Source organism: Medicago sativa, chromosome 4 (genome assembly GCF_051527215.1).
Source record: "Medicago sativa cultivar Bolivia chromosome 4, Bolivia_mono, whole genome shotgun sequence".
NCBI classification, from domain to species: Eukaryota; Viridiplantae; Streptophyta; class Magnoliopsida; order Fabales; family Fabaceae; genus Medicago; species Medicago sativa.
The window spans coordinates 62,532,591-62,676,769 of NC_140752.1; the positions used below are offsets into that span (position 1 = coordinate 62,532,591).

At 33.9% G+C, this 144,179-nt stretch overlaps 5 protein-coding genes, 4 long non-coding RNA genes and 1 pseudogene across 12 annotated transcripts; 5 read left to right on the forward strand and 5 right to left on the reverse strand.

The window, feature by feature from the left end:
- Positions 1-16,581: 16,581 nt before the first annotated feature.
- LOC146930518 (phototropin-1-like) lies at positions 16,582-29,015 on the forward strand. Of its 3 annotated transcripts, XM_085707971.1 has the most exons (23): positions 16,582-16,819; positions 19,219-19,814; positions 20,850-21,032; positions 21,145-21,236; positions 21,986-22,313; positions 22,458-22,671; positions 22,816-22,886; positions 23,238-23,344; positions 23,540-23,589; positions 23,867-23,971; positions 24,456-24,515; positions 24,597-24,686; positions 25,502-25,578; positions 25,850-25,934; positions 26,200-26,280; positions 26,452-26,555; positions 26,772-26,821; positions 26,952-27,058; positions 27,162-27,275; positions 27,428-27,479; positions 27,789-27,901; positions 28,205-28,345; positions 28,641-29,015. In XM_085707971.1, exons 2-23 carry the CDS (start codon positions 19,231-19,233, stop codon positions 28,749-28,751), a joined length of 2,919 nt encoding a protein of 972 aa, XP_085564097.1. In that variant the 5' UTR covers positions 16,582-16,819; positions 19,219-19,230; the 3' UTR covers positions 28,752-29,015. The 3 variants fall into 3 exon arrangements, with proteins under 3 accessions (XP_085564097.1, XP_085564095.1, XP_085564096.1); XM_085707969.1 differs by lacking the exon at positions 16,582-16,819 and having other exon boundaries at positions 18,993-19,814; XM_085707970.1 differs by lacking the exon at positions 16,582-16,819 and having other exon boundaries at positions 18,993-19,814; positions 23,879-23,971.
- Positions 29,016-35,137: 6,122 nt separating this feature from the next.
- On the reverse strand, positions 35,138-35,991 carry LOC146930519 (histone-lysine N-methyltransferase trithorax-like protein). The gene has a single exon (XM_085702027.1). The coding sequence runs from the start codon at positions 35,880-35,882 to the stop codon at positions 35,376-35,378; it is 507 nt and encodes a 168-aa protein (XP_085558153.1). The 5' UTR covers positions 35,883-35,991; the 3' UTR covers positions 35,138-35,375.
- A 3,317-nt stretch (positions 35,992-39,308) lies between these two features.
- Positions 39,309-42,587, forward strand: LOC146930520 (BTB/POZ domain-containing protein). The gene is made up of 2 exons (XM_085702028.1): positions 39,309-39,982; positions 41,383-42,587. The coding sequence occupies exons 1-2, from the start codon at positions 39,446-39,448 to the stop codon at positions 42,334-42,336; spliced, it is 1,491 nt and encodes a 496-aa protein (XP_085558154.1). The 5' UTR covers positions 39,309-39,445; the 3' UTR covers positions 42,337-42,587.
- Positions 42,588-43,536: 949 nt separating this feature from the next.
- Positions 43,537-69,883, reverse strand: NRPC1 (nuclear RNA polymerase C1). The gene is made up of 27 exons (XM_085707972.1): positions 69,719-69,883; positions 69,508-69,637; positions 68,189-68,341; positions 67,267-67,432; positions 66,229-66,416; positions 65,970-66,076; positions 61,862-61,952; positions 61,233-61,448; positions 60,872-61,020; positions 60,631-60,772; positions 60,414-60,554; positions 59,944-60,132; positions 59,332-59,548; positions 57,047-57,140; positions 56,496-56,730; positions 56,130-56,321; positions 55,062-55,160; positions 49,972-50,175; positions 49,561-49,845; positions 48,038-48,185; positions 47,761-47,912; positions 46,221-46,376; positions 46,017-46,133; positions 45,814-45,908; positions 44,988-45,192; positions 44,675-44,877; positions 43,537-43,844 (listed from the first exon to the last, which is right to left on the reverse strand). The coding sequence occupies exons 1-27, from the start codon at positions 69,790-69,792 to the stop codon at positions 43,790-43,792; spliced, it is 4,203 nt and encodes a 1,400-aa protein (XP_085564098.1). The 5' UTR covers positions 69,793-69,883; the 3' UTR covers positions 43,537-43,789.
- Positions 57,178-58,190, forward strand: LOC146930522 (uncharacterized; annotated as a pseudogene).
- A 1,089-nt stretch (positions 69,884-70,972) lies between the features above and the next one.
- Positions 70,973-72,861, forward strand: LOC146930523 (uncharacterized). The gene is made up of 2 exons (XR_015008055.1): positions 70,973-71,110; positions 72,550-72,861. It is a non-coding gene; the product is annotated as an uncharacterized LOC146930523 (long non-coding RNA).
- Positions 72,862-76,442: 3,581 nt separating this feature from the next.
- On the forward strand, positions 76,443-78,311 carry LOC146930524 (uncharacterized). Its single transcript, XR_015006417.1, has 2 exons — positions 76,443-76,580; positions 78,000-78,311. It is a non-coding gene; the product is annotated as an uncharacterized LOC146930524 (long non-coding RNA).
- A 15,398-nt stretch (positions 78,312-93,709) lies between these two features.
- Positions 93,710-94,088, reverse strand: LOC146930525 (uncharacterized). The gene is made up of 2 exons (XR_015008340.1): positions 93,882-94,088; positions 93,710-93,827 (listed from the first exon to the last, which is right to left on the reverse strand). It is a non-coding gene; the product is annotated as an uncharacterized LOC146930525 (long non-coding RNA).
- A 2,394-nt stretch (positions 94,089-96,482) lies between these two features.
- On the reverse strand, positions 96,483-96,861 carry LOC146930526 (uncharacterized). Its single transcript, XR_015008056.1, has 2 exons — positions 96,655-96,861; positions 96,483-96,600 (listed from the first exon to the last, which is right to left on the reverse strand). It is a non-coding gene; the product is annotated as an uncharacterized LOC146930526 (long non-coding RNA).
- A 13,370-nt stretch (positions 96,862-110,231) lies between these two features.
- On the reverse strand, positions 110,232-134,583 carry LOC146930527 (DNA-directed RNA polymerase III subunit 1-like). 2 transcript variants are annotated; one of them, XM_085707974.1, is made up of 28 exons: positions 134,299-134,583; positions 134,051-134,180; positions 132,499-132,651; positions 131,686-131,854; positions 130,957-131,144; positions 130,704-130,810; positions 128,270-128,360; positions 127,644-127,859; positions 127,280-127,428; positions 127,039-127,180; positions 126,822-126,962; positions 126,207-126,395; positions 124,070-124,286; positions 122,721-122,814; positions 121,442-121,676; positions 121,074-121,265; positions 118,426-118,524; positions 117,310-117,513; positions 116,888-117,181; positions 115,906-116,053; positions 115,627-115,778; positions 113,870-114,054; positions 112,952-113,107; positions 112,745-112,867; positions 112,536-112,630; positions 111,765-111,969; positions 111,455-111,657; positions 110,232-110,668 (listed from the first exon to the last, which is right to left on the reverse strand). In XM_085707974.1, exons 1-22 carry the CDS (start codon positions 134,370-134,372, stop codon positions 113,980-113,982), a joined length of 3,459 nt encoding a protein of 1,152 aa, XP_085564100.1. In that variant the 5' UTR covers positions 134,373-134,583; the 3' UTR covers positions 110,232-110,668; positions 111,455-111,657; positions 111,765-111,969; positions 112,536-112,630; positions 112,745-112,867; positions 112,952-113,107; positions 113,870-113,979. The 2 variants fall into 2 exon arrangements, with proteins under 2 accessions (XP_085564100.1, XP_085564099.1); XM_085707973.1 differs by lacking the exon at positions 113,870-114,054.
- Positions 134,584-144,179: the final 9,596 nt, after the last annotated feature.

A 144,179-nucleotide genomic window follows, 5' to 3' on the forward strand; every position in this document is an offset into this window, starting at 1 on the left:
AAATTTTTGGCCATCTATTTACATATTTTTGAACTTTTAGTCCTCTTTTTCTAGCCATATTGTATATCTCTATTTTTTGTATCAAGGGGAAAATTAAAAAAAAAAAACTAAGCAATCCGCTGCCTAAATAGTCCAAAGGTATATGCAATCAAAGTGATATTTAACTGAGAATGAGGAGACATCATCATCTTCATAGAATCAACATTATTAGCACTAACTTAGCCAACCAGTCAGCGTATTTATTGTCTTCTCTCATAGTATGATTAAAGGAGGTCACCTAAAGAAAGAGAAGAGAGCTTCCTTATGAGAGAAAGCAAGTTGCTTGAGGATGAAAGTTATTCTGATTAATATCCATAATAAAATCCAGAGTTGTCTAAGAGTTTGATTCCATGATGATAGATCGATACTCAAGGTCCCAAACTAGTTGAAGTCCTCTCCAAATAGTTGAAAGTTCAGCTAGTAAATTAGAAGTTATGTCACAAGACCTAGAAAAGCCCTGAATACAACTTTCTCTATCATTTCTCAAAGGACCGCCAAAACCTGCATTACAAAAAATTTCAAAAGAAAACCATGTACATTGATCTTAATATAACCTTCAGGGGGGATTCCATTGAAAATGACGAGTCACATGATGCTCACAAATGGTACCACGAGTGTGGCCTATAGATGCATGATAAGAGATTATGTACTACTAACAGAATTCCAAGTAACTTTCTTCGCATTTTAGAAAATCTCTTCATTTCTACTTCTGCAAATTTCAAAACAAGTTACTATATTAACATAGTACCCACCTCCATTTTAATGCTACGAATAGCCATGACTGGTCGAGTATATACCATTGGGGGAACAACTCTGAATGAGTTTGTCATCAATTAATGTCATTATCAATAGCAATGCTACAAATACAATCTTGATAAAATGAAGGGAATTGATTCTAGAGTCGGTTGAAGCTCCAATCCTCATTTTCAAACAAATCACAAAGACGAATATTTGTGTCACTAATGTCAACATATGTCACAACATTGCAAAGATAGACATTATCTACACACGCACATACACATCTTGTCCCAACTCTATAGATAAAACATGGGCCTAATATTTCAACTACCTTCTCAATAGCACGCCACATGCAAGAATCACCATGCTTAAAAGAAGAATGTAAAATATGGGTATCAGACATATATTTTCTCCTCAACATTTGAACCCAAAGCTTTTGTGGTTGGTGTAAAATGCCATGTATGTGTTTTCCAAGTAGAGAAGTGTTTTAGTTCCTACTTGTACGAATGCTTAAACCACCATGAGATTTGGGATTAGTCAGGTTCTTCTAATTCAATCAATGACAAGAATTTATTCCCCGTATAAAGAAGAAATACACCATGGAATCAATATTATCACAAATACTAGATGGAAGCCAAACATTTTGCATATTGTATAAATACTAGATGGAAGCCAAACATGTACCACCTTATGTGGCAACACCCTTTGAACCCCCATACAAAATTGTGAGATGTGTTCACATGTGGTCCCCACACAAAAAAAATCTCAGTTTTTTTTTTTGTCTCTCACTCTCTCTTCCGTTTCTTTCCTTCACCATCTCTTCTCCCACTTCTTTCACCACCGTCTGTAACGCCCACTTTTTCATAATTGTTATTTGAATTGATTTATTAGAATATTATGTGAAATATTATTAATATATGTTATATTGGTGAAATATATGTTAATAGTTATTAAATAGGTATTTTTCTAAGTGGGGGAGAAATATTATTATTAGTAGAAATAATTAATTATTAAGGGAAAGAGTAGGACTGTGGTGAGAAGAGCAATTAGGAAAAGAATAAAATCAGTAAATGGGAAAGAAAAACATAACGCGTATAACTGAGAAAAGAGGAGAGAAAGCAGAGAAGTCAGAGAGAACCCTAATTGGATGAAGAACGCGGCTGTTGGAATTCAGAAAAACTAATCTAAGGTAAGGGTGGGATTCCTTTCAATAATCTTGATATGTAATTCTGAAAATTGGTGAATTGTTGTTCTTGAGGTTAGGGTTAGAGAAATTATGATAATTGATGAATTATGATGAATTATGTTGTTGAATGCATGGTTATATGTTGTTTTACTTGCTATGTTGTATATAGAACCTGTAAACATTGTTCTAAATCATTTTGGGGGTTTGGGCGATTGAAAATTGGGTTTTTAAGAGTGATTCATAAGCGAAAAACGTATTGTTAAACTGATTTTTGAACTGCAGAGAAGCCCAAAATCGGCCACCGAATTGTCAAAATCGGCCACCGTTTTCTGATCTAAATTTCCAGTTTTAGTTCTGGAAAAATCGGCCACCGATGTGTCAAAATCGGCCACCGATTTTCTGACAGGCCAATCTAGGAAATACTCACATTTTTCACCCATTTCTGTTTTGAATTAGTCTTCGGTGTAAACATGAAAGTTGTAGATAATTGAGTTAGCTTTCTAATGGCTTTGGAGTGACTAGAAAATTATTTGTAGATTTTGAGTTATGATAAAAATAGTCCAGGTGGGTCTTCAGAAAACTTTAAGAAAACTTAGCATAACTAATCCCAAGTTAGTCCAAAAACTTATGGTTGGTTTCCCAACTTCAAACTTAAGTGTTAGTGATTTAATTGAGTTGTTTTATGGGTATTTGGCGTATGTTCTATTGATCAAAACTTAATTGCTATTGAAGGATGTTTTGAACCTTGAGATGAATGTAATTGATTTATATATATGTTATGTTGTTGATTTCCGTTGTTGACGTTGTTGTATCGTCTAATGTCGAAGTTGGGGAGTGTGTCATAATTGTTTTAGGCACATATGTTGTTGTTGTAGGTGTTGTTGTAGTTGTATGTTGATATACACTAGTTGAGTCCATTGCATTTAGAGTTGTGTTGTTGCATAGTTAGCGATGGGGGCTTAATGCCTGACAGGTCCTTTATGAGCTTAGCGATGGGGGCTTAATGCCTGACAGGTCCTTTATGACCTTAGCGATGGGGGCTTAATGCCCGACAGGTCCAATTATGACCTTAGCGAAGGGGGCTTAATGCCCTGGTGGTACCACATGCATAATGAAGTTGTCTAAGTTGTTGTTGAGTTTGTCTAAGTTGTTGTTGAAGTTGTAGTCGCATTGTTGAGTTGTTGTCGTCGTTGTTGCATGGTCGAGTTGTCGGTGTCGTTGTGGATAATGTTGTTGTTGTACCTTGTTGCTGAAAATAATTATGTTGTTGCTTATGTATTTATTTATATACATTATTAATGATGTCTGTTGTGATATGCTTTGTTGTTTTCATTAATTTGATGAATTATATATTATTATTATTGGATAAGTTTCTCACCCCTTCTGCTTGAAAACGTTGCCCTTTGTATGGGTAACTTGCAGGTAATGATGGCTTGTAGGTTTGGTCGGCTCAAGTGTCTAGGGCTCTGATACATATTAGGATGGGGATTCATCGCAACTGTTTTCGTTTTCTTCATTTCTTTTATGTATCATATTTTTGGTAAAAGACTTAATAATGGAGTTTATCGTTGTCGAAAATAATGTTGATTACGTTGAGGCCTTTGTGCCAAGATTTTCCCTTTATGTTGGATTTGGTTGAAATAGTATTTTCTAAAGAATTATTCCGCTGCAGTTTTGGAGATATTTTAATTGTTGATTTAAATAAATAGTTATTTTCTATTTATGAAATTTTGATTAGCAGTGTGACACTCCGTTGTATGGTTTACTCTGATTATATTAATTAATATTACGTTGTTGGGGGAACGGGGTGTTACACCGTCGGCCACCCTTCGCCACCTCCAGACACAGATTTGAGAGAGAGAGATGCAGATAATTGTTTGACAGAAAGAGGTTTGGTTGGATTAGGAAAAAAGTTTGTGAAAATTTTGAAACCTTCCTCTTCTTTTTCTGTTTTATTTTGTCATTTTTTTATTATAAAAAGAAATTGTTGTTGAGGGTGGCGCTGACGGCGGGGGCGACATGAATTTGCCGGCATGATGGCAGTTGCTGTGTTGCACAGGATGGTGTATCTGGTGGTGATAGAGATTTGTGTTTTTGTTTAGAGATAGAAGGGAGAAGAGAGTGAGAGTGAGTGAGAGAGACAAGGAGATTCAAAAGCAAAGGATGGAGGCAAGCAAGGAGAGGTGGGCGGCGACAGTGCAAGCAGGCGGCAGTGGCAAGAGGATAGGATGGAGGAGGAAGAAAGTTCTGAGAAAGATGAGTTAAGGAAAAATAGACATGTGAAATTCCAATTTTACCCCTTGCATTTTAATAAAATCACAAAGATGGCATCCACGTAAGCAGGTGTATGGCAATGGTATTGAAAAGGGGTGTTCACCAATAATTTTCCTTGTATAAATAGGTGTGACAGACACAACACTTTAGGCTAAAGTGATTTGACATGATCTAGTCAGCAAATTCAGCTTCCAACTTTCCAGTCTACCATTTATCTTGTCTAGGATATAATGAATATTATATTTTTTTAACTTTACCAAGGCAAATTCTATGATACATCCAAAAATTTGAGTGTATTGGTACACCAAATCTTTAAATTATTAGTTAAATGAGTTATTTTTTGAAGGAAAAATTATTTTATGTCGCCTATAATTATTAATTATAATAACTAAATCTTATTTACCAAAAATGTTGACGAAATAAAATTTAATTTTTCTGAATTTTTATTACTCATAATAGAGAGTTTTGATTATTTTCTACAATTAAATGTAAAATAATTTAGTATGATTTTTATAAACAACGAAATGATGTTTTTACTTATGAAATGATATTTTCTAAAATATAAATATCAATAAATAGCTCTTTATTTCATAAAAATAATAGTTAATTTATAAATCTTTGAAATAAAAGTACCGGTACACCTTAATTTGCAAGTGTACCGTAGAAGCTCCCCTTTACCAAACGTCGTAGAAAATCCAACCATGAAATTAACATGGTTAGTAAGAAGAAAGTCAATAAACTGCAAGTGGCAGTCATAGTTTTGAAAACCGGACCAGACCGGCCGGTCGAACCAGTTCAACCGTGAACCGGAGGGGTAACCTGTTCGGTTGACTTATTGGATCGGTCAAGCAATCAACCCGGTGCGAACCGGTATGAACCGGGAAAACTCGGTTAAAACCGGCGAACCGGTGGTTTAATGAGCAGACCGGGTTACAGTTTTTTTTATTGAACAACTATTTTATATATCAAAAAATTGAAAACTAGCGCCGGTGGGGTTCGAACAGGCATACCAGCAGACTCAAATTTAATCTGACGCTATAACCGCTGCTCCACTGCTACTCGTTGTGATGTATGTTTGATTCATATTAAGTAGAGTTAATTAAGTTTTTAGTCCCTATAAATATTTAGAATTTTGTTTTTAGTCCCTACAAAATAAAATCACACTTTTTAGTCCCTATAAAATTTTCCATCAATATTTTTAGTCCCTATAAAATTTTCCATCAGCATTTTTAGTCCCTATAAATTTTTTCCATCAGCATTTTTGGTCCCTAAAATGCTTAAGGAAAATGTCACAGGGGCTAAAAAGTGTGATTTTATTTTGTAGGGGCTAAAAACAAAACTGTGAATATTTATAGGGACTAAAAACTTTATTAACCCTATTAATTATATATTATTTCAAAATACCATATACTAAGATACACCATTTCTTCTGTCGAAAAAAAAAAGATACACCATTTCAATTCACATTTGTATTTTGTCTTTTTTTTTCTTTTCATAACTTGTCTTTTTTTTTTAAAGTGTTTTGAATTTAATATACTCATATTATATAATATAAAAGAATTAATTTATGTGTTTGATCATATAATAATATTAAAGTTGATGGACTTGAATTTAAAGAACAAATTTGAGAAATCATCTTAATTTATTTGATGATTTTTTTAAACATTTATTAGTGTTATGTTCTTTTTTATAGCCAAGTCATCTTATTTAATACAAAGATAAAAAAAATTATGGAGACCGGGAGAAATAACCGAGTCATCCGATTCAATCCGATTCTTTCATGCGGTTCAACCAACGACTCAGTGGTTCGACCAATGACCCAATGACCCAGTACCCCTCCCGAGTCGATGACCGAGCCGAGTTTTAAAACTATGGTGGCAGTAGTTAGTGGTCTTAAGTTTATTTTCAGTACAATCTTTAAGTATAAATAAGAAAAGTCATAACTTAGGGCCATGCATGTTTATTAGTGTCCTCCTATGTATTTTGTTATGCAAATTTCAATCTAGTAATGCCTTTGTTTGAATAATTAAAAAGCCACAAATAAAACATTCCACTTTTTGTCGAATTATTTTGAAAGCACTGCTCATAAGTGCAACTGAATGAAGAAGGAATGATCACATGACAAGCACAATCTTCACCAAACCATAATTGGTGAGATCTTTCAGCCAAATATATAAATTTTATTGTTTACTTTCATTTTCTACTTATTCTTTCAGGAGAAATGACTTTATCCGTGTGTTCATTTCTCGAGTTTGAGTTATTCTTACATGTTTATTGGTTATGCATACACATACTGGGGCCATCTTTGTATAACTATAGACTTTTCCAAACCAAAAGTTGAGCCTTCATGCAATAACTCTATTATTTCGGTGTCAAATCATAATATAAACCGATTTAGACCTTCAAAATTATTTTGCTATTATTTACCCTATGTCGAGTTACGTAGATGAATCAAAATGATTCTCTTATGATGAAATTAAGCTGGGGTTTGCTTATGAAATTTGCAACATTCTAAATTGGAGGTGGAATACAAGAGAATCATGAAATGAATTCAAGAATAACTATCTCAAAGAAAAAAATCCGAAGGAAAAAGATAACAAAAAAATTCAAAATTTAAGTCCCTTCACAAAAAATATTAATAATAAAAGATTATCTTTGTACTCATTTAAATTGATTAAGGAACCGATGCTTGGTAGTTATGGAAACATTTCATAGATAAGAAAGTAGTAGATACCTAACTCCAAATTTTAAAAGTACTTTCCCAAATCCATCCACCCCTTACCTACGTCAAGTTATTACCTGTAAAAGCCCTCTTACAATGTGTGTATTGCATGTACTTTGATTCACGTTTAGAAGACTCTTAAATTGTATGGTTAAGTGGCACATGCATGTCGATTGGAGTGAATACTAGAATTCAATGTTTTGGAAGTAGGTTTAAGTATAAAAATAAAAGGACTGTGCTCAAGCTATCATTATTGGGATACTTCCTTTGGACCGAATAACTTGAGAGTGGGAAACCATGCTATTATGAGCAGGAAAATGAAAAGCACCGGTAGCAACATCTCCGAAAAGAGGTGAAATTCTTTTTCTAGTATTTCATCATTCATGAAGGTGTGTTATTTTTCTGTAAATTCTTATTTTGCAAGCATGTTTGCTTGTGGACAAGAAAAAGTTCAAGTGCGGGGATGTGATGAAAAGAAATTATATAGGATTTCTAGTCATGTTTTAGAGTCAAATTAGTGTAGAAGTAGTTAGTTTTATCGCATTTTAGTCAAGAAATCAGAAGAAAGTCATGAAAATACAAGATTCAAAAGCATAGGCCAGTCGCGCATAGGCTCGTGTCACGAGCTGTATAGATGCGTCACGGGCACCAGAATTAAGAATTTGTCAAGTTCCCCCTCGGCCACGACCGCTTCATGGCCTATCAACCTCACGACACAAGCAACTAATGCAGAAAACAACATAATTGGCCTCGTCAAGGCTCGTCTCGTGAGATATTATTTCGCGCTGCAGTACGAATTTCCCTAAAAGGTTGGGAAACACACGCCTATATATACCTAATACCTGACCCCCAGGCTATGAAGCCCCGATACGGATACGGATACGGGTACGATACGATACGGGTACACGAATACGTCAAAAATTTCAAATTTAGGATACGATACGGCTTGGATACGTTTACAATATATATATATATATATATATATATATATATATATATATATATATATATATTAGACATAAATGCACAAAAAATAAATAGCGTGAAATCTTAAAACTAATTACATCAAGTCAAAATACAATGGACCATTCACCAACTAAGATATCCTTTAAACCAAAACATACCATATAAACAACCTGCACTATGATGATACCAAGGTAGTATGAAGATAGTCACCCTTTTCAAGTAATGGCCAATATAATGATCCCAATTTACAAAAATTAATACTCGTGTTCAAAATACAAATAAAAATTTTAAATAAAAATTAAATTAAATCATTCGGATACTTCTGGGATACGTATCCGAGAGTATCCTTAACGTATCCTTAAGGTATCCAATATATTTTTAAATAAAAATTAAATTAAATCATTCAGATACTTCTGGGATACGTATCCGGGAGTATCCGCGGAGTATCGGTATCCGATACGTATCCGACACGGGTACGGCACCATTTTGGAGTATCCGGGCTTCATACCCCAGGTCAATGAGAGAACACCGGTCGATGGACAGAAAACAATGAAAGTGCGATCTAGGAGATTTTGGAGCGATTTGGAGCACTGGAGCGAGGAATCATCACTGGTGATTCTTTTATTATGTTTTTTATTCATATAATTTAATATGTGTTTAAATATCATGAGTATCTAAACTTCTATAGGCCACGTCATGAAAGAGGAGCTTCCTATCATTGATTGAATCATGTAACTTTAAATAATTATGTGAATTTCATATGATTGCTTAGTATTTTATTCAATCATACTTTTGTTTGATGATATTTATGTTTATATGATTATTCATGAATTGATGCCAAATCAAGGTTTGCTAACTCTAGCCTTGAATAATTGTAATAAGAGTATAAATTGTTCGATTGTTGCCTAACATAGACATATTCTAGGAATAATTGTGTATTAAATTTGGTGTTCTAAAACCTTCAACGGACATGACACTCACCTAAGACATTATGGAGTATGACCATTTGAAGAGAGCTAGTGACCAAGAGATTGGCCTAACCATTTGATCAAATATCATAAAATCAAGCTATCAGTCAATACTATATCCATAGTTTGCAATTACTCAAGCAATCTAGGGAAGTAACTCTAACATGACCTAGTCTCCTTTCTCTCTTACTTAATGAAAAATAACCTAATCATATTGTCAAGTGTGAACCACCCCCCCCCCCCCCCCCCCCCCCCCCCCCCCCCCCCCCCCCACACACACACACACACACACACACAATTATCTACACTAATCCGAATCATCGTCATAGTAGTTTAGTTGAAATAACGCAATCCTTGCGGATAAGAACTTTATGACACCATAGTACACATGCTATTTTGTCCATCATAAATCTTTCTCATATTTGCCATCCCTTTTGTCCATGGGTGTAATAGAGGTTCCATTAACATAACTCCACACGCTCTTTCCTTTCATTTATATATTTTATTTTATTTTCATTACATAGCTCCAATAAGAATAATTTTGTCCATTTGTAAGTGTCAAATTCATGTTAAATTACATGTTTATCTGCGACAATTGTTAACTTGTTTTGAAAGTAATCTTAGGAAAAACCCTAAATTTTATGTAAATACTAAGTTCTCATATGCCAAATAAGCTATTGTTACCTATTTCCTTTCATTTTTTGTAGGTCTGATGTGGAACTGCAAATGAGATGAAAAATAACTAAGTTTCTAAATCAAGTTAAGTCCTTCAGGAAAGCAAAGAGATCTAGAAATGAGACAAGTCAGAGAGATTCAAAGGTGAGCAAGAGCGAGCTGGGAGCGAATAAGAACATATGTCCCAATTTTGCAAGATATGTAGATTCGTCAGGTGAGCAAGAGCGAGGCCAAAGCGAGGGATTCAAGTGAAGTTCTTGGGAGAAGCAAGATCAGATTTGCTAGGCGAGCAACAATCCTCCTAATGAATCAAAGCGGTTTTAGTCACCATGTGGATGAGTTGTATTTTTCTCCATTTTAAGTAAACGTCAGATTCACTAGGCGAGCATAATCTGCTAGCCAAATATACACTTTTCAGACTTTTATATAAATATATGTAAATAATTAAAAAAAAAAACACAAATCACCAATCTCATTTTCGAGAGAGAAATAAAGTGGAGAGCTCATTTTCACCATTAAAGGCCATTTAAAGCTTGGATTCAAGCGTCAAATGCTTTTCTATATCACTTATTCTCCTATAAATTAGTTAATCAAATATGTATAACTAATATCTCTCTCTCTCCCTCTCTCTCTATCTATCTATCTCTCTCTCTCTCGTGTTAGGATTACATTTAATTAGCTAGGGTTTGAATATAAACTCTTGATATGGCTCATCATATAAAATATCTATTTCATTATGCTGATGATTTATTAATGTTCTTAATGCTTTTCTTGACGTGTAATCTGAAAATTATATTTTGATTTAGAAAGTGTTAGACATCAACTTTTAATCTGAAGAATCTGAAATAAGTTCATCTGTGTATGTTAGTAGCTAGAGATATGGCTATGTTTATAGTCACATACACTTGTTTGATCTTAATGACATTGAATTGATTTAACTGAACGAGACATCGAAAGTTAGTAGGTACAATGAATCTCGCATCATTTGTCAGACATGGAAGCATATGATGAGTGACATGTGAAAATATAATTGAAATTTAGAAAGTAACAACCGATCAAGGGAATACACTGAATGATTAATTCACGACATCTAATATGAGTACAAATTTATACTTTAATCAACTTTTCCAAAACCATCGATTCAGAATATTGTGAATTCTGAGCGGTTAAAACTATATACAAGTCCACGTGGATACAATACAATCAATTTTTTATAAACCGACTTACTATTGTACAACAGTGAAAAAATTCCTCTTGTTATCCATTCAATCCAACACTAAGCCTTTGTTTCGTTCGAGAAAAATAAGATAGAGTTTTAGAAGAGAGAAGTAGAAGAGAAGTAGCCAATGTCTCTTGTTTGGTTTGAATAGAAGTTAAGAAGAGAGAATAAAAAGTGATGGGTTTAATATCGTTTCACTTTCTCCTCAAATTAGAAAAGAAATTGTGAAGAGTGGAAGATACAGGGTACAAATATGACTTTTTAATATAAAAAAAAACCTCTTTTGTCATCATATATATATATATATATATATATATATATATATATATATATGAAGAAAGATTTAATTACATCGATATGTAATGTTACACTAATAATATATAACTCAGTATTGTTTTACTTGATTCCTACTTTATAAATTTGACCGTTAGATTTTTAGTTTATATCATATATATTATCTATGTAAAATTTACATAAATTTAAAATCATTTGATATGTTTTTTAGAAGCACAAAGATTAACTATTTATACGTTTTTATTTATTGACACTCATTTTAATGACCAACTTGTACAGTTGCCTACATCAATGTTTAGTCTCATTTTATTGACTAAACTTTGAGATTACATTTATTAGACGACAACCTAATATAGTTGCCTACATCAATGTTTAGTCTCATTTTTTGGTCATTGCCTCCTTGTATTGTAGATTTTATTGCCAATAAAATGAAGTGAGTTAGATAAAGTTCAATTGATTACTTTTTCGTGGCCGAAGGTAACGTATGCTAACCTTCCTTTTGGCTATTGTGGTGGCATGATCCGTTAGCTAATTTGAGCATCGGTTGATGTCGTATTTGTTTGGCTTATAACTTTGTAAATTTTATGAGTCTTTCTAGTAGGCCTGTTCCTACGAATATGGAGGCTCGGTGCTGGAATTGAAATGAGGCCCATAATAAAATAAAGATGTATTTTTTTTAAAAGAACAATGTCAGTGTTGTTTTGGAAAGGGAAAAATGTTAATCTCTATTTGAACTTGTCAGCCTCATAAAATTAAACCATAAATAAGCCAATTTAGCAATTTGAAAAACTCATAAAATTAATCTCTATTTGAAGAACTCATAAAATTAATCTCTATCAAACTCTATTCCAGCATTTAGCAATTTTAACATTCAACCAAAATCAGCCAATTCCATGAAAGGAAGTAAAAGAAAAACGAAACACTGATGGTGAGAGGAATGGAACGCGCGTTGGTATGTATTAGAGAAAGAGTATTTTTTTTAGTGGGGGTACTGGGCTATAATTTTTTTTTGGAGGCCCATACCCTGAGGAGGCTCGGTGCTATAGCGCTGCTTGCACCCCCTTGGGTCCGGCCCTGCTTTCTAGTACACCTTATATTGGAGAGACTACTATTTAGTTGTTAATATATATCCCATTTAAATTTGTTAAAAAAAAAAAATGAAGTGCGTTTATCACGATAAAAATATACAATATTGTTATCATTTTTTATATCACTTCCTTAATATTCAAATTTTATATTTATACTGGTTTTTTACTGAACTTTTATACTTTTTAAAGTTATGTTTTGTTGTACTAAATATATTTATAATCAAATTCTAACAGTTTTATTCCTCAGATTTTTTTTTGAAAAATATTCCTCAGAAATTGTTTTTTTTTTAAGGAATTCCTCAGAAATTGTTATTTCGTGCATTCTCCAATTTTCATTTATCTTTTGTATAAATTAGATTTTGTCTAATATGCACAAGTAAAATAGTCTTACACCATATATAAGTGTCCTTTTCATTATTGGATTAAAAATTTACATCATATTTTATTTAATTTAATAGTGAGATTTATTAATCAAATGGTGAAAACCAACTTTCCCTCAAAAAAAAAAAAAAACCAACTTATACATGATGCAAGAATTATCTCACCGTGCATCATAGAATTGACCTATAAACTAAGTATCATAATCTTCTTCTTCTTCGAGGTAGGATCACATGGATGTCACAAGTTCTAAAATCAAGTTTTATTTTAAAAAATTTAATTCAAATGTACTGAAAAAATGACTGATCATAACAGAAATTGTGAGGACCCCAATGACGAAAATTGATTAGTGGCCAAGAACATAACATAACACAAGTTTAGATACTTGAATTCATTAATCAATTATTAGAACTAAATTTGATGACTTTTGTATCTAAAAAAGAGTTGTCTTAGATATCATCTACCTACGATATGTATCTCTCCATTCACAATTATGCAAGAAATATATTAAAAAAACTGATCATTGGCCATGTGCAACTATAATAAAAACAAATAATAATGTGAAGATGTTGTCGCCACTTAAAGACCAATTATCAAGAGCAACAATTACAGGTTGAGTGGATTGTAACATGTACAATAGATATGTAACATATATAAACAACTAGAATTAAATCTAGATGCACACTAGGGGAGCCCCATGAAACATTATACAATAAATATGTAACAAATAAACAAGCACAATTAAATAGGAACTGGGGAGCCCCATGAATTATTATTATTATTATACAATACCCCATTAATTTGAGTTCTGATTAAGAAGGAATGGAAAGCAATCTACACAAAGAACATAACAGCTTCAAATATCGAAGTTATCTGGATAAGGAAAAGTATGCTGTCGTGAACAAAGCATTTCCACATCACATGGTTATGGGTCTTTATCACCAATACTAGGGGTCACACACTCAGTTGTCACTCTTGTTTCTATTTTTTATTTTTTATTTTTATAAGATTTACATTTTTTTGTTAATTCTCTTGTACCAAACTTGGGAATTGCACAACACAAGAGAAAATATATCTACTCATTTAACGGAGGAAAATGTTTAATTTTATAGTTTAAGATTTTCTATAATTAATATAATTTTTTTTTTTAAGGAACTAATATTGTTTAACTTAAAACATTGACTAAAAGGTAATTTATCAGCATCAATATATAAAATAGACACATTATATACACTATATTTTTCTATGTATTTGAAAATGATAAAAGATGTGCAATAAACGGTAGAGGCAGTAATGGTTAATTATATGAGATTCACTTACGTAATTCTACCACTAATTAGTAGTATTCATGAGCTGTTAGTTTTTAATTCAAACTTTGTGGTTAAATTTATTCGGCGACAAGAAAATATGGTAGCTTTTGCTAACACTCTGGCTATCATCGCCTATTTTTTTATTTGCGTGTTATTTGTATTGATTATATATAGATTAATGATACAGTTAAGTTTTCTTCTTTCGTAAAAAAAAAAAGGTTAAGTTTGCTTCTGTTCAAAAAATCCATACACAATAGGTATATGTATTCTATGCTTGGAATGCAGAACCTGTCACTTAAATGTATGTAGTTAGGTATCAAAAACATCATAACTATATGATGTTTACACGTACATATTATATTCACGTAAATCACAAGTACAAATAACGAAAAATATGAACACCTAGAGGCATATAATGTATATGTCCACAAACGTTATATATATGGTTTTAATATAGGTCAATGTAAGCATATAATTGCAAATTTTTTAAGTAATTTAAGTCTATTGGCACATTAACTTTCCTCATGCTATTTTCAAGATTATGTAGGAAGATGAAAATCACTCAGGTGTTACATTTTCTTGTTTACTCGTACTCCATGCTGCTTTTCCTACACCAGATCTATAGTCCTTTTCTAGCCGGCCCATGAAAACCATCTGATTTAGTCTTAAAACAAACAAAGGGTGCTATTTAGCTATTCGTGGAAATGCCCATGACACCAACCTTTTAGCATATTAGAGTTGGTGTAGATTTTGGTAATATTAAGTTTTCTTTGTTATGATTCTTTGTCTATTTTCTACCATTTCTAGGTTGCTTTCAACCACAAGTGTTTGTTGAAATAATATCTATGAAGGACTCGTTTTATCGGTGCTATTTTTAAGTAAGGGCCTTACGACGACTATCAACGAATTTATAATTCTCCCAACCTCAACAAGGACTTGTCATAATATGGTCTGATTGATGATCTCAAAGAGCATCTATAGTCGAAGTCGATTTGAGCAAACCTTTGTACAATATTTTTTCCGAAGTTGGATGACATTAAAGAGTGTGGATCTCACAATATTATTGACCTTTAATCATTTGTGGTAGAAATTAGTTTGGATGTTAGGATTTGAATTTTGTTTTGATAACATCATATTGGCTCCTAACATTTTTGTATGAATCGTTAGCGATAGAACTAATCTTAAAATAGGAATGTGGTATATCCAACTCGTGATCTTCGTGATTTTATCATCTTAATTTTAATTTTTGAATGAATGAATTTCTTTTACGGTAAAAAAAAACTTTTATCATATTTAAATATATTAATATAAAATAGAATTGAAACATGATAAATATTGTCTAAAATATCATGTTGAAAATAAAAATGGGGTTTAGTCTTATTGGTATATTAGCTTGCTAGATAAGATTACTTATCCTAGGCACCATTGATCCTTCACAATCACATCACATAAAATTGAACAAGTTGATCAAAGAAGAGTCATTTTAGTACTCAACTACATCAAATCAAAGTGGTAAACATCAAACTCAATCTTGACAACTATTTGTGGTCGTGTGAAGGGTCCCTCTACCAACATGGTCTCGTGTGCCCACTTCTCAAGCCTATCTCCTGACCATGTGTTCCAGCAAACGTCAAGGAAAAGTTTTCAAAAATGGTTCGCAATATTGATTGTAGTTTTCATATGACAACAATATTTGACCGTAATTTTTCATCATATTATTATGACATGACCGCATGCAACAAAATCACCGCAATTTAAAACCAGCATATTGTACAAGATAGTTGGTATACTAATAGACATATTTAGGATGGTTTGTTTGTTTTTTTTCTTTTCTTACAGACATATTTAGGATGATAAAATGTCCCATGCATATAGTCTAAAATATTAGATCGATGCTTTAAAATAATTTAAACCATAATAAAAATTGATGTCGATGCTTGTAAATAGAAGCTCAAAATATTAATCGATGTCAGTTTGATAAAAAAAAAACTAATATTACTATTACAACCACAACTTATATTTGTTTATCTTATTTTTGTTTAAATAACATTGATCATGTTATTGTCTCTGTCCTAAAGTATCGACATGGGGGACTCAACTTTTACTTTAAGGTAGCAACACTCGGTATCATAGAAGTTTTGAAATATTTTTAAGTATATGTACACCGTAGACCACATGAGACACTTCTCTACTCTAACAATTGCGGTATTAATATTTTAAGGGTCATATTAACTTGTGACCTAAAAGCTCAAGTTAAAAAGCTAAAAATGAAATTAAAACATAAATATTGTCTTGAAAAGATAAGATTTTGAATTTTTAAAACATAAAATGCACAATTTCCAATAAAATATTTCTATCTTTAGTTTATTAACTTGTGACTTAAGGACACAAGTTAACATTTCCCTTGACCATATGTACCATTTTTTGTTGTCAATTTGCCTTTTGTCCTTGGCTATAAGTCCACAATCTCATACACACAATCAAAAGCAGTAACACACGTTCTCAGTTCTTGTTACTTTTCTTTCTTGACAACCCTTTTCCAGACTGTCAATTACTGACGCAATAAATCATTGAAAGTTAAGTTTAGTAAAAAGGTAAGCAACTTAGGATGTCACGGTTTGGTTTCTGTAAAATTTTGGTATCTCTTTTGTTTTGTGAGTGAATACATTTATAGAAATTAGAATATATATATATATATAGGTCCAAGAGCCATGTGAAGTTTTGAAACATAGGTATGGAAACCCAAACCTTTGAGACAATTATTCGTGTTTTCATTTCATAATATATTTCTCTCATTTGTCCTCCTCTCTACACCATTATTTATCAATCATTTCTAGAAATCAACTTCTATATGTTTGTTTATATATATGGTACGTACCGTGCTTGAATTTGGTGAGGAATAAGCAAGAATACACACAAGTCTACAACCCATAACTCCTGATTCAGCACAGTTCAACTCGAGGTATTTCCTAGTCTGCAGATCATGCATTATACAGTGGAATATTTTCATCATATTCATATTCATTCAATGTAGCAACCATATGGCTTTTGAACTTTATGATATGATTTACCTTTTCATTTAATGCTTAAAAAACTTTATATGATAAGTGTCCTACCGTCAAATGTATCCCAATTTGTTTATTTCTTTTTTCAATAAACTTTATTAATAAGGTTGTTTAAAAAAAATTATTATTAGTATTCTTCATATATTTTCCAAGACTTCATGAAACTCTTCCGAATTTAAATTACTTTTGTTAACGGATCTAAACCATAATGTATCCTAAATTTGAAAAAAAATAAAATAATAACAACCATACACGGGCTTAAAAATTCTCTCAAAGTGTCGCTCAGTTGAGCTACTAGAAACATTATATGCGGAGACTGAGATTCGAACCTAGATTCTCTACTTCTCCATTCATAATGTGTATGAATCTAACCGATAGGCTACATGACAAAAAAAAAAAAAACTTATACTGCATCCCAACACCGTATACGGATGAGAGAGATGTGAATAAAGAGAATATGGTATAAAAATAAAAGTTGTTGTAGAAATATATAGTGTTGGTGATAACCCTATGTTAGTTGGTGTTTGTAATGGTATCTTTTAGTTTTCTTTTGGATGTTCCGCTTGTATACATCGTCTTTTATTTATTTGTTTTTGTTTTGTTAATTTATGTTTGTCTTGTGCAAGAATTTGATCATTAATATATTTTGTCGTTTTAGAAAAAATGTTGGTGTCAGATTTTATATAAAAAAAGTAAATTATTTTGCTTGTACTTTATATCCAACACCTTATAAAATCATGCAAGTTTCATTTTTTAGGGGAAAATCATGCAAGTTTAGTAATTTCTTCTTATTGGCGTATTATATTGATTGTGAAAAGCTTTCTATCACTTCTTTTCCACCCTACTATCTTACAATAAGAAACAATCAATCTTGGTTAGACAGTACTTCCATGAGTTACAATCATATAGCTTTTATGAAATTATTATATTTTCCATAAAGTGTCTTCTCCTCTAGGGATTTATCTGACCCTCGTGGACATTTTGTGTTCTGACAACACACAAACAACCCAGACATTGTCTTAGTCTCAGAGCTTTCATGGCAATTATTTGTGTCCGGCCCTCTAAAAGACCTTCATTCAAGTTAACCTCATCCACTCATTTTAGGACATACATAAATATATACATAAACAATATGGATATCTATCCTCAAAACTTAAAATATGACAAACTAGCTAATATAACGTTTTGGATCCTTTCCCACAATAATATAGCAATGCAATAATTTTTTATTTTTTATTTTTAAATCTGGACAGTATACCAATGCATACATTAGCCCTAATGTCCTACTACACTACAAGAGGATCCAAACCAGTAAAATAACAAAGTTGAAGTTACAAATATATAAACCCTGGATAGTTTTACGGTAGTGAAGTAAATGTAGTACCTTGTATGTTTTACGGAGTAGTTTTTATTTTTATTATTGTATGTTTTACAAAGTTACATATGGAACTTTACGTTGTTTTTAAGTAGACCCGGCTAGTGAACAAGAGAATTGGTCTTCCGAATTAATCAGTCTTTGAATTGGATACCGAACTTATAGAAAAAAACACACTCACCGTTAGATTAAGTGAGATATAGTGATACTTATTGATTCAAAAGAGAAAAAACAAACTTTTGCTTAACGCAAAAACATTTGACTTGTGCACCATAATACTGACCATAAATCTTATGGATTTGGATTCTCCGAAGTTAAAAATACTTAAGTTTAGTTTACTATTCTCTTTACAACATTAACATACAAATACACAACATTCTTCTCTCTCTACGCAAATTTTTGCCTTAAGTGTCAAGAGAAGAATTGCAATCACTTACTACACATTCACGTGGTCATGAGATCTGTGACCGTCTGATCTCGATCGATGGTCCAAAGAATAAACATATTTTGATTTTCTTTCAAACTAAAACTATCGGATCTCGATCCGATAGTCGCAGATCTCATAACTACGTGAATGCGTGTAGCCAGTGACTCAAAGGAATCCGGATTGAAGCCCCACCCAAACAACTCATCATTCGCTGTTAATTGAAAGTCCCACTCTCTCATATATCATATATCACACCCGAATATATGCCATTCCAACAACTAACACTATCCCACTCTTAGTTAATTCATTTGTTCCCCATTCCCCCAAAAAATATATGCACGTACATATTTATATATTGATTGATGATATATAGTTAAACAATTTGGAAATGCAAAATTTCAATCACTTATTTATTACTATTAGTGAGTACAATTTGCATCATGAATTACTATAGTTGTTAATTATTTATATGTACATGAACAACAATGAAACAGAAAGTGAAAGTGATGGAACCATTTACAAGAGACCATCGTGGCTCACTAGAAGTCTTCAATCCATCTTCATCTGACAACAACAATGAGAATCCAAATCCAAATCCAATCAATTCATGGAACACTTGGACAACAAGCTCACGAGCCAACGAAACTCCACAACAACCGACGCGTGACTCCATCAACTCTGATGAAGTCCCGGTCGCCACTTCCTGGATGGCACTCAAAGAAACCACACCTCCACTAGTTTCCAACGAACCTGGCTCCGCTGCAGCACAACGAGCAGCGGAGTGGGGGTTAGTGTTGAAAACTGATTCGGAGACGGGGAAGCCACAAGGAGTGGCAGTTAGAAGCTCAGGTGGTGGTTCAAGGAGGGATTCAAACAATTCGATGAGAAGTTCCGGTGAGAGTTCTGATGACGGAAGGGAGTTTAGAGGAATACCGAGAGTTTCGGAGGACTTGAGAGATGCACTTTCGGCATTTCAACAGACGTTTGTTGTTTCTGATGCTACTAAACCAGATTACCCGATCATGTATGCTAGTGCTGGTTTTTTTAATATGACGGGGTATACTTCCAAAGAGGTTATAGGAAGAAACTGGTAAGCTATAACTTATTTACTTTTATTTATTTATTTATGAATAAACAACAACTTTGATATCTGAATTTTTGAGGCATTGTCATTTAGAGAATAATGATAATGTCTCACGCATTCAACCACACTTGACTATATGTTACAATGACAACGTCTAATATTCAGAAACTAAAATGATTGTTTTTTCATGAAATCAATATACATCCTATGAAAGAGTGTGTTTAAGAGAATGTAGAAAAAAAAAAAAAAGTGTTTCTACTTATCTTAGAGTAAAGATTGATTCTCATCTCAATAAAAAATTTAATAAGTTTAGTTTTTTGAAAACATAAAAACTTAATAGGATCATTCTTTTTTATAAAATAAATAAGTCATCACAATTATAAAATCAGATCACATTATGGGCGATTTGCTTTTTTAAAAATATATCTAATTTTTTATTTTTCTTTTATATCATGTCATGAATGGATGGATGGCCGTGGCATTGAACAATTGTGACAAAAAGGAAATGAATGATTAAGTAGAGATTTATTTTTTGAAGGAGAATGATTAAATAGAGATAGTATATTTTTTAAAACATTGAAAATAATTTTTTTGCTATTTTCTAAATTTCTGAAAATACTAGATGTGTGATTTATAATTTTACATTCTACTTTAAAAGGTGTAAAAATACATTCTTTAGTTTTTGTTATTGTCAATAAAAACCAAAACAAGAACTAATAGAATAAACAAACCGTCTTGACCCAAAGAAAAAAGAAGAAATAAACGGACTCTTAATTTTTCCTCGAATTAATATTGTGACATTTTTGTTATAGATAATGATTTAGAGTTTATAATTTGTAAAAAGTATTCATATGACTTAATAGGTACGTAATGTTTCCTTTTTTAGATTTTGAGTGGTTCCAAGTATTTAAATGGACCTTAGTATATTGAGGGGATTAGTCTTCGCATTTGCACGCAAAAAATACCTTTAATTTACCAAAAATATGTATTGTTTTCTAGCAAACTAATAATATGAATTACGGGTCCGGGTGGGGGATGAAGTCGGTTTATGCAGGGAGCTGACACAGATCCGAATGATGTGGCAAAAATAAGAGAATCACTAGCAGCAGGAACAACTTACTGTGGAAGATTACTAAATTACAAGAAAGATGGGACACCTTTTTGGAACCTTCTCACTATTGCTCCCATCAAGGACGAAAATGGCAAAATCCTCAAACTTATCGGGTGGGTATATATGTACAATAATTATATATGTACAATAATTAATCTACTATAGTATGTCTCAAAATATATAAATAAGAATGTAATAATGTGATTATGCATGGTATATATGTAGAATGCAAGTGGAGGTTAGCAAGCATACTGAGGGGACCAAGGAGAAGATGTTACGTCCCAATGGATTGCCCGAATCCTTGATTCGATATGATGGTATGTAATATAATGTCTCTTTCATATATTAAATAATTTAATTTGTATATAAAATATTTTATTCATACATTTTATCATGTTTTAAAATGTATATATTTTAGAAATTAGCAAAACAAAGTGAGATTATTGTGTGATTTGATCATATACATGTGTAAAAAAAAAAAAAACTGTTACCACATACAAATCAAACTCTTTTTTGAAATTGTCATATTTTTCATTAAAAAAAAGGGCAAAATCTTTAACATAAAATGTCATAATTAAAAATTTTAAAAAAAAGGTTAGGTGTTAAGATTTGACTCTTAAATAAGCATTTAGAAATTCAAATCCTGATTTTTGTAAATTAAAAAATCTTATTGGGAAGATTTTGTCAAAAAAATAAAAAATAATTTTTTTTTATTGGGAAGATGACTACTCACATAGTGTGCCTGCATATGCCCTACAAAGATTAGTTATTTTTTTGTTTGACAAAACTTAAAAATGGAGTACCGAGTGACAATAGTTAACTGATATTAAATCCTTTTTTTTTTTTTTTTTTACCAAAATAAGGATTAGTAGTTTTAAGTAATGGATGATGAATGCATCACCATTATAACAAATTAAATGTCTGAATTAACATATTTATTCAATCTAATCTAATGGAACCAAATTTTGTATATTTTCTAATAGTTAACAGTGAAGGTACATTTGTCCATAAAAATTGAAGTATATGCACACTCTAGATTAACAGTTTGAATGTGTACTGTGTATAGCTCGTCAGAAAGAGAAGGCAAACTCATCAGTAAATGAGTTGGTAGAGGCAGTAAGCAGAAGACCAAGGTCACTCAGTGAATCAGCAAACCGTCCTCCCTTCATCAAAGTACCAACAAAAACAGTATGTGGTAATAGTGATCATGCAACATTACATGAACTGCAAAAAACACCATCCAAGTCATCAAGGAGAAGAAAATCTGAGAGTACTTTGCCTTCGTTTAGACGCAAATCACATTCTGGAGGAGGAGATACTCATTTTAATTCAATGCATCCCATCACTGAGACCCCCGAAAATAAAATCAACTCGCGTCGTCGTTCTTTCATGGGGTATATATACATTTTTACTTACAAGTTACATTACAACTAACTACTTGTCTTTTTAGTTTGAAAAAATATATATATGTTTCCTTTTCGCTCGTATTCAATGTCATAAGCATTTTGTATGTAATATCTACATACATGGTTATGCAGGTTCATCAGGAAAAGTTTGTCGAACAATGAAAGCTTTAATGATGAACTACCTGCTGATGATGAGGATAGCTCTGAGGATGATGAAAGGCCTGATAGTGTTGATGAAAAAATTAAAAAGAGGGAAAAGAGAAAGGGTCTTGATCTTGCTACCACACTTGAACGTATCGAGAAGAATTTTGTCATTACTGATCCTAGGCTCCCTGATAACCCCATTGTAAGAAAATTTATAATTCGCTTTTCTATATATATCATCATTTTGTGTTGCTTTTGATTACTTGTGTAATATGATGGAGCTGAAATTGACATATATGAATATGAATTATATGATGGTTAAGTTTTAATTTAATTGGTTTTTCAGATCTTTGCATCTGATAGCTTCTTAGAGCTTACAGAGTATTCTCGTGAAGAAATCTTGGGAAGAAATTGCAGGTACGATTAAATATGTTTTTAATCTCTATAAATATCTCAAATTTTGTTTTTAGTCTCAATATCTATTTTTCAGTCCCTATAAATTATAAAACGACGTGCGTTTATATAGACTGAAAAGAGGGCTCATGGACTTCAAATGAAAAATGTTAATTTTATAAGGACTAAAAGATTTTGGAAACTAAACTCTAAAATTGTTGAATTGCATGGAAAGTTTACTAATGTGAATTGAAGTCTTTTATACAAAATTAAGTTCCTTTCTTAAATATCGATATGCCTGGAAATGATTTAGAAAGTTTTTGCATAATGACAAATTTTGTGGTATTTATTTGTGTATGCTATTTGTTGATGCAGGTTTTTGCAAGGACCTGAAACTGATCCTGCAACAGTGAAAAAAATTAGACAAGCTATTGACAATCAAACAGAAGTTACTGTGCAACTTATTAATTATACAAAGAGTGGTAAGATGTGAATCCTTACTATGCAATATTTAGTTCTAATGATGAAACTTTTACATATAGTCAATGTCAACTATGTCATTATCTCCAATTCATTTCACGAATATTTAACCTGTACAAATATTATTAGATAGAAAAATAGTTCAAAATATTTCCGTTATCAAATCCTGAATTTGAAGATTTATCTGTTCAATCTAGGTAAAAAGTTCTGGAACCTGTTCCATTTGCAGCCAATGCGTGATCAGAAGGTACAGTTTATTTTGTCTTTGGTAGTATGCTGTGTAGCACCGGCAATTTAGATTGAAGGCATATTCACTGTCCGACACAGACATGACACACTTGTGCTTATGTCATTCATTTGCTTCAACTTTCTCAAATTATAACCGTTGTCTGCATGTCGGTGTTATTGACATTGTCGTGTTTGGTGTCTATGTCTATGTTGGTGCTCCGAATGTAGTAAATTATTTTCCATTTACCACAGAAATAAAGGTTAACTTGTTTCAATTTTCCTTTTATGTTTAATAGGGAGAGGTACAGTATTTTATTGGAGTTCAACTTGATGGTAGTCAACATGTGGAGCCTCTTCACAACCGCATTGCAGAAGATACAGCAAAAGAGGGAGAAAATTTGGTTTGGTTTCTATCAAGTGTTTCAATAGTTCAATAAATATTGATATCTCAAGTTTTCTTTTGGTTTTAACATCTTTAACATATTCAAGTTAATTAAAAAAAAAGTCTATAAAAGCCTTCAGTTCATATTAAAAGTTAAAATTGATTAGGCTTTAGGATCTGTTGGTTAAACAAGCTTAATTAAGCGCTTATCATACAAGTGCATATGTATAAGTTACTTCTATAACAAACGATAAAATGAAGTCAAGCTTTTTTCATTATTTTCATAACCTATCCTAGAGAACTTTATGCAAATAAGCTATCCCAAACAGTCTCATAAATGCTTATGCTAGTAGATAAACTCAAATAAATCAATCCAAACAAGCACCTATTATGACCAAAAAGAAAAATTTGGATATAATATCTCTACTTTAGGAAAATTAGTTGAATTTATTAAGCTTGATACATTCCAAGTTGTGACAAGTTTATTTGGTATCCATATTCAGGTAAAGAAAACTGCAGAAAATGTTGATGATGCATTGAGAGAACTCCCAGATGCTAATATGGTAAAAATATTTCCTTATTATCTTTATCATTTAAAAAGCTTTTGAATTCCACTTGTTACTTAACCTTTTGGCTACCATCAGAAACCAGAAGATCTTTGGATGAATCATTCAAAAGTGGTTCACCCTAAACCTCATAGGAGGGATGATGCTGCTTGGAGAGCTATTCAGAAGGTATTGAAATTATGTCACATTTTCCTCAGTTTCTTGTTATTGCAATTTAGTGATTAATTAATTAAAGATTCATGAACTACTGCTACAAAATATAAGAATGCTCTACTAACACTAACATACATAGTAAACCCACTTGGGTTGGCCTAGTGGTATTTGCTTGGGATCTGGGAGTGTGCTCCTCCTTAAGGTCTCAGGTTCGATTCTCTCTGGTCCCACTTTGGGTGGGTTATATAGTAAAAGTCTTCCATTGTTTTGTCGTGCTTGCTCTCTAGTTTCTTTAGATTTTTAACGTGTAAATCAGCATTTTGGTACTCGAAATTTTAAGGGTTAGGCAATTTAGTCTCATAAATTTATGAAATGGAAAATTAGTCCGTTATATTAAAGAACAATCACTTTAGTCCCTCCATCCTAATATATCTTCTTTAAACATCCATCAAAATCATTTAAGACTTGCATATTGACTTGCATAGTCTCTTACTGCATTAATACAAACATAGAACCTTTAAAGTCAGGATGTTAACTAAATGGCTGACATAATTCAATTTAAGGGATTAGATTGCTGTATCATAAATATGAGTTACTATATTGATCAACCCTTACAATTTCAGGGACTAAAATGTTAATATGCTTGATCTTTACGAATTGACCATTGTTTTAAACGACGTATTGTATCGAAGATTGTTGAAAATCATGAAATCAAAGATCCTTTTTTGTTCCACATGACTGTCATATTTTGTATTTTCTTCTCAGTAACTTTTGCAATATCTCAAGTAAGTTATGTTTTGCTAATTGATTATGTGACCATGGTTTTGCAGATCATGGAGAGTGGAGAACAGATAGGCTTGAAACATTTTAAGCCAATTAAACCCTTAGGCTCAGGAGACACTGGCAGGTTTTTTTTTCTTTCACTCATGTTTCCCTTTTCAAATTGAAATCTTCTTAATGATTCCAATCCTCTTAAGTATTACTAAATATATCTTCAATGGAATACATATTAAAATACTTGTAGATAAGTTAGTGTAGAATTTATCTGAATACAATCTTAATTACAATTTCATCACATCGACTTAAGTGATGTGAATTATTTCCATGCTCATTATTTTTTCCAATCAAGATTTGTGGCAATAATGCTATTATACGATGACTTATTTACTGTCTTTCAGTGTCCATCTTGTGGAGCTATGTGGAACTGATCAACATTTTGCCATGAAGGCTATGGAGAAGGCTGTTATGCTCAATCGTAACAAGGTACGAAACATGATCATTTGACGTGTATGTTTTCCTTTTAACTGCTAATTTTTTGGTTCGATATATACTAAACAACTCCCATAATCAAGTTAGTGTTAACTGTGTTCTTTTCCGTAAGTATACTTTTGGAGGGAAAAAAAACCGTGTTTTTTCCGGAAGTATACTTCTGAAGTGATTGCAGAGCGAGAGAAAAGAAGCTCGCTTATGTTATCCCTTGGCTCTAGTTAATTTAAACCTGTTGGTTCACTTTTGATAATAACTACAGGTGCATAGAGCTTGCACGGAGAGAGAAATTCTAGACATGTTGGACCACCCTTTTCTTCCTGCATTATATGCTTCTTTTCAGGTATCACTTCAAAGTGAAACAGTTATTAATTAGTAACTAGAGGTGTATATGGATGCCTTATTTCCCATTTCATTCGATGCAAAAGCTACCAAATAACAAACTTTAGTTACAATACTACTTATTTACTATAAACTGAATTTTTTTATTCCTTGAAACTTGATTAATTTGCAGACGAAAACGCATATTTGTTTGATAACTGATTACTGCCCTGGAGGAGAACTGTTCCTGCTGCTTGAACGCCAGCCAGCAAAGGTTCTCAAGGAAGACGCAGTGAGGTATATTATGCAACTTATATGTATTCATATACATCATAAATTTAGAGCTTGAAGGCAATCAAAACAGATTTTATGAACCTTTTCTTTAATATTTTTGTTTTAAATAGTTGTCCATACTCACTAGTAAAACAGATTATCCTTCTTCAACATGTCAGCTACTAGTGTTTTTTATACATTCATGTTACTGACATAGAGTGATTCTTGTGATGATAATAGATTTTATGCCGCTGAAGTAGTTACTGCATTGGAGTACCTTCATTGTCAAGGTAGGCTCTTAGTATTTTCTTTTTCTTTTCTGAATCAGCAAAAACAATTTTATTTTAACTTATTTCAAGGGACAAATGGTACACTCTTGGCATGAGGAGATAATGATATTTGTTTGTTGAGAATTCACAGGGATAATATATAGGGATTTGAAGCCAGAAAATGTGTTACTACAGAGAAGTGGACATGTGTCTCTAACAGATTTTGATTTGTCATGTTTAACATCTTGCAAACCACAGGTATCTAAGATAATTCACATATATTTTTTATGTACATGTAATACTTTTTAACTCCACTCAAATAATTTTAAATGTGTCTGATTTCATTCTTTATTCTTTGTAGCTTTTAATTTCAACTACAAATGACAAAAAGAAAGGACAACAGGCTCCAATATTTATGGCTGAACCAATGAGAGCATCAAATTCTTTTGTTGGCACAGAAGAGTACATAGCTCCGGTTTGTTGTTTCTGAACTTATTATTTTTTAGCAGTAAATTAAATGCTTATAGATGTGTGCATGAGACATAGTTAACATGTTTCACTTTTGAAACTTCTTTAGATTTTTACTCATTTATCTCTGTTGTGATTGATAGTTTAATGCTTTTGCAGGAAATTATTACTGGTTCTGGCCATACTAGTGCTGTGGATTGGTGGGCTCTTGGTAATTTTCAATTCTTGTAATCGCTGTACCACTGACAATTCTGGTCCGAGACTTGTCCAATGTCTGACACCGACACGACACTGACACATAATTACATTGAATTAAGTCATTTTCTCAAATTATTCTCGGTGTCAGTTTTTGTTTAGTGTCCGTGCTTCATAACTTAATAATAAAACTATCAAGTACTTAAAACAGTTTTAGCAAACCACAAAATTGGAGAACCAAAAATGAAACACGCGTACATTTTATATTTTTTCTGTGTGCTAGTGGATATATTTATGTTTTGACTGCATGTTTTTCTATTTTCAGGAATTCTTCTATATGAAATGATTTATGGATATACACCATTCAGGGGAAAGAATAGGCAAAGAACATTTGCAAATATTCTCCACAAGGATCTTAAATTTCCCAAAAGTAAACAGGTGAGACTGTTCTCTCTTGCACAACTTAATAGTTTTCACATTAGAAAAGAGATAATAGATTCTATAAGTGAATGCAAACGAGTAAACTATGTCAAATATGACTGATTCGACACTAATTTTGATCACGTTATGAAAGTGGAGACATCAAAAACCATAACGGCGCGGCCACTATTACGGTCATAGACCGTACCTGAAACCTTGATAACATGCATCATCTTATGAATTATAAAGTTAACCACCAAAATTTGAATGTTCAGCTTTATTCAAAAGAATTTGATGATAATCTTAAATGTCATGATACAGGTTAGTCTCAGTGCAAAGCAGTTAATTTATCGCTTGTTGCAAAGAGATCCAAATAGCAGGTTAGGTTCAAATGGAGGAGCAAATGATATCAAAAACCATCCCTTCTTCAGGGGTATCAACTGGGCCCTAGTCCGATGCACGGTAACATAACAAGTTTAACTTCAGTAGCAGTAGTACTATATATCAATGTTTTAAAAACCGAACCAAACCAGACATTCAACTTGTTGAACCATGAACTACACTGTGTATGGTTCGGTTATTTGAGTTGTTCGATTGTGGTTTTGTCCCGATTCGAGCAGTTTAAAACAGTTGAACCATGATCTGGAGTTCTCATTTGTCGGTGCCTGGTTTGGCTTTTAAAATAACGTTATATATATATATAATGTTTATGTTTTCCTTCATGTAGTTTTTAATTACCTATTTCTTATACTGCCAGAAACCTCCTGAGCTTGATGCTCCTCTCTTTGATACAAATGAAGAAGAAAAGGGAAAGGAAAAGGAAGACAAATATGTAGATATTGGACAAGAGGATATGAGTGTCTTCTGAAATATTTCTTTGTCAATCTCCACACACGAGTTTCTTTGGGGTTCTTGAGGACTAAGTGGAATTTTCACAATTATTTTGGTGATGGCCAAGGCATGAGGCTAGCCCAGTCAAATTTATATATCAGCTAGATTATGTAAAATGTTCCTTTTGTAATTTATGAACAATGTGGTTTTTCTCGTTGATGTGTAAATTTTTTTCACATTTCCTCCATTTCATATATTAATTATCACTAAGGTGTTAAGAAAATTATTAACGTGGGATAAAGCTTGATTGTTGGTGTATGTCTTTTGTTGTGAATTAGAACAAAAATCATAGCAAGACAATGATGTATATATATGGAGTGAATATCAACGACAACTAACAAACCAAACACTCCAAGTAATGAAACTACTCCCTCCGTCTCTTAATATTAGTCGTTTAAGGTTTATGTACGATTATTAAGGAAATGATTAGTTGTGTTGATTTTGATGGTAAAATTAGTATCATTTAGTAAAACACCCTTATTAATTGTAGTTAGTGGAGTATTTAAGTTGGATGAAATTCAATAAATAAGGGTATAATAATAGAAAAACATAATAAATGTTGCATTGGTATTCTAAAGTGACAATTATTTTGAGAAAAATAAAAAACGGTAGAGAGTCAATTATTGTGAGACGGAGGGAGTAGTAACTTGTGAGTATAGTAAAATCACAATCGAATAAAAGAACAAAGATAAATTTTGAATATGAATTCGAAGTAAGACCATATACAATGGGAAAAATTTTTCAATAACCTTCAACACCCACTTTTTCAATTCCCAACACTCCACATCATTTTCTCTCTCTTAATTCAACACCCATTCAATTTTTATCATTCCAATGGTAAATATTCAACACCCTACCCCACCACTTTTTATTTCTTATTCTTATTTAATTTTTGTTTTTATAATTACATAAAATTATAATTATCGATTTAAATTAAATTAAAATAATACAATTAATTTTTTTAAAAAACAATATTTATTGAAATATTTTTTTTTCTTAACTTAAAATGCAATACAACAAACTAAGCACGCGACACACAAATAGCTTAAAATGCAAGACAACAAACAAGCACACAAAACACAACTAATTTATTTAGTCTGATACAAATCATCTTCAATCACGAAACATTCCAAACTTTGTCCATATGTGCTTCACGAGATCTGCGTGCAATTCGTGATGAACATTTGGATCACGCAACTCGGATCTAGCACGCACATGATTTGCAAAGGTGGGTAACACCTCGGTCGAGTATGGTTGCGGTGTACTAGATTCACTTCCCTCAGATTGCTCAAAATCGGTCCAACGTTGAGCATATGTATCTCTTTCATCTTCAACAATCATATTATGTAATATGATGCATGTCCTCATGATGATACCCAAATCGGCTATGTCCCACAAGCGAGCTGGTTCACGGATGATTTTAAATCGAGCTTGAAGCACTCCAAAAGCACGTTCGATGTCCTTTCGACAGCTCTCCTGTTGTTTTGCAAATAACTTATCGGGTTCACTTTGAGGAAGTCTAATTGATTTGACGAAAGTTGGATAAGAAGGGTAGATACCATCAGCTAGATAGTATGTCATATTATAGGGACGTTGATTCACAAAGAAATTCACCCTTGGAGTCTTTCCCTGTTCCACATCATCAAACACCGGTGATCGATCTAGAACGTTGATATCGTTCAACGTTCCTGGACATCCAAAAAAGGCATGTCAGATCCATAGATCATGAGATGCAACTGCTTCAAGAATAACTGTGGTGGTTCCCTTATCCCCCCTAGTAAATTGACCTTCCCATGCTTTAGGACAATTTTTCCACTCCCAGTGCATGCAGTCAATACTCCCGATCATCCCTGGGAACCCCCGCATTTCACTAACATGGAGTATTCTTTGAAGGTCATCTTGGGTTGGTGCTCTCAAGTACACATGCTCATACAATCGTATGATTCCTTTACAGAATCTACGTAAGCACTCCGATGCTGTAGTTCCTCCTATTTTGATGTATTCATCGACCGCATCTGCTGCCACACCATATGCTAACATTCGCATTGCTGTGGTACATTTTGCTAAGGGTGATATACCTTCTTTGTTGGTGGCATCAACTCGTTGGGTGAAGTAGTTATCACTACTTGAAAGGTCTCCAACGATTCGAAGGAAAACATGTTTTTGCATCCGAAACCGACGACGAAACATTGCATCGTCATATGTAGGCTCATTGGCAAAGTAGTCGTCAATGAGTCTTTGGTTAGCTGCTGCATGATCTCTATTTAAATATTTTCTTCTACCAGATCCATTACCTGATCCACTACCTTCCTCTAGTTTTTTTCGACGCTGAATAAATCGGTTGACCATATAAGTGTCTTCAGCATCACGTTTTTGGAAGTAGGCTTTCATATCAAAACCAAAAGGATCCATTGATAGTGTTTGGAAGTAGATATGAATGTAATTTGAGAAAGGAAATAGTTTAAACAATATTCAAGTGGCAAATAGGTTTGGAAGTAGATATGAATGTTATTCAAGTCCCTATATATAAGAAAATAGTTGAAGCAATACCAGTGAGGAATACCATGGGCTATGAATACCAGTGAGGAATACCATGGGCTATGAAAGCATAGTAAAGTCACGGGACAAATTATTTAAAGCATAGTAAAAGCATAGTAAAGCATAATAAAGTCACGGGACAAATTATTTAAAGCATAGTAAAAGCATAGTAAAGCATAGTAAAGTCACGAGACAAATTATTTAAAGCAACACTGACAATTATTTAAAGCAACATTGAGGACTAAACAACACTGACAATTATTTAAAGCAACATTGAAGACTAGACAGCACTGACAATTATTTAAAGTAAACATTGGGGACTAGACAACACTGACAATTTTGACCGAATACAAACAAATATTAGTGAAATTAATTTCCAAACAGCTCACGCTCCAAGTTTTCCAACATTTTTTTTCCTGTCATCGAGATGCTCTTGAGAACTTAACTTCATGTACAAGTCCATTTTCTTCAATCTGTTTTTCTCTTGTTGCACTGCGGTGTACTTTTCCATTTTTTCGGTGTACTCTTTAAATTGTTCCATCTCTTGCACCTTCATTTCTTTGAATTGAACCCACTCGTTTTCCACCTCCTTCAAGCCAGCGTCATTGCTTTTCTTTTTTCCTTTTTTTTTAGCTGCCTCCCTTCCCATTGGACGAGCACTAGATCCTACAGAGTCCTCGTGAGATCTCTTAGATCCACTACTACCTGAGCCAACATTTCCTCCCACTTGACTGCCTCCTACTTGACTGCCATAACGTGGTTGATCACGAAGAGCGCGCCATTCTTCCTTTAAAGTAAATTTACCATTCTTCCGACCAACCGCTTGCTTGCTGACGCTTAGCGGTATCATAAGCACCAACCCATTTATTTATTAATTTGCTCATATAATTAAAACGGTTTCGGCATGCAATGACATCGCGTGGAGAATCGAATGAGCAATGCTCATTACAATACTCAGTAATTTTACCCCAATATGCTTCACTTGTCTGGTTTCTCCCGACAACACTGGATGTTCCATATTTTATCCACCCACTAATTAACACCAAATTTTGTTCAGTGTTCCATGATGGTTGGGGGTTTTTTTTGCTCTTAGGAGTTGTATCCTCTGGAGTGACTTCATTGTCTCTTGTCATTTCTCCAACACTCTGAAAATTTTCATTCATCATCGGCATATAACCATTAAATGGGGGTGTTTGAGATGGATATCCCATCATAGATCTAGAATATGGATGAAAGTTGTTTGGAACAGAGGATGGGTGATTGAAATTTGAGGCAAAACCAAAATTAGGCATGTTTTGAGGATTTTGGTTGAGAAATTGATTTGGGTTTTGAGGATATTGGTTGGGAAATTGATTTGGGTTTTGAGGATGTTGGTTGAGAAATTGATTTGGGTGTTGATAATTGTTGGGATTTTGGTAGCTAAATGGGTAATCAGAAGAATTTTGGGTGTTGAATTGATTGTTATTGGGATCCATTTCACTAATCAAAGACTAAAACTTTAAAAGAAAGACTAATAATGAGATTAAGAGAGTGAAAAACTCAATTTTTTTTCTGTGTCCAAATGAAATGATCCAAGTCTCTATTTATAGAGAAAAAAAAATCACGAATTTTGGTAAAAAAAAAAAAAATTATTTGCAATGAAATAATTGAGTCCAAATTATTAAGAAGATAAAAATCCAAGCAGCCAATCGTAGCAAGCCACGTGGCAATTTCTTAATCCCTTCCCTTTCTCTCACCGCGTGAACTGTTCCCCACTTGCTCTTGTCGGCGCGTGACGTACACGCGCCATTTTCGGCCATTCCCGCGCGGCCACGTGGCAGTTCGCACAGGATTTCAACTTGTTTAATTTTTTCATCCTCTCTTTCCTCTGCATGATATTCAACAAGGCACTGCAATGGCTTCAACCTATTGAATTTGGGATTCAATAGGCCATTGTAAGTGGTCTAAAAACATAAGAATATTTATATGGACCTTCAGACACAGACAGCACACACATTCATTAACTGTTTCTTCCCTCTACTCCAAACCCTCCAAAAACCCTCCATCTTTTTGTGAAATCTTACTTCCAACACACAATCAAAGCATCAAGGGAGTTCAAACACACCTCATTGCGCTGAATGGAAAGATAATGTGACTCCAAAACTTTCTTCATTTGATTTCTTACTGTTTTCGTTTCATTCACATAAAAAAATACGTACCGCCGTACCGAGTTTTAGAGTTCGAACCATTCAAATATGATGCTCGAACTCTAGGACTCGAACCTGGATTTTACTGAAACAACTTTGTTTTCTTGAATTGTTTACTCTGATTCAATTATGGTTGATGTGAAGCCAAACGTAGGACCTAAGTTGTCGATCCTAAATTTAATGACTCATAGAAAGTTTACTTCTCGAGATGAGATGATTGCATGAGTTTGATGTGAAGCACACAAGCTGAGATTTACGATTGAGGTAAACAAGAACAAGGAGCGCTATCTCCAACAGTTTGGATCGCAAAAACGATTGAGTGAGATCAAGTACTCTCTGACTCCAGCAGGAATATATCAGTCCAGCACTTGGAATAGATGGATGATTATACTTGATATGGGATTTCTTTTGGCACAAAAATACAAACATGTTGTATTTATACTGACTAGCAATTGGTACTCTAAAACATTTTTTCTGCTACAAGGTGCACCAACAGAGCCAGACTGACTCATGTGTCTTGGGTATGTGAGTGAAAATCATTTCATGCATATATATTTGTAGTCAAACTGCCAAATACCTCCTACCAGTCCAATGTGGGAAAAATACTGTCAAGAGGATTCAGTAAGTTAGCCGAATAAATATATACTAGGAGCCAGACGATACCATCAAAACTTCGGAAGCATTGTACAAAACCCATTTTGGGTCAACAGATTGACACACCATGAGAATTTCACATAAAATCTTATGTAAGTAGCATAAGTTATTCTCATAATGAAGTGTATATCATCCTTGGACCTGAATCAAGTTTTTTCTTGTGTTTTTTCGTGACTTCGTCGTCTAAGTGTGGTGTTGTGTTGTTCGTCGTCTGTTGTTCGATTTCATGTTTTGTTGCGGTGTTCTTTAGAAAATTCGGCTTCAATCAATTACAAATTCAATCAATGATGTGGACGTCAACATTGTAGATCCAGAAACATGGGTACTTCAGTGACTTATATATTATCATATTATTTGTAGACATTTTGATGTTGTATATTAACTTGGATGTTAAGAATTTATTCATAGATTCACCCTTTAAGTTTTGAAAGATGTTGAACATGTTATTGTATCTGATGTACTTTATCAATTCGAATAAATGAATATCGATTTGTGTTTGTAAAAAAAAAAAAAAATCTAAATTTCCTACCTTAATATAATATCAAACTTAACTAATAAGGAAAAATGGGCGAACCCGTGCATACATAGGTAGTTTATTTGAAAGCATAATTTTATTTCCACAACAACAAATAATACTCCATCCGTTTCAAAATATAAGCAAAATTCACTTTTTAGGTTCATTCATTTAAGGGTTAATTAAGTAAATGGTCCCTGTAAATATTCAGAATTTTGTTTTTAGTCCCTATAAAATAAAATCACACTTTTTAGTCCTTATAAAATTTTCCATCATCATTTTTAGTCCCTATAAAATTTTTCCATTAGCATTTTTAGTCCCTATAAAAAATTTCCATCAACATTTTTGGTCCCTAAAATGCTTAAGGAAAATGTCACAGGGACTAAAAAGTGTGATTTTATTTTATAGGGACTAAAAACAAAACTGTGAATATTTATAGGGACTAAAAACTTAATTAACCCTTCATTTAATGATGTATGTGGTCCATATGAACCACATACATCATTAAATGAATGAACCTAAAAAGTAAATTTTGTTTGTATTTTGAAATGGAGGGAGTATGAACAAATTCCAATTTCTTATCCTTAATATTGGCAAGCGGATAAGCAAGAACATTAATTTTGAATCTTTCCTCTCTTTTTAGGCAATGGTAAATTTCAAACCCAAAGGAATAATGGTAACCTTCACTCATTGAAACGATATCATCAAATCAAGAACAACATTCTACCAAACACCAATCATCTTCATATTTTTCTTCTGTAACTTGTTCTACTGTCATTGGAATCCCCACTTCTTCATCTAGAGTGCACGAATAATTTACATTAAAACCAACATGGTCAACACGTTCATCTTCCACATCATCATCATCATCGTCATCATCATCATCCATGTAGAAATCAGAAAGATTGTTTAAAGTCCCGGTCGCGGACAACCCAGTAAGATTCGAGTCCGGTTGTTCCATGACCCTAAAATGCTTGTGATTACCTTTGGATTTGTTCTTTGACTTGGAGACCGGATGGAGGCGGCAGCCGGAGCACTGTGGCGTGCCGCATTTGCCGGTGAATTTGGAATGATTGGTGGGCTTGGAAGGGACTTTTGTGAAGAGTCCAGCAGTTGGAGGGGAATCGAACCGGGTGATGAATCGAGTACCGGGTGTCGGGTTAGGAAGGATCCGATATGTCCTCACCATACCATGTTGCTTGCCCTCTCTCTTCATTTTTGGTTGAATTGTGTTGTGGGCTAAAGAGGTTTATGAGAAATAGATGAATGGATTTGTGATTATATATTGATAACTTTGAGTTTGGTGCCTGCAGGGGAGAGTGGACCTTGGGAAGCAAGGTGCATGAAGTGATAGTTATGCGTGCTGACCAAGTAATTAACAAATAATGGACCAAGCAAAACAATTGCTATTATAAAGAAATGGAATTTATTTGAGTTTGACGACTCATTTAGATTAAACAAGTGTAGAGACAGAAAGAAAAAAAATTGTATTAAATAAATAAGTTGAATGATTCCTTCTGTCTTTTTTTAACCTGTTGACAAAGTGGGAAATCTCATACACACAACAACTGTGATATTTTGGATTCCTTCTATCTTACCGAATTATAAATGCTTGAAATTAAGATAAGGAACAAAATCATGCAGCTAAGATAGTTTCATAACCACGAGGAGAAAAGAAAAACTATTTCAAAATCCAGGATCAACTTGTAAGGTAAAAGTAGTGCTATAAATCACTAACTGAGCTAAATTTCTTACAAACTTATAGGAAGCAATGTATAAACATGACGCAAAATCGTATTTACAGTACAAAATTGAGTAAGAAACCTATAACGTAATAAAAAGGTCTTAAAACCAGAGAACGAGACTCTTATGCAAATTGCAGAAGTCTGCTTCTGCCAAAATTCAAATATAGAACAATTAGCAGAAGGTAATAAATAAGCTCGTCACAAATTCCTGGATCGGTAGCGCAAAAAAGAATTCAAGCAAGAAGTGTGCATGACTGGAGCTGGAACTTGCAGCGAGACCTGAATCGAGTCGAATGCACCATGACAGCAGAGCTGATAGCGAAACTGTCTGGTGTGGAAGAAAGGAAAATACATTCAAATTAGAGTTTCTGGCAAATGTTACGGTGAATTAGAGATTGACAAGCGCGGTTTGAGCAAATAAGGAGTGTGAGTCTGAAATAAATTGAGAATAATCACAAATGAGTCAATTGAATGCTAAAATTGAAAATGGAGGATTGCAAATGAAGCATGATATTCAACTTGATTAAAAAAAAACGCAATCTTTATTTTATATAAGATCAAAATAAGGTAGGTTGCATTGAATAAAAGAAATCATGTTGCAACTTCACTTTTTTACAAAATAATGTTTGAACTTAAAAAATACAAAACCAAACCTTATTCTATATATATGCACAAACAAATCAAATCTTTTAGAATTCAACTAGTGTCTTTGTGAAGATGTCAACCACATTCTTTGAAACTCAAACAACTTTGTTTTAAGTATCTTAAAATGCAACTAGTATTTTAAAGTATTTATTTATCTTGGAAATAGTTAAATCATCCAAAGAATTTCACCTAATGGGCAAAGAAAGTTTACTTCATAAAAATCTGTTCTTATTCCTATGGAATCAACTCCTCTCATTGATAATGATTTAGACCTCCTTTAGAATTCCAGTTGATATAGAAGATTGATAGGTAAGTGGTGTATCACACTATATCTTGCCCTGATGTAGCCTTAGCTGCATACTATCTCATTCATTATTACATTATGTCATTGTTATGTAAATTTACTATTTGTTACAATTAGTTGTACACAGTTAGTTAGTTAATTAGTTAATCAGACTCTTTTCTATAAGTTAGTTATTTGTTTATTCCTTGGTGGTTAGTTATTTCAACTTCAGTTTTGACTGTTCTATATATACCACAATGTTCAATTCAATTTGTGACTATTCAATTCATTTTCCATCAAAGAAAATTAAGAAATATTCAGTTTATCTTTTTTTTTTTTAAAGAAAATATTCAGTTTATCTTTTGATAGTTTGGCTTTAGTGTTTTTGCATAGTCACTGACACCCTCTTCAATTGTAATAAACAAGACCTAAGCAACCAAGACGTAGCCCTTCATGGTGACTTCATACCTAAAAGAACGTCTCAACAAATATGTACTTTGACATAGTAATTGATTTTCATATGTTATACATGTCTAATGTTATCAAAATTGTTTCTAGCTATCAACAAAATTCCACCTCCTTAAAATTGAAAAATAAAAAACTAAGCCATTTTCCACAAATAAATATCTGATTTATATTTTATGTATAGTGTGATATTACAAATAATCATTTATCATTTTATTTATTAATTAGGTGTGAATTCAATGGTATTTTAATTTTAAGGGACTCAGATATCTATAATTATCCTTAATAATGATAATTTCTCTTTTTCCTATTTTTATAGAGAAAAAAAAAACATTTTTATTTTTATTTTTATTTCATACATGTAAAGTCTAATTTAAAATTGCTTTTAACCTCAATATCTGTGTTTGACGAACCCCGATAATGAGGTACTGTGCTCATCACTACCAATTTTATTTCCGCCATTAAAATAACATTAGTGTAGTGAGATGAGAAGGTAGGGTAGGTCGCATGTGTGTGCGCATCAGCACATGGAAGTAATGATCTTACACCGAAAAACAGGTGTGTTTTCTTTGTTTGTTAGTAGTTTAGTTTCACATTATTATAACATACTACCTCCGTCCCTAATTATAGGACCCTTTTGAAAAAATAACGGGAATTAAGATAGTGGATATTTGTATTAAATATGTTTGTAATTGCTATTGTTTTTACAATTTTATCCTTTAAGAGAGAGGGTTGGTTTATATTTTCAACATGTTATTTATTGTTGATTGAAGAAAAAGATGTATAATAAATAGGGGCATGTATGTAAAGAAATAATTAATGTAGTTGGAAATAGCAAAAGGGTCTTATAAAAAGGGACAAGAAAAATTCTCAAAAGGGTCTTATAATTAGGGACGGAGGTAGTAACATGAAACTTTTAATTTGGCATACCGCATATGTTTGAATTTTAAGACAAAAAGAGTATATAAATATAATTAAATACTCCCTCGAAAATGTAATATAAACTAAATGATACTTGAAATGTTATTGCGTGATTAAGAATTTAGTTCACTTACATCAATTTTTCAACTATCATTTTTTTTTTATATTTCATTCTAAAAAGAGTATCTTAAATATCAAAATTGTATATTTGCGTGAAATAACCAACTAAATCACACATCTTAAAACATTAAAGGTATATAAATATAATTCAACATGTTTTTTTATAGTCAGCTTAAAGTTATCACATAATCTACACCATTAAATAAAAAGAGAAGTAAGATCATTATCTCTAAATTTAACAATCTACAACCAACTACACCATAAAATCGGTTGTTAAAATGAACATTTTACTATTCAAATATTCATTCTAATAATATCGACATTTTCGGTTGAAATAAATGTTGCGGAGAATAATTTGTGCTCTTATGTCATTTGTTGGTTAAATCTAGAATTAATTTTTTTTTAATAGATTTCTTTGTTTGATGACCAAATATAACCATAACTAAAGGATAAACTTAAGAGTGTTGTTAAAAGCAAGTTGTCTTCTTGGATTCTCTTACCTACTAATCTTGCTTTGCTCAAACTCAAGAATGTAGTAGCAGCATTTTTACACTGTCACTCAATTTCTTCTTCCTTCAAATTCCAATCACACATTCTTCAATGGGTGGTGAAAATTCATCAAAATCAAAACAACAAGTATCAACAATGCTTAAACATGGTTTCATCTCAGACCCATCCTTCTCATCTTTCTCTCCTTCCAGAACCTTCCCTTCTCCACCACCACCACCATCATCCAAACCTCAATCCCAATCCCAATCCCTCTTCGACATGATCTCCTCCAATCAAACCCCTCTCTCCGACGACAACCGCCGCAAAATGCAAGATCGGGTCAACAAGCTTCTACAAGAAGCCAATTTCACCGGCGGTGATGTCAAGTTAACGGTGGTTGGGAAAGAAGGGATTAGGGTTTCGATGGATGTGAAGAAGAGTGTACTTGCTGAGAAGAGTAGATTTTTCGAGGAGAAGCTTCGTGGGTGTGGGAATGGGAATGGAATGGTGCATTCTGTTGAGATTAGTGATTGTGATGATGTTGATGTCTACGTTGAAGCTGTTGTTTTGATGCATTGTGTTGATCTTAAGAACAGGTTGAGGTTTATGGCTGATGCTGGTGTTTCTAAAGTTTTGAACTTGCTCAAGGTATTTTATTTTTAGTTATTTATGCTAATGTTGATCTTGATACCTTAATTGAATTGATTTTCTATATTAATTAATACTCATAGTTAGTAGCGGATGAGGTTATATTATAGCAGATAGTTGATAAATTAACGTATAGCTGAGGATAAGGTAGCCGATTAAATTTGTAGTGTTTGATAAAATTGGCGCTTGAACTAGCTTATAAATATCAAATGAACAAAAATATAATATTTAAATTTTTTTCAAGTAAGATGATAGGGGTAAAATGGAGAGAGAAAAATGAGAAGTTATAAGCTACTTGAATTAGCTTATCAAAAAACGCTCTAAGCTCATGAGAAAATGACGGCTACTGAGTAGTTCTGTTTTAGTCATATGAGCTTATAAGCTCAAAAATATGTCTAGCCAAACAAACCCTTAGTAGCAATGATGAATGATTTTGACTTAGACTAGTGACTTGTTTTGAACACAATTTATTTTTGTGTACTAGGTAATTAACTGATTGTGATAAGTATAATCTATAGTGAGTGATTGATGATTAATGTTTTCCACATTCTAAATATTAATTAAGCTAACCTCATGTGCTTAGTTGGCCTTGTGGTGAATTTCTTCCTAATTTGTCCTCATTCCATAATTGTTATGTACCATAACCTAGGGGAGTTAGGTTCCTCTCCATTTCCTTCATTACCCATAGTTTTGGTAATATGAAGATGTTGTTAACGCATAGTAAGCATGACATTGTGCAGGGTACTTATTGAATACTTGTTTCCTAAATATTAGAGTATGTTGATTGGATTAGAAGAATTAAGAAAACTGATAGTAATACTATAGAATTTTTTTTTACAAGATTGCCTTTTATGAGAAACTTTAATTTTTATTTTTTGAAGGATGAAAAACTTTAATTTATATTGCATTAAAATGAGGTAGAATAATCAGTGGTATTTTGATGAGTTTAATTTCCATGCACTGTTAGTTTAAAAACCTTTACACTATAGATTAATGGTGTAAGAACGCTTTACACTATAGTTTAAAGAGGTAGAATAATCAGTGGTATTATGTGTGACTTTAGTAGTGATTATGATAAAAGTCGGAACGTTTCTAATGATCTGGCAGTTACGATAGATTAATGGTGTAAGAACGTTTTACACTGAGAGTGTATATGAACTAAAAAAAAAAAAAATTGGTAAAGAAATTGCATGTTAAAATTTGAAGGGCATCCTATAAAAAGGGACAGTAAAATTTCTTGAGTCCGATATTTAGGGACAGAGGAAGTATGTATGATAATTTCAAATTTCAATAGGCTCCTTAATATTCATTTCTATATCTTTTTCTTTTCATTTGGTCTTGTTTTTTGATTTCTAGACATTAGACAGAGACTTGTTATTGATTTTAATATCTTTTTGCAGGTATCAGCAGCTATCATGTTTGACCTTGGGGTTATGTCATGTCTGGAATATTTGGAAGCTATTCCATGGACTGAGGATGAACAGCAGGAAATCATATCTCAATTAGGTCATCTGCAGCTTCATGACTCTATGCCCGATGTTCTTCTAAGAGTAACATCAAGTCCATCTACTGCTGAGACAGCTGATGACATCTTCACAAACCTTCTTAGTGGTGTTCTACAAGCTAAAGATGACAAAGCTCGTAGGGAAATGAAATCAATGCTATCTAAATTGCTTAAAGATAATGCATTTAATGATAGCAGCAAACTTGATGTTTCTAAAGACACGCTCTATCATCTTTGCCACAGGTGCATCAGTTCTCTTGTCCTATGCCTGTCTGAAGCAAGAGATACATGTGAGAGGCCGGATCGAGGGGTTTTAATAAGCGAAATAGCTCGTGAAGCTGACAATATTCAGTGGATCGTTGACATTTTGATCGGCAAAAAGATGGGCGAAGAATTCGTGAAAATATGGGCAGAACAGAAAGAACTTGCTGCACTTCATTCGGAAGTTCAAACTTTTTATCGCTATGAGATCAGTAAAATCACAGCACAACTGTGTATTGGGATTGGAAGGGGACACATATTGGTGCCGAAAGAAATTCGATTTTCCTTGTTGTCGACATGGTTAGAAGCTTTGTATGAAGATTTCGGATGGATGAAGAGAGCTTCTAGAGGTGTTGATAAGAAATTGGTTGAGGATGGACTGAGCCAAACTATACTAACACTACCTTTATTCCAACAGCAAGTTTTGTTACTCAATTGGTTTGATAGATTTCTTAATAAAGGAGATGACTGTCCTAATATTCAGAAAGCATTTGAGATTTGGTGGAGAAGGGCTTTCATCAGAAAGTATTCACCAGAGCCTGATGATAACTCCCAATTGCAAATAACTCTGTTTGATTATCCAAAATGAAAAGTATGCAAGGGACCTTAAAATAACAGAAGAGTGTAATTAATTCACAATTGTAAATAATAAGTGACAATTTGCATTTCCACTTCTGCTTTTTCCAAATTTGTATTTCATTTTTGTACATTTAAGTATTTTGACCTGAACTTACTTAGAGAAAAACAATGTAACAGAGTGGTGAATATTATTTTTTTGTGAGGATGGTTGAATGGAAAAGATTTATAAAAGATGGCGAGACATTTCTCATTGTTGCTGAAGTATTGAATATTACACATTTCTACAAAATCCTTCTACTATTAAGTACGACTCGTTCCATTTCCATGTGTTTCGATTCTGCTGATGGTGACGATGATTGGCCAATTCGTGGAACAGTACGTTTTTAAAGTTATAATTATTAATGTAATTTATAAATAGTTTTCTTTTGAAGAATATAAATAAGTATTATTAAATCTTTTATGTTACAAAAAACTTAAGTTTTTAATTAATATATTGGCGTAACAACCACAAGTACATAATTTGGAGACTAAGATATGATATATGACACAATGGGTGACTAAGATGTACCAAATATATATATATATATATATATATATATATATATATATATATATATATATATATATATATATATATATATATATATATATGTTGACATATTGTAGAAAGGGCTAGTCACATGCTTGAAGATTGAAAGCTAATGCAAAGAGAGCTATTAGACACGGTGCTACGAATCCAAGCGAGGCGGAGGATAACATAATTCTCCTATCCAACATGAACAGGGCACAAAGGTTGTCTATACCAAGGTATAAATGTAATGTTGATGCATAAGCATGTAAAATTTATTGTAATTTACATTTACAAAACTCACATGTCAAGTTTAGTCGGATGCAAGCAAATGAGGTCCCTCATGCTATAGCACAAGTAGCTGCATTATGAGCCAACTCAAACACTATTGATGTACCATCATGCATTTACTCTTTGATTTCTAATGAAGTGTTGTAAGCTAGTTCTATTGAAGAGAAAAAAAAGATCCACGCTAACATTTTCATTAGCCACATGTATGTTTTCGACAAAATAACTTTAAATTTGACAAAACGGTCAAACTTATCCCAACAACGGTAATAATATAAGAAGCCAGTTTGTAAGCTTTTAAATGTAAAATACCAACGTTTTTTTAGCAATAAAAGACCAACTTAAAACATAAAATAAACATACAAGATCAAATATACAATTTACTATAGATTTAACGATAAATACTATCAAACACGGCATTGGTGGTTAAAAATGAAGTGCAAGACCAAATATGGCAATGTAATATTACCCCATGAAATGTTAGTCAGGGTCTGCACCTCTTGGGCAAATATTATCAGATCCAAGAGTAAATTCTACAACCTCAAACTCAAAACATTCAATGCAATCCTTCATGTATAATCCACATTCTTGCTGCTAATATACAACTTCAAACCCTAGATAGAATAGGCTTGGCTCCTTGAAGCAACACCGGAGGTTCCAACCTAAGAAAGAGGGGTTAGCTAAACTCCGATGTGATGAAAATATGATACGCATAAAAAATTTATGTTGGAATTAATCCTTGTAATATATGTAGAAAATTTGATTTTAGTGTCTCCAATACGAGCTACATAAGAACTAAAATGAATGTTACACATGTAGGGACTAATTTCAATACCAACAAATTTTGACAATGACTAAAAGAAAAAAAGTGGTACATTTGCGAGCATTAAAAACAAAAATTAATAGAACTAAAAAAGAAAAGTAGTATACTTACATGGATTAAAATCATATATAAATCAACTATATAGTTACTTTTTTATTTTTCCATTAAAAAAAGGTATATTTAATTTTTTAAATAAAAAATTCAAAATTCACGCAAGTGTTGGATTAAATGAAATCATTGCACGGTGAGCATGAGCATTTATGGTAGATAAAGATGCAAGTTTTTTCTCTTTTCCACTTCATGTAATATTATCAAAGACCAACTTTTATATCCCTTAATCATGAAGACTCAAATACCATGTCAAGGACTAACCATTTTAATAGACTACTATATCAGGTCAAATTCTCTAAAAAGTCAGATTAAACCTTAAAAAATCATATAATACAAATAGATAGCTCATGCTATCTATTTCTATGCCTATATGTCTCATGTTTCTTGTACTAGTTCAAATTTTTAGTTTACTTGCTAATCAGGAATACCAAACATTCAATGACCAGGCCAAATCTAAAAACAAACTTATGACAGGTAACAAGCCAAATTTAAGCCTTGAATATTTTGAATAGACCATACTATAACCACATAAACATACACATTGTATTTTACTCTCACCTTTGTTTGACCTCGATCATTCCAGTGCCTATATGAATAGGTTTACCCATGATTATGCAATCACTCACTCCTTCAATTGGGTCACCCTTCCCACGCAAGGATGCATCGAAAAGATAGTCTGTTGAACTCTCAAATGATGCAAGCATTAATGCACTTCTGCCCATCTTTTGAATTCCATGTCTTGTCATTCCAAGGACTTGACCCTAGTTTGATAAATCACATAAATGAGTAGAAATCTACATATTTATCACAAACACACATGGGACTTGTAATTTAAACTTTTTGGCCTTATAGTAATTTTCAAATAACTCACCCTGACAGTCATCATATCTGCTAGAAGCATAATATGGCGTACGTCTATGCTCATTCCATGCTGTTTCATTGTATACTGTATCTGATCTATGATACCATATCTGGCAGCCTCAATTCCCAGAATGTGCATCAGTTCAATGATATGATTAGTAACGGTTTTATGTCCATCAACCCCTTCAATTCCCATAACCTCTTTAAGGCCCTTGCTGATGAGAAAAAATGAATACATGCAGATTAGAAAATGACGTTTAATGATTTTGACAATTAACAAGCAGCAATATAGTGGAATGCTGTGAAAGCAAGATATTACTTCAGCATGACAATAGTTTACTTTATTTTTTTCACTGCTTTTCCTTAAAAGCATACACAGACAACAACATAAAATTAGAAGTCGACCTAGTTTTCACTAACCCCAGTCCCCCTTAATCTTACAGCACCCGACTGTCCCGTCATGTTTTTCTTTGGGCCCAGCAGGATAATCTCCTCTCTAATCATATTCCTGATTTTCATTTCACATTAATCTGAATATACGGTGATTTTGTTACACTTCTATTTTCCACCCATCACTTTATATTATGAAAGAAAATGAAGTTCTTCTTCATACATATTTGGTTGAAAGCTTAAGCAGAACCAGTGATGAAGCAACAATAATATTCCCAGTCAATATCATCCTGCGTCTAAGCACACTTCTGCATTCTTTAGGGGCAACACTCATTCCCTCAATCAAGAAAAACTAATGCAATAATATAGTCCAATAAGGTATATAAGGAAACATATGCCATAGTGGAAATTAAAAATACATAACAAAATACAGAGGATGAACTAACCCTTCCGCCAGTAATGTGTACTTCTCAGATTCTTTACCATCATTTGTTTTTATTTTTTTTATTTCTAGGACAGTTCGTTCGACAGTTTTAACTCCCTGCAAAGAAGAAAAAAGAAGTGTTTTTCCATCTGAATATAAAATACAAAGCCAGACAAAACAAACACTGTATCAACTATCAAGAAAGACACACACACACACACATACCTTCACTACAACCGATGGAAGCAAATTTTTGAGATTATTAAGTTGAAAAAGGAGTTCACTTCGGCTAGACCCTTGGGGTTCCACTTGAAGCTTTTTAATATCCAAAATCTTAACATTCTGCAAAAATAAAATAAAAAAGCTTTGAATATTAGAGGCATAAATGGAATAGAATAGAAATTCATAATTACAAGATGTACTCTTCACCTCTGGCTTCAACTTCAGTTTTCCAGTCTGCAAAATTGATTCTTTCACAATATTGGCATCTATATTCAGTCCTGCCTTTTCGATTATGCCCATGTCCAGCGAGATAAAAACTGCTGCTAATTTGTTAGAGTAAACAACTTTAATACTCTTCGCAACCTGTATAGATTGGAACAAAGTGATAGTATTTGAGATTAGATATTTCAAGAATAGACTAGAAGATGGGTGGTCTGGCAATGGGGCTTAACAGAAGGGTAGGTCAAAGCATCATTATGATAATTGACATTCCTGCTATGTTGGCACCTCAACATGCTTAATGAAAGGATGGAAACAGTAGTCTTACAATAACACATACATCTATTTATGATTGATAACTAATCTTTTGGTGGAAAAATAATGGTTGATAACTAAAGATACAATTCAGGCAACAAATTGATTATAATGCTCAAGAAAGATATCCATTCAGCATCTTGAGGAAGAGTATTATAAACATTATTTTCGTATTTGTAATTTTCAATTGTATATTTTGTAATGATTAGTGATTACAGTATTGAGAGCGTTAAAGCATAGTCTATATAGTCAAATCAATGTTTTTACTCTTTACACAGTTAGAATAATACTTTGGAATTGTGTTAAGTGGGGGAAATCCTCACCACACAAGCCGGTTTTGTGCGGTTGTGTTAGGCCCAACCACAAATTCTAAGATTGTATCAGAGCCTCCTGCAAGACTCGTTGGGCAACCTGCTATCAGGTTTCCGCTATCGGGCCACCCACCATTTACATCCACGCACCAAGTCCAATAGTGTTGGGTGGGTGTGACGGGGTGTGTTAAAGAGTCTCACATTGGTTGAGAGATGTTGCTTCACACAAATATACATTCTTTACATGGTATTAGAGCTGGTTCTGATTTTGTGACATTTCACTGTGCTTCACTATTGTTGCCGGCGGCGGCATTTTCCGCCAGCAGCACCACCTATCAGTATTGGTTTGTTCCTAGTTTATTTTTCCCACATATGGATCATATTAGTGGTGACTTTTCTTGCCACCGATGATGATCAATCCGAAGGTGACTCTTTTCCCACATATGGATCATATTAGTTGTGACTTTTCTTCCCACCGACGACGATCAATCCGGGGGCGACTCTTCCCGCATATGGATCATATTAGAGGTGACTTTTCTACCCACCGACAACGATTATTTCATTGGTGACTCTTCCCACATATGGATCATATTTGTGGTGACTTTTCTACCCACCGACAAACAATCCAGTGGTGACTCTTTTCCCATGGATAAATCATTAATTGTGTCTTTCCCTTCTCGTCAAAGATCATGATGTTTTGTTGTAACAGGCTCAAAGTATAGAAAGCTTTAGCTTGAAGGGAGTCTTAAGAATCAATTAGTCAACTAGTATTGAATAGCTTTTATTAATTAATACTATAATTAATAGTATTCATTACGATATCAATTGTAGTCAACTCATATGAATATAAATATACTATCAGTGTGGTCAATTGACACATAACAACTCATACAACTACATACCTGGCCTAAATTTGTTTTTTCTATGCATCCTTTCACTATCTTTGCAGTTTTTGCATTATCATCCCTCTCAAGTATTGCAGTAATGATCGGTGTCTTAATATTGGATGCTCCATTTATTATTTCTATGATGCGAGGAACTCCAAGTGTAACATCTAATAACAGATTAAGGAACAACATTCAAAACCAATCAATGTGCAACAGAATGCCGAAATTCCAGCAAGCATTTGGCAGAACATTAATGATCAACATATGGACAACATAGTCAAAGAAAGGATACTCATGCTTGCAACCCCAGCAAAGTGAAAAGTTTTCAAAGTCATCTGAGTCCCAGGTTCTCCAATACTATGAGCTCCAATTGCACCAATTGGAGTTCCAGCCTCAATTTTTTTTAAACGATAACGTGATAGACAAATATCTAGAAAAACCTGAATAAAAACAGCATATGTGACGGAATCAGTACCAAACCAATACAAACAAACACATGAAACGTAAAGAAAATATGGAGGCAAAACCTTAAAAACAAACAGAAGGTGTAGACCTCAAGAGTTCCCTTTTTTGTAGAGGCAAAAAAGATCGTATTTATTGTGAACAAACAATTACATCAACGCACAAGAATTGACAATGACACTAACAGCTTAAAACACAATAATAAGTGCCACCACTTTAGCTTCTCCAAAACATTTGCTAATAAGACAATGACAACAGCCCCATCCACGAGACTGCACGATTAAAAAAGCACATGTTTTTCCATAGAGAAGCAAAAGAAGCAAGTTCTACTAAGATCTTAACTTCCTAACCTTTTGTTCAGTATGTTTTTAATGAATTTTTCTATCAAAATTAAAAAATTATTACTATTATCAGTTATACTTTTGAAATATATATTATTTCCTTTTATTATAATAATAATAATTATTATTATTATTATTATTATTATTATTATTATTTTTTATGATTGTTTGTTTTTCTATTATATCACTCCTTAAATTAAGGGGTTAATTAGTTGTATTCTCTCCTATAAAAGGAGCACCCTTCTCATTTGAAATACATAATCTCAAATTATGAGTAATTTCTACATATACTAACTTTGCCTACATTATTATAATAATAATTGCAGTTGAAATATTATTCAGAATTTCCAAGTTCTTGCTAGCTGTCCGTCATTGAAAAACAAATACATTAGCACTCTTTAAACAGTTTAGATAGTCCTTTCACTTTCTTAGAATTTGGGGTGGGCCTAACTCAACCGTACAAAACAGGCTTGTAAGGTGAGGGAAGTCTCTCTTTATAAACTCTAGCTAGGCCTTATCTTTAATCTATGTGGGACATGGTTTTCCAATACACTTCTTTCGTACTCCCTCCGTATTTTATTATAAGTAATTTGCAATATTCACATATATTAAGAAATGCAATTAATTTTGTATTGCAAAGATAAATTATGAATGGTTTAACAAAATTATCCCACATTAATAACATGGGAAAAAGATCATAAGAATTGAAAGAAGAGAGAGTAATAAAAGGTAAAGGGCATGATAGGAAAAGAAACATCAATGACACGTTGGTATTGTAAACTAACATATAATAAATCACAAATATTTTTTCAAAGTAACATAATTAAATACAGAGGGAGTAAAACACATCCACAACATTGAGAACATAGTATCAAAAGAAAAATTAACAAGTTAACGTAAGCAAATTAGATTGTTAAGACTTGCTTATAAAACAACAAAATTAGAATGACCAAATGGAAGCAAAAAAGTATAACGAAGGAGAAACGTTAAGCCAAGACCATCAAATAAATACCTCTAGTTGTCTGCGACTGATTCCAGATATCTTCGGAAGAAAGTTCTTCAAATTACTAGAATCGTCCTCACCGATACTTTTTGTTAATGTTGTATTTTTTTCGACAAAAGATTGTAGAGATTTTAGAAAATCAGCAGAGAAGCCTATGTCTGATGTTATATCCTTGTCTGAAGCATTCTTCTCCACTAACATAGACATACCAACTTCTGAAAGCTTCTCGTGAAGTACTTTACACACATCTGAAGAAGATAAGATTACATCATCGCCATCAGCGGGACATATGGCCTACAATTCATTGACAGTGAAATTCAGAGAGATATAGAAGAAATTAACAAGATCCATCTTCCTCAGAAAATTGCAAGAGTCAAGAAAATATGAAACTAAATAAAACAACAAAGGAAGCTTTTAAACCTTGCTTCTGAGAAATAACCGATCAAAATTTAATGGTTTTCCATTTTTTCCTTCCATGCCTGCTGGATCCATGCCATCATCACCATAACAAAACTGAACAATACTACCATTGGTATCTCTTACGGTGTAATCATAATGTAAAAATAAGTCTTCTAGAGCTTTCATTAATCTACGAGACATATATCCAGTGTCTGCAGTTTTGACCTGCAAAACACAAGCAGTAAAGAAACTTATAAAATGGACTCCAATGTTATGGTAAAAAATTAACTAAGAGGCCCAACAAACCAAAGTTAACGCTCCATGTATGTTTTTACCACGATCAGTGATTTATGCATCCATAATATTTGACTTTACCAATTTCTTTGTTTATAAAAAGATTTAAAAGGGTTATAGGAAGGCCTTATTGATCCTATTTTTCTACAACCTAGGTAAATGGTAATGACAAGGAGAGGCACCAATCTCACTTTGCTTCACAAACAACACCGAATATAAGTAAAACGAAATCCAATTCTACTGCCATAAAGTAACAATAAACATTTGAACTGGTCAAGTAACAAAAACCCTTAATTCTCAATTGAGAAATTCAAGATTCAAAATTATGACTTATAGGATTAGAATCATACAATAAAATTATATTATTATTAATTAAAGTGCACTAATGACCAATTTTACAGCCGCCTTTGACTGGATTTGAATTTCATCCCTTCATATTGCAAGGTCAAACTCTTACCATTGAGCTGACACCTCATAGATTAGAATTAGAAAATTAGAATATTATATGAATTAGCATTATTCCACATATCATACACAGGCGTGAGTAGCTTTGGATTTAGACCCAGAAATCACAAACTCAACATTATATCAAAAGCGATTCTGATTATGTGACCAGCGGGGTTCATCATACCCACGGTCAGCCACCACCAAAGAAGCTTCCCATCAAGTTTTCATAATGTTCCATCACTTCTGTTCTGCATATCTTTTTTGTGAGCCCCCTGAACAGTTTGTCTTATGTTTCTAATGACCATTTTCCGACAATTCATTTTCCCAGCAACACATCTCTTCTATGCTGACCCCTTCTTCGACGCACATCATCAGTCGTGACTAGCGTTATCATGATCGTATGAAGGTTGAAAGCCCAACCACCTAAATGACACCATCATTGGAGCAGCCATGTGCTCCAACTTACAATTAGAGTCTGGCCACAACTTCACTATTTTTGTGGATTTTCTTCTCCTTGTGCTCATCTGCTGTCAGCCACCACTACTGTCGGAAATTTCAGCAAGTGGGTCCCATTTTTAGGTAAGCTGTTTTTACAGCCAATTTTCCTCTATTATGTCATAATTTCGGCATGCTTTCAAGTTCTACACCGTCGGATCATCCTTTTAGTGTGTTCATATTTTCCTCGGTTCTAATTCACTCCCTTCACTTCTATCTGCAACAAGATGTATTTGTTGAAATATATTATAATCTCTGTATATCCTATATATCGTATAAGGATATCATATCCAATCATATCGTGTAAATAATGATAACGTTTCCTATATATATTTCCCTGATCCTTACATATCGAATACAACTCTCCTGCTGGAGGCACATCCAACGACTCTTCTGTCCGATTCTTTAGGCACAGTCATTGACGCCCTTTACTCTACAAGGATTTGTAATTTTTTGGTACTTTTGCAGGTCAGGGACGTGTCTTCATGAATTAGAACACAGTTTTTGGCCTCATTTTGTCAACGTTCAGTGCCATTTTCTCGATTCTTTGACCCATCATGGAAAGTCACTCCGACTAATTATCAGTCCTATTATTTCTATAGTAATTACTAAAAGTTCCCAATCACAAGGGAATGGGACTGCCAACACCCTCCTTTAGTTATCAGTCGATTATGTCCTTTATGTCCCTAGGTATTCCTTCAACTACGTTTTTGATAGCCGATTAACTCGGATGATGATTCTGTTATTACCATTACTGAAGACATTGTTATTCCGCAGAACCAGAGTTTAAGATGGACAATTGGCATCAAATGCGAGTCTAACGGCCTTTATTAAACATATTTACTCCATGACGTGTTTGTTCTACCACTGGTTCCCCCTCTTACCATACATACTCAGTTGAGTAAGCATGCTCTTTCCAACCTCTAGAAGTTTGTGCCAAACCTCTCCTAATCTGCATTATGAGTCATGTCAACTAGGTAGTTTGTTTCCCAATCGTGTCAAGAAACGAGTTGGAAATTTACTTTGATATTTGTTGTTCTTCTCTTGCTATTTCTACTCCTGGGTCTAAATACTTTGTTACTTTTATTGACTATTTTTCACATGTGTGGTTATTTTTTATGCAAAATAGGTTTGAATTACTATCCATCTTTGAGCACTTTTATTAGGAAATTAAAACACAATTTGGTATTCCATATACTCTTTAAGTAGTGAAATCACATATTCCAAACAATATGCTATCTTATGTCTCCTCTTTGGTATCCCATTACATTATTCTCATGTCTCCTCTTTCTACTTTCTCTATAGACAACCTACTATTTTATAAATTGTATGCACACCGCATATGGTGCATGTCCCTGCCCTACCAATAAACCTGTGTGGTCATGCTAGACTCTTCATTGGTACCACTTTCTGTCAAGATCCCACAACGGATAGGAGATGGCCTGACATTGTGTTTTTATAAGTGGGGGCATTCCTCGCCTCACAAACCGGTTTTGTAGGGTTGTGTTAGGCCCAACCACGATTTCTAAGATGGTATCAGAGCCCCTTCAAGATCCATTGGGCCACCCACCATTATGTCCACTAACCAAGCCCGATAGTGCTGGTCGTGAGGGGGTGTGTTAAGAGTCCCACATCGGATAGGAGATGGCCTGACAATGTGTTTATAAGTAGGGGCAATCCTCACCTCACAAGCCGGTTTTGTGGGGATGTGTTAGGGGCAATCCTCACCTCACAAGCCGGTTTTTTGCTAAATCCCACTCCCATTACTGTTTTATCTCCTTCTCCTTCACAAAACTTCTCTCTTGAGTCTTCTGCTGCCACTATTGACTCTCACTCTGCTAGTCTTGTGTCTCCTCCTCCTGTTCCTCATAGAATTCATCCTAACAACACTCATTCTATGAGAACAAGAGGTAAGCTTGGTATTGTCCAACCCAGACTTCATCCTACTCTCTTACTCACCCATGTTGAACCTACATCATACAAAACTGCTCTAAAAGATCCTAAGTGGCATTTGGCTATGAAAGATGAGTTTAATGCCCTGATGAATAACCAAACATGGACACTTGTATCTCTTCCTGCAAACAGACATGCTATAGGGTGCAAGTGGGTGTTCAGAGTCAAAGAGAACCCTGATGGTACTGTCAATAGGTATAAGGCACACCTGGTTGCAAAAGGGTTTCATCAGCAAGCTGGGTTTGATTTTACAGAGACTTTTTCACCAGTTGTTAAGCCAGTCACAGTGAGAACAGTTTTAACTCTAGCCATTACTCAACATTGGCCTCTCCAACAGCTTGATGTAAACAATGCCTTTCTCAATGGCTTGCTTACTGAAGAGGTATACATGGAGCAGCCTCCTGGTTTTGAAGCTTCTGACAAGAACCTGGTATGTAAGCTAAATAAGGCACTCTATGGATTGAAACAGGCCCCTAGAGCTTGGTTTGAAAGACTCAAAGCAACTCTTCTTACCTTTGGTTTTAAGTCAAGCAGATGTGACCCTTCATTGTTTACCCTACATACTAAAACTCAATGTATTTTTATTTTAGTATATGTGGATGATATTATCATCACAGGGAATTCTACCACTGCCATTCAACAACTGGTGCATAAGCTTAACTCAGAATTTTCTCTCAAGGATTTGGGAAAACTGGACTATTTTCTGGCATAGAGGTTCACCATTCACCATCAGGTTCTCTACTCTTGTCCCAATCAAAATATATCAAAGATCTGCTTCAAAGAGCCAACATGATAAATGCCAACAGTATGGCCTTACCTATGGCATCCAGCACAAAATTATCAAAGTTTGGTTCCAACAATGTTTCTGATCCTTCCTACTTCAGGTCTATAGTTGGTGCTCTGCAGTATGCCATTATTACAAGGCCTGAAATCTCCTTCTCTGTGAACAAGGTGTGTCAGTTTCTATCTGCACCTCAGGAGGAGCACTGGAAAGCAGTAAAAAGAATTCTTAGATACTTACAAGGAACTCTGCATCATGGCCTGCTTCTCACACCTGCCAGTACTACTGAGCCCCTTGCAATCACAGGGTTTTGTGATGCTGATTAGGCTTCAGACCCTGATGACAGAAGAAGTACTTTTGGAGCATGCATCTTTTTGGGTCCTAATCTGGTATCTTGGTGGGCAAAGAAACAAACACTTGTTGCTAGATCCAGTGCAGAAGCTGAGTACAGAAGTCTTGCACAAGCTTCTGCTGAAATAATCTGGATACAGTCTTTACTTAAGGAACTACAAGTAAAAAGTAAAGTCCCTCAAATCTTTTGTGACAATCTGAGTGCAGTCTCTTTGGCTCACAATCCTGTGCTTCATTCAAGAACAAAGCACATGGAACTTGATATTTTCTGTCAGAGAAAAGGTTATCAAAAAGGAGCTGGTGGTCTCTCATGTGCCTGCTCAAGATCAATGGGCAGATGTTCTCACTAAACCTTTGTCCACTGCTAGATTCATCTATCTTAGAGACAAACTGAGGGTTTGTGACACCCTCGGTTTGAAGGGGGACTGTTAGAATAATTAATCAAGTACTTAGTGGAGATATTGAAAAGATTGTGACTATTTAGTTTTAACTCCACTAGTTATTGTATTGATTGTGTTGATTAATCTTCCTTATTAATTAGGGGTTAACTAGGAGACTCCTACTACCTATATAAATGTACATTCTCACCACATAATATGATATAATAAACATATTTTTCAGTTCTAATATATATCTCACCCATACAAGCCCATTTGAGTTCATGATAAAGTCTCTCCTTAAAATTACCATAGCACTTACCCGTACCTATAACTTTCAACTGCTCATATAATCAAACAAATTATTGATTAAAAACATCTTATGCATAATATATTCAAAATATGAACCCTACCGCTGTATCAACGAGCCCTTCTCTCCCTCCCATTGTATGGAAGAAAAACTCAGTAGCTGACAATCCAGTGAAAAAGGAATCTTTAACAAAACCTTTAGCCTGCATCAAGAGTAATATAACAGTTCAAAATGTAGGACAGCAGCAAACTGTAATGCATTATGAAGGAGAGAACAAAAAACACATGTTTACAACTATGCGGAGACAGACAATAAAATGACAGTTATTGCTGCAATATGTATATGACTTTCATGAATGTCCGTATCTAATATCAGCTTTGCATATGCCGATGATCAAGATTTTAAATTGTTAGTGTAGTTGTGGACACAGTTATGTTTTAGTATTTGGTTTTGCAAATGATTGCGGACAAATGTGATCGATGTTTGTCATAGCAGACCACGATTTAAAACTGAGGTTAATCAATGTATTCTTTATTACAAGATGTTTTTCTACTGCTGAATTTAATTCATTTATTGTCCTGCTTTAAATTTTTCTTTTTATACTTGGAGACGTTTGTCTGGTCATGTTTACTTCTTCTGCAGATGAATTAACTGTTTAGTTGCTATGTCTGACCCTCGTTTCCATCCATTGATTTTACCATTGCAGGCAGATATCTTTCGTGCAGAGAGGAATATTATTGACCTATATGTCATGCTTTTAAGATTTTCTAGGTAATGCAAGGTTGCTTTTATATCACTATTTGACTTGGGGTCTGTTAGGATTGACTTATTTGAGCTTATCTACTAGCATAAGCACGTACGAAACTCTTTTGAGAGAGCTTATGAAAAGAATTATATTTGGTCAAACCATTTTTTATGAACTAATCACAACTTTCAGCCGAAGAAATACAACAATGCGAAGGAACTAACCAGCCTTTCTAGATAGATATGATATGTAAGAAATATGTTAGCCATCTATTATTTGTCAAGTTACTCATGATTTTATTAACATAAATGCAATATGGAAAAAGTGTAGAGATCAAAGAAAATAAGCAATAAAGTGTGAGTAGGAAGGATTGGGTTTTACATGAATACTAATAATAGGGTTGTAAATCACAAGAACTAAACATACATCAGGGGTGTTCGCGTGTTTAGGGAAATGAGGAAGATTCCGATCTATGAACCCATTAGTAGCACGACAACCTCCAACCGACTGTTGACCAACACAGGCAACCATTTGACAGATATTAATAGGAGATCCTTTGGAGCCACACTGCGACATGATCAATGGACTATTCCGCCAGTGTAATGTTTTCATGCAAACCTGGGAACATAAAACATTATAGACAAGGAGAATCAAAATAAAATAGTTTTTCTGCCTACAGGGTTCAGGGGATCCTCATACAAAAACAAATTGTGAATATAAGATTTGCCATTACTCAGTGGCCAACATGTCAAAATACAAAGACATCATACTTTCTGAAAAATAATGGATTACCTTCCCTGTTGTATCACGTAAGCCATTTAATGTACCAAATATCTTAGACTCTAATGTCTGAGCAGCATCACAGCCAGGTAAGAGTTCTAGCTTTCCACTATTGAAAGCTTCTATAAAACCATCACACTTCTTGTAACCATCATCAATCGTTTCTTCTTTCCCTTTGATCAGTTTATCTTTAGGTTGGACGTCATCAATGCCTATCGAGAACCCATGATTACCTATCCACCGAGCACTGCATCAAAGCAAAAATGTTCATCAAAATATAAGTTGTGTAAATCAAGCCATCAAATGGATTCAAAATATAACATCAAAATAAGTAGACTGGCAGCTAGCTATCAATAGAAGTTATATTTTAATAGATGCTACCTCTGCTCACAAGTGCTTTGCAGCAAAATCAAACCCTGACTTTGCAAAAGGCACTTCAAGTCCTCAACAGTTTAGTCAAGCTTGCTTCTTAGTTAAGCAACCCATCTAAGGTTTTTATTTTGAAGTTCTGGCATTTTATGATATTTAGACAATCAGTTTGCAATTAAAGCAAACATAATTACCTTAATTTAGCAAGACGATTCATGCAAGAAGCAGCAGCATCTGATTTATAATCTCTTAATAGCACAGAGAAAAGTCCATCCTTGTTGCCATTTCCTGAACCCATGCAAAGGAAAGCAGGTAACCAACTAAAATGCAAAAGCATGAATCCATCACAGGTAAACAAAATGTGTACAATTAAAACTACAACAACTAATTCTAACAAACTAAGCTTGCTAAATTGAAAATAACTAAACCACCGATTCATACTCATTATCAAATGAGCATTCCAGTAAAATTAATGGTTAGTTGACATAATTTTTAAGAACTCAGACAAATTTATAAATGGAAGTATGATGATAATGAAAAAAACTTTCCAGTGTTGAGATATTGATATTTAATAAATAAGATCTGTTGGTATCCTTGATGCATCCGCTGTATCAAAAACAGCAGACAAGATCATCAAGAAGATGGATGAAATAGTTGAAGAGAATGTCGATCAAATTGTGACGAACAATGCCACAAACTACAAAGCTGCCGGTGAGATGTTGATGGCAAAAAGGAAGGGGCTGTATTGGACCCCTTGTACTGGCCACTGTATTGACTTAATGTTAGACGATTTTGAGAAGAAGAAATACATTCATCAAGAGACAATTCACAAAGGTAGAACCTATATTTATTCTAGAACTTCTCTCATTTCTCTCAAGCAACACTTCACAAAAGGAAAAGATTTGGTGAGACCGGGATTAACTCACTTTGCAACATCGTACTTAACTTTAAGGTGTCTGAGAACAAGGGATCCTTGATTACAATGATCACAAGTGAGCGATGGAAGACCAGCACGTTTGCAAGATCAAAGGATCGAAAATTTGTTGAGGATGTAGTTTTGGACAAGGATTTTCGGAAGAGTATTATAAATTTGTTTGAAGGGTGCAAATCCACTTATCAAAGTGCTTCGAATGGTTGATTCAGATGAGAAACCAGCTATGGAGTTTATTTATGAGGCCATGGATGAAGCAAACGAGAAGATACAAAAAGAGTTCAATGTTGTCAAAAAGAGGTACCTAATTATCCATGTTTATAATCAAATTTTAACTTTAGTTTTCAAATTACACACTAATTCAATTTATTCTATAATTTAGTTATTAGCCTATATGGAACATCATTGATGAAAGGTAGGACAACCAGCTGCATAGGCCTTTACTTGCTGCATGATATTTCCTTAACCCTGAATTGCAGTATGGTCCTAATTTTAAAGCTGATTTGGAAGTTATGAAGGGTCAAACGAGTCTTTTAGAAAGGATGGTGAGTGATCCAGAAGAACAAACTACTATTGATCTTCAACTTGAACATTTCAAGTTGCAGCAAAATATGTTTGCCAAGCCCATGGCTATCAGGGCACTTGGAAAACAGACTCCAGGAGCTTGGTGGGAGTCTTATGGAGAAGAATATCCAGAGCTGCAAAAGTTTTCAATTCGTATACTAAGTTTGACATGTAGTTCCTCCAAATGTGAGTGTAACTAGGAGCGCTTTTGAAATGGTAAGAATTAAAAATGTGGAGTTTGAATTGTAAAATACATATTTACTAGTTTGCTCATCATATTTGCATTTGTATGTATTAGGTCCATACAAAAAGAAGAAACCATTTGAAGAAAGAAACAGTGAATGATGTAGTTTTTATCATGGCAAATGCAAAATTATCCAAGAAGAAACTATTTCAGAGACCACTTCAAGAATTAAATCTTCGTGATGTCTCATCAGATAATGAGTGGATTGTGGAGGAAAATGGTACCCCAAATTCTGTTGAAGATGATGTTAATGTTATTGAGTATGACATTGATGGTGTTCCACCCCAAGAAAAGATAGGGAAGCATATTAATAATTTGGATGGTGAAGGAAGTGGAGAAGTTGGAGATTATTATCAGTTTGAAGATTAGGTGTTCTTGGTGTTTTTTTACTAGTTCTTTACTATCTTTAGTTGTTTTGTTTGAGGCTTATGCAACTATGATGTTATGTTATGTGAGCTATGCTCATGAATTTTAACTTAAGTATTTTAAGCGTGATTATGTTTTCTTGTTCCGACTTATGCTATTTGATATGCATGTTTTTGAGATTTATGAATTTTGTATAATCTTACGATTAATGTTATGATATATAATTTTGTTTCCTGTTACCGATTATTCGTAAAAGCTAGATTCTGACTACCATGATGTATACTTGAGTTCATTAATATTTAGTCAGTCTTCTTGAGAATACCATTATGAAATGAATTGAGCAAAAGGTTAAAAGAAAATTTGGAATGACTAACCTAAAGTCACCTTTCCAAGTTGTCCGGAGATTAACTCACTATTGCGAAAATAAACAAATCCATCATCCGGGCACATTGTTTTGAATTCTCTTTCCCTATCATCAAGCTTTGAGCCGTAATTTTTCTCCTTTACAGTGAGGTTCACATAGACCCTCACATTTGCATGTGGGCGCAATAAAATGCTAAATAACTGTTTACCACTCCAGAGTTCAACTGGCTGCAAAAAAAGTAATTGCAGACATGAATGTAAAGACTCAAACAAATATATGCATACTTTCAGTATAAATTAGCAAAACACGATTGAATCATAAGACAATTTTTTGTTCATATGGGGCTTATAAAATCAAGGATGAAAAACTCAACACAGCTACTAATCTATTCTTGGCATGAAAGACAACGCTGATTTAAAAGAATATGCACATATATACATACACACACATATACAAATCTTAGCCATTAATTGAAATAAAGTAACACAAGGAAGAAAATAACAGAAAGGAGATGATGTATTCTCCTTAGGAATCTCCCATGGTTTTAAAGATCCTCAAAGCAAAATCAATATCCCAGAAAGTTATTGGAAAAAGTATCATATTTATAATCTAAGATTCTCACCTTAATAATTGCAGGAGTTGGCAAATCAATAGGATCCATACCATCCCCCATGTATGAGCAAATAAGTGAAAATGTGGAACGATCATAAAAAGTATCTTTCCTAGTTATGAGAAAGGAAGAGGTTAAGAAGTCTTGTGTAGAGGCAACTAGAATTTCCCCGTTTTTCGGTGTGCACAAATTGTTTTGCACCTGAAAATAAGCAAAATGTCAGTAACATTGACTTGAAATTTACAAAGAACCAAATGTAACTTCTTTTAATATCTACAATTACTGACCATCAAAATCTTTCTTGAATAAATCACAGAATATATGAAGGTGTAAATAATGGTAGTTAAACAACATTTAACAAAATTCTTCTAACCATAGTACATCTTGGGAATTGCTTATGTAAAAAATGAACCTATAAGCATTAAAATAGTCAAGTTGCAATCCAATAAAACACGGGGGCAAAATTGATCCTTTGATTTTACCGTCATCAACAAAAGAGCCTCTGTTCGAGCCTCCTCGGTCTGTGGAACATGTAGGTTCATCTCGTCACCATCAAAATCGGCATTATATGGATTACATACGGATTCATTAAATCTCAATGTTCTCCAAGGCATAACCCTTGCCTGCATGTGCAAAAAGATATTAAAGCAATGCTATCCAAATTAGATGCTATTCTACATTTATATTTTGATAAATTACCCTATGACTCATCATAGACATCCGGTGCAAGCTTGGTTGCCTGTTGAAAATAACAATATCTCCATCTTCTATATGGCGTTCAACAATATCACCAAATTTCAGTTCATCGGCACGGCGCGTCCTACTAGAAACTCTCAAATTCCTGCAAAAAATGAATGGCTCTAAATAAAAGATAATGTGGCAAAAAAGATAAATTTGGCTTGACATAAGATCATATAGGAAAAAATGGAACAGCACTAACCATGAGTTACCTCCAGCCTCTTTAAGCATCCTTGCACCAGGATACTTATCGGGACCATTTCTCACACATTGTCTCAACTTTTCTATGTTGTGATGTGTAACACGCTCAGGATAAGTCAAAATGCGAGCCATATGGATGGGTATTGCAACCTAAAGCGAAAAGGTTAGAAGGCATAAACTTGAACCTTGAAAGAGAGAAGGAACTTTCTTATATTATTGTTTCATCGGAACTATAGTATTTTCAATGAGCATAGCTTTGTTGTTATGAGTGATAAATATTTGTATTCTATTAGTTATAGGCTTGTCACTTGTGCTTCATGTAAAGAACAGAAATTACATCTGGCAAAATTGAAATGTCTTACCTCAGTAATCTTTAGATTAGGATCAGGTGAAATAACTGTCCTGCCAGTATACTCAACACGTTTTCCAGACAGATTGCTACGGAAACGACCTTGCTTCCCTTTAATGCGCTGAATAAAACCGGTTAAAGACTTGCTCATTTGCGGATTGTATGGTCCACCTTTAACATCACTATTTATGTATTGAGCAACCTCGAATTGAAGCATAAGATAACCATCCTGAACCAAAATCATCAACACAAGAAAAAAAACAAATTACATCCTGGAAAATCCGAGAAGAAATAGAAAAACCAAGAAGAGAGCAAATAAATGTACAGCTCCAAGCAAACTGCAAAACCAATGTCTAGACTGTATACATTTCAATTCAATATTACAACAGGAATAAATTCTATAGTTCAGTATTATCAGTTTTAACAACAGTGACAATCAAAGCCTTTTACTGCTGGATGGGGTCAGCAACAAGAATCAAAGAACACCATAATGTATGGTCGAAATTATCAACAGTGGACGCAATTGTGTGTTGTGTAGCAAAGGGTTCAGAAAAAAGGTTTCGCATTATCAATAGTGGACGCATTATGAAGAATCAAAGATCACCTTTACAATTTTTTATCACTTACAGTGTCCTACTATACCTGATATTTTTGTGTCTCGACTGACTCTTGTTGCATGATAGCATTTGCCTGGATTATTTTCTTTAGCTTCTCTGTTATGTCATTTTCATTACTGCCAAAAATCAAGAGTAAAATCATAAGCATCAATAATATTATTTTGAAAGAAAAAAATGAATGAAGCAGATAAACAGAAAAGGGATCAGATTTGGAATAATCCAAGCCATCAAATCATTTTATTGTGCAACTCCTTGGCACAAATGGACCCTCCATTATCGTTCCTATTGTGACTATTGAAAAATTTCCCTTCCCAGCTGAACTTCACATTTTGAATGGTCCCAATGTATTCTGTCACAAATCACATTAACTACTCAAACTATTGATCTTTGACCTCCTGGATGAGGCCAGGAATTCCATCCCACTTACAAACGACTCTCCAAGACAATGTCAAAATTGCTATTTAACTCGTAGGATCGCATGATTTTACAATCTTAGACATTTGGAACAATCTGAATCGTGTGCAAGATTGCATTTTAGGTAAGATCATTTTGGGCAACATGGCAGATTGTAAAATTGCTTCTTTTTTTTAGATATCGCCCATTTTTCTGCTCCACATCCAAGTCAAGTATGCGCAACCTGATTGATTGAAATCCTTCAAAACCCTAAAATGCAGCCAATGAACACTCTCACGTTTCTTTCTTCTCTCTTGCACAGCTCAACACTCTCTTGTAGTCACACACAGCTCTTTGCCTCTCACTATCTTTCTTGCAGTCATGCACAGTTCTCAACCTCTCAGCGCTTCTGTTGTAGCATTATGCCTCTCACATCTCTCTTTGTCACTCACAAGTCACAACTCTCTGTTTCCAGGGCATCTCTATGTCTTTGTTGCCTCTCTTTGTTGCAATTCATGGAGGGTGGGAATAGGTTAGAGGCCGCTAGTACTAGCAGTAAAGCTTTGGCTTCAATGGGAGGATCAAATGCAAGTGTGGAGAGTGTAAGCAATGCAGTCAAACACAAGATCCTACATAGGATTAGGAGGGAGGTGAAAGATCGTAACACGACTCTACCAAAGGGAAAAAAACACTAATACACATACACACATATAAGCATAAAAACTATCATACATGAACTAAAACAATCTATAATATTTACTAAAATAGTATACTATTTTTACCATTATTGACACTTATTTTTTATTTATGGTCTCTAGACGCAAAAATCTTCCAAAAAGTTTTTCTGAGCACAAACGGGATGTGGGATGGCAACATGGTATTAGGGTGGATGGCAATGCAAGAAAAATGAAGTGAAAATGTGTATATAGGAGGTGTTTATCGATCTAAGCACCATTTAGTACGCACCAAAGTTGAAGAGCTAGAGTTGTTCCAAACTATGTTGTCACTCCCGGATAAGGGGCGGAGTGGCCGACCCAAAAATCAGGATAGAATGGTAGAGGAGAGCAGGATGGCCGCAATTTGATAATTTTATTTATATTTATTAATAAATAATTTACACTATACTTATCATAATATTTATATGCAAATGCTTTATTATTATTTTAGTTTTTTTATGAAGACTATTGTTTAAGTATTTGTTTGTATTATTATTATGTTTATATTCAATTATAGGTATATTATTACTAAATAATTTTATTTTTTTTATGTGTGTGTTATTACTACTTTTTTTTTTCCAAAAGTTTAAGGTAAGACTCGACTTTTCTTATGAATGGGCCTTTAAGGCCCAAACTGTCTGTCACCAAAATATGATACATATATTATTATAATTCAAAATTCAAAACCTAAAACACCAAAGAGTAACATGACTAAATATATTTTCACAAACGGACTAAACATACTGTATTTGGATTTAATTTGTATACACCGATAGTGTAAAACTTAATTACACGTGCATACAATCAAATCACGTCATGTAGATATTTGTGAAGATTATTTTAAAAACTAGCCCACAAAAATGGCACTATGATGTGATTTGATTGAACGCACGTGTAAAAAAAATTACACCATAAGAAAATATATTAAGTATTGAGGTTACTTTATAAATATTATTCAATTAAAGAATAAGATGTATGTGTCATTATCATGTTGTTATTAATATTTAATTAGATTATTAGATTAAAAAAGTGTGAACAAATAAAATGAGTCTTTCTCTTAAAGCCATTTTACACCTAGAGAGGCTCCACTGTCAGAAAACGAAGAAAAAAAATACTGTCTCGTCTTTTTAGAGGCTGATGAGTTTCTGACAGCATGTCGAGTATCCATGACGTGTGGACAGTGGCCATTACGTATCAGAATTTTAAAAAAGAAAAAATGGTGTTTGAAACTCTACTAATACATATTGACCATGTATCGAGACGTATGTGTATGTGACGCACAGAAGGAAATTGTGTATCCATGATTATGGAAGGTTACTCTACTAACAAGTTTAAAATATAGTCATTGACAAGAACTTCTCAAAGAATCGGATACGTTGCATACGGGATTCAAACGATAAGCTAGCCAGGCTAAACATTAGTTAACTGCAAAATATATAATAACTGCAAAAAAGCAGATACAAGAAGACTTCCATAATAAGAAATAAAAGAATATAAAATTATAAATATCATCCATTAGTTAACTGTAAAATATATACTATTGATTTAAAAACATCATCTTTTGTTACCACCTTAATGAAAATTTATTGATGAAAGATGGGACAAATGAATTATTGCACATACATTTGCAAGTTGTAGATCATTATCTTAATGCTACATCACTAACCTAATTTTTAAGCTAATAAGCAAGGGATGTATGCCTGACTAAGAAGTAAGAAGGATGAAGGGAGGAGGTATGGAATTGGAGAATAAAATTGATTGCAGCTTTGAGTATTTCAGGAATAAAACAGGTTTTTTAGGGATGAAATAGCTCAACTAGGACTTAAACAAGACATCGGCACAGCAGTGGGAATCTTATAGTTATGGCCGCAAAGTTGCAATTTTTTTTATCCGTGTGTTGAATTTCATTTGTAGTTCTGGTTGTGAGTGGAACTTAAGTGCTTTGAGATGGTATGATTTCAAATCATTATGGATACCACTATTGAAGGGGTTGAGTAGCACAATTGATTTGAGCTAAGGGTTAAAAGAGTTGAAGGAGTTAAAGAACTGGGGTTCAAGGTGAAGGACAAAATATTAACATAACTACTAATGTACTAACATTTTCCTATCCAAAAAATAATTATGGAAATTATTATTTAGTAAATTCAGTTGTTCATAGTGTGTTAAGTAACTAAATTTAATTTTGTAATGTTTAGGTCCACACCAAGAAAAGAAACCGATTAAATGCAAAAGACTATGAATAACGTTGTGTAAATGCAAGATTGGGAAAAGTGAAGGTTGAAAAGACCACCAGGCACCGGGCTAAACATTGAAGATTTCAATTTTGATGATGATTGGTATGCAAATGAGGAAGAAAATGAAGGTGTGGGCCATGTGGCTATGGTTGATCCAAATGATTATTTGATTCGAAGAAGTTAGTAGTAGTGCTAAATTAACTGTACCAGTAGATGGATTGGATGTTCCTAATGTTGCTAAATCCTCCCTGAGCTAAGCCTTTCAAACTGTTGATTCATTGCTGCAGATGGCTTAGAACTAGTAGTAGTAGTAGTTCATTATCAACTGGCTTTTTCCACTCTGATACTCAATCTGATAGTCATCAACACTTATCAAATATGCATCTATCTATAAGAGTTCTATTGAATCAAATGACAAAGTGTTGAGAAAATGATGGCTTTTCAAATACGAGATGGCTGGCAACCAATTCTCTCTCTAAAATTCGGTTGTTTCTCTCTGCTATTTCCCACCCCCTGGTCCTTGTTTATATCATTTCCTTTCATTTCATTATACACTTGTCCTCTCAAATATCATGTTGCACATGTTCATATTTTGTTACACTCGCCCACAATTATATCCTCCCTACACCTAGCAGCATTCATATTTTCCACGCATAATTCTCTGTGACCAAATACTCTAGCCCGCTCGCTCACCATCTTTTCTTCTATAATACATGTGTAAAAGGCCCAGCAGAAATCAAATCACGATAAAGGGAGAGAAATACATAAAAACATCCAAACTGGCATTTACCTCTGTCCATCCATCATGACTGAAGGTCGGATAACTATAGGTGGCACAGCAATGTTTGTTATGATGAGATTCTCTGGTTTTTCAGCAATGTAAAGTAATTTACAGTCCTACAACAAAGAGTAACAAAATTTATCAGCTTGAGGTTAGAGTAAACCTCTGCTTGGCATTCATAATGTCTTAAAACACAAGAATACTTACTCAAAATGAAAGAGAGAAAGAAAAGCAACCCAAAAACATCTAAATTAGTATAAAAGTCTACCTCGCCATGCATCTTTTTAAACAATTCAAGAACCACGACAGGGTTAAGAGGTCGAGAAGTCAAGTCGTTGCATGCCCTATAATTGTTTATATGAGGAAGAGCTGATTGGAGCTCTGCAACATCATCATTGTTAGCCTTTGAGCAGTCATGAACAATGCTCAGGGTAGGCTTATTGTGCTTTACTGCACCTGTATCACAAGATTCATCACCAAAATCATCATACAGATAAAAAAATATTATCTCAACATTAATTAAATAAAGTCATATTCAATCCTCACTCCTATGATGGCTATGAAGTAGGGCACATCTGTACAAGTTCTATAATAAATTTAAAAAAAAAAAAAAAAAAACTTTTAAAAAACACGTTTACATATATTTTAACATTTTTCAACTAAAAAATGCACAATTAAAAAGAACAAAGAAACAGGCCTTGGTGCAAATACTTGGCTCTTATAAAATAATGTTAGGTTTCTTTTGATAGGGGGGGAAGAGAGGAAGCTTGCTTGCTTACTATCATGTAAGCCTTAGAGAAAAAAATTGTTCAGCCTCAAGCAATGCAATCCCTACCATGGAAGCTTACTACATGTTGAGCCCCTGATAGCTACTTAGCTTATAGCATCATGCAAACTGCTATCCAAGCTAACAACAGAAATAGAATTTTATCAAATCTCTGATCCCAAAACTGTTGAGGCAAGCATGATCGTAACTTTTAAATGCCAGTTAATATCTTATGTCATATAAAGGTTGTTCACGTCTTCATAAGATGTTAGGGATCAGGATTGATGAAAGAACAATCTCATTGAATTGAATGAACAAAAATAGGGGAGAGGTATCTCCTCCAAGGATTTCCCAACGGATTAATCCTCTGACAAACTACTGTCAAATGTACTGAATGAGTTCCCAAAACTGATATTCCCTTATTTAATATGGAATCGGCTCCTAAGGAAGTGGAAGCAATTATGTTTCTATCGAATAAGGAAATTAAGTCGCCAAACAAATTACAATGTTGAAGTCATTAGAATCAAGCATGAAACATACCATTGATATATCCACATCTTGGGCACTCTATTTGTTTAGCAGATTTAAACTTTTTCATTATAGATTCAAGCATATTCATCTTCTGCAGCCCATCCAATTTGGGGTTTCTCATTTTCACCAACCATTTTTTACAGTCTTTTTCAGGAAGGAGAATACGAGCACATTTCTGGAAAAAACTTCAAACATTGTCATATAGTTCAAGCAGGGTATTAAGAAACACAAATTCAAAACAACTACGTACTGAAACCTGAAAAGCATACATAATTTTGTATTGCACAAATGTAGCATGAAAAAGAAAGAATACATGGGTAAAATAGAATTTCCACAGGTAATGAGTATGAAATCCGTAAATGGATTTTTACACATTACAACTAACTTGGAATGAGTTGTGACCTAACTTTTTTTCAATTTTCTTTTTGTCTAAGTACTACATAATATATGTCTATAAACACTAAAATTTTCAGATAAAATAGCAATCATGTTTGGTCACACAGCTCTTTTTATAAGTTGATGAAAGCAACAGACCACAAAAAAGCATAAACTAAACAAAGCTCAAATTTGAATCAAGATAGCAATGTCAACATTCTTATAAATTTTCGCTCTTTTCCTGGTGCAAATGGAGACTCGATCTCAAACCTCAAACAAGGGAAATTGTCCCATTATCACCAAGTGAATGACCACCAAACCAAAGGTCTAATGGTGCTTTGAGTTAGAGTTCTTACAGCAGGAAACAACAGTTCTTCAAAAGACTAGTTCCTAAGACTAAACATACAAAAATAGTGTGATCAATAAAAGCATGTTATGTAAGTAGTTATAAGTAAATTTGATAGATGTGACATAAAACAAGAGAATCATTGTATTGATGAAAATAAAGGGAAAAAAAAATCCAGAGTAGATAAGGAATATCTGAAGATATGGATACCTTACAAATGCACTTCAGTATTTTTACAATTGTACTTAAGAATCCGACATTGAAAACAGGTTGGGCAAGTGGTAAGTATCCGTAGTGCCCTTGACAATCAGTAAAATTCCCGTGGCATGTTGCACAGGAAGGACTACTCTTATTAGCAGGGCCCTGAATTGCATGAAAACAATGTTCATTATTTTAACATTATATTCTATACAGGAAAAGACATGTGCATTATAAAAGGAAAATACACGATCAAACAGATGGAAAGTCAAAACAACGTATTGTACCAACCTAACTTCTTCAGTTAATGGAAAAATAACACAAAAATACATACAAGTTCCAAATGAAGATGTTTTTAATCGTTTTTTAGGTAACAGTCCAAAAATCTAAGAACACCAAATATGTCAAATACTTGGGCTTTGTTTGGGAGTTTGGAGGGGAAGGGAGCGGAGGGCTTTGGAGGGATGAGATTTGAGGAAAAAATGGAGAAATCTTTCAAAAAAATTGATAGTGTGTTTTTCTAGTCAATGATAAAAGAATATGTATGGTTAATATACTTCTAATTTTCTGAGTATTATAATATATATTGGATTTGGAAAATTTACCCAAACCCTCCTCCAATACAATTTTCTAGTTCCCCCAAATTAGGGGGATTTTGTATTATGAAGAAAACTAAACCCCTCAAAGTCCTCCCCTCTCAAAGCTCTTCATTCTTTCCACTTCTTTCTTCCTTGTTTTTTTTTTTTTTTTGAAGCCCTCCCTTTCCCTCCCCTCCAAACTCCCAAACAGAGCTTTAGCCTTAGGATCCAGGGACACTAAATGTCACTGTTGGCAAAAGCCAACCTAACCATTAAATAAGTAAATCTAACCTTACTTGAGACCTATTTGGATTGGCTTATTTGAGCTTATCTACTACATAAGTACTTGTGAGACTGTTTCGTCGGAGAGCTTGTGGAAAAAGCTTGTGCACATCTATACGCTGTTTTCAGCTTATTTTCATAAGTTTTTCATAATAGCTTATGAAAACAGCTTCTAGGTTATATAAAACACTTTTAATTTTTTTTTATTTTTTATTTTTTTGGTTCTAAAGAGCCTAGAAGTGAAAGTTACACACGCTAAGTGTTAAAAAGTGGGAAATTGCAGGTTCAAACTCGCTTCCCCTGCATAACAAATCAAATGTCCTGCAGTCTTTTACCATTGAGTCATGGTCACGGAAAAAATTGTTTAACTTAATTTCATCTTACATAAACACATATATGACAAACGCTAACGCTTATCCAAACATAACTTAAAAGTACAAAATTTAATAGAATTCAAGAAATAGACGGTACCAGCCGAGGATCCAACACACCGCCATCAACAGCCTTTCGAAATGCATCATAGTAAGAATCTTTCCACACTTGAGTTTCCCCAATGTTGATAATATCTGTATCCGATAGCGTCGAAAACGTAATTCCCGCACTGAAATAAACAAACAAACAATTAATCAATCAATCAAAAAACAAAAACAAAATGAAAATGAATGATGAAGAAATTGGTTACATTTTGCGTGGTCCTGTATCTTCGATATAAGGTTCCTTCGTGAAGATTACACCGTCGCTTTTTGGTTTATTCATCACCGTTGAACGGAAATACGGTTACGCGACGACGGCGGATACGGCGGAGAGAGGAATTAAGGCAGAGATTGGTGACGGCGCTGTGAAGTGTGATAATGACCAAGGTTTCAGGAGGGTTTATGAATTTGTGTGTGCGGAAATGAAAGTATATAAAATGAAAAAACACAAGAAATGAACTGATTGTAAAGAGCACAGTTGGTAAGTTAAGAAAATTATAGAAGAAACTGGTCGTGGGTTCGACCCACTCATGACAGTTTTTTTTATTACTGGATATTTTAAAAGACGTGGTATATAAGTGATGATGAGAAAACCGGTGCCCCCGGGTACTGGTTAATGGTCGTGTCATAAAAGGAAATTATTACCATAAAAGAAAACTGTTTTTGACTTTATTATAAATTAATTACACAATTTCAATGCATTAACTAATATATAATTTGTTTTTATGGTATACTTAACCAGTGCCCCGATGGCACCGGTTAGCATTTCCCAGAAAATATTAACGTTGATAAAATTGTAAGAAAAATTTGTAAAAATATATTTAAAACATATCATGTCACCAAATTTTAGATTAAGTATTTGATGAAATGATCTAAACCGTCAAATTCTAAAATAAGATGAGGGTCAAAACTTCAATTAAGCTTAAAATAAAGAAGTATAGTAAAATAGGTCAAATACCTCTTTGGTCATTTAAGTTTGACAAAAATACCGATTAGTCATTTAAGTTTTTAAGTTTTAAATAGGTCATTTAAGTTGTTAATTTAATGAACCTTTACCATTTTAAAGATCAGCTCGAAACATAAAAACTTCAAATAAGTGCATTAAATTAATATGCGCATGTATATGAGTAGATTATTAAATCTATCACAAATCCCTTAAAAAACAGATTAAATCTATCTAAATATATTTAAATGACCTTTGTAACGCCCCATTTTTATTCTATTATTTTTAGTGGATGTTTGAGTGTTTTATATAATTTTATATGATTTATTTGGTATTTGATGTGTTGTATATTATTTAAATGAATATGGCTTTATTATTTGTGGAAATATTAGGAGAAATAAAAATAGGAGTAAAATATTAATATTTTGGTTAATGGGAGTTAATTAGTAATTATGAGAGTTTAGTGGGAGTTAAATGAAAAGAAAGAAGTTATATTTTTGGGAGAAAAAGAAAGAGAAGCAGAGATAAACAGTTTCACGTACAAACAATAGAAAAACTGGTTTTTGGAGAGAAAAAGGAGAAGAACCAAGAGAAAGCTAGGAGAAGAGCTAGGAAGAGAGAATCCAATCGTTTTTGCTGTAGAATTTGCTGAGATAAGGTAAGGGTGGGATTCCTTTCAATAATCATGGTATATAATTTGAAAATTGATGAATTTGTTGTTCTTGTTTTTTTTAGGGTTTGAGAAGTTATGTTAGATGATGAATTATGATGAAACTTGTTGTTGAATTGCATGATTATATGTTGTTTTATCCCCTATGTTGTCTAATAAACCTGTAAACATGTTTCTAAAACAATTTGGGTGATTATGGGATCAAATTTGGGGTTTGGGTTGATGAAATTGGGGTTTTTGGAGTGAAAACTGGTCTGTTTCCGTAGAACTGTCCATGTTCCATCGTAGTACGATGCTGGGAAATCGTACTACGATTTTTCCAGCAGCAAACAAGACTTTTTCAGTGTATCCCATCGTAGTACGATGCATTCCATCGTAGTACGATGTAATAGTGACAGCATTCCCCTGTTTCGTGTTCTTGCGTCTTTTTCACCCGTTTCTGTTTTGAACTGGCCTTAGGTGTAAACATGAAAGTTGTAGATAATTAAGTTAGCTTTAAAATGGCCTTGGTTTGGAGTGGAAAAGATTTGTAGATTTTGAGTTATGATAAAAATAGTCCAAGTGGATCTTCAGAAAACTTTAAGAAAACTTAGCATAACTAATCCCAAGTTAGTCCAAAAACATATGGTTGGTTTCCCAACTTCAAACTTAAGTGTTAGGGACTTAGTTGAGGTGTTTTATGGGTATTTGGCTTATGTCCTATTGATCAAAACTTAATTGCTTTTGAAGGATGTTTTAGACTTAGAGATGAATGTAATTGATTTATATATATGCTATGTTGTTTGATTTCCGTTGTTGATGTCGTTGTATCATCTGATGACGAAGTTGGGGAGTGTGTCATAATTGTTGTAGGCACATATGTTGTTGTTGTAGTCGTTGTTGAAGTTGTATGTTGATATACACAAGTCGAGTCCATATGCATACTCATGTTCTGTTGGGGGCTTATGCCCTGGAATGTTTATCATTCAAATCGTTGGGGGCTTATGCCCTGGAATGTTTATCATTCACCTGTTGGGGGCTTATGCCCTGGGATGCTTTAACCATCCAAATCGTTGGGGGCTTATGCCCTGGAATGCTTAGCATTCAACGCGCGTAGATTGGTACCACCTGCATGATGCATTAGTTGTTGTTGTCGTAGCATTGTTGGGTTGTTGTTGTCGTTGTAGCATTGTCGAGTTGTTGTCGTTGTCGCATTGTCGAGTTGTCGGTGTCGTTGTGGATAACGTTGTTGTTGTTGTTGTTGCTGTACCTTGTTGCTGAAAATAATTATGTCGTTGCCTATGTGTTTATTTAAATACATTATTAATAATGCCTGTTGTGATATGCTTTGTTGTTTTCATTAATTTGATGAATTATATATTATTATTATTGGATAAGTTTCTCACCCCTTCTGCGTATATGTTGCCTCGACCGTGGGTAATGTGCAGGTACTGATGACTTGTAGGTTTGGTCGGCTCAAGTGTCTAGGGCTCTGATACATACTAGGATGGGAAAATCGTTGCGAATGTCTTCTCATTTCTTTTATGTATCACATATTTTGGAAAAGACTTGCTATTAGAGTTTATCGTTGTTGAAAATAAAGTTGATTTATGTTGGGGCCTATGTGCCAAGATTTTCATTGATGTTGAATTTTGGTTGAAATTATATTTTTAAAGAATTATTCCGCTGCGGTTTATTAAGATTCTTTATGTTGGTCTTAAATAAATAGATATTTTCTATTTATGAATTTTTGAAAAGTAGTGTGACACTCCGTTGTGTGATTACTCTGATTATAATAATTAATATTACGTTGTTGGGAGAACGGGGTGTTACAATTGGTATCAGAGCAGGTCGGTCCGTCCGGCCAATTAGTAGAGTCGTGTCGAGCCTAGTAGTGTTGTGTGACAATTTTGTATTGTCCTAGTTGTCCTGTTTGTTGTTTGTTGTGTAACCCTTCGTATGAACTGGTTGGAGTACAACCATGTTCATATTAATTGTTATAGTAAGTCGGTGTATTTTTCTTCTGTTGAAGAAGAAAGTGGAGCTGAGTTCTTGACTACTAAGCAGTTAACGTGTGATGGAATTCCGATGTTTTCTTGATGGCGTATTTGTTTGTGGAGAATCAGGCTGTGATTGATAGATTGCCCGTTGTGAATGAATTTCCTAAAGTTTTTCCTGATGAGATTCCAAGATGTGCCACAGAGAGGGAGGTTGAATTTTCAATTGACCTTGTGCCGGGTACGAAGCCCGTGTCGATGGCTCCTTACCGTATGTCAGCTTCTGAGTTGGCAGAATTGAAGAAGCAGTTAGAAGAATTGCTAGATAAGAAGTTTGTAAGACCGAGTGTCTCACCTTGGGGAGCGCCGGTATTGTTGGTAAAGAAGAAGGATGGTAGCATGCGACTATGCATAGATTACCGTCAGCTGAATAAAGTGACGATAAAGAATAGGTATCCACTTTCGAGAATTGACTATTTGATGGATCAGCTAGTGGGTGCACGTGTGTTTAGTAAAATTGATTTGAGGTCAGGTTACCATCAGATTAAGGTGAAGGATGAAGATATGCAAAAGACGGTCTTTAGGACACGGTATGGACACTATGAATATAAAGTGATGCCTTTCGGTGTTACTAATGCGCCTGGTGTGTTCATGGAGTATATGAACAGAATTTTTCATGCTTTTCTGGATAAGTTTGTTGTTGTATTTATTGATGATATCTTGATTTATTCTAAGATTGAAGAAGAGCATGCAGAACATTTGAAGATTATGTTGCAGGTGCTGAAAGAAAAGAAGTTGTATGCAAAGTTGTCAAAGTGCGAGTTCTGGTTAAGTGAAGTAAGTTTCCTTGGCCATATTATTTCTGGTAGTGGTATTGTTGTAGACCCGTCGAAGGTTGAAGCGGTATCACAGTGGGAGACTCCTCAGTCAGTTACGGAGATTAGAAGTTTTCTTGGTTTGGCTGTTTATTACAGAAGATTTATCGAAGGATTTTCGAAGTTGGCACTTCCATTGACTCAGTTGACCTGTAAAGGTAAAGCTTTTGTGTGGGATGCTCAGTGTGAGAATAATTTCAATGAGTTGAAGCGGAGATTGACAACGGCTCCAATTTTGATTTTGCCAGAGCCAGATAAACCTTTTGTGGTATATTGTGATGCCTCCAAGTTGGGCTTAGGTGGTGTGCTTATGCAAGATGGCAAGGTAGTGGCTTATGCTTCGAGACAATTGAGAATACATGAGAAGAACTACCCTACACATGATTTAGAGTTGGCTGCTGTGGTTTTTGTGTTGAAAATTTGGAGACACTATTTGTACGGTTCCAGATTTGAAGTGTTTAGTGATCATAAAAGTCTGAAATATTTATTTGATCAAAAGGAGTTAAATATGAGGCAGAGAAGGTGGCTAGAGTTGTTGAAAGATTATGATTTTGGCTTAAATTAACATCCGGGTAAAGCTAATGTGGTTGCAGATGCCATGAGTAGGAAAACGTTGCACATGTCGGCTATGATGGTGAAAGAATTTGAATTGCTAGAGCAGTTTAGAGACTTGAGTCTTGTTTGTGAATTGGCACCTCAGAGTGTGCAGTTGGGTATGTTGAAGATTAATAATGATTTCTTGAAGAGTATCAAGGAAGCACAGGAAGTTGATGTGAAATTTGTAGACTTGATGGGTGCTAGTAATCAGAATGCAGATGGTGATTTTCAGGTTGATGATCAAGGAGTGTTGAGATTCCGAGGTAGGATTTGTATTCCTGATAATAATGAATTGAAAAAGTTGATTTTAGAAAAAAGTCACAGAAGCAACTTGAGTATCCATCCGGGAGCTACAAAGATGTACCACGACTTGAAGAAACTGTTTTGGTGGTCTGGGTTGAAGCGAGATGTCGCACAATTTGTATATGCTTGTTTGACTTGTCAGAAATCGAAAGTTGAACATCAGAAGCCTGCTGGTTTGTTGACACCTTTAGATGTGCCGGAATGGAAATGGGATAGCATCTCCATGGACTTTGTGACGAGTTTACCAAACACTCAAAGAGGGCATGATGCCATTTGGGTTGTTGTCGATAGATTGACGAAGTCGGCACATTTTATTCCGATCAATATCACTTATTCAGTAGCTCAGTTGGCGGAGGTTTATATTCATAATATTGTGAAGTTGCATGGTGTCCCGTCGAGTATTGTGTCGGATAGAGATCCGAGGTTCACTTCGAGATTTTGGAAGAGCTTGCAAGAAGCTTTGGGCTCTCAGTTGAAGTTGAGTTCAGCGTATCATCCGCAAACAGATGGTCAGTCGGAAAGGACGATTCAATCATTAGAAGATTTGTTGAGGGTGTGTGTACTTGAGCAAGGTGGAGCTTGGGACAGTCACCTACCATTGATAGAGTTCACGTACAACAATAGTTACCATTCGAGTATTGGTATGGCACCTTTCGAAGCTTTATATGGTCGAAGGTGTAGGACTCCTTTATGTTGGTTTGAGTCGGGTGAAAGTATTGTGTTGGGACCTGAAATAGTTCAGCAGACTACGGAGAAGGTCAAGATGATAAGAGAGCATATGAAAGCATCGCAGAGTCGACAGAAGAGTTATCATGACAAGCGTAGGAAGGACCTTGAATTTCAAGAGGGTGACCATGTGTTCTTGAGAGTCACCCCTATGACCGGTGTGGGTCGTGCATTGAAGTCCAGGAAGTTGACTCCAAAGTTTATTGGTCCTTATCAGATATCTGAGAGAATTGGCACGATGGCTTATAGAGTTGGTTTGCCACCACATCTTTCGAACTTGCATGATGTGTTTCATGTGTCGCAACTTCGGAAGTATGTAGCGGATCCTTCACATGTTATTCCTAGAGATGATGTGCAAGTTAGAGACAACCTTACGGTGGAGACTTTACCTTTGAGGATTGATGATCGCAAGGTGAAGACGTTGAGAGGCAAGGAGATACCTCTAGTGAGGGTTGTTTGGGGAGGAGCAACTGGTGAAAATCTTACTTGGGAGTTGGAAAGTAAGATGCAGGAGTCATATCCTGAGTTGTTTGCTTGAGGTAATATTTCGAGGACGAAATTCTATAAGTTGGGGAGAGTTGTAACGCCCCATTTTTATTCTATTATTTTTAGTGGATGTTTGAGTGTTTTATATAATTTTATATGATTTATTTGGTATTTGATGTGTTGTATATTATTTAAATGAATATGGCTTTATTATTTGTGGAAATATTAGGAGAAATAAAAATAGGAGTAAAATATTAATATTTTGGTTAATGGGAGTTAATTAGTAATTATGAGAGTTTAGTGGGAGTTAAATGAAAAGAAAGAAGTTATATTTTTGGGAGAAAAAGAAAGAGAAGCAGAGATAAACAGTTTCACGTACAAACAATAGAAAAACTGGTTTTTGGAGAGAAAAAGGAGAAGAACCAAGAGAAAGCTAGGAGAAGAGCTAGGAAGAGAGAATCCAATCGTTTTTGCTGTAGAATTTGCTGAGATAAGGTAAGGGTGGGATTCCTTTCAATAATCATGGTATATAATTTGAAAATTGATGAATTTGTTGTTCTTGTTTTTTTTAGGGTTTGAGAAGTTATGTTAGATGATGAATTATGATGAAACTTGTTGTTGAATTGCATGATTATATGTTGTTTTATCCCCTATGTTGTCTAATAAACCTGTAAACATGTTTCTAAAACAATTTGGGTGATTATGGGATCAAATTTGGGGTTTGGGTTGATGAAATTGGGGTTTTTGGAGTGAAAACTGGTCTGTTTCCGTAGAACTGTCCATGTTCCATCGTAGTACGATGCTGGGAAATCGTACTACGATTTTTCCAGCAGCAAACAAGACTTTTTCAGTGTATCCCATCGTAGTACGATGTAATAGTGACAGCATTCCCCTGTTTCGTGTTCTTGCGTCTTTTTCACCCGTTTCTGTTTTGAACTGGCCTTAGGTGTAAACATGAAAGTTGTAGATAATTAAGTTAGCTTTAAAATGGCCTTGGTTTGGAGTGGAAAAGATTTGTAGATTTTGAGTTATGATAAAAATAGTCCAAGTGGATCTTCAGAAAACTTTAAGAAAACTTAGCATAACTAATCCCAAGTTAGTCCAAAAACATATGGTTGGTTTCCCAACTTCAAACTTAAGTGTTAGGGACTTAGTTGAGGTGTTTTATGGGTATTTGGCTTATGTCCTATTGATCAAAACTTAATTGCTTTTGAAGGATGTTTTAGACTTAGAGATGAATGTAATTGATTTATATATATGCTATGTTGTTTGATTTCCGTTGTTGATGTCGTTGTATCATCTGATGACGAAGTTGGGGAGTGTGTCATAATTGTTGTAGGCACATATGTTGTTGTTGTAGTCGTTGTTGAAGTTGTATGTTGATATACACAAGTCGAGTCCATATGCATACTCATGTTCTGTTGGGGGCTTATGCCCTGGAATGTTTATCATTCAAATCGTTGGGGGCTTATGCCCTGGAATGTTTATCATTCACCTGTTGGGGGCTTATGCCCTGGGATGCTTTAACCATCCAAATCGTTGGGGGCTTATGCCCTGGAATGCTTAGCATTCAACGCGCGTAGATTGGTACCACCTGCATGATGCATTAGTTGTTGTTGTCGTAGCATTGTTGGGTTGTTGTTGTCGTTGTAGCATTGTCGAGTTGTTGTCGTTGTCGCATTGTCGAGTTGTCGGTGTCGTTGTGGATAACGTTGTTGTTGTTGTTGTTGCTGTACCTTGTTGCTGAAAATAATTATGTCGTTGCCTATGTGTTTATTTAAATACATTATTAATAATGCCTGTTGTGATATGCTTTGTTGTTTTCATTAATTTGATGAATTATATATTATTATTATTGGATAAGTTTCTCACCCCTTCTGCGTATATGTTGCCTCGACCGTGGGTAATGTGCAGGTACTGATGACTTGTAGGTTTGGTCGGCTCAAGTGTCTAGGGCTCTGATACATACTAGGATGGGAAAATCGTTGCGAATGTCTTCTCATTTCTTTTATGTATCACATATTTTGGAAAAGACTTGCTATTAGAGTTTATCGTTGTTGAAAATAAAGTTGATTTATGTTGGGGCCTATGTGCCAAGATTTTCATTGATGTTGAATTTTGGTTGAAATTATATTTTTAAAGAATTATTCCGCTGCGGTTTATTAAGATTCTTTATGTTGGTCTTAAATAAATAGATATTTTCTATTTATGAATTTTTGAAAAGTAGTGTGACACTCCGTTGTGTGATTACTCTGATTATAATAATTAATATTACGTTGTTGGGAGAACGGGGTGTTACAACCTTGACCATTAATAATTCTCATGGCTTTTGTTTTTTAATAATAATAATAATAATAATAATAATAATAATAATAATAATTTGCGTGAGATTTACAATTTTGTTATCATATCCCATCAAAGAACATACTCTTCCCATCAAAAAACAAAATCTGGTTATCATGATTGAACATGATAACATATTAAATTTAGGTCTTACCTTCAAAAAAGAAGATGAGATCTTGGTCTTAAATTTTAAGCTTACAATTAAATATTTTTATCAAGACATTATATAAATAAAAAAGGACACTTTGGACCCTTCTTCTCTATCCTAACGTAATACCTAGCATGTACTCGTTGTAACGCCCGTCTTAACTATTTAATTAATTCAATGAAGTTTAGAATATATTTATAAATATATGCTTATATGATTTATAATTTGAGTAATTTATGTGATTTATGATTTGAGTAAGTTATACGATTTATGAAGAAATTATGTGGAGTATATGATGTTGTGAAGTTGTTATGTTGGTGTGACTTATTTTATTATTAAATAAAATAAGATATTAGAAATAAAATAAAAATATTAGAAGTTGGGCTGTGAGGTGGAAAGAGTAAGTTTATAGGTGAGATGAGTAATAAGAGTAAATAAATAATACAGACATAAGTGGGAAACGTTTTTACGTGAAACGCTTTTGGAGAAAAGGGAGAAAAGTCAGAAGAGGAGAACCAGAGGGAGAGGCTATCGATTCTGCAATTACAAGGTAAGGGTGAGACTAATTTTCAATATTATTAAGGGTATAATTCTATAGGATGAATTTAGCATGATTAGGTTAAGTTTTGGTGAGAATTGGGAATTAGGTTTAGGATCAATTTTGATGAATGAATCAAGAACAGATGTTAGATTGATGCAAAATTAGTGTACAGACCTTAGATATGACTTAAGATGATAATTAGATGCTATTTGGATGAAGGAATCGTGAATATAGGTGAAAAGTTGTGATTTTTAGGTTTCTGGCCGTACTGACATTCATCGCTCGCACCTGCGAGCAAGAACACTCGCATCTGCGAGCTAGAACCCAGAACTCGCAACTGCGAGCAATGCAACTCGCAACTGCGAGTGACCTGTGAGCTCGCAACCGCGAGCAGAATAACTCGCCACTGCGAGTAAATACGTAGGAACCCAGAATGCACACTTTGCTCGCCATTGCGAGTGAAGTTACTCGCCACTGCGAGTTAGGCTGTTAGTTGCCCAAAATTGTCCCGATGCGATCCTTTCGCACGTGTAGTCTTGAGATGACCTTAGAAGTAAGTTAGAGAGCTGTTTAGGATGCTTTCATAAGCTCCAGAAGTCTGTTATGGTGACTGAAACTAGAAGTGTTGCTGCATGAATGCTATAATGATGTTTTATGATATTTATATTGATGTAATTAATTCTTTATGTGAATGTTAACACATTCAAGCGTTGTTAATTGTTGTATGTTGCTGCTGTTTTCTGTTGTCGACTGTTAGTGTCTTGAGGTTGCATGAGTCGGTCTATGTTGTTGGAATTTAAGAAGTCGTCCATGATTATGAGTCGTATGAGTTGTACACGTCGTTGTCTAAGTTGTTGGAAGTTGAGTTCATTGCATACTCATTAAAGTTGGGGGCTTTATGTAACACCCCAATTTTCTTATACTTAAAAATGAATAATATTTGTGTCAAAAAAAAAATATTGTGATTGATTATCATTATAATGTATATCTTTGATATGATGTGATAATTTCTACTTGTTTGGTTTGCGTGTTTGCATAATAAATTACTGAAGTTTGATGATAGTAAAGCTATTTAAGATATTTTATTTATCGATTTATTATTCTAATCATTATAGAAAAATGATAGTATTTTTGGGAAAATATTAGTTATGAATGAGTAAAATAAAATTAGCTTATATTATGAGTGGATGAATAGAATAAATGAGTGGGTGTATATAGTCGAGTGGGCCTAATTAATACCCGAGAAGATATGAACCAACGAGTGTTAGAATGGATTGATCCATATGCAATATATTTAGATTAAGAGACTTAAAACCCTAGTAACCTAAGAGCGAGAGAAGGAGAAGTAAAGCTGTTATGGGAAACAAGGTAGCTATTTGTTTCGATTAGGTGAGTCGAATTCACTTTCTCTTTTACTTTATATTTGAGACTTCCGTGATACCCTTTTGAGATAAGGGTGCTTGGTTTAATCCTGATTTTATATTAATTGATTTGATGATTTTCCATGAAATTGATATACACGATTTGAGGCTATGAATCATTAAAGAATTTCAATTCCATTTTTCTGTCCACTTTCCTTTATTTCTAGAATTTCGGTAAAATAGAACTTCAACTGCCATTAATTTAGAACCATTTGCATTACACAATTGTAATGTCTATAGTTCTAAAGGGGTTTTACCTTCTTATAAATTAATCCCGAATTGCTATTGCTTTAGGCTAATATGTTGACTCCCCTCCCCTAGTGTGACCAGAAGCCTAAACTTATTACTTGATTAAACACTAAAACTTGATAGAAAGTAGATAGACTACAAAACCGATCTATCATGTACAAATATGATGTGTAGGCCAATCTCAAACAAGTACATTGAGTAATATAAATTATGAAAAACTAGAGAGGCTATTAATTAATTTAATCGTGAAGTCAAATTAATATGAGTTTGTTCACCCGCTGAGAAGGACATTAATGTCCTTAACAAATTTTCTTTATTAAGTATAAAAAAGTGTATATATTTATATTTAATAGTTCATTTATACTGTTATGTTTGTTTATTTAGCATTTGAGTTATTTGTCGCTATGCTGGTGAAAAAGAGACGCAACCATATGAAATTGTTTGAATCCGTTGCTATCATTGAGTTCATTACGTCTTCTGAAACCTTTAATCCAGGTATGGGGTGAGAGAGAAGAGTTCGAGATCATGAGTGTAAATTAATTGGGATGAACGGGAAAGCCGTATTTCCCAAAGTTCATTCGAGGCTCACCGCGACGGTTGTAGCCCTTTGAGAGAATAATTAATTAATGTGCAAATTTAGATGTGGGAGGTTAAAAGAAGAATTAGAAACATTATTAAGGTGTTGCTTGATTTAAATCATGTGAATATGTGGTATTTGAAGTCATGGATAAATTTGTGGGTGCTTATGCTTGATTTGCTGCAACTATTTAGATTGATGATTTATTTAATGATTGATATAGATGTGATGTTATGTATTAGAAGTTGGAATTGTAGTGGTGTCGTATGCCTAGTATAAATAATAGTTTATTTTTTTAAGTGATTTTATAGAGATAATAATTGAAATTATTCTTACTATCTTTGAATGTGTTTGAAATAAGATTTATTCTCCTTATAGATGTGTCTTGGATACCATAGTGCTATTTAATGATGTGTATTTCATAATGGTGCTATTTAAAATGTGTTATATAATGAAGTGCTATTTGGAAGATGTGTGATTTAAATATGTGTTATTTATGATGCTTATGTTTATGCGATGTATAAGATGTTGATGTTTATTGTTTGATGATGTTGACCATTAATGTCATAAAGTTGTAAGTGTCGGTCTAAGTTGCAAGAATTTAAGAAGTTGTCCATGATTATGAAGTTGTATAAGATGTTCACGTTGTTGTCTAAGTTGTAAGAAGATTGAGTCCATTGCATACCCATTAAAGTTGGGGGCTTTAGGCCCGGCAGCCTTGTGCTCATTAAAGTTGGGGGCTTTAGGCCCGGCAGCCTTTGCGCTCATTAAAGTTGGGGGCTTTAGGCCCGGCAGCCTTTGCGCTCATTAAAGTTGGGGGCTTTAGGCCCGGCAGCCTTTGCGCTCATTAAAGTTGGGGGCTTTAGGCCCGGCAGCCTTGTGCTCATTAAAGTTGGGGGCTTTAGGCCCGGCAGCCTTTGTGCTCATTAAAGTTGGGGGCTTTAGGCCCGGCAGCCTTTGTGCTCACATGTTGAAGAGCCTAATTACGCTCATTTACGTTGTTGAATGGTACCACATGCATTTGCATATCAAGAAGTTTCACGATGATTTAAGTTGTTAAGTTGTTAAGAGTGCATTGTCAAGTTGAGTTGTGTTGTCGAGTCAAGTTGTTAAGTTGTGATGTTTTAACGAATTACTTTGTGATGTCTATTAATGTAATTGTGTGAGATGATGATGATGAATGTGATTATTTGTTGATGTTCTTATGAAGATGGTTATTGGTGACTACATGTGTTGTGACTAGTTGGAATTGAATTGTGACATTGTGTTTGTGAAGTTTTTTTTGGTTCTTAAGTTGTAATGATATTTTCTACTAATATAGATTGAGATGGTATAGTATATTCTTCAAGGTTCTGAATATTATGTTTGTGATGTGAAACGACTTTGACTTAATTGCTTACGTGTTCTACTCATTTTTTTTATACTATTACATGTTCTCGGAACTCACCCCTTCGTTGTTTGTGTTTGCTGGCTTGGCCCTGCGGTTGCGAAACCGTAGTTATATAGGTTATGAGTCTTGGAGTCAAGTGCATGCCTTTCGTGAGGACTTGTCTTGTGTCGTCGATTATTTTGGGGAAAAGCACCGCTCTGATAGTGACACGGGAAAAGGGATATGCTTACTTATTTAATTTTGTGCAAGAAAACCATTGTCTATGATGTAAAATGAAATATTTTCAAAAGAAAAAGATTCGATGTTATTATTATTATAATTTTCAATGAAATGAAATATGAATTATGTTTGTTATGAGTCAATGTGATATCCTAAATTTTGTGGAAGAATTCCTATATCATTAGAGAAGTTTTTATTTGACACTTTCCGCTGCGAATCAAACTCTATTTTTAATTAAATAATAGCAATAATTATTCTTGGGATTTAGGGTGTCACATATTGGTATCAGAGCAGGTCTGTCCAGTTAGACTATGTGCGTTATGTGTAAGTCATGAGTGTATTGTTCTTTTGTGCATTCTTCATTATTATTTGAATCTATGTGAATTTTTTTGTTTGTGTTTTGTTTGACCCTTGTGTTATTTTGATCGTTTTGTTTGTAGATATAAGATATAGCGGACCTAACTTTTGTTAGTTGCTTGTTAGAATAAAGTAGCTAAATAAGGCATTTTAATTTTATTTTATTTTTTATTATTGAGTTGAAGTTTTGCTATTAATAGTTTGAATTTGGATTATTTTTAGCAGTATTAAATGTATGACATATTAGTGACTAACTTATAATTATTTCAATTAGCAGTTGTGATGTGAAGTACTACAAGTTAGTTAATTTTTTTTCCTATGGTGATCTTAGTCCTAGATTAAGGTTGAATCTTGAATTTAAGTGTGGTGTTTTTCCTAAATTGAATAATTAACCTGGTAAATTTGAGTAGCATAGTATAAGAATTGACAGGACTTTATGTGTGATGAATTTTTATTTTCTTATTTACTTTTTTTGCATTCTTGTAGAAAATTATAACTTATAATGAAATTGAATATTAAACATTCTAATGGAATATAATATTAGTGATTATGATGATTTAGGTTTTAGTTGTAGTGATAGAAAGTGGTGAGACTTAATATATGATGTAATAACTATAGATATGATACTTGTTGTTAGTTGGCTTATAGAAATAGTGTACCTAATCGTTTTAATTGTTTGATAGGATAGAGTGACTATAATAATGTCTTTTAAATTCTTATTGAGGTTTTAGTTTATAGCTTTGGTATGATTAATCAATTATGGTCGGTTACTAGAGATATTGAATGTGTGAAGGAGATTAACGATTAGATGATATGTACTAAGAGTCACTTTGTTTATGGTCTTGAATAGTTATCTTAATTTTGATTATGATATTCTTGGTTAAAAAGTTGGTAGGAAAATATGGGAGTCAGTATGTCATGTTCTGCCTAACTTGAGTAATTTTTTTTTGCTGGATTTGAGTAGGATAGTCTAATAATTGAGAAGACCTTATTTTTGATGAGTTTGTTAGTCACCCTTGTAGCAACCAGGAAATTCATAAAGAAATTAGCTGTTGGATATTTTGATGGATTAGAGTTTTAATGATTAAGAGTTAGATTTGAGTTTAAATCTTGGAAGTTAAACTGTTGGTATTTTGGAATTAGTTTCTGATTTGTTTTTGTGTTTGCTGAATTCTCTACCTTGGTTGTTTGTGATGTTTTGGTATGCCTCTTGGATATACGTTGCATTAGACTGAGCGTTTTACTTATGTTTTGGTTTTAATGTAACCTATGATTATACAAGTTGTGTTCTTGCTTTAAGCTCTTGCTAATATTTTTGCTGTTACCAAAAAAAAAGTGATTTTTCTTTCTACTTCGTGATGTTTTATTATTTATTATTTTTCTTGCTTTGTTTTGGGATCAAAAGTGTTATTAGAGATTAGGCAACAAGATGTTATATTGGATAATTTAAATGATTTAGAGTAATATTTTTATTTTTGAAATTTTTGTGTAGATGTGGGTATTGTCTATTTCTATCCTTGTTAATTATGTGATCTTTATGAATGGCTAATTCATTTGCCTTGTGATTCTTGAAGTTCTTCCTTTCATTGATGGGGATCTTTAGAAAAGAAAAAAAAAAAAAATAGTTTTGATTTTTTGTTGTATTATTGTGAGGCTTATGGAGAGTTAATGTTTGAAATACTTTATACTTGAAGATGTTTAAGCAATAATTAATTCCATTTTCTCTTGTGCTCTGAATTTCGAGGACGAAATTCCTTTTAAGGGGGTTAGAGTTGTAACACCCCAATTTTCTTATACTTAAAAATGAATAATATTTGTGTCAAAAAAAAAATATTGTGATTGATTATCATTATAATGTATATCTTTGATATGATGTGATAATTTCTACTTGTTTGGTTTGCGTGTTTGCATAATAAATTACTGAAGTTTGATGATAGTAAAGCTATTTAAGATATTTTATTTATCGATTTATTATTCTAATCATTATAGAAAAATGATAGTATTTTTGGGAAAATATTAGTTATGAATGAGTAAAATAAAATTAGCTTATATTATGAGTGGATGAATAGAATAAATGAGTGGGTGTATATAGTCGAGTGGGCCTAATTAATACCCGAGAAGATATGAACCAACGAGTGTTAGAATGGATTGATCCATATGCAATATATTTAGATTAAGAGACTTAAAACCCTAGTAACCTAAGAGCGAGAGAAGGAGAAGTAAAGCTGTTATGGGAAACAAGGTAGCTATTTGTTTCGATTAGGTGAGTCGAATTCACTTTCTCTTTTACTTTATATTTGAGACTTCCGTGATACCCTTTTGAGATAAGGGTGCTTGGTTTAATCCTGATTTTATATTAATTGATTTGATGATTTTCCATGAAATTGATATACACGATTTGAGGCTATGAATCATTAAAGAATTTCAATTCCATTTTTCTGTCCACTTTCCTTTATTTCTAGAATTTCGGTAAAATAGAACTTCAACTGCCATTAATTTAGAACCATTTGCATTACACAATTGTAATGTCTATAGTTCTAAAGGGGTTTTACCTTCTTATAAATTAATCCCGAATTGCTATTGCTTTAGGCTAATATGTTGACTCCCCTCCCCTAGTGTGACCAGAAGCCTAAACTTATTACTTGATTAAACACTAAAACTTGATAGAAAGTAGATAGACTACAAAACCGATCTATCATGTACAAATATGATGTGTAGGCCAATCTCAAACAAGTACATTGAGTAATATAAATTATGAAAAACTAGAGAGGCTATTAATTAATTTAATCGTGAAGTCAAATTAATATGAGTTTGTTCACCCGCTGAGAAGGACATTAATGTCCTTAACAAATTTTCTTTATTAAGTATAAAAAAGTGTATATATTTATATTTAATAGTTCATTTATACTGTTATGTTTGTTTATTTAGCATTTGAGTTATTTGTCGCTATGCTGGTGAAAAAGAGACGCAACCATATGAAATTGTTTGAATCCGTTGCTATCATTGAGTTCATTACGTCTTCTGAAACCTTTAATCCAGGTATGGGGTGAGAGAGAAGAGTTCGAGATCATGAGTGTAAATTAATTGGGATGAACGGGAAAGCCGTATTTCCCAAAGTTCATTCGAGGCTCACCGCGACGGTTGTAGCCCTTTGAGAGAATAATTAATTAATGTGCAAATTTAGATGTGGGAGGTTAAAAGAAGAATTAGAAACATTATTAAGGTGTTGTTTGATTTAAATCATGTGAATATGTGGTATTTGAAGTCATGGATAAATTTGTGGGTGCTTATGCTTGATTTGCTGCAACTATTTAGATTGATGATTTATTTAATGATTGATATAGATGTGATGTTATGTATTAGAAGTTGGAATTGTAGTGGTGTCGTATGCCTAGTATAAATAATAGTTTATTTTTTTAAGTGATTTTATAGAGATAATAATTGAAATTATTCTTACTATCTTTGAATGTGTTTGAAATAAGATTTATTCTCCTTATAGATGTGTCTTGGATACCATAGTGCTATTTAATGATGTGTATTTCATAATGGTGCTATTTAAAATGTGTTATATAATGAAGTGCTATTTGGAAGATGTGTGATTTAAATATGTGTTATTTATGATGCTTATGTTTATGCGATGTATAAGATGTTGATGTTTATTGTTTGATGATGTTGACCATTAATGTCATAAAGTTGTAAGTGTCGGTCTAAGTTGCAAGAATTTAAGAAGTTGTCCATGATTATGAAGTTGTATAAGATGTTCACGTTGTTGTCTAAGTTGTAAGAAGATTGAGTCCATTGCATACCCATTAAAGTTGGGGGCTTTAGGCCCGGCAGCCTTGTGCTCATTAAAGTTGGGGGCTTTAGGCCCGGCAGCCTTTGCGCTCATTAAAGTTGGGGGCTTTAGGCCCGGCAGCCTTTGCGCTCATTAAAGTTGGGGGCTTTAGGCCCGGCAGCCTTTGCGCTCATTAAAGTTGGGGGCTTTAGGCCCGGCAGCCTTGTGCTCATTAAAGTTGGGGGCTTTAGGCCCGGCAGCCTTTGTGCTCATTAAAGTTGGGGGCTTTAGGCCCGGCAGCCTTTGTGCTCACATGTTGAAGAGCCTAATTACGCTCATTTACGTTGTTGAATGGTACCACATGCATTTGCATATCAAGAAGTTTCACGATGATTTAAGTTATTAAGTTGTTAAGAGTGCATTGTCAAGTTGAGTTGTGTTGTCGAGTCAAGTTGTTAAGTTGTGATGTTTTAACGAATTACTTTGTGATGTCTATTAATGTAATTGTGTGAGATGATGATGATGAATGTGATTATTTGTTGATGTTCTTATGAAGATGGTTATTGGTGACTACATGTGTTGTGACTAGTTGGAATTGAATTGTGACATTGTGTTTGTGAAGTTTTTTTTGGTTCTTAAGTTGTAATGATATTTTCTACTAATATAGATTGAGATGGTATAGTATATTCTTCAAGGTTCTGAATATTATGTTTGTGATGTGAAACGACTTTGACTTAATTGCTTACGTGTTCTACTCATTTTTTTTATACTATTACATGTTCTCGGAACTCACCCCTTCGTTGTTTGTGTTTGCTGGCTTGGCCCTGCGGTTGCGAAACCGTAGTTATATAGGTTATGAGTCTTGGAGTCAAGTGCATGCCTTTCGTGAGGACTTGTCTTGTGTCGTCGATTATTTTGGGGAAAAGCACCGCTCTGATAGTGACACGGGAAAAGGGATATGCTTACTTATTTAATTTTGTGCAAGAAAACCATTGTCTATGATGTAAAATGAAATATTTTCAAAAGAAAAAGATTCGATGTTATTATTATTATAATTTTCAATGAAATGAAATATGAATTATGTTTGTTATGAGTCAATGTGATATCCTAAATTTTGTGGAAGAATTCCTATATCATTAGAGAAGTTTTTATTTGACACTTTCCGCTGCGAATCAAACTCTATTTTTAATTAAATAATAGCAATAATTATTCTTGGGATTTAGGGTGTCACACTTTAGGCCCGGCAGCCTTTGTGCTCATTAAAGTTGGGGGCTTTAGGCCCGGCAGCCTTTGTGCTCATTAAAGTTGGGGGCTTTAGGCCCGGCAGCCTTTGTGCTCATTAAAGTTGGGGGCTTTAGGCCCGGCAGCCTTTGTGCTCACACGTTGAAGAGCCTATTATGCTCATTTTGTTGCTGATTGGTACCACATGCATTTGCATATCAAGAAGTTCATGATGTTTAAGTTGTCGAGTTGTTGTCGAGTTGATAGAGTTGCATGGTCAAAGATGAGTCGTGTTGTTAGGTTGATGTTGAGTTGATAGAGTTGCATGGTCAAGGATGAGTTGTGTCGTCAAGTTGAGTGTTAAGTTGATTATGATTTGTGATGAAAATTAGTAATGGTATTTGATGATTGTATTTGTTATGTAATGAAAAATATGCTAATTGTTAATTGTTGATATGTTATTAATGTTTAAGTTGTTAAATGCATTTTATTGGATTATATGCTTAATGTATTGATTATGAAATCTCACCCCTTCTGCGTATATGTTGCCTCGACCGTGGGTAATGTGCAGGTAATAAAGATTAGAGGCGTTCATGAGTGGACTCTCAGTTGATGTCTAGGTGCTCTGATACGTAACGGGATGGGGGCTTGCATTTACTTCTATTCCTTACGTGTCTCTTTTATGAACTAATTTATGAGATTTTCAATAAGGTCTGTGTGCCAAGACTTTTAATTGTTGAACTATTTTCCGCTGCAACAGTTTAAGATTTTTCATGATGTTGAATTCGAAGGATAATTATTATTATCTGTTTTGAGATGTTAAAGTAGTGTGTAGCATTCCGTTATGAATTAAATACTCTGATTTTATGTGAAATTTTTATGTTGGGAAAACGGGGTGTTACAATTGGTATCAGAGCAGGTCGGTCCGTCCGGCCAAGTAGTAGAGTCGCGTTGTGTCGTATTACAGTTTTATACTGTATTTGAGTTGTCCTGTTTGTTGTTTGTTGTGTAATCCCTAGTATGAACTGGTTGGAGTACAACCATGTTCACATTAATTGTTTTAGTAAGTCGGTGTATTTTTCTTCTGCCGAAGAAGAAAGTGGAGCAGAGTTTTTGTCTACTAAACAGCTGAAGCAGTTAGAACGCGATGGAATCTTGATGTTTTCGTGGATGGCGTCTTGTCCATTGAGAATCAAGAAGTGATTGATAGGTTGCAAGTGGTATGCGATTTTCCTGATGTTTTTCCCGATGAAATTCCTGATGTACCTCCAGAGAGAGAAGTTGAATTTTCGATTGATCTTATTCCGAGAACGAAGCCTGTGTCTATGACACCTTACCGTATGTCAGCATCTGAATTGGCTGAGTTGCAGAAACAATTAGAGAATTCTATTGCAAGTACTGAAAGAGAAGAAGCTATATGCTAAGTTATCTAAGTGTGAATTCTGGTTGAAAGAAGTAAGTTTTCTTGACCATGTTATTTCTGGCAATGGTAATGCACTAGATCCGTCTAAAGTTGAAGCGGTATCGCAATGGGAGACTCCTAAGTCGGTTACAGAGATTAGAACCTTTTTGGGATTAGCAGGTTATTATCGCAGATTTATAGAAGGATTTCCTAAGTTGGCACTTCCGTTAACGCAGTTGACTTGTAAAGGAAAAGTTTTTGTGAGGGATATTCAGTGTGAAAACAGTTTTAATGAATTGAAGAGGCGGTTGACGATGGCCCCAGTTTTGATATTGACAAAGTCTGATAACCCTTTTGCAGTATATTGTGATGCGTCCAAGTTGAGCTTAGGTGGTGTGCTTATGCAAGATGGTAAAGTGGTTGCTTATGCATTAAGACAGTTGAGAATTCATGAACGAAATTATCCTACGCATGATCTTGAATTAGCTGCAGTTGTATTTGTGCTGAAGATTTGGAGACATTACTTGTATGGTTCGGGATTTGAGGTGTTTAGTGATCACAAGAGCTTGAAGTATTTGTTTGATCAAAAGGAATTGAATATGAGACAGCGAAGGTGGCTTGAATTGTTGAAAGATTATGACTTTAGTTTGAATTATCATCCGGGTAAAGATAATGTTGTTGCAGATGCCTTAAGTAGGAAGACTTTGCATATGTCTGCTATGATGGTTAAAGAGTTTGAATTGCTTGAACAGTTTAGAGATTTGAGTTTAGTTGTGAAATGTCGTCGCGAAGTGTTAAACAAGGAATCTTGAAGATTGATAATGATTTCTTGAAAAGTATTAGAGAGGCGCAGAAAGTTGATGTTAAGTTGTGGACTTGATGGTTGTTAGTAATCAAACTGAGGACGGTGACTTTAAGGTCGATGATCAAGGTGTGTTGAGGTTTCGAAGTAGGATTTGTATTCCAAACGATGATGAGATAAAGAAGATGATTCTTGAAGAGAGCCATAGGAGTAGCTTGAGTATTCATCCGGGAGCTACAAAGATGTATCATGACTTAAAAAAAGTTGTTTTGGTGGTCTGGATTGAAACGTGATGTAGCACAATTTGTGTACTCTTGTTTGATCTGTCAGAAGTCGAAGGTGGAGCATCAGAAACCTGCTGGGTTGATGACACCATTAGATGTACCAGAATGGAAATGGGATAGTATATCCATGGATTTCGTGACGAGTTTGCCGAATACTCCTAAAGGGAATGACGTTATTTGGGTGATTGCTGATAGATTGACGAAGTCGGCACACTTCATTCCGATTAATATTAGTTTTCCTATAGCTCAGTTGGCGGAAATTTATATTCGAGACATTGTGAAGCTGCATGGTGTTCCTTCAAGCATTGTGTCAGATAGAGATCCAAGATTTACTTCTAGATTTTGGAATAGTTTGCAAGAGGCTTAGGGCTCTAAGTTGAGATTGAGTTCGGCTTATCATCCTCAACAGATGGTCAGTCGGAAAGAACGATTCAGTCACTCGAAGACTTGTTGAGAGTTTGTGTACTTGAGCAAGGTGGAACTTGGGATAGTCATCTTCCGTTGATAGAGTTCACTTATAATAACAGCTATCATTCAAGTATTGGGATGGCACCTTTCGAGGCTTTGTATGGTCGGAGGTGTAGGACTCCGTTGTGTTGGTTTGAGACCGGTGAAAGTGTGGTTCTAGGACCAGAAATTGTTCAACAGACTACTGAGAAGGTGAAGATGATTCAAGAGAAGATGAAAGCGTCGCAGAGTCGACAGAAGAGCTACCATGATAAGCGTAAGAAAGACCTTGAGTTTCAAGAGGGAGACCATGTGTTCTTGAGAGTTACTCCAACGACCGGTGTCGGTCGTGCATTGAAGTCAAAGAAGTTGACTCCAAAGTTTATTGGTCCTTATCAGATATCCGAGAGAATTGGCACGGTGGCTTATAGAGTTGGCTTACCACCTCATTTATCGAATTTGCATGATGTGTTCCATGTGTCGCAATTGAGGAAGTATGTTCCAGACCCGTCCCATGTGATTCAGAGTGATGATGTGCAAGTTAGAGACAACCTTACGATAGAGACCTTACCCTTGAGGATTGATGATCGCAAGATGAAGACGTTGAGAGGCAAGGAGATTCCTCTAGTGAGAGTTGTTTGGAGTGGAACGACTGGTGAAAGCCTGACATGGGAGCTAGAGAGTAAGATGATGGAGTCTTATCCAGAGTTGTTTTCTTGAGGTAAATTTTCGAGGACGAAAATTCTATAAGTTGGGGAGAGTTGTAACGTCCGTCTTAACTATTTAATTAATTCAATGAAGTTTAGAATATATTTATAAATATATGCTTATATGATTTATAATTTGAGTAATTTATGTGATTTATGATTTGAGTAAGTTATACGATTTATGAAGAAATTATGTGGAGTATATGATGTTGTGAAGTTGTTATGTTGGTGTGACTTATTTTATTATTAAATAAAATAAGATATTAGAAATAAAATAAAAATATTAGAAGTTGGGCTGTGAGGTGGAAAGAGTAAGTTTATAGGTGAGATGAGTAATAAGAGTAAATAAATAATACAGACATAAGTGGGAAAAGTTTTTACGTGAAACGCTTTTGGAGAAAAGGGAGAAAAGTCAGAAGAGGAGAACCAGAGGGAGAGGCTATCGATTCTGCAATTACAAGGTAAGGGTGAGACTAATTTTCAATATTATTAAGGGTATAATTCTATAGGATGAATTTAGCATGATTAGGTTAAGTTTTGGTGAGAATTGGGAATTAGGTTTAGGATCAATTTTGATGAATGAATCAAGAACAGATGTTAGATTGATGCAAAATTAGTGTACAGACCTTAGATATGACTTAAGATGATAATTAGATGCTATTTGGATGAAGGAATCGTGAATATAGGTGAAAAGTTGTGATTTTTAGGTTTCTGGCCGTACTGACATTCATCGCTCGCACCTGCGAGCAAGAACACTCGCATCTGCGAGCTAGAACCCAGAACTCGCAACTGCGAGCAATGCAACTCGCAACTGCGAGTGACCTGTGAGCTCGCAACCGCGAGCAGAATAACTCGCCACTGCGAGTAAATACGTAGGAACCCAGAATGCACACTTTGCTCGCCATTGCGAGTGAAGTTACTCGCCACTGCGAGTTAGGCTGTTAGTTGCCCAAAATTGTCCCGATGCGATCCTTTCGCACGTGTAGTCTTGAGATGACCTTAGAAGTAAGTTAGAGAGCTGTTTAGGATGCTTTCATAAGCTCCAGAAGTCTGTTATGGTGACTGAAACTAGAAGTGTTGCTGCATGAATGCTATAATGATGTTTTATGATATTTATATTGATGTAATTAATTCTTTATGTGAATGTTAACACATTCAAGCGTTGTTAATTGTTGTATGTTGCTGCTGTTTTCTGTTGTCGACTGTTAGTGTCTTGAGGTTGCATGAGTCGGTCTATGTTGTTGGAATTTAAGAAGTCGTCCATGATTATGAGTCGTATGAGTTGTACACGTCGTTGTCTAAGTTGTTGGAAGTTGAGTTCATTGCATACTCATTAAAGTTGGGGGCTTTAGGCCCGGCAGCCTTTGTGCTCATTAAAGTTGGGGGCTTTAGGCCCGGCAGCCTTTGTGCTCATTAAAGTTGGGGGCTTTAGGCCCGGCAGCCTTTGTGCTCATTAAAGTTGGGGGCTTTAGGCCCGGCAGCCTTTGTGCTCACACGTTGAAGAGCCTATTATGCTCATTTTGTTGCTGATTGGTACCACATGCATTTGCATATCAAGAAGTTCATGATGTTTAAGTTGTCGAGTTGTTGTCGAGTTGATAGAGTTGCATGGTCAAAGATGAGTCGTGTTGTTAGGTTGATGTTGAGTTGATAGAGTTGCATGGTCAATGTAACACCCCGTTTTCCCAACGTGAAAATTTCGTAAATAAATCAGAGTATTCATCGTAAACGGAATGTCACATTTCATAAAAATCATAAATTGAATAAATAAATATTTATCCTTCAAAATTATTCAACTTAATCTTTAAAACTCCGCAGCGGAATTAGTTCAACAACATAAATGTCTTTGGCACGCAGGCCTCATCATAAAAGTCTCATAAATCTTAGTTCAAAAATAATTCTTAAACTTCAACCTCATCATAAAAGTCTCATAAATCTTAGTTCAAAAATAATTCTTAAACTTCAAAAGCAATACGTAAAGGAACAGAAAATAGTATTAAAATCCCCATCCCGTTACGTATCAGAGCATCCTAGACACGATGTGAGGAGTCTACTCACGAACACAGCTAGTCTTTATTACCTGCACATTACCCACGGTCGAGGCAACATATACGCAGAAGGGGTGAGATTTCTCAAACAATAATATTAAGCTTATAAATCATAAATTACATTTAACAACATAAACATCTTATAATTTAACAACTATAATTAAATACATAAACATCATCATTTATCTTAGCAAAATATCATCAAATAGCAGTCACAGTCATCGTCACATATCATCATACTAAAAGACATAACAAAGTAATTCGTTAAAACATCACAAAGTAATTCGTTAAAACATCACAACTTAACAACTTGACTTGACAATGCATCTAAACTCGACTATGCAACTCTTAACGTCTTAAACCATCTTGAATCATCATGAAATGCAAATGCATGTGGTACCATTTTAGGGCATAAGCCCTCATCGTCGTGGTTGAGCAAAAGCTCCATCGTCATGGTTGAGCAAAAGCTCCATCGTCGTGTTTGAGCAAAAGCTCCATCGTCGTGGTTGAGCAAAAGCTCCATCGTCGTGTTTGAGCAAAAGCTCCAGGGCATGAGCCCTCATCTATAAATGAGTATGCATGGACTCAACATCTTACGTCTTATAAACTTCATGAACATCTTATAACTTCTTGACTTGACCGACATTTACACATCTTTAAATAGCATCGTCATCAAATATCACATCTTTATATAACACATCTTTAAATTTCACAACTTCAAATAGCACATCTCTATATAACACATCTTTAAATCACACATCTTCAAATAGCACATATCAAATAATTCACATATTACACTTAGTAAAATAATTCATCAATTACACTTCGTTAAATAACTCATCAATTATACATATTGTCAATTAACACATCACTAAATAACTCACTTTTTCTTATCAATAAGTGCACAAATCACAAGTATAATATAATGACAATAGCACACTTTAATAAAATACAAGTATTAGTACACTGAACATGTCATATATCTAACTATAACAATTTAGTATCACATTTTTACATATCACAAGAAGTTAAATAATAGGCTATGTGTAAACAGGGACTGAAATTTTGCATCGAACAAGAAATTTTTCACGGAAGCACCCAATATAGAGGACTAGTCCCTAAACTTACAAGTTATTTTAATATAATTCAAAAATTCTTCACCTATGAAAGAAAGGACCGTCTAAACCTTAGCTTAGTTATATCAATAAACTTTATAAGTGTCTTTTATCTCCCGTATAACAGAACATTAAAAAGGAATAGAGAAACTTAAGCGGTATACCAACAACACAAGTAATGCATGCAGACTCTCACATAACTAGACGACAATACTATCACAAATAAGTAGCAAGGAGTGCAGACAAATATTATTTTCTCAATGATCAAACGTGATTTACCGTGTAGATTCAAAATTAAACTCACGATTCTAATTCATATAATATTAAGCAACGCAGACAGATTCAAATTCAATGGTCGAATCATAACCATAAACTAACTACGAATTTAGCAGATGAAAAAAATGAACTTAAAGACAATCATATACCTAAAATCACAGCAGCAATTTAGAGCACAAATTTAACATGAATTCATTGGAAAATAGAACCCTTCAATACCCATATGATCATACAACCCTTATGGTGAATAGAAACTCCCCCCCATACATCAATTCAACGGTTTTTCATCACCTAATCATCAATTCTCACTCAAACCCTAATTCTCATAATCTTACAAAACTCATCCTAAAACACGTTAGATGCAATCTAATGATCTACAGACTAAATATTAGTGCAAGATAGTCTCACCCTTACCTTAGATTGTTTTTCTGAAATCAAAAGCAGCGTTCTTCGTTCCTAGGGTTCTCTCTCTGAGTTCTCCTTTTCTCTTCTCTTCTCTCTTTGTTCTCCTCTTTTCCAAAAAGCGGTTTTACGTAAAAACTCTTTCTAACATAAGCTTCCTTATTTATAATACTAATCATTCTTCCTAAATCTATTTAGGCCCAATAACTTATTTTTTTTTTCTATTCTAACCTCCAATTCTACTTACACTAATAACTCTCATATTCTAATAATTAATAGAATAATGCCACAAAATAAAATACTGACACCTCATATATATAAATAAATCACATAAATAGATTCTAACTTTATAAAAATAATTAAATAAAAGATGGGCGTTACAACTCTCCCCAACTTAAAAGAATTTCGTCCTCGAAATTCAAAGCACAAGAGAAAAAAAAATTTAGTTATTGCTTCTTCAAACAAGACACAAAACCACATCAAAGTTAGTCAGTTAAACATGATCACATAATAAAGCATAACTACTAACTAGAAAACATGACGACACGACTCAACGACTCATCTACTTGGCCGGACGGACCGACCTGCTCTGATACCAATTGTAACACCCCGTTTTCCCAACGTGAAAATTTCGTAAATAAATCAGAGTATTCATCGTAAACGGAATGTCACATTTCATAAAAATCATAAATTGAATAAATAAATATTTATCCTTCAAAATTATTCAACTTAATCTTTAAAACTCCGCAGCGGAATTAGTTCAACAACATAAATGTCTTTGGCACGCAGGCCTCATCATAAAAGTCTCATAAATCTTAGTTCAAAAATAATTCTTAAACTTCAACCTCATCATAAAAGTCTCATAAATCTTAGTTCAAAAATAATTCTTAAACTTCAAAAGCAATACGTAAAGGAACAGAAAATAGTATTAAAATCCCCATCCCGTTACGTATCAGAGCATCCTAGACACGATGTGAGGAGTCTACTCACGAACACAGCTAGTCTTTATTACCTGCACATTACCCACGGTCGAGGCAACATATACGCAGAAGGGGTGAGATTTCTCAAACAATAATATTAAGCTTATAAATCATAAATTACATTTAACAACATAAACATCTTATAATTTAACAACTATAATTAAATACATAAACATCATCATTTATCTTAGCAAAATATCATCAAATAGCAGTCACAGTCATCGTCACATATCATCATACTAAAAGACATAACAAAGTAATTCGTTAAAACATCACAAAGTAATTCGTTAAAACATCACAACTTAACAACTTGACTTGACAATGCATCTAAACTCGACTATGCAACTCTTAACGTCTTAAACCATCTTGAATCATCATGAAATGCAAATGCATGTGGTACCATTTTAGGGCATAAGCCCTCATCGTCGTGGTTGAGCAAAAGCTCCATCGTCATGGTTGAGCAAAAGCTCCATCGTCGTGTTTGAGCAAAAGCTCCATCGTCGTGGTTGAGCAAAAGCTCCATCGTCGTGTTTGAGCAAAAGCTTCATCGTCGTGGTTGAGCAAAAGCTCCATCGTCGTGTTTGAGCAAAAGCTCCAGGGCATGAGCCCTCATCTATAAATGAGTATGCATGGACTCAACATCTTACGTCTTATAAACTTCATGAACATCTTATAACTTCTTGACTTGACCGACATTTACACATCTTTAAATAGCATCGTCATCAAATATCACATCTTTATATAACACATCTTTAAATTTCACAACTTCAAATAGCACATCTCTATATAACACATCTTTAAATCACACATCTTCAAATAGCACATATCAAATAATTCACATATTACACTTAGTAAAATAATTCATCAATTACACTTCGTTAAATAACTCATCAATTATACATATTGTCAATTAACACATCACTAAATAACTCACTTTTTCTTATCAATAAGTGCACAAATCACAAGTATAATATAATGACAATAGCACACTTTAATAAAATACAAGTATTAGTACACTGAACATGTCATATATCTAACTATAACAATTTAGTATCACATTTTTACATATCACAAGAAGTTAAATAATAGGCTATGTGTAAACAGGGACTGAAATTTTGCATCGAACAAGAAATTTTTCACGGAAGCACCCAATATAGAGGACTAGTCCCTAAACTTACAAGTTATTTTAATATAATTCAAAAATTCTTCACCTATGAAAGAAAGGACCGTCTAAACCTTAGCTTAGTTATATCAATAAACTTTATAAGTGTCTTTTATCTCCCGTATAACAGAACATTAAAAAGGAATAGAGAAACTTAAGCGGTATACCAACAACACAAGTAATGCATGCAGACTCTCACATAACTAGACGACAATACTATCACAAATAAGTAGCAAGGAGTGCAGACAAATATTATTTTCTCAATGATCAAACGTGATTTACCGTGTAGATTCAAAATTAAACTCACGATTCTAATTCATATAATATTAAGCAACGCAGACAGATTCAAATTCAATGGTCGAATCATAACCATAAACTAACTACGAATTTAGCAGATGAAAAAAATGAACTTAAAGACAATCATATACCTAAAATCACAGCAGCAATTTAGAGCACAAATTTAACATGAATTCATTGGAAAATAGAACCCTTCAATACCCATATGATCATACAACCCTTATGGTGAATAGAAACTCCCCCCCATACATCAATTCAACGGTTTTTCATCACCTAATCATCAATTCTCACTCAAACCCTAATTCTCATAATCTTACAAAACTCATCCTAAAACACGTTAGATGCAATCTAATGATCTACAGACTAAATATTAGTGCAAGATAGTCTCACCCTTACCTTAGATTGTTTTTCTGAAATCAAAAGCAGCGTTCTTCGTTCCTAGGGTTCTCTCTCTGAGTTCTCCTTTTCTCTTCTCTTCTCTCTTTGTTCTCCTCTTTTCCAAAAAGCGGTTTTACGTAAAAACTCTTTCTAACATAAGCTTCCTTATTTATAATACTAATCATTCTTCCTAAATCTATTTAGGCCCAATAACTTATTTTTTTTTTTTCTATTCTAACCTCCAATTCTACTTACACTAATAACTCTCATATTCTAATAATTAATAGAATAATGCCACAAAATAAAATACTGACACCTCATATATATAAATAAATCACATAAATAGATTCTAACTTTATAAAAATAATTAAATAAAAGATGGGCGTTACAGTCAAGGATGAGTTGTGTCGTCAAGTTGAGTGTTAAGTTGATTATGATTTGTGATGAAAATTAGTAATGGTATTTGATGATTGTATTTGTTATGTAATGAAAAATATGCTAATTGTTAATTGTTGATATGTTATTAATGTTTAAGTTGTTAAATGCATTTTATTGGATTATATGCTTAATGTATTGATTATGAAATCTCACCCCTTCTGCGTATATGTTGCCTCGACCGTGGGTAATGTGCAGGTAATAAAGATTAGAGGCGTTCATGAGTGGACTCTCAGTTGATGTCTAGGTGCTCTGATACGTAACGGGATGGGGGCTTGCATTTACTTCTATTCCTTATGTAACACCCCGTTTTTTCCAACGTAAAAATTTCATAAATAAATCAGAGTTTTTCAACTTTAAACGGAATGCTACACTTCTTAAAAATTCATAAACTGAATAAATAACAATTTATTCTTCAAATCATTTAACATAAGTAATTCAAAACTTCGCAGCGGAATTAGTTCAACATCATAAAAATAGTCTTTGGCACGCAGGCCTCAACATAAAAATCTCATAAGTCTTGTTCAACATTTATTCATAAAAATTCATAAACAATACGTAAGGAATAGAAGTAAAGACATAATCCCATCCCGTTACGTATCAGAGCACCTAAGACACACTTGTGAGGAGTCCACTCACGACCGCAACTAATCCTGGTTACCTGCAAGTTACCCATACGAAGAGCAACATTTCCAAGCAGAGGGGTGACATTTCTCAAACAATAATATAAAGCATATAAATCATATAAAGTACATTCAACAACTTAAACATCTTATAATTCATTAATCATATCTAACAACTTAAACTTTCTTAACTAGTGTCACTATTCTTCCTATATTAGTCATATACTTCATCTTATATTATCAATAATATCACATACATCATCACATATCATCATTAGTAAACATGTAGCATCATATCATAAATCACATAGCATCATACCATAAATCACATAGCATCTTATCATAAATCACATAACATCTTATCATAAACAACTTCATAATCAATCATCATAAGCAACTTCGTAATCAATCATCATACACATCATAATCATTCATCATCTTAAGCATCATAATCATTCATAAAGCACTTCATTAATAGTTCATCAACTTGACATCTTAACATCTTAACATCTCGATAACTTGACATCTTAACAACTTGACCTGACAATGCATCTAGACTCGACTATGCAACTCTTAACGTCTTAAACCATCTTTGATCATCATGAAAATGCAAATGCATGTGGTACCATTTTAGGGCATAAGCCCTCATCATCGAGTTGAGCATAAATATACTCCTAGGGCATAAGCCCTCATCGTCGTGGTTGAGCAAAAGCTCCATCGTCGTGGTTGAGCAAAAAGCTCCATCGTCGTGGTTGAGCAAAAGCTCCATCGTCGTGGTTGAGCAAAAGCTCCAGGGCATGAGCCCTCATCTTTAAATGAGTATGCATGGACTCAACATCTTACGTCTTAGAAACTTTATGAACATCTATGACATCCTAACATCTTGATATCTTGAAAACATAACATCTTAACAACTTGATGACTTCATAACGACTCGACGACTTAACAACTCTTATCATCTTAACGTCTTAACATCTTGACAACATATGGATCACATAAATAATTCATGTCATATCATAATATAACAATATCAAATGATAATAAACAACATCTTAAAACATCATATTCATCAATCATAAACAACTTCATATAACATCGTATTTAAACATCGACAATAATTCACTATGTATCTTTGTAAAAACATAATAAATTATCCACAACATATTTTCATGTCAAACCAAAGCTACTGGAAAGATATCACAAATATCAACAACTTTCATGTTTAGAACAAAAATCAATTCAAAACAAAAACATATGAACAAAACGCAAAAACATGAAACAGAGAATGCTGTCACCGTACAATTTCGTTAAGACCTCCCTGTAGTATTTTAATCATAACTCAAAGACCAAACATCATTTTCACGTCAAACCAAGCCACTAGAAAGCTAACAAAATTATCTAAAACTTTCATGTTTACGCCTAAGACCAATTCTGTACCGATCAATACCAGTTTTTATTTTAAATTCGGAAAAGTTGTGCTGAAAGTCCATAAAAATTCACTGTGACCTACGTGCAGTAATTTGACCATAACTCAATTTCTATATATCGTTTTGACGTGAGACCAACGGCATTAGAAAGCTAACATCCATACCTATAACTTTCGTGTTTACACCTAAACCCAGTTCGGAACTTAAACTTGTAAAACTGAGACAATAAAAACGCGTTTTGCACATTGACAGCAAAATCGCAGTTCAGCTGCGATTTCGCTTTGGGGAAATCTTTTCCAATTCTTATTCGATCCAATACTCTCCAAACTTGACCCTAATCATTACCCTATGATTACCCTATCATTAGAACACTAATTATTCATCAACTTACTGTATGCAAATTCAAAGGGTTCTCAAATCTATTAACAACCTATTACAATTATTAAACCCTAATTCTTAAACTCACCAACATCTCATCCAATTCCATGGTTCTAACCTCAAAACTACATCCAATAATCGTCATATGGGTTATCTAAGGACTGTATACAATTTCTACATCAATTCAACAAGTTTTCATCATCTAATCATCAAATCTCTCTCAAAACCCTAATTCTCAAATTCTCACAAACTTTCCCCAACTTGTTAGATGCAATCTAATGATTTAACAACTTAATATTAATGCAAGATAGTCTCACCCTCACCTTAGATTAATTCCTGAATCAGCGGCAGCGTTCTTCTTTCCTAAGGTCTTCTCCTCTTCTCTTGACTTTTCTCTCCTCTTCTCTTCTTTCTTGTTCTCCTCTTTTCCAAAAAGCGGTTTCCGGTAAACTCTTTCTAACCTAAACTTCTCTATTTATAATACTAAACGCTCTTCCTAAATCTATTTTGGCCCAACAACCTATTCTTCTTTCTATTCTAACCCCCTTCTTATTTCTCTTACACCTCAAAACTACTCTATTCCTCATAATCTTATTTATTTCTAAATTAAATATATCTCTCCCCCACTTAATAATAATAATACACCAATAACAAATATATCTCTAACAAATAACAAATATATTTCTACACCAAATAACAAATATATCTATAACAAATAACAAATATATTTCTACACCAAATAACAAATATATCTATAACAAATAACAAATATATTTCTACACCAAATAACAATTATATTATGCTAGTAAATACCAACATATAACATAAGAAAATATCACATAAAAATCATATAAATCACGTAAATCTCACAAATCACATAAATCATATAAATATATGCTAAAACTTATTAAAATAATTAAATAATTAAGACGGGCGTTACACCTTACGTGTCTCTTTTATGAACTAATTTATGAGATTTTCAATAAGGTCTGCGTGCCAAGACTTTTAATTGTTGAACTATTTTCCGCTGCAACAGTTTAAGATTTTTCATGATGTTGAATTCGAAGGATAATTATTATTATCTGTTTTGAGATGTTAAAGTAGTGTGTAGCATTCCGTTATGAATTAAATACTCTGATTTTATGTGAAATTTTTATGTTGGGAAAACGGGGTGTTACACTCGTTACAACCCACCTCATCGGAATCTCGTCGTCGCCGTAACCGTCGCTGAGATGTAGCCTTGGCTCCAAGGTGGTGCGATCAGCCCAGCTGCGTCACCACCAAACCCCAACCCGGGTTATTCCGCGTCGCCTTTTGATAACAATAGTGCTTCGTCGTCGGTTCTGTCTTATGCTCCGGCGGTTTCTAAACTGTTTCGTGTTGATGATGGATTCATTCACCAAATTATCGACCTGCTTGGTACTCACAAACGTCTATCGTCAGTGGTGTTCGTTTGGTAGCATTGATTAGGGTTGGATCCAGTGTGTTGTTCTTTTTTTGATGTATTTCCCGTTAGGGTTACCTCACATGGATTGATTGAGTCTGGTTTTATGTCCCTCAAGTTTTATGTAATGTTTCCCTTTTTTAATAATATATATGAGCAATTGACAAAAGATTAGAGTAGGGTATTATATGTCATTTTGCTCGTGACTTATAAAAAAAAGGATAATTTTCATTAAAAAAATATATTAAAATAAAACATTATATAAATCAATATGGTCCATGGTTTTCCAATGGTTGAGTTATGCTACGCTATTACCTACTCTCATATCGGATCATTTACATCAATCTGGTCATTTAATAGGAACATCAAAGCATCATCGGTCAATCATTTATCTTATATGGTTATCGTGCGTTTGGTTGATTTAGAATGAAATGAATGACATAATTTTCAAGCATAAGGAACACTATTTGCATCAATTGCTCGACAAAATTAAGCTACAAACGTTCTGGTGGTTGAAAGCGAAATATCATACTTTCTCTTCCATTGTTTTCGTTCCTTTTTATCTTGTGAGTTGTTCATGTAAACTCTGTTGAAGCAAAAATCTTTTTGATGAATATTTTAATGATAACAAACCTCGTGGAATAAATGATAAGTTTTATGAATGGTGATCTACTGATGTTTGCACTTGAGTTTCTGTTAAAAGAACAGGAATCACATAAGTGGATAAGCTAGAAGCCACCCACATTGATAAGTGCATCATATCTACTCAATATTGAAAGAATGAGTATATCATCAGTTGAAACAACAAGATCATATCTCCATGAAGATTCATAGCTCAAGAATCATGATGGAAGAACTTGAATCATGCTGGAAGAACTTACATTACAAGCTGCACAAGAATGTGCTTGAAGTTATGTGACAAAACACACATTGAGTTTTATGTTATATGATTTGAAGATCCACCATGGGTAAAGAAGATAAAAGGAAATATGCATACAAGTTAGGAAGATTCTCAGAACCTCCTCAAAGTATCACACTTCCAAAGCTTCTGAAGATAAGAAGTTCAGAGTTCAGAATGTTCATATGAACAGAGATCAGAATGTTCATGTGAATAGAGTTAATCATGAACATTAACCCTGAATATATCCAGAAATAATAAAGGATTATTTCATGGATAAACAAGATTATTTAAAGTTATCAGTTACATGCAATAATGAACTAGATGCAAAGAAATATTCTTTTGGACTTCAAAGAAAGAATCATCTTGTTTGTCAAAACAAATGATCTTTCATTTATATTCTTCAAGTAGTTTTTGAAGGAAATAAATAAACAACCTTCATAAGGTTCAAAGTGTTGAAGGACATCAGAATGTTCAGCACAAAGTACAACCGTCAAAAAGGAAGGAGCCCAGAAGAAACATTCTGAAGTTCATATATATGAACCCAGAAGGAGTTCAGAAGGTTGTTCAGAAGGTTGCTCAGAAGGTTCATTAGAGCAAACCCATAAATCAATGTCCACACCAAGAACATGCAAGAACAGATGTGACATGAACATATCTTATGCAGACAATGATTTTGACTTTGGATCAAGAAATCATTAAAGGCATCTATGGTGATTAAAGGATTAATGGACTTTGATAGTTCTTGGTATTTGTGCGTTCTTGAGTAATTAGCCAAGACACAAACAAAGTTTAAATCATACCAAGATACAAGAAATCAAAGGACATTTGTATTCATGAACTAACTCTAAGTTCAGAAAGTTAGTTCAGAATGTTGTTCAGAATGTTGATCAGCGAGTTGATCAGAACGTTCTGATGAGGGTTCAGAAGGTTGTTCATAAGCAAACCCAGATTCATCAAGAACGTAAAGAACATGCAAGCACACTTGACATGAATAAAAGGTCCAGAAAAGTACATCTGCATGGATCTATCAACAATAAAGGCATGGACAAAGATTTATGTCAAAAGGATCTTTAATGTTCATCCAAGACTATGAACATTAAAGTACTAGGATTATTCCAATGAGAATATCATCCTAGATGTTGCATTCACTGCACTTCAGTCGTGTCTCTACTATTAGGATTGATTACATCAAACATAGTCTTACAAATCATCCTTAAGTGAGCACAAATGAAACATTCTGATGATCAGAATGTTCACTCCTGCACATGCTTCCAGCCATGAACAGTGTAGTTGGTAGAAAGAAGAAAAAGGTAGCAAAAGGAGATCTTGCATCAGAGATAACTTGTACTCTGAACTGAATCAAGCAGATTTCCTGGAAGCATGGGCCTGAAGTTGCAGACCCACTATCCTCTCTTTCCTGCACAATATCCAAGGCAGATTTGAAGCAAACTTTATCCTACTTTTCCAGCAACTTTTGAAGCATATGGAGAAGCTACTTTTTGGAGGATAAAACTCAAACAAATCTCATATCACGTGCTGGGCAAGCCCAGAAATTCATCCAACATTCATCCATGATGAACCCAGATGAAGAACATCATGAATATCCAACATTCTGATGAAGAACACAGCAACATTCTGATGTTCATCCTGGGAACGCAACAACATTCTGATGGTCAGAATGTTCACCCAGATTTTCAAGTAAAAGCTTGTGGGGCCCATGACACATGGCATAACACCATTGGACACCCTACAACGGCTATTTGAGCCCAAAGACTCTATAAATACAGATCTAAGGCTCAGCAAAACTTGCACCATTGCAAAGCATACAAGAAAACAACTTGATTTTGTTTGAAGCTCTTGCAATCTGAAATTGATCAATCTCTAAGGTTTTTGTTTCCTTAGTGCACATCAATACTCTCTGTTATCTCGTGCAAAGATAACTTTCTCTTCCCCCTCCTTTGTTTGATTCTCAAACATTCAAACTCCACACAAATTGCAAAGCATACAAGAAAACAACAAAGTTTGTTTGAAGCTTTTGCAAACTTCAATTGATCATCACTGAAGGCTTTCTTCTTACCTTCTTTATAGTGTAAATCAATTTTCTTTCTTCCTCTCTGTTATCTTCTTCACAGATAACTTTTTCCTTCCTCTTTTCTTCTTGTCTGTTTGATTCACAAACATTCAAACCTTCATACAAATTGTAACAAAGTCTCGTCTAGCTTTAGGGGTACTAAAGTGTTAGTTTGAGCAAAGGTTGTAAAAGTCTAAGTGGTTAACTTAGCAACAAGGTGCAAGCCTGCTGAGGCTTAGAGAATACAGGATTGTAAGTGTTCAGGTGAACACAGATTGTAAGGTGCAGGATTTGAGAGGTTATCTCAAGCATCATAGTGGAAACTCTCACAAGATTGTGAGGAGTGGACTAACCCATATTGGGGGAACCGCTATAAACTTCTGTGTGTTCTTTCTCTTCCCTTTACTCTTTTAATTTCAGTATACACTAAACACACACAACACAGTTACTTGATTAAATCAGTTTCTGCATAATCTGCACAAGAACGTCAGAACGTTCTGAAGTCAGAAAGTTAACTTAACTATTCCAAGTTTACACTTGAGAATCATTTTAAAAGTTGCAGGATAATTTTTAAAGGGTCACAATTCAAACCCCCCCTTTCTTGTGACTATTTTATCCACTTCAAACTCTTGACATAACATTTTGTTCCTACCACACCTTGTGCTTGGAGGTCTTGGTTCTTTGACTTATTAATTTCATTTTAACTTCTTAATAAAATAAATAACGAACAATATTTTAAAATATAAAGCTAATAAAAAATAATTATGAATAATGATTACGCATGTTAATAAATAAGTATAAATAAATAAATAAACACTTTTAAATTCATCAAACTTAGTTATAGTTTTGGTCCCCTTATTTTGCACCTCTCACAAAAGCAATCATCCTATTTTAAAACTCACTAGTTTCGAACCACCCCCCACCACACACACACACACACAAAATTTTATACGATCTGGTGTCATGATATGATCTTGATTGATGAATAATTTACATATCATTGAGTAAATTACAAAATTAAATACACCCTCCGGTCACTAATATAAGCAAAAGTTAACTTTTTAGATTCATTCATTAAATGACGAATGTGGTCTATATTAAAGACTATATACATCATTAATTGAATGAATGCAAAATGTAAATTTTTGCTTATATTAGTGACCAGAGGGTGTAATTTATAAAGTCAAATTTTAAGTTTTTAGAGTTTTTTTTTTTTGTAATTTTATATATATATTGATCATTTCACATCATCAAATCTTATGTCGCGTAATTTAAAATATTCCACATCAATTTTTTTAAAAGGACAAAAGGATAATAATTAAAACAAACAATTCAAACACTAGGAGTGCTAGGATCGAAGAGTTACAAAGTTAACAATTACAGAAAATGGAACAAAACAGTGGTGCCTCCAATCCAAAAAGATTAAATGAAATCAAATTACAGATATGGTCAAACCTAAAATTATGAGAGGTTGTGTACTCCATTGATAGAAAACATACGAAAGAATCTTTAATTTTGGACTAGATCCATGACCACACAAATAGTTTTAACATGTCCAAAGATGTACGAGCTAAACAATCTTGTTAACCAAACTAACACAAAGTTGCGGTCCTTCCAAATTGACCATAAACAAACTGATTAAATCGCATTAAGGCATTTTGTTCACTTTCTTTCCATGAGAAATCAAACCTATGAACCGAACAGCATGGCAAAAACAATTATTTGTCATTACAAACTTGATTCCTAACCAAGATAAAACTTTCGCACATAATATTCCAGACACCGGGCAATTAAAGAACAAATTATTAGATGTTTCATTCAAAGTACATTCAACCACACATTGAAGTGATGTAAAATTTTGCATCCCACTTCATATTAAATTATATTTGGTTGGAAGACGATAGTGCAACAATCTCTAAGTAAACAACGATTTTTGTTGGGCATCGTTGTAAATGATACTACCATGATAAATGAATACATGTACGCTATTTTATGTTTTATGCAGTATGATTTGAAATTGAAAACTTATTACCTATAATTGTTTTATAAAATGTGGCATTTGATTAAAATCATATTGTGGGAAATGCTTTCGAAATTATTTATTTACTTTGATTTTAAATTAAAGATGATCGTGAATCCTTTGGCACAACGTTTTAAGTTGTTTTAAAAAGAAAAAATGCACTCCCGCTTTGAAAATCATGGTGTTAAATTATAGTATCAGAGCATGGTAGTAGATTTACTAGAAGGGCTATGAATTGGGTGTTCGAAGATGATCAAGAGTCGGTTTTAGCGGTCATAAGTGTACGTAGTGCTTATGTGCTTTGTTTGTTTTGTTTTGTTTTGTTTTAGGTTAAGCATGATATGTTTAGTTAGCTGATTGTTCCTTGATGTGGAACAATGTGTTGTAGCACCTTAGTAGAAGGAGTAACTAGAACCTAGAGCATTGGTTGATATTGGCTGAAGATTTTGGGGTAATACCAAGGTATGGGAGCTACATTGATTAAGAGTCACTCATAAGTGTTAAGTAAAGATGACTGATCGTCTGATTGATGGAAGGTCTTAAGTAAAGAGAAGAGTTGAGGAAACTTTTAAGAAGATATTGGATGTTTCCTCCAATGATTTCAAGACGAAACCAAATGAAGTTGCTACTGTCAAAGTGATGCAAACATTGTAGAATGGTTCATCAGGCAGATATGTCATTTATGATGAATGTGAAGTTTTGGATGCAAGTAGAGGTACATGTTCTATAGTTATGAGGTGCTGCATACGGAAGTAAGCGGATCTCGTAATATGAAAGAGAATTAGACAGAAAAACATTCCTTCAATAAATTAGAGAATATATAAAAAAATTATTATTACATAAATTAAAAAAAAGCTATTAACGAGGACTTGTGATGTGATACCGGAAAAATAGTAAGAAAGGTATTCCTTCAATACATAAATTTAAGTAATAAGATAATATAATGCAATTAGTAGGAGAAAAGTAAAGGAAATTTAGTGGAGAAAAATATGAGAACTTTAGCCATTTTTTATTTTAAAGTGACAAATTTATCCTTAAATTAGTGAGGTGCCAAAATTTTAAAAAGATAAAAAAGTATTTTTGGTGGTAATTAAATTTTTTAGATAGAAAATACATAAAAATTCAAAAGTTATAATATCAAAACAATCACAATTAAAATAAATCCCACTTTTTCCGCCATTCACATACTCAATGGAATTCTAGCAGCTCTTTTTTTTTTTTTTTTTTGAGAGAATTCTAGCAGCTCTTGAAATGTAAATCCTCATTTTCAATAAAATATCAACATTACAGAGAAGAAGTTTCCTGAAACTTTTTATTTAAATAAAAGTTTATTGAAGTTTTTTTTTTTATAAAAATAAAACGATATTCATTCAAAAGTTTATTAAAGTTAGTTCTCTTCTCTTATTGTGTTAATTTGACAGAAAGTTTGTGGCATGTGAATGTAAAGAGAGATGTGTTGTCAGGAGCGGACTCTAGCTCATGGTCATGTGTGACTATAGTCACATGAATTTTTTTTAAAATATAAATATTTTCTTTAATGACCAAATTTTCAGTCGCTGAGAAATGAAAATTGATCGCTAATATGTTTAGCGACAAAAGTAGGGATAAAAATTCAGTCAAAGTAAAAATTGGTCTCTAATACGTTTAGCGACAGAGATAGTGACAAACAAATCCGTCATTAAAGTATAAAATATTAAAAATCGATCATTATTTCGATTGCTACTTATTTAAATGAGGTGGTTGACATGCGAACTCTAACCAAGACATATATTATACAATGTCATTTTCAAGTACCAACTGAGCTAAGCTCACATAAACAATTTTAATAATTTTTTTATCGTATACAAAATTATATTGTCATAAAATCGCTAAATTTATTACCACATACACCTTCCTTCTTCGTGGATCAATTCAAATTAAATCTTATGATTTTAAATAATTCTAGACTTTTTAATTCAGACTTTATCTCTAGATTAAATACAATAATTTGTAACAATATTTAGCTACTCATATAATAGTATACATTAATTGAAATTGATATTGAATATTATAGCAACAATATTATATTAATATATGATAATTTTTCTCATAATTTGATAAACAATTCAGACTTTATCTCTAGATTAAATACAATAATTTGTAACAATATTTAGCTACTCATATAATAGTATACATTAATTGAAATTGATATTGAATATTATAGCAACAATATTATATTAATATATGATAATTTTTCTCATAATTTGATAAACTTAAGATTAAAGTACAATCATATTCGGCAAACTACTTTTTCTGTATCATAATAATTGTCACATAAAAAATTATCAAATAATTATAATTTTCAATGCAAGAATAAACGCTTTTTTCTAACTATCTTACAATCATTACTATGTGCATCACTTTCAAGTTATTATGTTCACTTTACATCTATGTTAATCAAAATCAACTAATAATTAATATGATAAATTAGTCCACAAATTCTAACTCAATTGGTAAAAATGCCAAAATTATTTGTCTGGACTAACCCGACTACTCCACTTGTGTGTGTTTCCAATAACTATTTTGCTACTTCAATCATCTACCATTTTAAATGTAATCAGATCCAAGAGTAAATTCTACAACCTCAACTCAAAACATTCAATGCAATCCTTCATGTATAATCCACATTCTTGCTGCTAATATACAACTTCAAACCCTAGATAGAATAGGCCTGGCTCCTTGTGGCAGCACCGGAGGATCCAACCTAAGAAAGAGGGGTTAGCTAAAGTCTGATGTAATGACAATATAATACGCATAAAAGTTTTATGTTGGAATTGACCCTTAATCATGAAGACTCTAATACCATGTCAAGGGCTAGCTCACACAAAGGGTTAATCTTATAGGCAAAAGGTTCATGAATGACGCACATAACTCTAACAATAATGTCATGGTTTATGTAATGAATAGATTTATGGGATTCTATTCTGAAGTAGTTTCATGATTTTAATTTGTAGGAGTTATTTATAGAAATTGTTAAGAGATATTGTATAATACAAAACCATTCACTTGTCCATGTTACATTTAGTAGTTTCATAGTTTTAATACAAAGACTTCAGTTTTGGGGATAGTTGATTAAATAGAGATTGTTTACTTCGCGTTGTTCATAACCATAAACTAGTGCCGGTGAGTCACCTAGTTTATTTGTATGATAAAATTATATCATACAAATAAATTAGAAAGTTCATGCTATCTATTTCTATGTTTCTTAGTACTAGTTTAATTTTAATTTTTATGGTTTACTTGCTAATCGGGCACGCCAAACATTCAAAAAAGATCAGGCCAAACCTAAAAACAAGTCTATGACAGCTAACATGCCAAATTTAGGCCTTGAATATTTTGAATATACCATACCTATCTATGCAAAGCCTAGTTTAGCACGGCTTATTCCCACCCGTATTGACGCATGATCCAAGTTAAACAAATGGGCCTATCATGAAAATGCAATACTAACCATAACCAAATAAATATATACATTGTATTTTAGTCTCACCTTTGTTTGACCTCGATCATTCCAGTGCCTATATGAATAGGTTTACCCATGATTATGCAATCACTCACTCCTTCAATTGGGTCAACCTTCCCACGCAAGGATGCATCGAAAAGATAGTTCGTTGACATCTCAAATGACGCGAGCATCAACACACTTCTGCCCATCTTTTGAATTCCAAATCTTGTCATTCCGAGGACTTGACCCTAGTTTGACAAATCACATAAATTAGTAGAAATCTACATATTTATCACACACATTTGACATTTAATTTAAATTTTTTGGATTAGTAAATAACTTTCAAATAACTCACCCTGGCAGTCATCATATCTGCTAGAAGCATAATATGTCATACGTCTATACTCATTCCATGCTGTTTCATTGTATACTGTATCTGTTCAATGATACCATACCTGGCAGCCTCAATTCCCAGAATGTTCCTCATTTCAATGATATGATTAGTAACAGTTTTATGTCCATCAACCCCTTCAATACCCATAACTTCTTTAAGGCCCTCGCTGATGGGAAAAAATGAATACATTAAGATTAGAAAATGATTTTGACAATTAAAATTAGAATTCAGAGCGACAATAGTTTACTTTATCTTTTCATTGCTATTCCTTAAAAGTGTATACACAGAACAACGTAAAATTAGAATTCGTCCTGGTTTTCACTAAACCCAGTCCACCTTATTCTTACAACACCCGACTGTCCCCGGTCATGGTTTTCTTTGGGTACAGCATGATAATATCCTCTATGATCATATTCCTGATTTTCATTTCATGTTAACCTGAATATGTGGTGATTTTCTTACTTCAACTGGCCACCGATTATTTTATTTGAAAGAAAATGAAGTTCTTCATATATATTTGGTGAAAGCTTAAACAGAACCAGTGATGAAGCAACAATAATATTCCCAGTCAATATCATCCTGCGTCTTAAGCACAGTTCTGAATTCTTTAGGTGCAACACTCATTCCCTCAAGAACAACTAACGCAATAATATAGTCCAATAAGGTATATAAGGAAACATATGCCATAGTGAAAATTAAAAGTACATAACAAAATACAGAGGATGAACTAACCCTTCCGCCAGTAATGTGTACGTCTCAGATTCTTTACCATTATCGGTTTTATTTTTTTTAATTTCTAGGACAGTTCGTTCGACAGTTTTAACTCCCTGCAAAGAAGAAGAAAGAAGTGTTTTTCCATCTGAATATAAAATACAAAGCCAGACAAAACAAACACTGTATATCAACTATCAAGAAAGACACACACACACATATACACATACCTTCACTACAACTGATGGAAGCAAATTTTTGAGATTATTAAGTTGAAAAAGGGGTTCACTTCGGCTAGACCCTTGCCCTTGGGGTTCCACTTGAAGCTTTTTAATATCCAAAATCTTAATATTCTGCAAAAATAAAAAAAAGCTTTGAATATTAGAGGCATAAAGGGAATATAATAGAAATTCATAATTACAAGATGTACTCTTCACCTCTGGCTTCAACTTCAGTTTTCCAGTCTGCAAAATTGATTCTTTCACAATATTGGTATCTATATTCAGTCCTGCCTTTTCGATTATGCCCATGTCCAGCGAGATAAAAACTGCTGCTAATTTGTCAGAGTAAACAACTTTAATACTCTTCGCAACCTGTATAGTTTGGAACAAAGTGATAGTATGTGAGATTAGATATTTCAAGAAGAGACTAGAAGATGGGTGGTCTGGCAATGGGGCTTAACAGAAGGGTAGGTCAAAGCATCATTATGATAATTGACATTCCTGCTATGTTGGCACCTCAACATGCTTAATGAAAGGATGGAAACAATAGTCTTACAATAACACATACATCTATTTATGATTGATAACTAATCTTTTGGTGGAAAAATAATGGTTGATAACTAAAGATACAATTCAGGTAAAAAATTGATTATAATGCTCAAGAAAATTTACCTGATAAAAAAATCCAATCAAAGAAACACATACATAATTATAAAGAAACACTAAATAAACAAATTGGTTACTTTATTTGACGAGAATCAAGGCAACTCAAACAAAGAAGTCAAACAACAATGTTCTCAAAAAAGGAACAAGTAGAATAAGAATGATGTTGGAAAAGTATTCTAAGTAGCGAACAATTTTCTCTAGCATTTGTTTTGGGAGAAACTATGCATAAGGAAAATTCTATGTTTAGAGGCTTAACTTCGCTGGTTTCAACTCCTACTAAGCATTTTCCCATTAGCCACTTATATTAAATTCAAGATCATGCTTAGAATTTAAATTGGATCTTTCATTTATTAGATTTCAACAAAGAGAAAATAGTGCAAAATCACTAACTTACAATGACGATTATGAGTTAGGCCCAACCCAAATTCTACAATGATATCAAAATTTATCCTAGATATGTTGGGTTACCTGTTATTGGGCCAACAAGGTCATCCTCCATTCTTATGTGGCAACCTTGTTGCTTGGAGGATTATGAACAAGTGTAGTTGTTCGATCAAGCGCTGAGAGAGGATTTAGAGTTATGACACAAGAAATCTATAAGCTACTGTGTATGAAAATTGTACTTGATGACTTGAAGATACAATATGAAAGCCCTATAAAGTTGTTTTGACGGTGTATCAGCTATCAGTATTGCTCATAATATTATTCATCATATGATAGGACAAAACACAGCGAAATGTATCAACACCTCATCAACATGAAGTTGGAAAGCAGATTGATAGTGACAACCTAGCATTATTTTGCAGATGTGTAAACAAATGGCTAACCATCATAACAATTTGGCCAACTTACTCGCAAGTTGGGAAGATAGATATTCATTCACCATCTTGAGGAAGAGTATTATACATACTATTTTCATATTTGTAATTTTCAATCGTATATTTTGTAATGATTAGTGATTATAGTACTGAGAGCGTTAAAGCATAGTCTATATAGTCAAATTAGTGCTTTTACTCTTTACACAGTTTGAATAATAATACTTTAGAATGTTTTTCAAAATGTATTATTACTATTAGAGCTTATCCAAGATCTATTGAGCCTTCCATCATCGGGTTACTCGGATAACACTCTAGATGTCCAATTCTAGGCATGATGGGGGTTGTTGAGCCCCACATTGAATCTGATATGGCCTGAAAGAGTACTCATAAGTGAAAGTTCTTACAAGTTGATTTTGTGGGGTTGGTTTGCTGAACCCAAATTCCAATATGATAACAGAATTTATCACAGATCCGTTGGGCTACCAAGACCACACTACAAACCAGTAAAAGGGCAAGCGTACACTAAGGGACAAGCAAACCATACCTTGTTCACAAAATTCTCCACTAATGAAAAGATTGTTGTTCTAATAGTTTGTGGATGGAATCATTCTTATAGGAGACAATGTAGTAGAGATGGAAAGATTGAAGAAACATTTGGCGACGGAATTTGATATCAATGTTTTTTGGCATGAAGGTTTCCAGTTAAAAAATATACAATTCTCAAACAAAATACATTCTGAATCTCTAAGAGTCTGGGATGAATCGATGTAGACCAACAGACGACCATATAGATCTAAATTTGAAGCTTTGAGAAGAATATTGTGTTCCTGTTCATATTGGTTGATACCAGAGGTTAGTTGGTAAATTAATCTCTAGCTAATACCACCAAACATTGCATTCTCCATGAGAGTTGTAGGTTAGTTCATACACTCTCCCTAAGAGGAGCATCTTGAGGCCATTTACAGGAACAACTGAGGCAAAGGTTTTTACTTTAAAAAGACCAGTGAGAAAAATATTACAACTGAGGCAAAGGTTTTTACTTTAAAAAGACAAGTGAGAAAAATATTATTATCTTTATAGATGCCAATTGGACAGGGTCGGTCACCGACAGAAAATCCACTATTGGGTATATAATCATGTATGGAGGAATTTGGTTACTTGGAGAAGTAATACATAAGGAGTTGTTGCTGGGATTAGTGCGGATGCTGAACTCGTGTTGGTGTACAAAAATATTACATAGCATTACCAAAACAAGAACAATATATACAACTTTTGAAAGAAAAACAAGTGAAATCTAAAAAAATGAATTAAATAATAGAGTAGAATTTTTAAGCATATAAATTAAGATATAACTGACAAATAATATGGGTATAAGCTTAGTGAGACTTTTTTGCTACAATTGCATACCTGGCCTAAATTTGTTTTTTCTATGCGACCTTTCACTACCCTTGCAGTTTCTGCATTATCCTCCCTCTCAAGTATTGCAGTAATGATCGGTGTCTTAATATTGCGTGCTCCATCTATTATTTCTTTGATGCGAGGAACTCCAAGAGTAACATCTAATGACAGATTAAGGAACAACATTCAAAACCAATCAATGTTTAACAGAATTTCCAAAATTCCAGCAAACATTTGGCAGAACATTAATGATCAACATAATGGACAGCATAGCCAAATAAAGGATACTCATGCTTGCAACCCCAGCAAAGTGAAAAGTTTTCAAAGTCATCTGAGTCCCAGGTTCACCAATACTTTGAGCTCCAATTGCGCCAATCGGAGTTCCAGCCTCAATTTTTTTTACACGATAACGTGATAGACAAATATCTAGAAAAACCTGAATAAAAAGAGCATACATGAGGGAGTTGTAATCAGACCAATAAAAACAAACCCATGAAACTTAAGGAAAATATGGAGGCAGACCCTTAAATTCATATAGAAGTCGTAGACCTCAAGAGTTTCCTTTTTTTGTAGAGGCAAAAAAGATCGTATTTATTGTGAACTAACAATTACATCAGCACACAAGAATTGACAATGACACTAACAGCTTAAAACGCAAAATAATAATTACCACCAGTTTAGCATCTCCAAAACATTTGCTAATAAAATAATGACAACAGCCCCATCTACGAGACTACAAAATTAAAAAAGCACATGTTTTGCCATAGAGAAGCAAAAGAAGCAAGTTCTACTAACCTTTTGTCCACTATGTTTTGAATGAATTTTTCTATCAAAATTAAAAATTCATTACTATTATCAGTTATAATAACAGTTGCAGTTGAAATATTTTACTTTCTTCAGAATTGCCTAGTTCTTGCTAGATGTCCGTCATTGAAAAAGAAAACAAATTAGCACTACACTTAGAATATGGGGTTGAGCCTAACACAACCTTACAAAACCGGTTTGCTAAGTGAGGGATGTTTTTCTTTATAAACTCCAGTCAGGCCTTATCTTTAATCTATGTGGGACTTGGTTTTCCAATACACTTGTTTCTTAAAACACTTCCACAACATAGATAACACAATATCAAAAGGAAAATAACAAATATATTTAGCGTAAGCAAACTAGATTGCTAAGACTTGTTTATAAAACTACAAAACTAGAATGACCAAATGGAAGCAAAAAAGAATAACCAAGGAGAAACATTAAGCCAAGACCACAAAATAAATACCTCTAGTTGTCTGCGACTGATTCCAGATATCCTCGGAATAAAGTTTTTTAGGTTCTTCAAATTATTGGAATCGTCCTCGGTGATACTTTCAGTTAATTTTGTATTTTCTTCGACAAAAGATTGTAGAGATTTTAGGAAATCAGTAGAGAAGCCCACTACTGACGTTATATCATTGTTTGAAGCATTCTTCTCCACTAACTTAGACATACCAACTTCTGAAAGCTTCTCGTGAAGTACTTTATGCACGTCTGAAGAAGATAAGATTATATCATCTCCATCAACGGGACATATGGCCTACAATTCACAGACAAAGTGGAACTCAGAGAAATAGGAGAAATTAACAAGAACCATCTTTTTAGAAAGTTGCAAAATCAAGAAAATCATAATGAAACTCAATAAAACAGCAAAGGAAGCTTTTAAACCTTGCTTCTGAGAAATAACCGATCAAAATTTAAAGGTTTTCCATTTGTGCCTTCCATGCCTGCTGGATCCATGCCATCGTCACCATAACAAAACTGAACAAGACTGCAATTGGCATCTCTTACAGTGTAATCATAATGTAAAGATAAGTCTTCTAGAGCTTTCATTAATCTACGAGACATATATCCGGTGTCTGCAGTTTTGACCTGAAAAACCACAAGCAGTAAAGAAATTTATACAATGGACTCCAATGTTTTTCGTCCCAGTAAATGATAAAAAAATTAACTAAAATGCCCCACAACCCTAAGTGAACGCTCCATGTTTTTACCACTATCAGTGACTTTTGCATCCATAATATTTGACTTTACCATTTTCTTTGTTTATAAAATGATTTAAGGGGTTATAGGAAGGCCACACCTTCAACCACGCTTCCCTTCTCCACCATACCTTCATCAGTGAGGCACATTCCTAACAACCCCCTTCAGAATCCACCGATGAGCCCTACTGTTTTTGCTAAATTCACCTCACTCCACTCTACATCTTTTTGGTCACAAGTATAGGGTTATTGTTTCAATTTTCTCTACAGTACATCCACCTGTTGGAACAAGCTTGAAGCACAGTAAGTTTTAGCTTGAGGCTATCTTAAAATCATAGATTAAGATTTTGAATCGGCAAATCATATCAATTAGCATTTATTGAATTTATTGTACATGTTATTATAAATAGAGGTGATTATGGTCTGAATTAGGCATTTCTAAACTTCCGTAGTTTCATAACCACGTGAAAAACATGCACCCTAAATCCATGCTCCATTAATTATACTAAATATAAGTGAGTTGGTTTTAGTAAAACTGTCTCAATCTGTAACAAAATAGTCAATTGTATTTGGTTCTAAATTTAGACCAAAAAAATTCAATTTATGGATTCATTTTGCTTATTTTTTGTTACTGATAGTATATCTCACCCACACATGCCCATCATGATAAAGTCTCTCCTTAAGAGTTACCAATTTACCATAGAACTTACCCATACCTATAACTTTTAACTGCTCATATAATCAAAACAAATTATTGACTGAAAATATCTTATGCATAATATATTCAAAATATGAACCCTACCGCTGTATCAACGAGCCCTTCTCTCCCTCCCATTGTATGGAAGAAAAACTCAGTAGCTGACAATCCAGTGAAAAAGGAATCTTTAACAAAACCTTTAGCCTGCATCAAGGGTAATATACCAGTTTAAAACGTATGAAACAGCAGCAAACTATAATGCATAATAAAGGAAACAACCAAAAACAACTGTTTACAACTGAGCATGTGTTTGGTATAGAGTTTACAACCCCAAAAGCACGGCTGGCGTGATTATCAAAGCAAAACTGCCATGACTTTATGAAGCTAGCCTTTGGAGCTTTTGTGCCAACGTGATTTCCTACCAGGGTTTTGAAAAAATTAAGCCATTCCAAACACACACTTAATAAATGAAGGTTATTGCTGCTACATGCAATACACAAATAAATGTGTTATGTGGAATAAAGACAATATCCAACAAAGATGAATTACTGTTCCTTTTCAATATATAACATGGATTCAAAATGAAGAGGATACAGAAGTCCATAATTTGCTTGTCAAACCTTTGGTTTTAATGTTAGTTACATAAATAACTGTGTCTGTGGTGTTCTGTGCTGCGCACATCTCAGGATTGTGAATCTGTGATCAGAAGTTAACTATTTTATATTATTTTTTTTATTTTGGGATCTGTGATTAGGAGTTATCCTCAGTATATATCATTTTTCTTTATTGGTGCTATTATACATCGGACACATACAATACCCACCCAGTAATTTTTATTTAAAAGTTTATACCGTTTCACATAGACCTTTAGTTTAGCATTGCAATCATTTAGTAATTTAAGCAATTTGTATATCTTTCATGCAAACAGCAGATGTTTTGTTGACATAATTTTCGCTATTCATCAAAAGATCAGAATTTTTCCTTTAGTCATTTCTCACATCAATAGTTATATGTACTATTGCCCTGCCAAAGAATTGTGGACAGTGTCACTGAAATGTATAAAGATCTTGGGAATAAAACTCACTTTTATAAACCAACCTTACAAGTTAGAGAAATTTAACAGGGAGGAGACTACATGACAAAATACTTCCGTACTTTGAAGCAGATACAGCTAGACCTTGATATATTCAAGACTTACAAATAAAAGTAAGCAAAGGATGCCGAACACCGTCATTATACAGTGGAAGAAAGAAGAATATTTCAACTTCTTGACGGGAAAGGAAAAAGATAAAGTTTAGTCAAGAAGACAGATAAGACTATTAGTAAACTAGTAAGAAAACTTATGCACAACCTGAGAGGTTCATTTACTCATGGAACTCCAGGAAGATGAGTTTTATCTGCAACTCTTGAGGCTTACAATTATGTTGTTTGTGCGGGAATAATTACTACCATGAATTCAATACTAGGTATTGAACTTTACTTGGAGGAAATCTAGTAACTTGGTGGAGTACAAAGTAGAATGTGGTGGCTCGTTCTAGTGTTGAAACCGAGTTTTAGGATATGACACAAGGTATTTGTTATTACTTTCTCAAATAATTTTGAATGATTTGCTAGTAAATAAGATGTGCCTATGAAGCTATGTTGTGATAAGATATCAGCGATCAGCATAGCTTATCTCCATGATCGAGAGAAACGCGACATGTGGACAGACATTTGATTGTGATATGATTTGAACTCCACATGTAGCCTCTCAAGTACAACTTGCAGATATTCTAACCAAAGGATTAAGCAACCCAACTCCACATAAAGCTTTTCAGACAAATCTACGAGTTAAAGATGTGTTAAAGCAATGATGATGAATGTGGGGGGTTAAAGACAGTATTGAAATTGATTACATCATTTCTAGCTTTTCAGTAGTAGATAGATGAGTGAAGCTCAAATGGTATCATATATTATGTTAGATGTTTTCTTAATGAAACAAATTGCTCAATATAAATGCACATATATTTTTTTATTCTCAATATATATCTTTCATAAATAATGTTCATATTTTTTACATTAGTAGCAATGTGTCCGTGTAAAAGTTTGTGCCTCATAGCCTCTCACCCACTCTCTGTTAAATACCTCATCCTCTCTCTTGTGTGACTGTGAAATCCAGAGCTCTCTGTTGACACCCTCATCTCTATTAGAGTGAAGCTCTCCCTCTCAGCGTGCAGCCCTCTCCTATTTTTGCTATGCTGGATAAAAAAAATTGCTAAACGGGCCATATGTATATCTATTCCCAAACTCTGTTTTTTTCTCTCTATTACTCCTTATGATCCCACCACCACCACCACCCCACATAATCGTAGGTAGGATTACCCATTTGGCAACATCAGTAGCATTTGGTCAAACCACTTTTCATGACTTAATCACAACTTTCAACCAAAGATATAAAACAATGCAAAGGAAATAAGCAGCTTTTCTAGATAGATATGATGGCTAAGAAATATTTGCTGCATGTTATCCATCTATTATTTGTCAAGTTACTGATGATATTGTTTTTTTTTTTGGGTAAGGAAATGGGGTAAACTTTCTCCAACACCCTAGATAAATTAAAAAGGTGCAGATGGTACCTATGATATTATTAACACAAATGCAATATGGAAAAAGTGTAGAAATTTAAGAAAATAAGCAATAAAGCATGAGTAGGAAGGGTTGGGTTTTACATGAACACTAATAATAGAGTTGTAAATCACAAGAACTAAACATACATCAGGGGTGTTCGCTTTTTTAGGGAAATGAGGAAGATTCCGGTCTATGAACCCATTAGTAGCACGACAACCTCCAACCGACTGTTGACCAACACAGGCAACCATTTGACATATATTGATAGGAGATCCTTTGGAGCCACACTGCGACATGATCAATGGACTATTTCTCCAGTGTAATGTTTCCATGCAAACCTGGGAATATAACAAATTATAGACAAAGAGAATCAAAATAAAATAGTTTTTTTGCCCACAGGGCTCAGGGGGTCCTCAAACAAAAACAAATATTTCTATGATTTGCCATTAGCACCCAGTGGCCAACATGTCAAAATACAAAGGCATCATACTTCATGAAGAAAAAAAATGGATACCTTCGCTGTTGTATCACGTAAGCCATTTAATGTACTAAATATCTCAGACTCTAATGTCTGAGCAGCATCATAACCAGGTGCGAGTTTTAGCTCTCCTTTATTGAAAGCTTCTATATAACCATCACACGTTTTGTAACCATCCTCAATCGTTTTTTCTTTCCCTTTGATCAATTTATCTTTTGGTTGGACGTCATCAATGCCTATCGAGAACCCATGATTACCTATCCACCGAGCACTGCATCAGAGCAAAAATGGCCATATACTTCATCAAACTTGTAAATCAAGCCATCTAATGGATTCAAAATGCAACATCAAAACGCATAGACTGGCAAATAACTATCAACAGAAATTAATACTTGAATAGCACTATTTTGGGTCTCATTAGAATTCTTGATTCCCTTTGGATGAGACTAATCCTCACTTGGGAACTGATGCTACCTCTGCTCACAAGTTCTGGCATTTCAAGTCCTCAACAGCTAAGTCGAAAATTGCTCTTAAGGCTTCCGTTTTTTCTTCCCAGCTACCCCAAAATGACCAAAATACCCCCAACGGCAGTTAACTGCCGTTTGCTACCCCCAACGGCAGTTAACTGCTGTTCTAGGTCGAGACCTACATACACAGGAGCAAAAAAAAAATGCAAAAACACCGTTGGGGCCTTCTCAGCTTTTGCCTCTTCCTTTCTTCTCAGTATTCTAGGATCCCTCTTATTTTGGTATTTACAGGACATCTGGATAATTGCTCTTTAGAAGGGCCATGGGAAACAAAAATTAAAAAACTAGTGAGATCAGATCACTTAATTAAAAATATTATCTTGATTAATTATTTAGTAGTTATTGGTACATATACTAAGTTTTTTTTTTCCAAAGGATAAATCCATCACGGGAAAATTAAGATGAAGAAATAATACAGCCGTTTTCAAAAGGTTTGGGTGTAATGCTTAGAGGGGTCCTAGAATACTGAGAAGAAAGGAAGAGGCAAAAGCTGAGAAGAGGGCTCCAAGGGCACTTAAGTGCCGTTAGGGTGTTTTTCAATTTTTTTGTTCCTGTGTATGTAGGTTTCGACCTGGAACGGCTCGTTGGGTAGCGAAGGGCAGTTAACTGCTATTGGGGGTATTTTGGTTATTTCTGGGTGACTGGGAAAAAAATGGAAGCCTAAAGAGAAATTTTCAGTTAAGTCAAGCATGCTTCTTAGTTGAGCAACCGATCTAGGTTTTTTCCTAAAGTTCTGGCATTTCTTTATATTTAAACAATCAGTTTGCGATTAAATCAAACATAACTACCTTAATTTAGCAAGACGGTTCATGCAAGAAGCAGCAGCATGTGATTTATAGTCTCTAAGTAGCACAGAGAAAAGTCCATCCTTGTTGCCATTTCCTGAACCCATGCAAAAGAAAGCAGGTAACAAACTTAAATGCAAAAGCATGAATCCATCATGGGTAAACAGAATTTGTACAATTAAAACCACAACAACTTATTCTAACAAACTAAGCTTGCTAAACTGAAACTAACTAGACCACTGATTCATACTCATTTTCAAATAAGAATTGCAGTAAAATTAATGGTTAGTTGACATAATTTTTAAGAATTAAAAAATTTATAAATGAAAGTATGATAATGAAACTGAAGCATTCAGCCAAAAACTTTCCACACCAAACTCTACATTGTAGTTGATAAAACTTTCCAGCGCAATGTATTGTATAGCATGCACCGGTTAAAGTATGATGCACAGTGCTCAACAAATCAACACCATTGGATGCTCAATTTTTTTAAAAAATGCTCAAGACTGAATGACTTTTAAAAAGGATAAAACTCTGATATTAAAAGAGAGACCCCACCCCCTCTCCTCGCCGCCACAGATCCATGAGGAACCAGAATGGCTTCAAACACCACGCCTCCCATTTATTGTAATTTTTACTAACACAAAATCAAAAGCACCAGCTCTTGTGCTAGGGATTTAATAGCACCACAAAATTCAATGTGACCTCCCTACTGCATCTGATTCCTTGGTAGCTATGGACCCGCGACTTCTCTCATTTCAAGACTTGCCAATACTTGGGAGGTGCTGTGAAGGGGAAAGCATGATCGTGGTTGTTTGGTTTGGTGGGGGAGGGAAGTTTGTGGAATGTTTAGGGATAGGGGTGGAAGATGAGGTATTTTTTTTACCTTTTCACTCTAAATAGTCTGTCTACCTATAAGCGCCTACTTTCTGTCTGTTAACTTCTATATAGTTTCACTTCGGGTTTATTCCACAGATAATCCTTTCCATATCAGTCTATGGAAGAGGTCGGTCAAAGAGGCAACAACCACACTCTAAATGCACAACAAACAATGTTTTGAAAGACAAGTAGCCATGTGGCCATTCTCAACGGACAAATAAACAATAAAAAATACTGCAATATTTCCCACTTGACATAATTGTTGAAACTTTCACCAAACCACTCATCTGCGTACCCAAATTCACACAATTTAGGGAAAGCTTAAGCACGTTTAGTAGATTGTTTCTTGACAAATATATGCATGTAATATAACTTGATCATGTATACTTGAGTTCATTAACATTTAGTCAGTCGTCTTGAGAATACAATTATGAAATGAGCAAAAGGTTAAAAGAAAATTTAGAATGACTAACCTAAAGTCACCTTTCCAAGTTGTCCGGAGATTAACTCACTATTACGAAAATAAACAAATCCATCATCAGGGCACATTGTTTTGAATTCTCTTTCCCTGTCATCAAGCTTTGAGCCGTAATTTTTCTCCATTACAGTGAGGGTCACATAGACTCTCACATTTGCGTGTGGGCGCAATAAAATGTTAAATAACTGTTTACCACTCCAGAGTTCAACTGGCTACAAAAATATAATTGCAGACATGAAAGTAAAGACCCTGACAAATATATGCATACTTCTCGTATAAATTAGCAAAACATGATTGAATCATCAGACAAATTTTCATTCATGGCGCTTATAAAATCAAGGGTGAAAAACTCAACAAAGCTACTAAACTATTCTTGGCATGAAAAGACAACGCTGAATTATAGAATTGTTAGTTCATTCTTTATAACACAATCCTTTCAGGAAATTAAAATTAAAAAATAAAAATAACAGTTGGAATTATTTAAAAGGAAGAAAATAAAGCAAAGGAGATATTATATTCTCCTTATGGAACACATTGCCCTTAACTTCGCATTGGATACTACTGTTCTTGTTCTCATTGCTACTCTAGATCTCATTCCATGATTGTTCCAACGATTGACGTATCTGATTTGCTAACCGATTGTGGTTCCAAGGTACCAACCATGGTCATCAGTATCTTACAATATATAGAAGTTGTATCTCAAATTGATACAAATTGAACCCAATCAATACGAATCCCTAGTGTATATCTATTTTTCTGTACTTCTCTACTCTTATCTTTAGTAAAACTAAAGTTTAATTGCATTTTTTACTCCCTAGCATCACGATTGAGCGATTTTGGCTCTTTAAGTTTTCCCCCTTTGTAGTTTGACAGTCCCCCTCCAAATTTTAGGCAGACATGGCATCATTTAATGGAAAAATGCAAAAAAATCAGTTCGTAGATATGAGAGCATATGAAACCGCTAATTAGGATTTCAAGCTTTTGGGTGTTAATTTTTTAATTTATTAAATAAATAACAATGGCAATGAGAGGTGGGTGTGACATAAATTTGGGGGGAAATTGGGAGGGGACTGCCAAATCAAAGGAGGAAAACATGAAGGGCCAAGATCGCTCCAAAAAAAAATGACGAGCCAAAATCGCACAATCGCGATACTTGGGGAGCAAAAGTGATTTTTTTTTTTTTTGTATTTTGCTATTTTTTTTTAGTATATATGCGTCCTATTGGAATTCAGGTAGTTTGTACGTTGTTTTTAGTCTTTACAGTAGCAACTATTGCTATCCGTGATTAACAACATAGCTAAGAAGCAATTGTCAAGATTCAAGTGTGTAAAATTGGAAATCATATGACATACTTACGAACGCATGGTCTAAAATTTAAAGTACACAATCAAGGTGACATTTGAATCATTCAAAAGTTCAAAAATAGAGCAACCAAAGACATTTTCACCCACGATGAAACCAGCTATGTGACCAAATAATATTATGATGTCCTGCCATGAGTAAAGTCTAGATATTACGTTGCATTGGGGATCTCCCATGGTTTTGAAGATCCTCAACGCAAAATCAATATCCAAGTATTTAACTATCCTCCACATGGTTTACTCTCCTTACCAATACTTAAATAGGTAGTTGATAGAGACATGGGTATTATGGGCTACTGAAGTTCCATATTGAGTAGAATGGAATGCTCGGTGGAGTATTTAAGTGGTTTGAGTCTTCCCCCTTGATAGCTAGCTTTTATGGGAGAGTTCTCCATATACTTTTGTTGGAGATTCCGCCTTTATTGAGGTCTGCCCCTAGTCGCCTTAATTGCGGCCTTTAGTTTGCCTTCATTGCAGCTTCCAACACCTCCATTGTGTTGGCTTTGAGGGGGTGGATTTAGTCCCACATCGGATAGATAGGACTCTTGACAAGAGTTTATAAAGAGGAGGCACTCCTCACCTTTCAAGCCGGTTTTGTGGGGTTGTGTTAGGCCCCAAATTTCAACAACTTTGATTTTGATACTTATGAGTAGTCTCCACACATATCACATATTATTCAACACATATTATTCAACAATTGCTATTGATCAAATTTTCATGTGACAGAAAGTTATTAAAAAAAGTACCATATTTATAATCTGAGATTCTCACCTTAATAATTGCAGGAGTTGGCAAATCAACAGGATCCATGCCGTCCCCCATGTATGTGCAAATAAGTGAAAAAGTGGAACGGTCATAAAAAGTATCTTTCCTAGTTATGAGAAAGGAAGAGGTTAAAAAGTCTTGCGTAGAGGCAACTAGAATTTCCCCGTTTTTTGGTGTGCACAAATTGTTTTGCACCTGAAAATAAGCAAAATGTCAGTAAGGTCTACTGAAATTTACAAAAAACCGAATGCGGTGTCTTCAGATATCTACAATTATTGACCATCAAAATCTTTATTGAACAAATAACAGAATATATAAAGGTGTAAATAATGGTAGTTAAACAATATTTAACAGAATTCTTCTAACCATAGTACATCTTGGGGTTTGCTTATTTTATTTAAAGAAACTTTCAATAAAAATGTCGGAAAGGAAGCATTTAGCTGAAAAGGTTATTTTGTATAAGCAAAATCAAATGGAATTGTAGTTGGACCTATAAGCATATGCATAATGAAAGTGTTATTCAATAAAAGAATTATGCAGTAAAAATTGAACCTATAAACATTAAAAATAGTCAAGTTGCAATCCAATATCACACGGGAAAAATTGATCCGTTGACTTTACCGTCATCAACAAAAGAGCCTCTGTTCGAGCCTCCTCAGTCTGTGGAACATGTAAGTTCATCTCATCACCATCAAAATCGGCATTATATGGATTACATACGGATTCATTAAATCTCAAAGTTCTCCAAGGCATAACCCTTGCCTGCATGTGCAGAAAGAGATCAACGCAATGCTATGCAAATTAGATGTTATTCTACATTAATTTTTTGATAAATTACCCTATGACACATCATAGACATCCGATGCAAGCTTGGTTGCCTGTTGAAAAGAACAACGTCTCCATTTTCTATATGGCGTTCAACAATATCACCAAATTTCAGTTCATCAGCACGGCGCGTCCTAGCCGAAATTTTCAAATTCCTGCAAAAATCAATTGGCTCTAAATAAAAGGTAATTTGGCAAAAAAGATAAATTTGGCTTGACATAAGATCATATAGGAAAAAATTTAACAGCACTAACCATGAGTTACCTCCAGCCTCTTTAACCATCCTTGCACCAGGATGCTTATCAGGACCATTTCTCACACATTGTCTCAACTTTTCTATGTTGTGATGTGTAACAAGCTCAGGATAAGTCAAAATACGAGCCATATGGATGGGTATTGCAACCTACAGAAAAAAAAGTTAGAAGGCATAAACATGAACGTTGAAAGAGAGAAGTAACTTTCTTGTATCATTGTTTTCATGGGAACTATAGTATTTTCAATGAGCATAGCTTTGTTGTTACGAGTGATAAATATTTGATTTCTATTAGTTATAAGGCTTGTCACTTGTGCTTCATGTAAATAACAGAAATTACATCTGCCAAAATTGAAATGTCTAACCTCGGTAATCTTTAGATTGGGATCAGGTGAAATAACTGTCCTGCCAGTATACTCAACACGTTTTCCAGACAGATTGCTACGGAAACGACCTTGCTTCCCTTTAATGCGCTGAATAAAACCGGTTAAAGGCTTGCTCATTTGCAGATTGTATGGTCCACCTTTAACATCACTATTTATGTATTGAGCAACCTCGAATTGAAGCATAAGATAAGCATTCTAAACCAAAACAATCAACACAAAAGAAACAAAACAAATTACAACGTAGAAAACCCGAGAAGAAAAAAACCGAGAAGAGAGCAGATAAATTTAAAGCTCCAAGCAAACAGAAAAACCAATGTCTAGAGTGTATACATTTCAATTCAAATTACAACAGGAATAAATTATATAGTTCGGGATTATGAGTTTTAACAACAGTGACAATCAAAGCCTTTTACTGCTGGATGGGGTCAGCAACAAGAATCAAAGATCACCATAATGTACGGTTGAAGTTATCAATAGCGGACGCAATTGTGTGTTGTGTAGCAAAGGGTTCAAAAAAAAGGTTTCGCATTATCAATAGCGGACGCATTATGAAGAATCAAAGATCACCTTTACAATATTTTATCGCTTACAATGTCCTACTATACCTGATATTTTTGTGTCTCGACTGATTCTTGTTGCATGATAGCATTTGCCTGGATTATTTTCTTTAGCTTCTCGGTTATGTCATTTTCATTACTGCCACAAATCAGGAATAAAATCATAAGCATCAATAATAGCATTTTAAAATAAAAAATAAATTAAGCAGAGAAAACAGAACAGATATCAGATTTAGAATCATCCAAGCCATCAAATCATTTTCTCGTACAACTCCTTGGCACAAATGGACCCTCCATTATCGTTCCTATTGAAACTATTGCAAAATTTCCCTTCCTAGCTTGTAAATTCTGAGATTGAATCATAACTAACTTTGTGATAGAGAACATTTTGATTACATTGATACTCAATTAAAGAGGATTACATCCTATATAGACTTGCTAATCCTACACACCTGTACAGGTTAGCAATAACTGATTCTAATCATGTGCACAGGTTAGTGTGATGATGATATCATCGACATAGACCAAGAGAAACACCCACTTGCTTTTGCTTAGCATAAGTGAAGAGGGAAGGATCATAATTGCTAGCATGGAAGCCAAACTAAACTAGAGTCGTGCTTAAACGATTGAACCACTGTCTAGGAGCTTGCTTGAGGCCATAGACAAACACAAAATTTTAAGTAGGATCGGTACGCCTATGAATGATTGTAACATGTGGATCGTAAGATCCTACCAAAGGGCAAACTTGCGATTTCATACATACATGTGGACACGATAAGGCATGAAATTTTGCGTACCCGTGCTACACATTAATCGTATGTTGGAGGATTCTGAGAGCAACAGTTCCTCCGGCGCAAATATTCGCACGAGGCTGCAGCTTTCATCATTTTGTGAAGCCCACAAATCAGCGCCTGCTAATAGTAGTGGAATTTTCAAAGTTATCGGAGGAGTAGCGGTTAGAGGAGCAGTTGGGGGCATCTGTATCTACATCAATTCCTGCCTCAGCATCACTCTCAACAGACAATTATGAAACAAATCCAAATTCTTCCCAATTAATCAAGGAAGCAGCATCCAATTCCAATGGGATGAACAGCTCCAGAAAAGTAGATAAAGCCTTGATTTGAAGAGCAGTGGTGTTTGTAAGGATGAGTTAGGCCCAATATAAAAAACTAACATGGTATTAGAGAGTATCCTAGATATATTGCTGGGCTTCCCACATCGCCCACGCTTCAGGCCCATTGGGCCTAAGTGTGAGGGAGTGTATTGGAAATTCCGTCTCATTGTGGTCTGCCCCTAGCCGCCTTATTGCACCATTTGGGTTGCTTTCATTGCAACCTTCAAAACATTCATTGTGTTGAGTTTGAAGGCGTGGATTTAGTCCCACATTGCTTAGAGATATGACCTGTTAGTGTTTATAAAGTTTGGGCAGCCCTCATCTTATAAGCCGATTTTATAAGGATGAGTTAGGCCCAATTTAAAAAATTAATAGACGGTATGGTTGATTGGCACATTACTGATTGTTTCCTTTGTAGACTTGGTTGTTTTATGTTAAAGTTTAGAACCTATTTAGAACCTACATGATTTGTATGTGATTTTTGATTAATCAAGACTGGTAAACTACTACACAATATTGATAGTGTTATTTTCACTTTGGTAAGATCTTCCGATCCTAGACACAATCTTACGCGTTGCAATCTTGCTACCCCCTGTCGGTCTTAGGCAAGATCTCAATTTTGACAATGTTGCTCCAAGCAATACCATTATAGTACCCCAAGTATCTGTAGCTCCTATGTCAACTTGATAATGACTAGAAATAATATGGACATAAGGATTGTGCTCAAAGAGGTTCACAAGGAATAGATACTTAATAAATAAAATGCATCCTAAACTGAGGAAATGCAGCAAAAGCAGCAATGAGATGTAATTATTAGAGCTCATAAACCGGCTATACCCTACCTGAGCTAAGCATTTCAAACTGTTGATTAATTGCCAATGATGGCTTAGAACTAGTAGTTCATTATCAAATGGATTTTTCTACTATAATACTCTATCAGACAGTTATTAATGCTTATCAATATGATGCTATCTAACGGGGTACTGTAGGTACACATAACAAAGACATTGTTGAGCAAAAGATGGTTTTTCACATACGAGAGGATTGGGAACCAATTCTCTCCAAAATTTGGTTATTTGTCTCTCCTATTTACCATCCCCAGGTCCTTGTTCATATTACTTCCTTTCATTTCATTATACAATTGTCCTCTCAGATATCATGTTGCACGTGTTCATATTTTATTACACTCTTCCACAACTATATCCTCCTTACGCCTAATTCATATTTTCCACGCATACCCCGTGGCACCAAAATCTAGTCCCCTCGCTCACCATCTTTTCTTCGATAATACGTTTGTAAAAGACCCAACAGAAATCGAATCACGATGAAGGGCAGGAAATACAAAAATACATCCAAATTGGCATTTACCTCTGTCCATCCATCATGACTGAAGGTCGAATAACTATAGGTGGCACAGCAATGTTTGTTATGATGAGATTCTCTGGTTTTTCAGCAATATACAGTAATGTACAGTCCTGCAACAAAGAGTAACAAAATTGATCAGCTTGAGGGGGAAGTAAACCTCTGCTTGGCATTGGTAATAAACCCAACAATCCTTCCTCAAAATGAAAGAGAGAAGGAAAAGCAACCCAAAAACATCTAAATTAGTATAAAAGTCTACCTCGCCATGCATCTTTTTAAACAATTCAAGAACCACAGCAGGGCAAAGAGTTCGAGAAGTCAAGTCGTTGCATGCCCTATAATTGTTTATATGAGGAAGAGCTGATTGGAGCTTTGCAACGTCATCATTGTTAGCCTTTGAGCAGTCATGAAGAATACTCAGGGTAGCCCTATGTAGCTTTACTGAACCTGTATTACAATATTCATCACCAAAATCAGTATATAGATACAAAAAAAAAAAAAAACAAATGCATACCTCAACATTAATTAAGCCATAAAATCATATTCAATCCTCACTCATATGATGACTATGAAGTAGGACCCATTTGTACAAGTTCTATGATAGATGACTTTATAACACAATTTTTAAAAAACACATGATTATATATATAAATATATATATATATATATATATATATTTCAACTAAAAAATGCACAATTAAAAAGGCCAAAGAAACAGACAAAGGTGCAAATATTCGAATTGAATGAACAAAAATAAGGGAGAGGTATCTCCTCCAAGGATTTCCGGACGGATTAATCTTTTCACAAACTACTGTCAAATGTACAGAATGTGTTCCCTAAACTGATGTTCCCTTATTTAAGATGGAATCGGCACCAAAAAAGTGGAAGCAAGTTTGTTACTATTGAATAAGGAAATTATGTCGCCAAAATACTACCTTCGTAAAGAAATTACAATGTTGAAGTCATTAGAATAAAGCATGAAACATACCATTGATATATCCACATCTTGGGCACTCTTTTTTAGCAGATTTGAAATTTTTCATTATACCATCAAACACAGCCATCTTCTGCAACCCATCCAATTTGGGATTGATCATTTTCTCAAAATACTTTTCTCGCTTGATGTGATCTTTATCAAGGAGAATACGAGCACAATTCTGGATAAAACAGCAAACATTGTCATATGGTTCAAGCAGGGTACTGAGAAACACAAATTTAAGACAACGACATACTGAAACCTATGAAGCATATATACATAATTTTGTATTACACAAGTAGCATGAAAAATAAAAAATCCATGGGAAAAATAGAATTTCCACTAGTAATGAGTATGAAATATACGGAAATGGATTTTTATGCATTGCAACAAACTTTGAATGAATTATAACCTTTTTTTTTCCTTTTGTCTAAGTACTACATAATATATGTCTATAAACACTAAATTTTTCAGAGATTATAACACTCATGTTTAGTCACATGGGTTTTTTTTGTACGTTGATGAACGCAAACAACACCAAGCCTTATCCCACTAAATGGGGTTGGCTACATGGATCAAATTACATCATAATGTTCTATCATAACCCATATTTGGATCCCACTAAGTTGATGAAAGCAACAGACCACAAAAAAGCATAAACTATACAAAGCTGAAATTGGAACCAAGATAGCAACATCAACATTCTTATAAATTTGAGCTCTTTTCCTGATGCAAATGGAGACTCAGTATTTTCACAATTGTACTTAAGTATCCAAAATTGAAAACAGGTTGGAGTAAATAAGGATCATCTGAAGATATGGATACCTTACAAATGCACTTCAGTATTTTCACAATTGTACTTAAGTATCCAAAATTGAAAACAGGTTGGGCAAGTGGTAAGTATCCGTAGTGCCCTTGACAATCAGTAAAATTCCCGTGGCATGTTGCACAGGGAGGACTACCCTTATTAGCAGGGCCCTGAATTGCATGAAAACAATGTTCATTATTATATTCAATACAGGAAAAGACATGTGCATTATAAAAGGAAAATACACGATCAAACAGAAGGAAAGTCAAAAGAAAGTATTTATCAACCTAACTTCTTCAGTAAATGGAAAAATAACAAAAATCCATACATGTCCCAAATGAATGTGTTATTAATCATTTTTAAGGTAACAGTCCAAAAATCTTAAGAACGCCAAATATGTCACATATTGAGGATCCATGGACACTAAATGTCACTATTGGCAAAAGCCAATCTAACCATTGAATTAGAACCATTAAATAAGTAAATCTAACCTCGGGACGTATTTCGATTGGTTTATTTGAGCTTATCTACTACATACTCCCTCCGGTTTCAAATATAATAAAGAAAAAAAAAAATATTCTTTGGTTCTTCTAAATATAAGCAATTTTCAACAAATTTCACTATAAAAGGGTAACCCGGTGCACTAAAGCTCCCGCATACGCAGGCTCCGAGAAGGGGTCTCACCATTTGGTGTATTGTTCGCAGCCTTACCCTGTTTTTTACACAAGAGGCTGCTTCCAAGACTTGAACCCGTGACCTTTCACATGACAACAACTTTCAACAAATTTCACTATATTTAAAAAATATTTTTCCACCTAAAAAGAATATTATATTTTTCCATAATACCCTCATTTAATAACTTGTACTAATCTATTTCCAACAACATCATTTACTGGGTATATTGAATTAAAACAATGTGTGCATCTTCACTTCCTTGTAACATTAAAAACCCATTTTTCATCATGAATACTGAGCTACTTTACTTATTTTTTGAAACACTATTAGTGAGGATGTTAAAAAAAATTTATTGAATGCAATAAATATTAATAATCGAGTACTTTTTAAAATGTGCGAGTTGTACCATCACATAAGAAAGGCAAAGATAGTCCACATGAGTATCGCTCAGTAGGTAGGGACATTGCAATATGCGGGGGAGCAGGGTTTGAACTCAGGATTTCCTACTTATTCACCTTAAAGGTGAAATTCAAGCCGCTAGACAATTTAAACAAAAGAAAAGCAAGGATAGATTTGGAAGTACAGTAAACTCATTATATTTAACAACAAAATAAATGAAGACAACAGATTTTTTAATGTGTCGCATTTTTTTTTTTGTTGCTTATATATAGAACCCAAGGGAGTGAGTACTTGTTAGACTCTTTTCCATGGATTGTGGAAAAAGCTTAGTTTTTCCATAGTGTAAGGCAAAACTCACATGAAATGTCGTTGCAGATTTTTATCATCTAAGTTGTTCCTACGAAAAAATTGTTTAACTTCATTTCATATTTTATTAACTTATACATAAACACTTATATGATTAACGCCGATGATAATTTAAGAAATAGACGGTACCAGACGAGGATCCAACACGCCGCCTTCAACGGCCTTTTTAAATGTATCATAGTAACGATCTTGCCACACTTGAGCTTCGCCAATTTTGGTGATATCTTTATCCGATAGCGTCGAATACGAAATTCCCGCGCTGCAATAATCAATCAATAAAAAAAAGAAATTAACAAAGTTTAATTAGTGAAAATTAACAAAGCTTAATCAACAAAAAAACGAAATTAAAGATTAACAACGGTTAATTAGTTGGTTACATTTTGCGAGGTTCTGCATTCTCGATGTAAGGTTCCTTCGTGAATCTTATGCCGTTGGATTTTGACATATTCATCTCTTGTGAACGGAGATAGGGTTATGCGCGACGGTGATTACGGAGGAGATCGACGACGGCGCTGTGAATAGTGATTGTGACAAGGGTTTCAGGGTTTATGCAATTGTGTGTGTTGCAGAGAGAGTATAGAATATTAACTCAACGTATTTTAATCCGTAATGAGCCCAAGCCCAGTTGGTTAGTGCGTGCGAGTTTTCACCAAGAGGTCTACGGTTCAACTCTTATAACTGCCTTTTTGTTTTTCTTTTCTATTTGTTTACATTTTTTTTTTTTTTATAATTTATGAAATAAGTAGTGTATCAAAATTATATAATGTTTTTTATAAGTGTAAAATGAATTTAATATGGCTTAATTGCAGTTTCTGCCTTTTTGTTTTTCTTTTCTATTTGTTTACATTTTTTTTTTATAATTTATGAAATAAGTAGTGTATCAAAATTATATAATGTTTTTTATAAGTGTAAAATGAATTTAATATGGCTTAATTGCAGTTTTTGCCCCCTAACTTTTCCAAAATTGCGATTTTCCACAAACTCCATGAACAACATATCAAATTCCATGTTAATGGTTACTACGTATGCCACACGCCATTACAACAAAGAACAAGTGTTACTAAACAAAACTAAATTGAGACAATAAAAATAAGAGGAAGAATATTCTTCGACAAACAGCAGATTGGCAAAACATTGTTTAGGTAAATAAGAGAGAATTACTCACGTATACAAAACCAAGGAGAGATCATGTGAGGTTTTAAGAAATAAATATTGGATCAACAGAAATTAATGGTCATGATTTGGTGTCAACCTATGGTGTCAATGGATCCTCACTCATACAAAAAAACAATACATATTTCATAAAAAAAATATAAGGCATTAAAAATTATATATGAACAATATTTAATAATCTAAGTGTGTGTTTGGTTCAGCTTTGAATAGAATTGATTTTGACGGAATTGATTCTGATAGAATTGATTATGACAAAATTGATTTTGAGAGAATTGATTTATGTTTGGATACAATAATGCAGAATTGACTAAACAAACTGAATGTTGTTTGGATAGTTTTTATCAAAATTGTTTTTGAATGTATAATTACTAAAATGGACATTGTAACACCCCGTTCTCCCAACAACGTAATATTAATTATTATAATCAGAGTAAACCATACAACGGAGTGTCACACTGCTAATCAAAATTTCATAAATAGAAAATAGTTATTTATTTAAATCAACATTTAAAATATCTCCAAAACTGCAGCGGAATAATTCCTTAGGAAATACAATTTCGACCAAATCCAACATAAAGGAAAATCTTGGCACAAAGGCATCAACGTAATCAACATTATTTTCAACAACGATAAACTCCATTATTAAGTCTTTTCCCAAAAATATGATACATAAAAGAAATGAAGAAAACGAAAACATTCGCGACGAATCCCCATCCTAATATGTATCAGAGCCTTAGACACTTGAGCCAACCAACCTACAAGCCATCATTACCTGCAAGTTACCCATACGAAGGGCAACATTTTCAAGCAGAAGGGGTGAGAAACTTATCCAATAATAATAATATATAATTCATCAAATTAATGAAAGCAACAACATATCACAACATACATCATTAATAATGTATATAAAGAATACATATAGCAACAACATAATCATTTTCCGCAACAAAGAGCAGCAACAACAACAACTTCATTATCAACAACTACACCGACAACTCGACAATGCGACAACGGCAACAACAATTCGACAATGCGACAACGACAACAACAACTCGACAATGCGACAACGACAACAACAACTTGACAATGCGACAACGACAACAACTAATGCATCATGCAGGTGGTACCAATCTACGCGCGTTGAATGCTAAGCATTCCAGGGCATAAGCCCCCAACAATTTGGATGGTTAAAGCATCCCAGGGCATAAGCCCCCAACAGGTGAATGATAAACATTCCAGGGCATAAGCCCCCAACGGGTTGAATGATGAACATTCCAGGGCATAAGCCCCCAACAGATGTGAGTATGCAAATGGACTCAACTTGTGTATATCAACATACAACTTCAACAGCGACTACAACAACAACATATGTGCCTAAAACAATTATGACACACTCCCCAACTTCGACATCAGATGATACAACGACATCAACAACGGAAATCAACAACATAGCATATATATAAATCAATTAAATTCATCTCAAAGTCTAAAACATCCCCCAAAAGCAATTAAGTTTTGATCAATAGAACATAAGTCAAATATCCATAAAACACCTCAACTAAATCCCTAACACTTAAGTTTGAAGTTGGGAAACCAACCATAAGTTTTTGGACTAACTTGGGATTAGTTATTCTAAGTTTTCTTAAAATTTTCTGAAGGCCCACTTGGACTATTTTCATCATAACTCAAAATCTACAAATAATTTTCTAGTCACTCCAAAGCCATTAGAAAGCTAACTCAATTATCTACAACTTTTATGTTTACATCGAAAGCTAATTCAAAACAGAAACGGGTGAAAAAGACGCAAGAACGCGAAACAGGGAAAGCTGTCAAATCGGAGTACGATTTGGAAAATCGGAGTACGATTTTCTGGGTCAAAATTTGCATTTTCATTCGTAAATAATCGGAGCACGATTTGGCAAAATCGGAGCACGATTTGGCATAGGCTGTTACGATTTTTGCACCATTTTTCACCCCAAAACCCAATTTTTGATCCCCTAATCACCCAAAATGAATTAGAAACATGTTTACAGGTTTATTAGACAACATAAGAGATAAAACAACATATAATCATGCAATTCAACAACAAGTTTCATCATAATTCATCATCTAACATAACTTCTCAAACCCTAAAAACCAAGAACAACAAATTCATCAATTTTCAAATTATATATTATGATTATTGAAAGGAATCCCACCCTTACCTTATCTCAGCAAATTCTACAGCAAAAACGGTTGGATTCTCTCTTCCTAGCTCTTCTCCTAGCTTTCTCTTGGTTCTTCTCCTCTTTCTCTCCAAAAACCAGTTTTTCTAATGTTTGTACGTGAAAATGTTTCTATCTTTTTTTCTTTCTTTTACTCCCAAAAATATAACTCTTTTCTTTTCTCACTTAACTCCCTTAATTTCTTATTAATTCCTCATTATTCCCCTTAAACCCAAATAAATACTATTTCTATATTATTTCTATTCCTCATATTATCTTATCAAATAATAAAACAATATTCATTCAAATAATACACAACTCCATAAATCATATAATAAAATAGCATCACACCATATATCCCCTTAAATCATATAAAATATATATATTTCACATAAAATCATATATATAACAAATAAAGTCGTATAAAAATATTCACACATCTACTAAAAATAATTAAATAAAAATGGGGCATTACAGACATAGCTAAATTCAAGTAAATGTGCATAGTTGAATGTATATGTAGATCAATACTAAATGTTGTAGATATATTATTTAAGTTAAATAAATAAATTTTCTATATATTAATTTAAAACATAATAAATACGATCATTAAACTAACTTTTTTTACAAAATATTTGTTCATATATTTTATATTTTTTGATAAAATATATTTAAGTTAAATAATACTAGAGTTGGTTGCCAAAAATGATAAAATATAGTGTAAAAGAAAGGTAAAAGAAAAAATACAGTAAATCTGAATGGGGACATCGTAAAGGAAAATTCAAAATTTGATAACTCATGACCATAAACATTTTTCGGGGGCTAATTTGGTTCGTTAAGTTTTCTGATTAAATTTGGTTCATCAAATTAATTACAAAGCAAAAAGGAGAATTGATAAAGGACAATAATGGAAAATAATAAGTTGTAATAATCAAAATATAAAATTTAATGTAGAATTGATTCTAGGAAAGCCAAAAGCTAGGAATTGTAGCTTTAAGGATAATTGCTTTTGGAGGATAGAAGCAATTATAAAAAGTCAAACCAAACAACATTCAAAACTCAATTTCCACTTTTGAGGTTTGTAGAAGTGTTTCTTATCGCTGAAATTACAAGTAATGAATACACCTTTATTTTATCATGCTTAACTTTTTTTAACTAATCCATTTGTTGATCCAAAGCATAAAGTCCCCATTTATTTCATTTCTTTCATATTTGTACTGCCATTATATTTTTAAAAAACGGGTCATGTGTCTGAAAGAAAAAGGCCACACCCTCAAAAAGTGAAATATCCACCGTCACACCGTTATTTATTCCAATATCCTTTCAAACCACTGTATAGCTCAGTGCCTCAATCCAATTGAAATCATATGAAGCTATATAAAATTAATAATTAGATTAGATGTGAAGTGGTCGTGGTCTTGTGTAGCTCTATAAATAATTAAATAGTGCTTTCACCAATAAAATTAATGTAAATGGATGGTTGCAGGTTAATTCGGGACAATTTCGTGATCAATCTTATCGCGAGATTCAGCATAATTGTTATTATATTAGTAATAGATACAATTTCGTTTAGTTCGTCTATTTTGTCACACCTGTGTGAATAGGATGTTCAACCATATATGAATACGTGTCAGTGTCATTCCCAAAAATTGTGAATAAATACGAGTCATTGATGCTGCATGGTTATGAATCGCTTGACATGGTTATGATAGCATAGCACTACTAAGTACTAAGCAAACACACAGAAGTTGTATGCAGCGATCAGTTGTGTGCTTGTGAAATGAAATGTGCAGAGAGATTGAAGCATTCCATGTCAGCCTTGGTTCTTTTTGACTCAACCAACATTCCACAAAATGATATTAATCTCATAAGTGATTAACTAAAGCCTAACAGTCTTTTTTTATCCTTTCAACAATGATAAATATAGAATGAGAGGATGATGTTTCAGTTCAAGACAGAGAAAAACTTAGAGAACAAGAAACACTTACAAACTTTAAAGATATTATTAGCAGAGCTCGAATTCGAGACCAACAAGGTTAAGATCGGTTTTTATAGCACTAGACCAAACTTTTGTTAAAGTATAACCGTCTTATTATTGAGAAGATTGAGTTGACCCCTGCTCACACAATAAGCAATGCCATAATAATTGAATTCTTAGATTTCATTAACCAAAAAGCCTAATCCTTCGGAGGGGTTTAGGTCTGTCAATGAGTATGTGCACTTACATATGAAAACGACGAAATGCTTGTCAATCCATTGCTATCAAATATCATATAATCCAATTTTTTGCGCACACAACTTTGCTTCAAATTATCATTTGTCAAACGTCCACCAATTTAAATAGCATATGGGATGTGGTTGCCCACTTGCACTTTTTTCCAACCTAAAATCACCTTATAACGTGACACATATGTAGTTTGATGCCGCCAAGAGTTGAAGGCTTGAATCATTATTTTGCTCCATATTCGAAATGATTATATCAACAAAGGAATATTTTTCCCAAATTGTGAAAAAATTAAAGTTTGAGATACTTTTATGGCTTGCAAAATCTTATATTGATTTCACCCAATAAAAGAATGAGTGCTAGAGAGAGTGCTCAAAAGAGAGTGTTGCTAGCATTTCTCTTGATTCAAATGAGGTTTAATTTGTAAATTATTTTTTTGTCAAGTAGCCTAGTGATTAGAAATTCATCTTTAAGATGAATAAATTGGTATCATGATTTATTTTTTGGTTTCAAAGAACTAGTGGTGAAACTCTCACACACACTAAATATGAGGAATGTGATTATTTCTTATTCAAATTCACGCCACAACTTATCAAATATTTTGGCAAACTATTACCATTTCACTGTACTTACGAGACAGTGATATCATAATTGAATTTGATCGAACAAATGTTTAAAAAGAAATATTCTTGGTGAAAAAATTAGGTTTAATTGTACTTTTAATTCCATTTTTTTGAGCGAATTTGCCCCCTTTTGTTTTCTCCATGGTCTCTCTTCAAATTTCTTCTAAATTTTACGCTCATACGATATCACTTACTAGGCTTAAAAAGAAAATGCCAAAATCAACTCGTACAATCTAGAATGAATACGAATTAGGAATTATTAATTTCAAAGAAAAGTCACACAGGTGGTGAAAGTTGTGTGTCACCTCAATAAAATAATATTAACTTAATGTAAATTTGAGAAAAGAATTGGGATGTGGACCGCCAAAACCACAAAGAAGGAAACCATAATGAGCTAAAATTGTTTAAAAAAACGGGATCAATTAAACCTAAATATTCCTCTCTTAAGTTGTTTATGCCAGAATCCATGCATGTTGTGAAGTTAATTTGTTGTATGTGGCTAGTGTTGAAAGTTTGAACAAATTGGTTTAAATCAATTTTCTCTTTTATTCAATTTTCTATCACTTTATCTATGTCACTTTGCTCCTCCTCTCCCTCAATCTTTTTATCTTGATAAGTAGAATAGACATTGAAACGAACATCTTAATAGACAAAGGTATCTATCTATATAGCATGATAACTCATCAAGAACTATAGATTGAATTCCTCAAAAAATAAAAAATAAAAAAACTGTTGATTGTAGAAAGAAACCGTCCACCTATAACGACTTGACATAGAGAGCCCAATTTTATACGTGCATACATCATTGTCTAAAGAATTACTACATAGACTAGCTATTGATGTTGCTCTTTGATGTGTTGTATGAGTATCTAATTGATGTTACTGTTTCTCGTTCAATTACAACGTGTTCATATTTTACATCAATTTTATGATTTCTATTCTAGCTAGCATGGAAGTTGTAACAATAGGGGTGTCTATTTCTTAATGTACAGTAAAGCCATGCATAAAGGGAAGAAAAAAAACATATTTCTTGTGTGTGACCCTTGTGTTATTTCCAACCACTAGTATAGTGACCCGTGCCAAGCACGGGAAATAAAAAACTTTTAGGATCAAATGTATAGATTTTATATTATGTTATAGTATTAAAGTTATAAGTGTGGTTATAATTTAAATTTGACATGGGAAAAAAATATCATCTTAGCATATGTAATATTTTTGCAAAAATACGTCAACGTACTGTATATTATTATTTGTTGACATAATGTATTTTATTAATCATAAAAACTAAAAATTTTATATTTTTTTATATAATAGTCAGTGTCAGATGTATACACCTAGTCTGTGAATGCAAACGTTAAATTTTTTACGGGTGTGTATAAGTATAGTTTGGGCTACAGAAACGCCGATTGTTATTTTTTTTATTTTTTACAAAATCAATGGTCTAAAGTAAATATTGTATTTTAGGGTAACAACGATGTAAAAAAAAAAAACGTTCCGCGTATTGTTATACCTGAAAAGTGCATCAATTAAAAGTCAATGGCAGGAGGATCTGCTTATATAGAAATTGCATGTCTTGTAATGACCAGTACGCCTTACAAAGAAATAAAAAAAAATGACTTCCAAACAATACGCAACTTTTGTTTTCTAAATTATAGCAACAACAATTGTAAAACATAACCAATGATCATACTTTTTGAAAAACTTCACGATACACAACATTTGTGGTCTCCTTGCAAACATTATTATCTTCATCCAAGATGAGCAGCTTCAAACTTTTTCTAGAAGTAACTCGAGAGACAGCGACATAGAGTTGTCCATGCGTGAACACAGACTTAAGAAGATTAACTCCCACTCGAGATAAAGATTGACCCTAACTTTTATTTATTGTCATTGCAAAACAAAGCGTCAATGGAAATTGTCTGCGCCTGAATTTGAAGGGTAGTCCTGGATCACTCGAAATAAGATTCATCCTCAGAATGAATACCCTGGTAGCTACCCTTTTTCCTGTAATTACGGTAGCAACTATCATGCTCTTCCCTAGATGTGTAACTGTCAGCCTCGTACCATTACACAATCCATTGGCATGATCGATGTTTCTCATCAGCATAACTGGACATCCCACCCTTAGTTTCAACCGGTGATTTGGAATTCTAGAGCTCTTAGTACCATTAAGAAATTCTGTTGTGAACCACTCGCTTTGGACATCAGAATTTTCACCCGATCGACAAACAGAATCAGAGCTTAAATACTTTTTCTCTTCATCTGGAATCAGTGACATCATATATTCGTTAACATGCGAATCAAGTGTTGGTGCGAGTATTCCCTTTCTTGGAAAAATAGCGGGTCACCAAGGTAATCATTCAAATCGGGATACATAAAGTCTATAAGTGACATCAACGGATTTGTTGTGTCTGATATGAGCAAATCTTCAGGAATTTCTACCTGCATTTCACCATTCTCATCCGAAGTGTTGTTGACGTCTCTAATTACCAAAATTAACAATTTCTTCCTGCTCTGTAGGTACCGAAGATGCACCTAATCTCATATTAACAGTAAGCCTCAACAAATTACAATAAGCCCATATCTTTGATGAATTGATTGAGGCATCAACAATATCCTGCCTCGTTCCTTTTCGAACAACAGGCAATATCTGCCTGAAATCACCACCTAAAACTACTGTCATTCCACCAAAATGTATAAACTCGTTTAAGGGATCATTCTTGGACATGGGATCATTCTTGGACATGATATCATGCATGGATCGGTCAACTGCCTCAAAGCACCATCGGTGCATCATTGGAGCCTCATCCTAAATTATCAACTTTGCAGCATGCACCAGGTCTGCCCTAGGACTATCCTTTTCCATCGTAAGCGATGATGCCTCATTAATCTCAATAGGGACTGTTAGTGTCGAGTGCACGGTTCTTCCACCTGGTAATAGAAGAGTCGCTATAGTGCTGGATGCAACATTCAATACAATTAACCCCTTCGATCTAACAGTAGCCGATAATGTTTTCCATATAAAGGTTCTTCTAGTACCACCGTAACCATATAAGAAAAAGAAACCACCGTCGTCAGAATCAACGGACTCCATGATTTTGTCATGCACACATCTTTGTTCATCAGTTAGCATCAGTAACATATCAGCGTGTGTCTTTTCCAGTTCATCTTTGTTGTAATTTAGCTCATCAACGATAAGCTTGTTTGTGAAAGTTGGCATGTCTGTTGCGTTTGGCCTGGGCATAGATTTGAAATCAGTAAGCGACTGTCTGTTTTCCTGAAGCAGCATTTCAATTTCAATCAAACACAGGTTCTTCACGTCATCGTCACTGATATGCAGATTTTCATATTAAATGTAAAGTCACGAAATTAATATTAACATCCTTGCATGCATATGTGTGCACGTTGAAGAGAAAGAAAAAATATTAGCTTTATATGAGAATCCTTTATATTTAAACATATCAGCCTAAAAAATGTGGAAAATGCTGAATGGTATCGTAGAGTTAGTAACTCTTAGTTTGTTCTTTACTATATCCTAAAAAAGTACCTCTTAACTACTTAAACTACTCTAATCAGCCTTTACTATATCCTTGAAGACACACCCCTCGAAAACAACATTGTCATCAAGGTTGGAATGTGCTAAATTTCTTAATGTATAATAGTCTTCAAATGTATCACCCTTATCCCTATTTTTTGTTAGTGAAGTACTGTTTTTCTTCACATCTTCAACAATAACATGAGTAGTTTCTCTCCACTTCCTTTGCATAAGCTTTTCATTTTGAGAAAAAGAGAGATAGAACCATTTGAAATAAATTATTTGTCTAAGAAACTTTTATAAAAATAATTGCCTCGTCCATGTCATTTGCACCCTGATGCTAAACTCGTCATCACATAATTCCAAGCAATTTTGGCTTGTGTTGCTTCAAAAACAACAACAAAGGAGTACGCAAAGAAAAGTGCGGTGGAGACAACACTAACAAAGCGTATCTCAGTGGAGACATGTTTTTACTTTGAATTTTAATGTTACCTCTTAA

Coding starts and splice junctions, on each gene's coding strand:
- NRPC1 (XM_085707972.1), bottom strand. CDS start 69,792: ATGAATAAACCAAAAAGCGACGGTGTAATCTTCACGAAGGAACCTTAT. Junction 66,417..67,266: donor AAGATGTGGATATATCAATG/GTATGTTTCATG, acceptor CTTGTGATACAG/GTGCAGTAAAGCACAATAAG. Junction 59,549..59,943: donor CAACTCCTGCAATTATTAAG/GTGAGAATCTTA, acceptor CTTTTTTTGCAG/CCAGTTGAACTCTGGAGTGG.
- LOC146930520 (XM_085702028.1), top strand. CDS start 39,446: ATGGGTGGTGAAAATTCATCAAAATCAAAACAACAAGTATCAACAATG. Junction 39,983..41,382: donor AAGTTTTGAACTTGCTCAAG/GTATTTTATTTT, acceptor ATCTTTTTGCAG/GTATCAGCAGCTATCATGTT.
- LOC146930519 (XM_085702027.1), bottom strand. CDS start 35,882: ATGAAGAGAGAGGGCAAGCAACATGGTATGGTGAGGACATATCGGATC.
- LOC146930527 (XM_085707973.1), bottom strand. CDS start 134,372: ATGAATATGTCAAAATCCAACGGCATAAGATTCACGAAGGAACCTTAC. Junction 124,287..126,206: donor CAACTCCTGCAATTATTAAG/GTGAGAATCTCA, acceptor ATATTTTTGTAG/CCAGTTGAACTCTGGAGTGG. Junction 117,514..118,425: donor AAGGGCTCGTTGATACAGCG/GTAGGGTTCATA, acceptor GTGGTTTTTCAG/GTCAAAACTGCAGACACCGG.
- LOC146930518 (XM_085707969.1), top strand. CDS start 19,210: ATGAAACAGAAAGTGAAAGTGATGGAACCATTTACAAGAGACCATCGT. Junction 27,276..27,427: donor CAGAAGAGTACATAGCTCCG/GTTTGTTGTTTC, acceptor ATGCTTTTGCAG/GAAATTATTACTGGTTCTGG. Junction 27,902..28,204: donor AATTTCCCAAAAGTAAACAG/GTGAGACTGTTC, acceptor GTCATGATACAG/GTTAGTCTCAGTGCAAAGCA.